Below are 144,179 nucleotides of genomic sequence, written 5' to 3' on the forward strand. Positions count from 1 at the left end.
CCAGGAGAGCTAAAACTATTCTCAACAGTAAAAGAACTTCTGGGGGAATCAGTATCCCAGATCTCAAGCAATTCTACAGAGCGATAGTGTTCAAAACTGTATAGTATTGGTACAGTGACAGGCAGGTGGATCAGTGGAATAGGACTGAAGATCGAGAAATGAACCCACACACCTATGGCCACTTGATCTTTGACAAAGGATCTGAAAACATCCAGTGGAAAGAGGCCTTTTCAACAAATGGTGCTGGTTCAATTGGAGGTCAGCATGCAGAAGAATGCAAATTGATCCATTCTTATTTCCTTGTACTAAGCTCAACTCCAAGTGGATCAAGGACCTTCACACTGCAGACTAATAAAGTCAGACACACTTAAACTAATAAAAAGAGAAACTGGGGAAGACCCTTGAGGATATCGGTACAGGTAGAAAGTTCCTGAGCAAAATACCAATAGCTTATGCTCTAAGATCAAAACTTGACAGATGGGACCTCATAAAATTACAAAGTTTCTGTAAGGCAAAGGACACCATTAAAAGGACAAATCACCAATCAAATTGGGAAAAGATCTTCACCAACCCTACATCTGACAGAGGGATAATATCCAATATATATGAAGAACTCAAGAAGTTAGACTCCAGAAAACCAAATAACCTTATTAAAAATGGGGTACAGAGCTACACAAAGAATTTTCACCTGAAGAACTTCAGATGGCTGAGAAGCACCTTAAGAAATGTTCAACATCATTAGTCATTAGGGAAATGCAAATCAGAACAACCCTGAGATTTCACCTCACACCAGTCAGAATGGCTAAGATTAAAAACTCAGAAAACAGTAGATGTTGGTGAGGATGTGGAGAAAGAGGAACACTCCTTCACTGCTTGTGGGGTTGCAAACTGGTACAACCACTCTGGAAATCAGTCTGGTGGTTCCTCTGAAAACTGGCATATGACACTTCTGGAGGACCCTGCTATACCACTCCTGGCATATGCCTAGAGGTTTCCCCAGCATGTAATAAATATACATGCTCCACTATGTTCATAGCAGTCCTATTTATAATAGCCAGAAGCTGGAAAGAACCTAGATGTACCTCAACAGAGGAATGGATACAAAAAATGTGGTATATATACACAATGGAGTACTATTCAGCCATTAGAAACAATGAATTCATGAAATTCTTAGACAAATGGATGGAACTGGAGAACATCGTACTAAGTGAGGTAACCCAGTCTCAAAAGATCAATCATGGTATACATGCACTGATAAGTAGATATTAGCCTAGAAACTTGGAACACCCAAGACATAATCCACATATCAAATGATGTCCAAGAAGGAAGGAAGGAGTGGCCCCTGGTTCTGGAAAGGCTGAGTGCAGCAGTGTAGGGGAATACCAGATCAGGGAAGTGGGAAGGCATGGATGAGGCAACAGAGGGAGGGAAGAGGGATTATGGGACTTTAGGGGAGCAAGGAGCCAGGAAAGGGGATATCATTTGAAATATAAATAAAGAATATATCGAAGAAAAAAAAGAAAAAAAAGAGCTGCACAAGGGCCTGGAATGGTATACTGTTAATAGGCAAACTCCTGTTAATATGCAGTTATTAAAGTTGGTTTGACACCCTACCCCCCCCAAAAAAAAGAAATACAAGAGAACACAGGTAAACAGGTAGAAACCTTTAAAGAGGAAACACAAAAATCCTTTAAAGAATTATAGGAAAACACAACTGTCTTAGTCAGGGTTTCTACTCCTGCACAAACATCTTGACCAAGAAGCAAGTTGGGGAGGAAAGGGTTTATTCAGCTTACACCTTCTACATTGCTGTTGATCACCAGAAGGTGTCAGGACTGGAACTCAACCAGGCAGGAAGCAGGAGCTGATACAGAGATCATGGAGGGTTGTTTCTTACTGGCTTGCTTCCACTGTCTTGCTCAGCCTGCTATCTTATAGAACCTGAGAATGCCAGCCCAGAGATGGTACCACGCAAAAGGGGCCCTCCTCCCTTGATCACTAATTGAGAAAATGCCCCACAGATGGATCGGCAGAATTAATATAGTTAAAATGGCCATTTTGCCAAAAGCAATATACAGATTCAGCACAATACCCATCAAAATCCCAACTCAATTCTTCACAGAGTTAGAAAGAGCAATCCTCAAATTCATCTGGAATAACAAAAAACCCAGGATAGCTAAAACTATTCTCAACAATAAAAGAAATTCTGGGGGTATCAGTATCCCTGACCTCAAGCAATACTACAGAGAAATAGTGTTTAAAAACTGCATGGTATTGGAACAGTGACAGGCAGGCAGATCAATGGAACAGGATTGAAGACCCAGAAATGAACCGACACTCCTATGGCCACTTGATCCTCGACAAAGGGGCTGAAAACATCCAATGGAAAAAAGATAGCCTTTTCAACAAATGGTGCTGGTTCAACTGGAGGTCAGCATGCAGAAGAATAGGAATTGATCCATCCTTGTCTCCTTGTACTAAGCTCAAATCCAAATGGATCAAGGACCTCCACATAAAGCCAGACACTCTGAAGCTAATAGAAAAGAAACTGGGGAAGACCCTTGAGGACATTGGTACGGGGGAAAGTTCCTGAACAGAACACCAATAGCTTATGCTCTAAGATCAAGAATTGACAAATGGGACCTCATAAAATTACAAAGTTTCTGTAAGGCAAAGGACACCATCAAAAGGACAAATCGGCAACCAACAAATTGGGAAAAGATCTTCACCAACCCTACATCAGATAGAGGGCTAATATCCAATATATATAAAGAACTCAAGAAGTTAGACTCCAGAAAACCAAATAACCCTATTAAAAAATGGAGTACAGAGTTAAACAAAGAATTTTCACCTGAAGAACTTCAGATGGCTGAGAAGCATTTTAAAAAATGCTCAACTTCATTAGTCATTAGGGAAATGCAAGTCAAAACAACCCTGAGATTTCACCTTACACCAGTCAGAATGGCTAAGATTAAAAATTCAGGAGACAGCAGATGTTGGCGAGGATGTGGAGAAAGAGGAACACTCCTCCACTGCTGGTAGGGTTGCAAATTGGTACAACCACTCTGGAAATCAGTCTGGTGGTTCCTCTGAAAACTGGGCATCTCACTTCCAGAAGAACCTGCTATTCCACTTCTGGGCATATACCCAGAAGATTTCCCAGCATGCAATAAGGATACATGTTCCACTATGTTCATAGCAGCCCTATTTATAATTGCCAGAAGCTGTAAAGAACCCAGGTATCCCTCAACAGAAGAGTGGATGGGAAAAATGTGGTATATATAAACAATGGAGTACTATTCAGCCATTAGAAACAATGAATTCATGAAATTCTTAGGCAAATGGATAGAGCTAGAGAACATCATACTAAGTGAGGTAACCCAGACTCAAAAGATGAATCATGGTATGTGCTCACTAATAAGTGGATATTAACCTAGAAAACTGGAATACCAAAAACATAATCTACACATCAAATGAGGTACAAGAAGAACGGAGGAGTTCTTCTGGAACCCTTTTTCTGGAAAGACTCAGTGAAGGAGTATAGGGCAAAACCAGAACAGGGAAGTGGGAAGGGTTGGGTGGAAAAACAGGGGGAAGGAAGGGGACTGATGGGACTTATGAGGAGTGGGGGTCTAGTAAAGGGGAAATCATATGAAATGTAAATAAAAAATTTATCGAATAAAAAAAAAAGAGAGAAAACAAAGCTGAAAAAAAAATGGGGACCAGAGCTAAACAGAAAATTCTCAACTGAGAAAAGGTGAATGGCTGAGAAACACCCCAAAAAATGTTCAACATCCTTAGTCATTAGGGAAATGTAAATCAAAATGACCCTGAGAGTCCACGTCACACCAGTCAGAATGGCTAAGATAAAAAACTAAGTGGACAGCAGATGCTGTTGAGGATGTGAAGAAAGAGGAATACTCCTCTGTTGCTGGCGGGATTGCAACCTGGTAAAATCACTCTGGAAATCAGTCTGGCAGTTCCTCAGAAAATTAGACATAGTACTACCTGTGGACCCAGTTATACCACTCCTGGGCATATGCCCAGAAGATGCACCAACATGTAATAAGGACAAATGCTCCACTATGTTCATAGCAGTCTTACTTATAATAGCCAGAATCTGGAAAGAACCCAGATGTCCTTCAACAGAGGAATGAATACAGAAAATGTGATACATTTAAACAATGAAATACTACTCAGCTATTAAAAACAATGACTTAATGAAATTCACAGGCTTTTGGATGGAACTTGAGAATATCATCCTGAGTAAGGTGACTAAATCACAAAGGAACAAAACAGTATGTACTCACTGATAAATGGATATTAACCCAAAAGTTTGGAATACCCAAGATTCAATTCATAAACCATATGAAGCCTAAGAAGAAAGAAGACCAAAATGTAGATACTTCAGTGCTTTTTAGAAGGGTGAACAAAATACTCACAGCAGGAAATATGAAGGCAAAATGTGGAGCAAAGACTGAAGGAAAGGCATACCAAAGACTGCCCCACCTGGGGTCCATCCCATGCCTGGAAGTAATTGCTGATGGAAGCCTGATATGGCTGTCTCCTGAGAGGCTCTACCAGAGTCTGACAAATACAAGAGCAGAAGCTCGCAGTCAACCATTGGACTGAGCTTAGGGGCCCCAATGGAGGAGTTGGAGAAGGGACTGAAGGAGCTGAGGGGGTTTGTAGCCCCATGGAGGGAGCAACATTGTCACAGGCCAGAACCCCAGAGCTCCTGGAGACTGGACCACCAACCAAAGAATACACATGGAGTGACCCATGGCACTGGCCACATATGATGGCCTTGTTGGACATCAGTGTTCAATGCCCCAGTGTAGGGGAATGCCAGGGTTGGTAGATGGGAGTGGGTGTATCGGGGAGCAACCTCATAGAGGCAGGAGGAGGGAGAATGGGATACAGGGTTTCCAAAGAGGAGACCTGGAAAGGGAAAAACATTTGATCAAAAAGAAGGTTCTGAAGGATGAAATTTATTATATTGTTGTTATTATTTATTTATTTATTTTGAAATAGGATTTCCCAATGCAGCTCTGGCTATCCTAGAATTTACTATGTAGGCCAGGATAACTTGAACTCACTGAGATCCTCCTGCCTCTGTCTCCTGAATACTGGGATTAAAGGTGTATGCCATCACACTGAGCTTTGGGTTGGAGTTTTAACAAAGATTGGAAAAAATGGCAAAACACAAGTCTGTATATGGACTGAGGCCATGGTATGTTAAGTTCATCCAAAGTACTTGGAATGTACTTAAAAAGCTGTGAGGCACCATGAAAAAAGTCTCAGAGACGCAACATGTAAAGATTTATATTGGAGGAGGGTGGAGGATGGGCCAGAGTGGACTCTCCCCTTCAACTGATTTTAACCTCCCTGTGGCTGCTCTATAATCAGCAAAGGGTAAGACTTGTCTTAAGGATCTTAGATAGCACTATTTTTATAGCAATTTGTATGACTTTTCATAACAAAGAGCCATAGAATGGACAACAGAAAGTTCTTATCTCTGAGTTGATAGCCAGGTTGGTTTATTTTGGGGGTAGTTTTCTGCTTAAATATGGCCTTCTGCTTAAATGTGTCTTCATGAGCCTCTCTCTGGACACTTGTTATTTAATATCCTCTAGGATACCAGTTAGAGTGAATTATGGCTCACTCTAATGACCTCATTTTAATTTACTTGTTTATTTAAGACCTGTTGATCTAATTAATCATACTCTGGGGTGCTGAAGGTTAAGGGTTTCTTTAACATTCAAATTTTATGATGATATAATATAATCCCACAAGAGTCTAGACTTTAGCTTCTACCATGTGGTTCTAGAAGTGCATATCCTCAAAGAACTTCCAGGCTTGCAATCTCCAATAACCATCTTCATAAAAAATCCAAGTCCACCCTCCCAGTGGGGTTTCCTTTTTCTTCTGCAAAAACCTGACCCCATTTCTTCCCTAATTGTATTCCAAGTCTTGTTAGACTATAGCTATTCTATTATAAATTATCATCGATCATATTCCTTAGTAATTTCCTTATTTAAATATTATTTCAGTCTGTACATAAGAGAAAATCTCATGTACAAGTTAACCAAAATAAAGCAGACCTCTGCCCATCTCATCCCCCATCTTCCACTTTTACCTGCTCTTTAGGCTCTGATTTGGACTTTAGCTGTCATCCCACCCTTGACTTCCCATGGTGCCTCTGAACTTCCAGTTTTCTGTCTATTCAATACTCTTCCTTGACTCTAAGTGCGTTTCTCATTTCATTCAGTTCTCAGGCCAAACATCAACTGCCCAAATTTTCCTGACCACTCTTTATGACTATAAAAGCCAAAGTCTCTCTATTAATATTCTGGAATTTTTATTGTAGCCGAGGCTGAGGCCAAGGAGTTGATTATCTACTGACATGTGAGGAATGTCCCCCAGTCTTGTTCAGAGGATCTTGAAGGCAATTCAGATACATAGTTATACTATTATGATAATGGATATTGTATGAGTTGATAGCTACTGATATATAATTGCAGACACATGGTGCCATTATAATGACTAGAAGTCCTAATAATTGCTAATGTTTGTTGAATACATAACCTTAGGCTATCTTCACAGTTGTGAGGCCCAGCATATACCCCAGAATAGAAAGAAAAAGACACAGCAAAAAGAGGGAAACATCCAGTTCTCAAACTCTTTAATGATATTTTCAGTCAATAATTCATCATTTGCTTTGATGGCAACACATGCCTGGGAGAATTAATGAGCCAATAATGAGTCCTTACAGACCTTACAGGTCCTCCTACATCTGGAGAGCAAGTATGAAACGAATAATTGGAACAGATGTTTAACATTGGTTAATTGTCACATTTCTAGACCCTAAGACCGAATGTTATAAGGTGGTCTTTAGATACAGCCTGGTAAGACCAGTGTGATCATTAATTTAATGTTATCTAGGCTGTGCTACAAGATGCCCAAACATGTATTCAAACATTATTCTGGAAGTGTCTGCAAGGGGGGGTTAGATAAGATTAACATTTGAATCTTGATTAAATAAATTACCTTCCCCTGTATGAGTTAGTCTAAGCATTAAACAGACATTGGAGTATCACAGAGAACATTGTTTCCTTATAAGAATCTCTCCTTTGGCAAGGAAAGAAGGAAAGTGAGACTTGTAAGGGACCCTGCCCTGTACCCTATTGTCCTGGAAGTTCTGGCTTCTGGAGCAGTGGCAAGCTTCTGAAATCAGTTACGATGCCAACTGGACTCTATTGCAAGGCTGAGTTAGAGCTGTGCTTATGAAACTGTAATACACATTCTGAAGTAGATAGTAATCATAGGCTGTTTTTTCCTACAGCCAGTGTACACTGTATTCAATTCCCACAACTCTGCCATTTAAAGGCTTAGAAAATTTAGTGACCAAAGGACAAATGTTTCTCTTAAGACACACAGCACTATTTTCTTTGAATAGAAGCTATGCCACCATCTACATATTTGGGCTTCTCCACTCTAAGTATGGGGAAATGAGATCCAGAGCATTGTTTGGTGTGACTAATTCTGATAAAGTAGGGTGAGACTGAACCACTTTTTCCCACAGTGGGGTGATGTAGGCTATTTTTAACAGCTCAGGGGACCTACTGTGCTAGTCTTTGTTCTACTGCTTTGGATGTAATCAAAGTTCATGGAAGATAACGACAGCCCATGTAAGTGCTTAAAGGATGTACTTCTCCAGAGTGAAAAATCGATGTCTTTGACTAAGTATAGGACCTAAACATTAGAGGTGCTAACTGAGGTAAAAAAAAAAAATAACAGCAAATAAATTCTCATCTATCGTAAGTTTCAATTGTGGACCTATAAACAATTGGAGTAGTTAGTACTAAACACTCATTGTTCTTTTTCTTCATTGCATACCTTTCATGTATACATAATGACAATTCCCTTTTCCCATTAATTAATTTATTTATTCATTCATTCACTTTACATCCTGATTGCAGCTCCTCTCTCCTCCCAGTCTCTACTTCACACAGACCCTCTTTCCATCTCTCTTTCCCCTTCATATTTGAGAAGGGTGAGGTCTCCTTGGGTACCAACCTACCTTGACACCTCAAGTCACTGTAGGACTAGGTTCAGCCTCTACCACTGAGACCAGACAAGTCAGCCCAGGAAGGGGGACAGGATCTACAGGTAGGTAACAGAGTCAGGTTAAGCTCTAGCTCCAGTTGTTGAGGGACCTGCATGAAGACTAAGGTGCACATCTGCTACATATTTGTGGGGGTGGGGATACCATTGTATGTCCTTTTGTTGGTGGTTCAGTCTCTGGGAGCCCCCAAGGAGTTCAAATTATTTGACTATGTTGGTCTTCTTGTGGAGTTCCTATCCCCTCTGGGTTCTTTAATCCTTCCCCCAAGTCTACAAGACTTCATGAGCTCCTTCTTTCTGTTTGGCTGTGGGTCTCTGCATCTGTTTCAGTCAGCTTCTGAGTAGATTCTCTCAGAGGACAGTTATGCAAGGTTCCTGTCTGCAAGCATAATAGAGTATCATTTATAATGTCAGGGATTGGCTCTTGACCATGGGATGGATCTCAAATTGGGCCAGTTGTTGGTTGGCCAGACAATTTACTTTCTGTTCTCTGCCCTCCATGTTTTATGAGAAATAGCATAGGTGTGATGATTTACTTCACTAATTATTTCCAGAGAATACAGAATATTGAGAAAAAAATTCCAATTGGACTGGATGAAGAAGAAGAAGAAGAAGAAGAAGAAGAAGAAGAAGAAGAAGAAGAAGAAGAAGAAGAAGAAGAAGAAGAAGAAGAAGAAGAAGAAGAGAAGGAAGGAGGAGGAGGAGGAGGAGGAGGAGGAGGAGGAGGAGGAAGAGGAGGAAGAGGAAGGATCAGACACCCTAGACTTGGAGTTAGATTGGCAATTAGAATTATATGGTGACTTTCTCATAGGAGGGATACTTACATTATGTAAGATGAAGTTGGCTATTAATTGGCTGATTTTAATGGCAAAAAGCTTGGGCAAAACAAAGCAGTCATGTTGATCTTGAACAGCCAAATGTGCATTTTTGTCTGCCTGACATCTAAGCTTTCCTATGTGTAAAGAATTGTTACAGGTTAGATTTAGACTGTCTCCAAGTGATGGATATTAAAGGGTTCATCTCAAGGATGGGCTATTGGGAAACATCAGAATATGGAGCCCAGTACAAAGTCTTTTGGTGACTTGGGCATAGCCATGGAAAAGACTGTGAGGGCCTGACCTTTTTCTTTTTGCTTTCTGGTCATGAAATCAACTTCCTGGTCTCTGCCATGATCATCTGATACCATGAGAGGATGCTCAGTTCAAAACTGTGAATTAAATAAGTCTTTATCCCTGTAATGTAATTAATCTCAGTTTTTTTTTATAGTAATAGAAAGCTGACTAACACAGAAATCCACCTGTAAAAAAATCAAACCATTCTTCTACTAGGATCTTACATGTAAGCTCTATGTTTTGCCACCTATTTTATCAACTCAGTGTTTGAACTCAACAAAACTCTGGAATATAGATTTTTAATGACAATTAAAACAGCTCAGGGACCCCTTTGCATAGTTGCTTGGAATGGGTGACAGCAGACATAGCAGAAGCTACTCTGAGCTCTACAGAATCAGGGCTCAGAACAATACTACCAGGGTTGCAGGCAGTGGCCCTTGTGACCATGCACTAGGCAAGTTTTGTGATACTATACTAGGGCCTCTGATTCAAAACCTTGAACTTTCCTGATTATTCTGGGAATTAACCAGTATCTTTAAATAATTTTTTTTCACTTAAATCTTTGGAAAGTGGTTTCTAAATATTGAATTTAGCACTGAGCCTGAAACATAGCCTTCATTTTGTGAGTATTGACCATGTATCAGACACTATTAGCTACTAAAGATATGACTACATACAGTTTATACTTTGTAGGGAGAAATAGCAAATGAGTGATAAAAAGCGTACATTAACAATGGATTCCGTTGATGTTTGCGTGTTTATGCTTTTTCAAAGTCCATAACATTACCTTTTCTTGATATCAAAGTTTAAGTGTTTAAACTGTAAATAAAGAGGAAAAATCATATTTATTAATAGGAATATGGTGAATGTCACTACAATGATATTTTCTCCTTTATATTCATCTACAGTTTGTACATCCTCTGTAGCTGGCATGCATTTCTTTTAAAACATCTTTTCCTCTAGACAGTGTGTACTTTTATTTTCCAGATGGAACCACTGAATGCCCAAAGACTGTTAGCTAATTCAATAAAAAATACTTTTCACTAGCCTCTATCTTTATAATAGCAGTTTGAAACTGTTGGTAGTTTATGAAATCTTATGCTAAATTTATTACTGTGTATTTATATGATTTAGATGGTATATTTTGTTTTTTTCTGTGAGTATGATAAAGCATGCCAGAATATGTTAATTGTCAGTTTTATTGACTATTAGAACGAATAACTCTGGGGTAAACTACTCTTAAAAGTTTGCAATTAAATTAGATCATTTTTAGACTGACTAAATGTCTAAACTCTAGCACCTGCCTAGTTATATAAAATTCTATTCCCTTATGTTTGTGGACGAAAAATCATATCCACAGAAATCCATGACATTTCCCAACTTCCCTCCCCATAGAGTCTATTCGTCATGCTGTGTTTATCTGAGTCATCTAATGGTCCCTTATGTTCAGACTTCTGTATCCCACCAAGCTTGCCTTTTCTGGTGCCATTAAAAATGTGCCAAACTTTACTGTGGTTTTGCATACTTAGTTGAGAGCCAAGTTTTATATCAAAATGGGGATAGGGAGTTGTTTATCTGTCATTTTCCCCAGACCATTGGGGATTGTCCCAGCCTGTCCTTGAGAGATTTTACTTCTTTAGATTTTGCTCACAAATCTCTGTTACTAGAGACTTTTATCTTTCCCAAGGTCATTTGTTTGTAGATTATTCACTCAAAGATGCTCTGATGTTACTAGTGGTCATCACTGGAGATTTCCCTAAATTATGAAGATGGCCAGGTTTCTTAAAAAAAAAAAGCAACCCCAACTCCTGTGTGGTTGGCAGTTGGAGGTAAAAACTTCATATGAAAAGAGAAGTTATCTTTGGAAGCCCTCACCTGTGTTCTATTGAAATTCCCTGTAGTTTGTGAGAGACTTTTGTACTTCATTCTTATCAAAACCCAATAGATTGGGCAAGATGGAGGGCAGATTGAATGGAAAGGGATTTACTCAGCTCTAAGTCTTAGGACATGATCTTTTCCTTGTTTTCCTATAACAACACAAGCACAACTGCTCACCTCTAGTGCTGTCACTAACTTTTGGCTTTCTGTATCACTAGTTCTAATCCAGGTGGACAGTGGACTGAACAATATCTCTTTAGAGCCCAAGATCCCTTTTTTAACATACTTCTCATATGACAAGAATATTCGTGCAATAGCACAAATATTATATTAATCAAATATAATATAATTCATGTTTTCTTTTTAAAGCAATTTAACAATAATTTTATGCTAGAATAGTATTCAAAACCATTAAAACAATTCATGAAGGAAAGAAATATCTGACTTACTAAATAATACGCCACCCACTTTGCAATATGCTGTTTTAAATTTGAAGCTCAAATAAAAACCTCCAAGTAGTCGTGGAATTGAAGTACTTCAGGTTCTGCATCCGGAGTCATGCTGCTGCCATTCTTTATTTAAAATCCACATTTAAGTTGCAGGGATTGTGTACTAAGTTGTGCCAAAGAGTTTGAAGACAGGTGAGTCAGAATGGCATTTGAACAATCCAGGCCCACTTTGGACTGGTTTACAGAAGGAACATGTTCCCATGTATAAAACACCTCGCCCCTTCTCTTCCTTTCCTACTTCCTGCCTGCCCTCCCTTCCCCTCCCTTCTCTCTTTCTCTTTCCTTTCTTTATCCTTTTATATCTCCTGTTCTCCTTTTCTCTCTTCTCTAGCTTTTCCCTCTTCTTTTCTCTTCCTTCCAAGCCAGAGGCTGGATTCAGTGTCTTCGTACAAGCAGTCACCTTGCCTCAGCTTTCTGAGCAGCTAGGGCTACTGAAATACGCCACTAAAACTAGCTAAAGTCCAACTTTATAACTGGGAGTTCTTTAAAGTAGCTTCCAAATAGAATGGTAAACTAAAGGATAAGCCAAACATTTGCTAATTGCACAAAACATTTTAGAACTCAACAATAACCACAGAAATTAATTAGAACAAGACAAACAAAAGAGAGCATTTTATTGTCCACACTGTTTACAGCAGTCAGCACATAATCAAAATAAAGAGAAGACAGAGTAAACACTTCTGTTATTTATTGCTATTAGGTTCTCTGTAAGCTGTATACCACTTCGTAGGCTGTATCTTAAATTCACCTACCTACTGGCATGTAATAGAGCAGCTACCCAAGCTCCTATGTAATAAATAGACCTCTGCACTTGCATATCTCTTTCTCCAACTTAAGTTGCTTTGCAGCCCTTACAATTTGTATGTATATTTATTTGGATACTCATTTAAGGTCTGCCTCACCACATTGTTATCATTATGAATGAGTGGTCCTTGTGTCCTAGCACCAAACATGGTACTTTACAATTTACATGTTACAACTTTTTAAGATTTTTATTCTAAGCATGTGTGTGGTTCATGTTGGGGAAAGAGATAGATAGATAGATAGATAGATAGATAGATAGATAGATAGATACAGGAGAGAGATTGTGAACAAACAAATCTTATTGCATTTCTTCAGGGCCAGAAAACAACTTATAGGAGTCAGTTCTTTCCTTTCACTGACAGATTTGCAGATCAAACTTAGGTCATCAGGCATGGAGCACAGCAAGTACCTTTCCCTATACTGGCTCCCAACTATTTTGAATGAATGAATGAATGAATGAATGAATGTGTTCAGTTAGTAGCAGCCCTGGTGGTAAGATCAACTGTCATTTTTCCCAAGATAGAGCTCAGAGGATGTCCCCCATGCATCAGCTTATTCACCCCAAATAAAAGAATGAGAGGTCAAAGTTCATGCAACAGATGTCTAGGGATGAGAACTACAGCCCTCTTCTCCCCTTTGTAGTAATACAGATAATTAAGCTGCCCAAGGCTGCTTAGTGACTTAGTGACGTAGTTCTGGGACCATGAGAATAAAGTCCATATTTCAGATGCTTAGCAAATTAGCGACTTGCTTAGAAAGACTTCAATCCAGGGAAGGAGGAATAGGGCCGATAATAGCAATGTCTCAATTTGTTAAATGGGATACAAGAAGTGCTTTTTGTTGGGAGTACAGATATACCCGCCCCCACCCGCCGCTGGCCACAATTGTCCTCCATTTTCCTTTCCTGTGCTTTTCTTTTTTAATGGATTAGAAGATTCCTTCAACCAAAGTAGCTCACAACCATGTCCATGGTAGAAATCAGGATTCTGGTATACTGTTGGAAGGAATGGAAAAAGCAACAAGAGCAACTGCAAGAAGATGCAGGAGGATGTGTTGCCCTGTTAGTTCTCCAAGTGGTATTTGGCCCTCTTAAGCCTTCCTGTTAAACCACAAGATCCATCACATGTTCTCAGTCAGTGCTGAAGAGCAAGAGGGATCCAGTGATTGACTGGCAAGAGCACAGCCACAGTCACAGCATCAGCAAGTCCCCAGTTCTATACAAATTTTTAAGAAACTATCAGTTCCCTGTTGGGTAGTGTATTTCCTAAGCCTAACTAGAGTACCCAAAGGGATGTGTACTAGACAGCAACGACCAGTTCTCAAGTATAGAAAGTAAAGAGTCCTTAGCAACAATTTCAGAGAGCTTTAGTTTTGTCAAACACAAAAGTTTTTTTTTTTTCCACAGCAGTCCTTCTGAGGCAGAATCTGACATTCTTCATTGCACCAAGACAGAGTATTAGTCAGTTCTTATCTGAGATATCATTTCCTTGAGGATGTAAAGAACCTCTTTTCCTGGGTAGGTGGAATGCTCACCAACTAAAACTCTTAAACTAAAGAGAAGTCAACAAGACAATGACTGATTGGAATGCTAGAGCTCAAGTCAAAGGGGGAAACTGTCACGAGCAGTCTATCCAGAGGCCCCACTTTCCTATTAACCCTTTCTGGTTTGGGTGAGGAGATTGAGTAGTGTAGAAATCAATAGTGTTACATATTCAGTCAGGAGAAAAAGGAAAGGGCTTTGCTCCTCATAAAAACAACATCACAAATCAGTCTTCCACACAAGAACCCATTTGTGCTTGTATATATAGCAAAGTGCCACAGTCTGAATTGACTATGAAAAATAGAGGTTTGTTTCTTCACATTCTGAAGATCAGGAAATCCAAGATGGTTTTCTTGGCACTAGGACCCGATCAGAGCTTTCTTGTTATGTGATGGAAGGACCAAACAGGACAAAAGGGATTAAACACTAGAACCTCATATGGCAGGGGAGTGGAAGGGCAAAAGAAAAAACATACACTGACACTTAGAACAACAATCCATTCATGAGAACAAAGCCATCAGAATTTAATCGCTCTGCATGTGCATGTGTGTATATACGAGTGTATACATGTAGACATGTAGAAGTCAAAAGTCAAACTCAGGTCTTGATTCTTGGTCCTGTATTTATTTATTTATTTATTTATTTATTTATTTATTCATGAGGCAGGGTCTCTCACTGGTACCCAAGTCCCACCTATTAGGTTAGACTAGATGACCAGCAAACTCTAGGTAGGGATTGCTCTGTGTCTGCCTGCACAAGTTGAAAAAGATACGTCCAAGTTGTTCCAGACAACATTATGAAAACCAGCTATCCACAAGTCACTCTTTCAACCAAATGGGGATGCATAGGTAGACCTGGCCAAATTCCTTCATGAATGGCCCAGATCAGTAGAACCTCCCAGAGAACACATAAATCCATGAGAAACAATTGATAGTTGTGGTTTTCCAACTCTGAGTCTCAACTGGTTTGTCTTACAGCACTGTTGTGACAGTAACTGATGTACCATTTGTTTATTGAAGTATGATAGGTGCTTGTTTCAAGTTTATACCAGTCCAATCGGCTCTTCTGATTCAGAGATAGGGTTGACAGAGACACATTCAAATTGGGTTGATATTTTGAGAGCTATGTTCTGGTTATCTCTTGTATGAATTGTACAGAAAGAGAAATTAGCAACTGCGATATGAGAGAAAGGGATCTTTCTGCTAATATCTTTGACACACTTCCCATTTTAAAATCTCAACCCTTTTGAGTGTTTTGGAATTTCTGCCCATAATCCACATATCCTTATAGTAAATTTCCTCCCTTTATAATGTTAGTTTTAAGCTAGCTTAAAATGATTATTCACTATTGTAAATGAAAGTGATTTAGATGTAGGTTTTTTTTTTAATCTAGCCGATTGTCTTATTTGGGTAGGTAGTAATAATGGTTCTCAGAGTGGCTCATTCTATCAACATTAAGTAAGTTTCCTGTCTCCATATTTAGCCTAAGAAAATGTTGGTTTTGACGTATACTGTGCTTGTGATTTTATGCAGCGTTTCTCCTCAATTGTAAAATGCCAGACTTAATTGGTCTTTTTGGAAGGAATAAGCAACTCAGAAATAGAGTCCATATTTTAAGACCTAATAACAAGGAACACAGATGTATCTATAATGCTACCAAGTACTTTCTTATAATATTCACCTATGTTTAAGCTTTTTTTTTTTCACATCAAAGTATTCTGAGTTTAGCTGGACATATATCATTATTGGAAACATTATTTTTTATGAATTTTATTAAACAGGTAGTCAAATATTTAGGCTTATCCTAGTTTAGCAGTGTGTGTGTGTGTGAGTGTGTGTGTGAGACAGATAGACAGACAGACAGACAGACAGATAGACAGACAGATAGAAACAAAGGTCAGCCTAAGTGTTGGACCTCAGTTGCTAGCTACCTTATTTTATGAGTGAGGGTCTGTCACTGTCCTGGAGCTTTCCAAATAAGCCAGGTTAGCTGACCATAAAGACTCAAGTCTACTCCTTTCTTTACCTGCCCTATGCTAAGATTACAGGTTTGGGCCAGCTCTTGAAGGTGGGCCCTCGGGATAGAACTAAAGTTCTAATGCAAGTGTGAAGCTCTCTACTGACTGAGCCATCTTGTCAGTCCCCATATTTTCAGGTTTTAACTACATTTTACATCTTCTTAAATCCATAGCACCATGGGAATTTGGTTTTGTCTCTTGATTAATTGAATTTCCAAGTAAATCTCTCAGTGTTAGTTGGAAGCACTGTCAGATGACAAGTGGTAGTTTCTGCATGATTCAGTCAGGCCGATGCTCTGGGCTCTGAATAATTTATTGCTATTATTACTTGCTTCTTGTAATCTAAACAGAGCGTGAGTCAGAGGCATATTTCCACTATTTGCCTCATCACCTACACAAAAGCCTTTTGTTTTAATGCTGCATTATACTGTGGCTATTTCAAAAATAAATGTAAGCCACAATTATGATTAGCAATATAAACTTATACAAAAATTAAGTCACCTCTTGTCCTACTTATAAGAACAACTGTTAAGTCAACAGCAGGGATGGAGGGATGATTAATACACAGTGACAAAAACCACTATACAGACACTTAGACTTCTCCAAAGCTTACAGCTTTCAACTGATATCCAGGAAACTACCATAAAAAAAAAAAGAAAAAAAACCTTAGAATAAAATCAATCTGATTTATTTATTTATTCGTTCATTTATTTATTTATTTATTGGCTCAAGGTCTTGCTATGTTTCTTAGACTGGTCACAAACTCTTAGACTCACATGAACTTCTTGTCTCTCAAGTAACTAGTATTGTGTATGCCAAAATATCAATTAGCCCAGAAGCTCTGAATACCCAAGGCACAATTAGCATAACAAATGACACCCATAAAAAAGTAAGGAGAGGGTCCTGATCCTGGAAAGGCTTGATCTAGCATTGTAGGGGAGTACCAGGACAGAGAAAAAGGAGGGAGGTGATTGGAGAATGGGTGGAGAGAAGAAGATTTATGGGACATATGGGGAGGAGGGAACTGGGAAAGGGAAAATCATTTGGAATGTAAACAAAGAATATAGGAAAAAAATATATATCTGACTAATACTTGTGTTCTTAAACAAACATTTAAATCAAAAATCTAGGACCAAAAGTGAACCACAGAGCCCTCAAAGTGCTATCCATAATATTGCCACCAGGTTCTCCAACAGTGGTACACAAAGAGGATTCCTCACAATGATTTCAGCTATCTGCTTGTGATATTTTATTTTATCTTTTCATGTTTCTGTGTAAGTCTACTACTCTTCTGTTCCATGTCATTGCATATGAATAGGCCATGACTGCATCTGGATTTCTACTTAAGTGCTTGGCTTTATGCATACCTCTTCCCCACATAAATACAATAATTTGGGATAGTATCTAACTATAACAATATTGACTTTAGGCAAATTTAATAGGAACCTTCTACCCAACTTCCCAGTTATATTTGAGCCCAGAGCATCACAATCAAAGGACAAAATTTTTATGTTCCTCTGGAGGCAATATTTTACATTTTATTTTTCAAAGAAGAGCTTAAACATATGTAGAATTTATTTTGAAATTGGTGGTTAAAAAAAAGAAATCAATGGTGAATGATCACAACCTTCTATTTCTACTTCATTTCCAAGTGAGAGACAAACAAACAATAATTATGGCTGTAATTTAGCTTCTAGCCCTTAAAAGAAGAATCATTATGAAACCTACCAGCATTCTTTAAGGAATTAGAAACCAGTGGCAAATATGTGTCTCTTTGTATAAGGTGTATCTGAAGCTCCTGATGGGTCCGTTTACTCTTCAGTTAACGCTGCATTCTGTGGTTAAGAGCTGGGCTTTAGGAGCAGACAGATGAGAATTTAAATTTTAAGGTTATTCCTCACTTTACTTACTGACTTTCAGAGACTCATTTAATTTCTCCAAGTTCTGATTTCCTCATGACCAAGTTGAAGACAGCAATGTGTATACAACGCAGGGAGGAGGGTTGGGGCTGTTTCTCTAGCTTATCACAAGGACCCTCTTCTAATCCTTCATTTATCTGTGCTTTTTATCCTTATACCCTTTGAGTTTATTTGTATTCCTTTTCTCCTCCCCCTTTTTCTTCCCCACTTTCCTTCCATGTTTCTTAAGTATCTAATGTATTCGATGACAGGAAATGAGGCAGTATGATGTACTCCAATTGGCATGAAAGTCTTGTACCGACCTGCACTGGACCTATACTGCCTAGAATGTTATTGTATTAAAGAGGGCTGTTTTCTCTTCCTTCTAGAAAATCCATTCCACCCCGAGTTAAATGCTAAAACTAGTTAGCATTTTAGTAAATAGCAATGAGAGACAATGCTTCCTTCTAATTGTTTAAAATGATAGTGTTTCTTAAGGAAGGGTTTCCAGCTGTTTTGTCTGATTTAATGAAGAACTCTTAACCTTATTAGTTCAGGATTTTGCTCCCTCTCCACTTGAGGTTCTTTGTAGAAGGCATAGATGACTGAGATGTTGGCTCAGGAAATGGACAGGAACGTGTGCCTTGCACAATGTCCAGGTTGACTCAGAAAGGCTGGGTAATGAATGGAAGTCTGTCCTTTTCATTTGATCTCATGAGTATTTCCAGTTACATTAGCTAATGCATGAGTGAAAAAAAATCACTGAATTCAGATGTCTATAGTCTCAACATGGAGAAGTGTAATCAGCCTCAGAAATGGCTTCATGAGGTTCAGGATTGGATGAATTCAACCCCCTTGCACTTCAAGTCTTTCCAATGCCTACTGATTTCAATCATGATTGACAAAAACACATGGGGAAGTTAAGGCCTCTTAATCAGGTCTAGGCCCAGGCCTTGCACACTAAATACTATCTGAAAGCCTTATGATTGGGATCCTGATATTTGCATCTTGGGCCACTCCTATGGTGACAACAAAGTACACAAAAAATTGAAAATTACTTGGAGCTAGAGAGATGGCTCAGGGGTTAAGAGTACTGACAGCTGTTCCAGAGGACCCTGGTTCAATTTCTAGCACCCACATGGCAGCTCACAACTGTCTGTGACTCCAAGTTCTGATAACCTCACACAGACATCCGTGCAAGCAAAAACATACCAATGGGCATAATATAAAAATGAATAAATTAAAAAAACCAAGATTGAGAACTGCTGCCTTGGAAACCAAGGAAGTGTTTCTTTATTGACATTCCCAATTGACAGTAAGTAAACGTAAGTCCAGAGAGATTAAAAGTATAAAAGGTGCAAACAGACTATCCTCCAATAACCATGGAGTACAACTGGGAGAAGGAGAGGACATTCTCCCAGGGAAGAGCACACCAATTGGTGGTCCAGTATCAAACAGCCAGAAAAAATACATACGAGTAACATTATATGGACTCAGCAGCTTATACTCAGGAATACATATGAATATACAAATACATATACACGTGAAATAACAATTGATGAAAAAAGAGGCCATGTAATAGAAAGCAAGCCAGGAGGAATATACAGAAAGATTTGAGCAGAGGAAAGGGAAGAGAGAAATGTTGTAATTAAAATACAATCTCGAAAATAAAGCAGCAAGCAAACAAACCAAAAAGACAAGATAAGTGGAAGGTACAACTCAAACGCAGGGCTTATGAGTCCCAAATACATCCAATGTGTGCTTCGTAAGAATTGGAATGCTGTGTCATTAAGTAATGGGAGGGGCGAATGGAATTAAACTTCCAAAAGAAAATTACTGCTGTTAATATTTATTTTGAAAAATGACTAAATGGTGGGAACATCCGATCACATCATGACTTTGGGGGAGGATAGTTTCGGGAGAATAGTCACAGTTATCTCTTATAACCTTCAAGTTTGTTTCCAGCTGCTGTGGAAGCACGAAGATGCATGCTAATTAAAAATGAATCATCCCAGGGCAGGGTGCAGAACCTGGAGCACATACTGGCTTAATCTTGGAGCCGAGCTATTTTGAGGAATTGGGGCTAAAAGCTAATGCCCTAGTAAGAATGTGGACAATGATCTTTCTAATATAATTTTGATCTTTTAATTATTTTCTAAGAAGGGATAAGACACCAAGGGACAAAATAATTCTATTTTTAATGACCTATATTATAAAAGTGTACCAGTAAATATAGAAAAGAAAAATGCTTCCCTATGAAGAACTAATGAATGTTTTTTTTTGATTTGATGCTAAGTTTTGGAAGTTTATAAATATAATAAAGTGGCCTTATTACTGCAGACTGCCATCAGCAAATGTCTCAGGCCTTCCCAGCAGAGAGTTAGAAAGGAGAGTGTGGTAAGTTCAAATCCCATTGCCTCTTTGCACACTTCTTTCAAGAACCTTCTCCAGTTATTTCTGGGAGTCTCTGCTACCACCCATGAACCATACAAGGCAAGAGACATTTGAGGGAACATTGAGGTATGTATTCATTGAGGTAAGAAGTTCCTTAAGTTCAATTTATGACTCTAGCTAAGTCTCTTTGAAATTATAGATCCTATTATAAATACCAATGCTGTTTTGTATGTTTGTCATTTATTAAAGCTTTACTATACCACAAATATCAATGATCTTTATGTCAGTCATCTCTGTATTTTCAAAGCAAGCCATGTTGCTGATATTCATCATGAGTGTGGCTTCAGCACATTTTACAAGTGATGAACATAGGGGTTTCCTGTACATCCCACTCTGTTCCCCATAAACCTATGGGCTCTTCTAAGAAAAAAATTTCAGGACATATGCCAAGGAGAATACACATTAGGTTTTGAACATTCTTAATTAAAGACTCACAGGAGTTTGGAAGAATGAACAAAAGTTTCCTAGAATGAAGGGCGCAGGAAAGTCAGGTTTTGAAGGCCTCTCGATTCCTGTAGTAATTGAAGGGAAGGCATTTTGATGCTGAGCTATAATGAGTTTTAATCAAGGCATAGATATCATTATATTTGCATATTAGACAGTGTACTCTACCTCCTCCATATTCTGACAAAAACATAACCTCAAATACCCATGGTTCACACATCAACAGAATGCATCCTTTCATGTAGAGGGATCTAAAAGCCCACCCAATATTTGGTATACTCACTCTGTTCCTAGCCAAGTGATGAACATTGCTATGATGGATGGGAATACCTAGAAGTCAAGTTCTATGTGCTGAGATTGGTTCAGAGAGGATAGGTGATGGTGGTGGTGGTGGGGGACATTTGCAAGAGGAAACAAGAAACTAGCTTGGGAGAGGTTAGTCATTTGCTTAGTTCATATAGCCCAAGACCTGGTGATGGATTCATTGCTCTGAACAGTATGAGATGAGGAGATACAGAGACATTCTTTGAATCCATTTTTAAAAGCAAAATTACTGCTGTATAGGAGAAGGGCTACCCAAATCCTACGTGTACTCGCTAAGAAACTCCATATGTTACAAAGCTCTGACTCCTGCCTTTCAGCTGTCCTTGCTCAGAATCCTTGGTTGCTGATTTCACTTTTGGCAACAATACAAAACCCAAAAGACCAAGGGGACAAAGAGACAAAGATATTATGTGCCAGACTCTCTCAATGCTTTTGTATCTTTTTTTGGTAATGTAAGCAGAGATGTCTGCTTTTGGGAATCATACCTGCCTTCTAGTTCTAGGGCACAGTGTCCTCCTGGTCTCTCTCTCCTCTCTCTCTCTCTCTCTCTCTCTCTCTCTCTCTCTCTCCCTCTCTCTCTCTCCCTCGCTCCCTCTCTCTCTCTGTGTGACATTGCTGTCTCCACATCCTTCTTCAGAGGACTCTCTCCAAATTCTACATTTAGCAGCTCTGCCTCTGGGACAATAATTTCCAAATTTTCCTTCCTGAGAGCTTTAGAGTGGGAATTTTCAATCTGATATACCCAGCTGGCTTCAGCCCTTTCTACTTGGGTGCCTCTCCTGGGTGACTCTTCAAGCTCAATATAGCCAAGATAAGCTCCCATCCTCTCCCGGTATTGCTCTAAGACAACATTTCTTTCCAATTTTTTTGTTTTTTTACTGCTCTCCTGGCACCACAAGTTTCCTTGCTCCAACCTTGGAGTTATGTAACTAACAGATGTCTTTCTATTGCTTCCAACTCAGCAGCCAACAAATCCCAGGGATTCTTTTTTCAGAGTCAAGATCTGGCTCTTTCTTTTTCTACAGCAAAGCAGTGGTCAGCGCCCGAGAGTCTCTTTTACATCAGTATTGATGCTTCCTAAGTGGCTGATTAGCACCAAGATTTCTCTACCAGGCAACCAGTCTACTCCTCAGTTCTCTGTTACTGATAATTTGATGCTATGGCTCCAATAAAGAGCATAGAAGGTTTGTCAAACAATAAATCCAGACCTTGAACACAAAGCTGCTTTTCACCTTCACTGTTTTTGTACTTCTGAATAAATAGAACCACACTTTCTTATCTAGAGGGATTATTCCAGGATCTCCTTTGAATACAGATTTGCTTTGATTTAAAATCCCTTATATAAGGCACCATTACATTTGCATATAACATACACACATCCTTTCTAAAATTTTAAAATTATTTCTAGATTACTTAAAACAAGTACAATGTAAGCGCTATGTGAACAGTTGTCATATTATTTAGGAAAAATAAAGAATACAACACTGTTCTTATCACAGATAAAAATGGTGTTTTTCTCTTATATATGTTCAATTTGACCTTAGTTAAGTGTGAGGATATGGAACAAGAAGGGCCAACTGTGTGTAGAGTTGTTGAATTAATATGCTCTGGTTCATCACTGTCTGCCAGGCAAGAATATGAATGTTATGATGTACATTTGTATTCCTGTTTATAAATATGGATATTTTTCTATTTCTTTAATTCTATATTCTGTCAAATTGACAAGTCTACCATCACAGAACTCATTTAAGCATAAGCTTCACCCTTGGCTGGTTTGTCCTTTGCATCAGCAAGGGACAAGTCTCATATCTCTTATGCGTATTTCCCTTCACCAGCTTCTATGACTCACTCTTAATTGCCTCCATTTCCCGCCCCCTTCCTCCAAGGCTTTCGCTAATTCAAATTCTGTCTTATTCCAAGTTGACTCAAAGAGTAATTGCCCTCAAGCCTTCTGGTTGCTTCATCTTCTTTATCTCCTCCTAAGACTTCACAATCTTATTTCTTAAGGAAAAAGTTGGCACTGTACTCCAGGATATAGGTCTGCAAATGCAAGTGTATAGTTACATCAGCCCGTATGCCATTCAGCAGAATTAGCTCAGGACTTAGTAATATAAGCATTAGCAGAATCCTATGTCTTTTAAGTGACCCACTTTGGAAACACAGTATTGGATTTCAGGGCATTGCTTTTATTTCTCTAAAGGGGGCTGTGGGCAGCGTATGGTGTCAAGCCAATGTCATGTTACTGCTCACATTGGGGATTCCCTGGCTCTAGGACTGACCCAGATTTGCGATTCCTAATAGATCCATCAAGTAGACTATTAATGATACCTAGAGCTAAGAACAGGCTTGGCCAAGTGTTCAGAACTCGTTCTAAAGGAGGAGACCAAGTCCTGATGACTGGCTCACTTTGAAAGTTACCGGAAGCACCAGAGGGAATGACATTTTCTTCTGTCCCCTGAGAAACACTCAGCTCAATGATCTCCCCAGATAACCCTAGTGCATTTCAAAGGCATTGGGCTTTCAGACACTGCCAGATTTCCCTCTGGCAGTTAAATAGATCCAAATGGGAGCCTGGCAAAAGTCACTACACTCAAGACTATCGTCCTTACCCTCACAGTCCTAAAGTGACCTTGGAGTTAAAACAGGCAGCCTTCCAGCTGCCCACCCAGGTAAGGGCCAAGCCAGGCTGTCACCTCTTGGGGGCGGAGCTTTAGCGACTGGGGGGCGGAGCCTCCCGGCGGCAACGCGCTGACGTCACGGGCGTGGGTCGGCCCAACGCGTCGTCGACGGGGCGCGGATCGCGGCCGGTGGTAGCAGTACCCGGTCGGCGTCCGCTCGCTCGGCTATTCGTCCTCCGCCCCGACGAGGCGTCCGTGGCCGGGCTTCCGCAGTCATGCTGCGGTCGGCGCGGCTCGCGCTGCCCCTCTGAGTCCCGGGACGGCGGCGAGCGCGGCGAGCTCGGGTCGCCATGCCTACCCGTGAGTGTCGGGCCAGGCCGGGCGGGGAGCGCCTCCAGGAAGCGCCGCTTTGCCCTGAGTTAGTTTCGCTTAGACTTGAGCGTCCCGTGGGCGCGGAGCGCGGGATCTCTGTGCACCCTCAGGGAAACTGAGGCGGGAGCGTTACGAGAACTGACGGCGGCCCGCGGTGACTGGCGCGGTAACGGAGACCAGTGCGACCCGGGAAGCCCGGGCTGGTCAGCTCGCCGCGAGGCCCACCGCGACTGTGGCCCCGAGGTCGAGGCCTGTGCTGCCTTAGTTTGAGGGACTTAGGTCTGAGGGACAGACTGGAGCCCTCCCTGCGGCCAGAGGCCGGGTTGCCCCGAAGTGTGTCAAGTCTGACTACTTCTTGGCTGACTCAAACGCGGTTTTGGCTTGCCCGCCTGTGGTGGGACCCGGGCTCCACTCATAGCAAGCATCCCGGCTGTCCCATAGGGACGTCACCTTTGGAGATGACCCGGTAGTGGAGGCTTTGAGAGAGACACTGTACTACAAGGTACTACAGTTGCTAAGTGTGACCCAGATACTCGCGCAGAGGCTTTAAATGCTGTGGCCCACATTGATTACGTGCTAACTGGGTGCTTGATCCCGGACGGACAGGCGGCTAGATGCTGATTATGGGTTTGAGGGTCTTTGCAAGTAGTGCCCTTGTATGTGTGTCTTGCCACAGAATCTTTAAAGACTTGTGAATGTGTTTCTCGGAATTCCTAACTAGCCCTACCTAGTTCCTGTAGACATTGGTACAGGGATTTCTGAGCAGCTTCAAAGCACAATTTCTTCTAGAGTTGGGTAAAGATTTCTTTCTTAATAATAGAATGTTTTGCCTCATAGCTATGTCACATCTTTCATCTTCATGTAAAGGTCACTTTCACCCCTCCAAATACCAAGTGCGTACTATTTTACTTGCACGTTATTCTCTTTCTTACTTTATATTTCTGCTTGATTCCTCCAGCCTTGAGGACTATCCTTTGCCCATCGTGTTCATGATCATTATTGCCAGTTTATGATTCCTTATACTTATGTTCTGTTAGTTGACTATTTGGAATTAGCACCGTGCCAGTCTTCTTCTGGGAAAGGGAAGGGGAGAAAGATAAAAGGACATCAAAGGATGAGACTTCATGTGGACTGGCTTGGTAAAACGCCATTACCATTTTGCAAAATCATCAAGCTTTTAGTTATGTGCTAGCATTATCTAGTTTCCTAGAGAGGATGCTGAAAGTTACATTTTTGGGATGTTTGATTTACTCTGTCCAGTGAGTTTTGGGTGAACTCCAGTGTCAGATTGATGAGTAGAAAGTCAAGAGAAAATGTTCATGCCTCACTTGTCAGTTTGTTGCTGTGTGTCTCCTGTAATCGAAGGGAAATACTGATGTGGACAGAGATTTAGCTCTGAAATGGTAGCTCTTGCTTTTTGTCTCCTGATGGTCAGAGCCCTCAAGGTGTCTGAGATATTTCAGTGGGCAAGAATGCTTCTTAGACATCCTGTGTCTAAAGTAGACTAAATGTACAAGCAGAGACTGTGATGCCACCACTGTATTATGGTATTATGGATGCTTTTAGGAAAAGAAATTAGGTTTTTTAAAAATGTTATTTAGAAGCTCAGCCAGTTAACCTTTTACAGGTTTTAGCTAATGAAATGTAATGCTTTTCTACAAGAGTGAGGGGTTGAAGAGGATCGCTTTAGTCTCGGGTTCTAGAACTCTGCAAGCAGCTCACAGATAAATCATTCTATTGTTGTTTTTGTTGTTCACTTGGAATTGAAATGACATGGATAGAGGAAGCTACCTTCACATGCTGGAGCCACACTGGCCAAGCAAATGTGTCTCTAGGAGTATTGTTTTGTTGGAGTTGTTTAGTGAGCCCAGGACTCCTTGAGAAAGCAACTGGATGTCTGCAAAGAAGGTCTGACACAGAACAGCTCTTGTCCTTGTCATTCTGTGTTTAGTTTGTAGTTGGCTGGCTGACATCAGGGCTGGCATTAGATAATTTTTTTTTCCAAACGTAGACTATTTGTTTAATTTCAAAGGCTTTCGAATTCTTCATATTTGAGTTGGAAGGAAAGTTGAGGTTTCTTAATCCAGTCTTTTTATTTTTGAAGATTAGGAGGTAGAGGCACAAATTTTATTTTAATTTTTAATTCACAATTTCATTTTGTTTTTAGACAGTAGCTCATTATATAGAGCAGGCTAGTTTAGAACTTGTGATCCTTCTGCCACTGCTAAAGGGTTGTAGAAGTGTAACACTGTGTAGGGGTTTTAGTAAGGTAATGGCTTCTTGAGGTCATAGAGAAGAACCAGCACTTGAACACATATTTGGCCCCTTTACCCATTATCTACATTGAACATAGATAATGTTTATTTGCCTTTAGCCAGACTTGAATAAACTTTTTGTTTCTGTATAAGCTACATTGACAAAAATGTAAGATATGCCAAAATTCTATGAAATTTTTTTGTAAACTTAGACATTTGCTTATAAAAAAGTTCATCATTTGCCCAGATTTCAGTCTTGCTACAGGAATCTGGGAAGAAGATGGGATTCTGCAGGTGCACTAAGTAGATACTCCATTATAAAGGCATGGATTTAGGTCTAACAAACTGCTTTTATGGAAGGGGCTTCTTAGTTCATCTATATATCTCATGTATGAAACCGGGTCCAATAAGATGTGCTCTTATGTATGAGAAATTGCTAGATATTAGCCGGGGAATTCAAACACTGAACTGTTGTTTGTTATTAAACTGTTTTCGGCCTGTGGCTGATGCTTTTTTTGACACTTAGATACCAGCATTGCTATCTGGTTAGGTCTGTTAGACTGTGGTAATGTGGGCGTCCTCCCTCTTGAATACTTGAATAAGGCTAATTATATTTAACTGTTTTCACCGTCTTACAGATGAAGTGCAGAATGTATCCTGAAGGATGGGTGATAATTGAAGTTTTCAGAAACATATTACATTTTGTGTTAACTTTATATCACTGTGACAGACCTGCAAAAATACATCTTGAGAGAAGATTTAACTTGACTCATGGCTTCAGAGGTGTCAGTCCATAGTCCACTGAATCCATTGCTGTTAGACCCATGGAAGTATAGAAACGTGGCCAAAAAGATAGTAGAGGAAGGTTTTCACATGTAAGCTGTTGACATTCAACAGCCAGGAGACAGAGACGTAGAGGAAGCTTTAGAGCCCCACCCCACATTTATTTCTTTGCTTTAGTGCACTCATGTTTCATTTGCTATGTTAAAGCTCACCAGCTAGCAACCAAGCCTGTGCTGTATAGTCTTACCAATTTGACAGAATCTAGAATCAACTGAAGGACAGGCCCCTGAGCATACTCATGAGGCATTATCCTGATTGGGCTAAATGAGAGGGAAATACCAGTCCACGGTAGGTGTCTTCATTCCCTGGACAGGGAATCCTTGCTTGTTAAATGAAGGAAGATTGTTCAACCCCAGCATGCATTCTTCACGCTCTGCTTTCTCATTATGCATACAGTATATCCACTGCTTCAGACTTCTGTTGCTTTGAGTTTTCTGTCATAAAGTACTATACTCTTGAACTCTTGAGCCAGAATAAAGCCTTTCTTCCTTGAACTGATTTGTCAGACTATTTTATCACAGCAACAAGAAAAGCCTTTGAGCAAATGAGGTCAGTAGGCATTTAACATTGAGACCATAGGACATACATATTTATGCATTCATATTATTTGGTTTGGAGACTTGATGCTCATTCATATTTATTTATGTTATCGTTGGTCCATGTTTCTCCCCTTGTGCTCTCCCATATTTCCTCCATTTTCTCTCCAGCCCTCTTCCTTCACCCAGAGTTGTAGCTGAAGCTTTGTATTTTTCTTTTTGTTTGTTTGCTTGTTTGTTTGTTTCTCCTCTCACAGGATGACTTTTTCCTTGATGTTGCTTTGATTGCTACCTGGGAGACCTGTTTTTCTTTTCTTTTAAAAATAGAGTCTATCTGTATTCTTAGCTGGTCTGGAATGTACTTTGTAGACTTGGGTGGATTCATCAGAGATCTGCCCACCTCTGCTTTTTAAATGCTGGGATTAGCAGAGCTGTTTTAAAGATTATGCAAATGTTGAGATAAGGCTGGAGGAGGTGGGAGCCAGAAATGAATTAGTTTCATTTGCCCTTGTAGTGCAGAGAAATGGAATAGTTTCATGTGCCATTGTAGTGCAGTGAAGCAATTAAGGACTGAAAGTATGTTTACAATCACAGTGGCTATTTGTAGACATACTAGTACTTTCCAACTTACTGGGTTTTTGTTTGTTTGTTTGTTTGAGATATGTTGCAATCTGATGTTTTACCAGACTTTCCGGGATGTTTTTTGAGGTGGAAGAAAGTGGCACTAGATGTCTGCACTTTATACCATAAATGAGAATTTTCAGCCTTTGTACCATTGGTTTCTTGGACAAGCTCTTTTGATAGTGGTGGTGGCTAAAGGAGGAAGTAGTAGCAGGAGCCTCTGTTTTATAGAATACATAGCAATATCTTTGGCTTTTGTCTTCGAAGGCCAGTAGCAGTACTTGCCTCCTCCCAACGAACCCCACAGTTGTAAGAACCAAAATGTTTACAAACATTACCATATATTTCCTGGAGGACAGAATTAAAATTATAACCTCATTAAGAACTGCTCTAGTTCTAAATATTTAAATATTACAGATCAAGCTGTGCCCACAGCCCGTCCTGCTTTCAGACCATTAGGATGTTCGGCCAGCCTGTGCCCTGAAATGACTTCTAAACCTAGAGGCTCATACAGTTTCTAGGTCTGATCTGGTCAGCAGTGATTTACTTGAACTTGACCCTGGAATTGACTCTGATCAGGTTCCTTCAGGGAACAGGATGTGTAGCACCTCCCGTGCTGTATCTCATTTTTTCTACCAGGATTTAAGGAATGTTTTATGCTTCTCGGTAAACCGTCTGAATAACTGGACAGATGAGAGGAAAAAGCTAGTTTTCTGAGGGAATTTAGTTTCTTCTACTTTATTTAATTTTGAATGGGCAACTTAAAAGCAAAACCAGTGGAACCCAAGTTTCTCTGCTTTTCTAGGGCAATAATAATAGATTATTATTGTTTTTTTAATTATTATTACCAGTTTTCCCTTACCCTTCCACATACATAAAAGGGAAAAAAAAGGTCCTTTGTGGTTTAGTAGGCAGAGCTAGGGGTTGTGTGTGTGAAATGAGAAAAAATATGGTTGAACTCTGGCAGTGAATGATCTAGTCGTCATTTAATGTTTTTCTAGTAGTGTGTTGGGCTACAGTCGGCAAACCTCATTGTCTACAGAATAGCATATTTCTCCTTAGTCCACTAACTCTTTCCCTTTAGATTCTAGGTAGCGTAATTCTGAATTTAGTAAAGATGGTACCATTACTCCTGTATTTTCAGAGTATCTCTGTATCACCCAGAGTGTTCTCGTCTGAATAGCATTTTGATTAGAGGCTCCACTATATGTGTTCGTGCTTGCATGTGTAGGTGTGGGTGTGGGTGTGTTTTAATTATTTCCTTTTACAGACTCCATTTTGGTATAACCTTAAGGTTGTCTCCTGGGACTTTATGCAGGAATGACCATCCCATTATTCTATGGCAGTAGGAAGATTTTTATGGCTATTATTATTGCTGCAATATTATATACTATAATATGTAATAGAAGACATGAAAGGACCCAAGCAGGCCACCAACTACTTCAGGAAAGATGGCCAAGAAGATAGGCTATCAACATTTTATCCAGGTTAAAGATCTTACATATTTTGTTAAATGAACCCTATTGAGAATCTAATGAATGTCCTGATGATTGTTCCTCAGAAAAATGAAAAATGCTACTCCAAAGTTTCCATATAGTTTGAAATGACTTACAGACAGCAGAATTTGCTAGAAAAGTCAAACATCCCCACAATGGGGTGAAGTCTATTGTCACTCAACAGCGACATGCCATTCTAAGTAGTCTGCTTTTGCCTTTTCTCTGCTGAGTGTTACATATTTTCCCTCTTAATTTTTTCTTTACTTACCAAAATATTTTAATTATGTGGCCGAATCTTCAGCATGTTTTTGTAAAAATAATATGTATAAAGAATTCTAGCTCAAGAATCACTTAAGATAGGAGTTGAGGGTAGACTAGATAGACTTATGAGCTGTGATGATATTTACTCCAGTTGGCAAACGGGCAGCTGAAATCAGGAAGACTCTGTGTACTGTTCATCTGAGTCACGCTAGGCTATCTAAATCCTGAGAGTGTACTCACTATAGACATCACATTCTTCCATGGCAGGGCAAGTTGGGAGAGAAGTATGGTAGAACCATGACTAACTCTGGAGCTAAGATAATTTATTAAATTAAAAACTGACAGCATTATTTATACAAATCTGAAAGCAAAATACTATATAAACAAAATATTACATAAGCAAAAAAGCCTTATGTAGTTGAGTCCACACTTACATTTACTATCTATTTCATTAATAAAGAATTGCAGATTAAAAGTTGCTGGGGATTAGCTCTAATGCTTTGATTAAATCAGAATCTGTGTGTCCAAATGCTGAAGATCCTTGTCCCCTATTGGTTTTTGATAGATCAGTAAAGATGCCAGCAGCCATTGGTGAGGCAAAGGGAGCTGGGGTGGGACCTTTAGATTTGTACAAGCTATGAACTAGGAAAAAGCAGACAGAAAATTGCCATGACTCAGGAGAGAGAGATGGATCAGATTTAGAGCTGCAGAGGGGAGATCATCTGAAGTGTAGGAAGAAAGGGCCCCTTCTGGGCCTCACAGAAGGTAACAGCAGCAAAGTTAAAGGTAGATTTTAGGAGGTGTTGAGCCAGGAGTACAGAAGCTGTGGGAGGATTAGAACTGCCCAGTCTTTGCGTTGCCAAGACATTTCAAAAATAAGCTAATGTGTGTGTGTTTTCATTGGAGGATCCAAAGAGTTCCTGGGCGAGTTTGGAAGTGCTTGACCCATTGGGATCCAAAGTGGAGTAGCTAAAACTCACTGCTACACAAAGCCAAGTCATTTTTGGTTTGATAGGTTGTCAGAACAATAATATATAGAGGCTGCTGTGAGGTTCAATACAAATGCTAGAAGTGCAGATTAGTTCATTTTCTTTGGGAAGCAGATTAAAAATGTATTATCAACTGATCTAGGGTTTATATCCATTGACCCAGGGACTTCACTTCTAGGAATATATTTGTAAATTAATTTTTTTAAAAAAATTGTTATTCATTTTATTCATTAATCACTTTTTTTACATTTCAAATGTTATCCCTCTTCCTGGTTTCTCTTACACAAATCCCACCCAAACCCACCCCATCCCCTTTGCCTCTAAGAGAGTACTCCCTGCCCACCCACCCACTCCCGCCTCACCTCTCTAGCATCCTCTTTCACTGAGGCATTAGGACTCCACAGGACCAAGCACTCCCCTCCCACTAATGCCAGATAAGACAGTCCTCTGTTATATATGTAGTGGAAGCCATGGACCGGCTAATGTATACTCTTTGTTGGTAGTTTAGTCCCTGGGAGCTCTAAGGTGTCCAGTTAATTGATATTGTTGTTCTTCCTAAAGGGTTACAATCCCCTTCAATCCCAGGCTCAGTCCAAAATTTGGCTGTGTCTGCATCTGTCTTAGTCAGGTGCTGGCAGAGCCTCACAGGATAGTCATACCAGGCTCCTGTCTACAAGCACATCTTACCAAAGACTATCCAGATTTTTTTTGCATCAGAATGTCTTGAGAAAACCTAGAAACTTGTATCCAGTAACAGGGAATTGGTACATATTGATAATAGTACAGCCTTTGAACAAATATTATGCATTCATTGAAAATAGTACTCATGAAGCCACGCTATAGTAATTCCAGCCCTTGGGAGACTAAACTAGAATTTGAGGCAACATACTGAGGCTACATACTGAGATCCTGTGTTTAATCAAATTAGTCCAAAATAACACCAAGCAGACATATATACAGTGTTTTACATCCTAACACAGACTGTGCTGAAACTACCTTTCCTACTGCCTCAGTTTCCCAAGTGCTGGGGATTATAGTTGTATACTAGTATGCCTGGGGAATTTGTTTTCTTAATTTGATTTCCAGATTTTCTACAGTTAGCACTCTATAATTAGAAAAAAAATAGAGTTTAAAGTTACAGCTTTAATGCAACTTTTTCAAAACTCAAAATAAGACATTGAACTACTGAACAGGTTCTTCTTGTAGCCTGCAGACTAGGGGGGAAAAAACCAACCATATGGTGTTAGCTACGTATGAAAGCGGGTCCTGACATCTGATTGCTGTGAGATGCTGAGAGATGTAGGCTTCAGCAAATGCTTTACCGAGGCTGTGCAGTGTGCTGGTGAACAGGAAGCACAGGAATGGGGTAATCTATCATTTGTCTCTTCCTTTTGAAGTGTTTTATGCTTTATAAGTAGTGGTTTTAGTCTTGAAATCCTGAATGGGTGAGATGAGTCACTGTGGGGGAGTTCAGTTTATGGGAGTTGATAGTTTTTTGTGTCTTCTTTGGAATGATTGTCTATTGTGGAGTGTAGGCAAGTGGGATCACAAAGTGAATGTTGGCAGTTCCTGCTATGATTAATGTCAGACCTGTCAAAATTCTGCCAGACTCATTCAGTTCTTGAAATGAGCCAGCTCTTGAGAATGATCTGAAGGAAATAGGAGCTAATAGTATTTTTCTTCTTTCCGTGGAAGGCATCCTATTCCTGCTTGGCACCTTTGTCTCTTGCTCTCTAACTCTGAATGTTATTGTTGGCATAATTCTAAATTTTATTAAGAAAGGAACCACTTTCCCATTGTACCGCTGAGCAAAATTTATCTATTCTAAATTTAGTCATTAAACCATTTGTTCCTTAGCCTTCAGGAGTTCTCGCTAACTGCCATCATTTCCCCCTTACTTGGGGAGCTCTTCAGCTGTACCTTTTCTTTTTACAACCTGCACTCCAGTGCAGTATTTTCTGGATAATAGTAAATATTCTTCACACACTGCTCCCTAATGGGCATTTTTGAACTGCTGTCTTGATAATTCACTGCCTTATTCCTTGTGTGGTAGTTGCAAGTTAACTTTAAATGGCTCTCACTCCTGCTGAGTAGATGGAAGTACAAGGTACCAAGTTTGCCATTATGATTCCTGGAATCTCATGAGCATGCAAAATATGCTTGCTGAGAAATGAGAGGAGTTCCCATTTCATGACATCTAACTTAAATTGTTGGTTTTAGAAACTTAGTTAAAAGGTTTTTGTTCTTTTTTGTTGTTTTGTTTTTTTCCTATATATTTGACTCAATAACTGGGAAAAGATAGTATCTCTTAAGAATTTGTAGATGTAATATGTATGTAATCATTGGTTTTAGAGTTAGAAATACTTGTTAATGTATTAGGACAAGCATGTTGGCAGAAAAGGATAGTTACTTCAGGCCTTATGTTAACACCTACTTCAGGTGGGTGAAATTGGGCATCCAAAGAGAAAGGGCATTCAAAGCAGGGTCATAGCTATTGAGATTCTGGCCTGAGTCCATAAAGCTTTCTCTTTTTCTTGCTGGCCTGTGTAAATTTCAGAAGTTCATTTTCTTTAATTTACAGTACTGCTGAGAAGCAGATGGGTAACTTCTCCACTCCATGTCACCTTTCCCTTCATTCCACCGTAGCATTTCTATTGGCTTTAGAAGAGTGAAATATACTTGGCACAATGGACACAGTCTTAGCCTTGTAACACAACACTTCACAAAATAAAACTATATGGATCCCAAAAAGAGATGTCAGATAGAAGGGCCAGTTCTTTTCATTGTGACTCTATTTACAAAGCTCCATTCCCTTGTCTGGCATAGGATGTTTGCTACTTTTAACCCTCATTGACAGGTAGAGGAAGGGAAGCCTGAGTTGCTTCTGAAATATGGGTTTTCAAAATACTTCCTTCCATGCCAGGTATAATAATGTGAAAAAAGATGCCAAAGACATTGAGCAGGTGGTCCACCCAACATTGGTTGGAGTAGCTTTGTTTTTTGTTTTTGTTTTTTTAATCTCATTTGTATGTATTCTTCTATATTTAATTTCAGTAGGAAAGTGACATTGACTGCTTTTGATCCAGCATCGTAGGGGAGTACCAGGACAGAGAAATGGGAGGGGGTGATTGGGGAATGGGTGGAGAGAAGAGGGCTTGTGGAATATATGGGGAAGCAGGGATTGGGAAAGGGGAAAGCATTTGGAATGTAAACAAAGAGTATAGAAAATAAGAAAAAAAAGTAGATAGAAAATACAAGATGTTTAGAATCAAAAGCTCATGAACGCTGAGGCAAAACTCAAAGCAACTTAGCTGATGGCATCTCACCTTTTTTTTTCTACCAGTCTCCAGGACTGAATATATTATAGCTCTTCTATATAGTTATTTCTGTTACAGATGATGCAGCTGTGCTAGTGGATTTAGGGATGTTCTCTTTCAATTTTGCTTTTGTTGGTGAATATGTTTGGGACATACTTAGTATTTTAATGCCTACATTAGCATGGCATAGACAAGATAGAGAATGTAGGGTTGGATAAAGTGGTCCCTAGCTTCAAAAAGGAATTGATTATGCACATAGCTTTAATATAGAAGGAGAGTAAAAAGAAAGCCTTGATAATGGTGCTTCAGGAGAGAGTGTCCATGACACTAACAGGAAGATGAATCGATAATACTTTAAAAAACCAGAGGGCCTTAAATGATATGACAGAAATAGTGAGCATAGCAGAAAGGCTAGCATAGGGTAAATACTCAAAGTAAATCATAAGAGTGGGAAAATGACTGTACATTTACACACACACAGACACACGGACACACGGACACAGGGGGGTGGGGCTGGGGGGAGGATTTAGTAACTCTGTCTTTTGTTCAGTATCAGATAGATATCCTTACAGCTCTTGTCTTTGCTAGTGAAATAAAGTGTAATAGAGGAGCACAGTTTATTGGGGAAGAATGGCGGTTAGCAAATTTATCCTAACCAGACAGAGTTTTAGATGAGGGTTTGTGCTTATTTCCTATGCTAGTCAGGCTGTCTATTTATGGTAGCTTTTGAATAGTCCAAAGTAGCAAGACATAGTAGTAGTGACAGTCTCTTACAGTCTCACCTGATGTTATGACAATTGAGAAAATTTATGGAGCATCACAGAAGGTGTTTTAAAATTTTGGACTTCAAAATAGTTGTCATATTTCAGGCTCAATACATGTAATCCTGTACTTCTGTTCTTGACTGTCTTGCCACTGCTCTCTGTCTGGGAGAAGAGACTGTCAAATTATAGTAAGTGTGTGCAAACTGGTAGTTGTGAAGTTTGCAAAGAGAAGTTAGGGTACCTCAGTATGTATAATCTAAAATGAAGTGTATAGAACCAGAGTTCTAGTAGCTTATTCCATTGCTGCTGTGTTCAAGCCTCATTGCATTATGTATTTGTGAAAGAACTGAGTGGTTTTCAGGCAGCAGATGGGTGTCTATATATAATAAAGTTCTTGAGGAAAGGCTTATTTCAAAGACAGAATTGAAGTGTTTAGAGACTTGTCTGTCACTAAGAGCATTAGTCAGCTTCATTGAGACTTTTCTCCTCTTATACTGCTGATACTGCTCTCTCTTCCTTCCCTGTGAGCTCCTTGGTGTGGTGTGGTGTGGTGTGGTGTGGTGTGGTGTGGTGTGGTGATCAGGATCTGTTTGCTCTTTAAACTATATAGAAGTATTGTTCTTTCTGTTGGGCCTTTCCTGATAGTACAGCAGCATGTAGATAAAATATAGAAAAATGGTAGTTCCCAGAACAATGGGGAGGGCTGAATGTAATTACATGTAGTTTAGCTGCTGTGCTTTTGCCACAGTGGCAATTGATTCAACCACTTTGACATTTCTGTCTAAAATTGTACTGTGACTCAGTGTTCATAAGTTAGTGCTTAATGGTATTTACACAGAGGCGAGATGATTTTCTATTGATCCTTTCCATTTTTAAGAGTAAACCTATTATTATAGGCATAAAAACTTTAAAAGTGCCACAAATACTTACTTTTCTAGATTCTTTGTGTATAATGCCACAGAAAATTGGTTGCTTATTATATTCCACCTTTACTTTTATACTTGAGAAATTTTAGTGCTAGATTGAAATCTTATTGTAGTATAATGTTTTATGATCCATTCAAAAATATTGATTAGAAAACTTCCTTTTACATTCTTGGAGGTTTTATTTTCCTCCTTCCCTCCCTCCTTCCCTCCCTCCCTCCCTCCCTCCCTCCCTTCCTTCCTTCCTTCCTTTCTTCCTTCCTTCCTTCCTTCCTTCCTTCCTTCCTTCCTTCCTTCTTTTTTGTTTTTTTTGTTTTGTTTTTATTTTGTTTTGTTTTGTTTTTGGATAATACATCATTTTGCCAAGGTCCAGCTTTGGCTTGGTGAGGGCTCTCAGGCACTGCAAAAGTATTGACTCAAAGTCAAATCATGGATTATAAGATGACAGTTTATATTCTGTCTGAGACGGCTTTCCAGATACCTCTTTCCCTGCCTCTGTCTCTGTCCCCTCCCCCCCTTCTCTAGATCTCTTTTTGTGATAGCTCTATCTTGCAATTCCAAAAATTCTCTTGGTAGCTCATCTTTTGCAGATCAAAAGCTCAGTCTTTTATTCACATGTCAATTCAGTCATTACCCTAGGTTCCTTTTTGATTATCCCATAAATCAACATCCCTTGAGAACCCCATTCTTTTGATTCTTAGAAAGAGACAGCAAGCACATTTTTTTTAACATTGCAAATGAATTTAGAGATCTGCCTGCCTTTGTAAGCACAGACAGTGAGCTAGCTGTGTGGGACATGTCCTGAGATTACCATTTCTACCATGCATGGACCCAGCATGGCTTTGTCTTAGGCTGACCTTGAATTTAGGAATCTGCCTACCTTTGTGTTTTTCTGACAAGCTGGCTTCAAGTGCAGCCTCCTCTGTTCTTTTAGGTCTATGAAGCTCCTTATACAATTCATATTGCATCCTTATGTTTTTCATAGTTGGGAAGTTATATATTCTTGAACTCATGTTTTCAGAGTTTTTTCCTACAGTCTTAAGCGCTGTTGTGAAGGTCTCAGCATTTACCATTTTGCTGAGACATTAACCACACCCTTATCTCTTGGACTTGTGTAATCTGTGATTATCCTGACATCATTAACCTTGGCAGAGAGGATATTCATAAAAGGAAGAACATGAAAATATGTACATTATTATATAAACAAGCTTTATGCCCACAACAACCATCAGCACTTCATGGAGGTCCAAGTCTGTTGACTCTGTTTCAGAGGCAGGAAATCATGTTACCCTTGTCCCTTCCACACGGCCAAGCAGGACTCTGCAGTATTTTTATTAATCCTTAGAGAATTCCATAAATTATGTCTTGATCATATTTACCCCTACTCCTGCTCCAACTCTTCCCAGAACCACTCTACCATTTGCCACATAGTGTTGTCATCATAGTTATTGTCATTGTTGTTATCCTCCTCCTCTTCTTCCTCCTCTTTCTCTTCTCCCCCCCCCCCTTCCTTATTTAGAAGAGAGTGTCTCAAAACAAATACCCTTGTCCTCTGGCTCATAATAGTCTATTCAAATCCTTCCATGATGCTCCTTGAGCCTTAAATGTAGGGGTTATTTTGTAAATGTGTTTATTGACCCTCCTACCCCATAGTTTGTTCTCTGGTGCAAAAACCTTTTTTTTTTTTTTTTTTTTTTTTTGATAAGCAAGAGCTACACTTTATAGTGGTTATAAGACTAGGTATTTAGAATGTAGTTACGCTTATACTATTTGAAAAAATGGCAGTGGAAACTTTTTCCTCAAGTTTGGCTGCCTCGTCAGCCATAAGCAGTTGGCTAATTTTACAGTGCATGTATGAATTACCTCCTATTGAGTGTACCTTAAGTCCAGTTAGGTTTCTGATGGTCACTCCCAGGATATAAGTGCCACTGCTGTACCTTTTAAAATATCTTGCCATGCTGGTTATTGTTACCGCTCATTGGTGTTAGAGCTGGATAAAATTATTGATTTTTTTTTTAAGTTGGCATTTGCTTAGCTCCTTCCGAAACTATCAGAGATAGTTCTCAACGAGGAGGTCTTCAGGCCAAATCCAGATTGATTCCTTCAGATCATTTACCTGAGATGTGGGGTGTCTTCAGCAATAGGGTGTTACCTTCATTTCTGGAAGGCGCTGAGAGGAACAACAATATAGATGGTCTGGGGCATTCTCCTGGACTTCCCTCAACAACAGCTCAGAAGGAGCCTTTCCATGCCTGGTACTGGAGGGTGGTATTAAATGGCATAACTTCAATTAAACTATACATAGCACCCCCTCCCCACAAACACAATACCTGTAAAGTAGCCATAAAATAATATAATTCTCTTGGCTTTTTCAAAATCCTTAATGTGATTTATCCCTTTCCCACCTCTCTTCCTCTGTGTGGTCGGTCATTCCTTCTCCTTTCTCATTAGGTTTTCATTCACTTTTATCCCTGCTCCCCACTTCAGAGCAACTGTGTCCTGAGCTTTGGTTATTGTAAAAATCAGTCATTTATATATTCAATGGACACAGTGTATTTATGATAAGAGAATATGTACAAATTTGAGCTTTTGAACTTCTGACTGTATCTTCTGACAAATATATATATATCTTCTCATGTATGGCTTGGAAAGGCTTAGAAGACTGTTGCTGTAGCTCAGTGATAGCTCTTGCCTAGCATAGATAAGGTCATGAGTTCAGTCCCCTCATTGAGAGAGAAAGAGAGGGGAACTGGGGGAAGGAAGGGAGCAGAGGTAGGGAGAATGAGAATGCATACTCAAGGTTTCAGTGTTTGAGTTGGAAGTTTGGGGGAATATATCAAACTGAACCTTAAAGGTTGAAATTATGTTTTTGTTGAATTTCCCTATAGTTAAGCCTGCCCAACAAATTCTATGCTGTTTTTTCCTTCCTAGTTTAAATTTAAATAATGGAGATATTGTTTCAAGTATTTTATTTAGACTAGTAATTGAGACTCTACAATATAATTTAGCCAGACATCTTCCCCCCCACCCCAAAGACAGGGTTTCTCTGTATAGCTCTGGCTGTCCAGGAACTCACTCTAGACCAAGCTGGCCTCGAACTCAGAAATTCGCCTCTGCCTCCCAAGTGCTGGGATTCAAGGCATGCGCCACCACCGCCCGGCTAGCCAGACATCTTAATCAAAAGGAAAATCTTTTAACATATGGTGTAGATGCTGTGGGTGTTCTAGAATCTATAAGAAGAATCAGTGCTGTTGGTATATTAAATGTATTTCTTCTAAGAATAATCTTGGAATTTACAAATACTCCCACAGATTTAACACCTTTGTTACATTATGACTAACTAGGAAATAAAATATTGTTGAAATTTAAATAGTCAATTAGAAAGCTGTTTTGAAATTTGCCCAAAATACCTCATATTTTATTTGTCAAATATTCATAGGATTTTTAATTCAGAATAACCTAACCCAGCCTCATTATCCTGGCTAGACTCATGATAAAGACATCTGCAAATGATCCCTGTCTATGAAAGTATGATCCCTTATGCTCATACTTGGGAAGGGTTGCTTTTCCTTAATTCAAGGGTTCCTTTCTCAAAGCTATTTTACCTTGGTTTATTTAACTGGACACTCTACTTGCCCCACCGCCCTTTAAATGTTCAACTAAAAATTTGCAGAAAAAAATCAACTCTGATTTTGTTTGTACTCAAGTATTCATTATGGACAGTAGGGTAGCAGTACATTGATACTACATACATATTTGCAAAGTCACAATAAAGATGTATTAGAAAAGAAATTTTAAGCGCTATCATTTACAATATATACTTTGAAAAATTAATCACAAAGCGTACCTGGGTTTTATATGCACTAAGACTTTTTATGTTATTGATACATTTGGTCTCCCTTTCCCAAAGTACATTAGTAGGCTTGCTAAAATGATTCTGAAATTTCAGTTCTTCTAAAACTTTTAATTCAAAATATTTATGTCTGAATTTTTTTAAAAAGTCATGTAGTGTGTTTTTTTTTAGTTTAAAATCTGTAAAGTATTCATTTCAGACTACCGTAATTGGGACTGTTTTAATGTGTGGACAAGAACTAAATGGAGTCTTTGTCCTTAGGTTATAATAAATCAAAGGATTCCCACTCTGTAAATAAAATGAGCTTTACGCTTTGTTGGAGCTTGTGTGTAGATGGATTTACTGATAGAACTTGTATGAATGATTTGTAGAAATTTGTAAAAATTATTTTTTCTGTTTGTCTTGAGACATTCTTGCAGATGAACTATGGGTGGGAGAACCTTAGGATATCTGAGGTCCTGGATGGCAGTGGTCATTTGAGATACTGTGCAGTGGTAGTGTTCTCTCCACCTTTCCCTAAGAATTGCCTATAACAAGGATGGTTGAGTTTTGCTACAGCTCTCTCTTTCTGGTCCAGCACACTGGGAGCTACCCAAGTGACCTCTCATGGGGCTACCCAAGCGACCTCTCATGGAAGCAAGCCCCTCTCTTCTTGTTTTTTGATAGTCACATAGGTATCTAGGGCCAGAATTGAATTTGTAGCCTCTCTGCCTGTTCCTATATTCTTATATTTGTAGAAGTATTTTAGAATTCAGCACTAACCTGTAGTAGGAAAGAAAAGATTTCTGGAAGCATTAAATTCTGTAGACTGGTAAATTCTCTGGTAAACTTTGACTTCTCATTTTGCTGCTGTCACCTGCATGTTTGTGTCCCTGGAGCAATGGTAATCATTGTTTAAACTTTTGTAAGCTCCGAAATACTTTAAATATGTTGCTTTACTCTTCAAATAGATAGTTTAATCCCCCCTCTTCCCCAAGCAAATCTCAGGATATCAGTAGAGTATAAAGCCATAATTAAGAGCACAGGTTAACTAATTACCACATCTAGTTTTATATATGTCTTTGTATAATTTACCTTCCTGTCTTATTTGTGAAGTTTTCTATCTTAGGGTTATGCTGAAGATTTAGTAGAGAGAACCTAGATGTAGTGGACACTCAGACATTTGTTGACTGCATTTTGAAAGAATGAGGCTGGGGGACGAGGGATAGATAGGAGCTGGGATGTCTGGGTGGATTAGGTCCTGGAGCCAGTTAGAATCCTTGAGGCATCCACAGTAGTGTCTGGGTTTGGTGACTGTATATGGGATGGATCCAGAGGAGAGGCAGTCTCTGGATGGTCTTTCCCTCAGTCTCTGCTCCACATTTTGTCTCTGTATCTCCTCTTCCTCTAAGAAGGACCAGATTATCCATACTTTGTTCTTCTTTCTTCTTGAGCTTCATGTGGTCTGTGAATTGTATCTTGGGTATTCAAGGCTTCTGTGCTAATATCCACTTATCAGTGAGTGCATACCATGTGTGTTCTTTTGTGATTGGGTTACCTCACTCAGGATGATATTTTCTAGTTCAATTCATTTGCTTAAGAATTTCATAAATTAATCATTTTTAATAGCTTAGTAGTATTCCATTGTGTAAATGTACCACATTTTCTGTATCCATTCTTCTGTAGAGGGACATCTGGGTTCTTTCCAGCTTCTGGCTAGTATAAATAAGGCTGCTATGAACATAGTGGAGCATGTGTCCTTATTACATGCTGGAGAATCCTCTGGGTATATGCCCAGGAGTGGTATAGCAGGGTCCTCCAGTAATATTATGCCCAATTTTCAGAGGAACCGCCAAACTGGTTTCCAGAGTGGTTGTACCAGCTTGCAATCCCACCAGCAGTGAAGGAATGTTCCTCTTTCTCCACATCCTCGACAGCACCTACTGTCTCCTGAGTTCTTGATCTTAGCCATTCTGACTGGTGTGAAGTGAAATCTCAGGGTTGTTTTGATTTGCATTTCCCTGATGACTAAGGACATTTCTTTAGGTGCTTCTCAGCCATTTGATGTCCCTCAGGTGAAAATTCTTTGTTTAGCTCTGTACCCCATTTTTAATAGGATCATTTGGTTCTCTGGAGTCTAGCTTCTTGAGTTCTTTGTATATATTGGACATTAGCCCTTATCCAGATGTAGGGTAAAGATCTTTTCCCAATTTGTTGATTGCCATTTTGTCAAGTACTTGCTGACAGGAGCCTGATATAGCTATTACCTGGGAGGCTCTGCCAGTGTATGACAAATACAGAGGGGGACACTCAGCCAACCATTGAACTGAGCACAGGGTTCCCAATGGAGGAGCTAGAGAAAGGACCCGAGGAGATGAAAGAGTTTGCGGCGCCATAGGAGGAACCACAATTTGAACCACCCCTGAGCTCCCCCAGGGACTAAACCACCAATCAAAGAGTACACATGGAGGGACCCATGGCTCCAGATGCATATGCAGCAGAGGATACCCTTGTTGGACATCAAAGGGAGCAGAGACCCTTGGTCCTGAGAATGCCAGAACAGGGAAACAGGAGTGGGTAGATTGGTAAGTGGGGGTATGGGAGTGGGATATGGGTTAGGGAATTTTCTGGGGAGGAGGGACCAGGAAAGGGGCCAACATTTGAAATGTAAATAAAGAAAATATAATAATAATAATAATAATAATAATAATAATAATAATAATAATAAAGAATCCCTGAGGTTTCAAGATTTGCATTTTGCACTGTACCTAGGAAATCAGGGTTTGTGCTTTTGTGGAACACTGCATGTACTGATGCTCTGTTATTGTGTCATGGCTGCTGTAACCAAGTACCACAATCTGAAGAGTTCAAATAACAGCCAGTATCTGGCTAGCAACTTGGGCTAGAAATCTGAAATAAAGGTACTGGCAAGTTTGGTTCTTTGTGAGTCCCATGAGGAAAGTAGCTGCTGAAGGCCTTTCTCTGGTTTGTAGATGGTTATACACTTGTGATTCTGTATGCTTGCCCTTAAATTTACCTTTCTTATAAGAGTGAGCACTAATCAACTAGACTAAAGACCACCTTAGATAACATTTGGAAAGACCTAATCTACAAATTTGGGCACATTTAGAGGGAACAGAATTTAGAGAGGTTCAACATAGAAATTTTAGAGGAAGACTTATCCCATATCAAGTGTATTTCAGATGCTTAGTGAAGCAAATATGTTCATTCAATAGTGTTTTTATTTATTAAGCTTTGGTATGAACTGATGGCATAGTATTTTTCTTTTTCTAAGGTAGTATATATTTATTTATCTAAGCTTAATAAACTTTATCTTAATAAATAAGCTTAATAAACTATATCTAACTCTTGAAGAAATCTGCTAGAATTGAGCAGAGTCCTTATTTTCTTGCCTGCTGCTTTGTTTGCTTCTAACAGAATGGGAAAGGAATATATACGTTTGACTGAAATATCAAGGAATGAATGTAGTTCTTTGGAGTCCACATTAGTTTTTTGAATTTGAATTAATTTAAGAAATGCTACCTTTGTATTATGTACAGAATTTAAGTAGAACATTTACTGATCTTCATGATATATAAAATATCTGATTTTGCCTAGACCTCAAGGAGCCACAACCAAGTGGCTTAAGGCAAAGTCAGGTCCAGACAGAGTTGTTGGCATTGTTCCTGAAGGCCTGGGAAGAATCCTTCCTTGCCTTCTCCAGGTTCTGGTGTGACCAGCAGGGCTTGCTGTGGCAGCACATTTCTTACACTTCCTCTTTTCTTTCTCCTTGTCAGGATAGCAGTCATTACATTGAAGCTTCTTAATCTAATTATTGTGAGTGCATCCACCCTCCAAAAGCCCTATTGGCAAGTAAGAGCAGAGTCTCACCGCAGTTGTTACTTTAAAGTTAGCTGTGCTTCTAATTCCTCATTTTGTTGATACAAACAATGTGCTTGAGCTTGGGCTCTTTCTTGTATAATACAGTTGTGCCTTCTGTTTTTCAACTTTGCCTTTGTCTCAGCAATTTTGTTGGAAGCTATGTTAATCTTACAGTTCTCTTCCTTCCTTCCTTCCTTCCTTCCTTCCTTCCTTCCTTCCTTCCTTCCTTCCTTCCTTCCTTCCTTTCTTTTTTTCTTTCTTTCTTTCTAGTGACTTACTGTGGATTTTTACCTCTTAAAGCTTTTATAACTGGAATTGGTATCTCGCTTCTGAATGCTTATTATCTATAATTTTTAATTTTTGTTTAGTTTAAATCAAGGGTATTCTGTACAGCGTTGAATGAACATTGATATGGAATGAAAAGTGTGAGGCTTCATTGTCTTGGGTTTATGGAAACCTGGATTGGGCTCATGCTGGGGTGACTTCTGTCAAAAGAGAAGAAATGCCTGTGAGTAGCAGGTGAGGTGGTGACAGTTATTTATGCCGGAGATGTGCTGATGTTGAAAGCGTGAGAGAACGAGCCACATAGTTAGGTTTATACAGTTCTGCCAGGAGACTGAGGGTAATTCAGTCTATCTGTGTGCCATTTGTATGATCTTCTTTTGATCTTTGTATATAGCAAAGGAATTACTGTTTTCTGTAAAACTTGTTTCTTACAGTCTGGATATGTTGTTAGGCTCTTAATGTTAAGAACCACTTGTATGATTATTTTTGCAGTTTACATTTGCCGACTGTAGAACTCTGAACGTGTAGGTGTTTTGCATTAATTACGGAATTCTTGTAATGAGCCATCTACAGAGCTTACTGCATTGTTTGCTGTACTGTTGTTATAGTTATTGTATACCAGAAAACCTGGGACAGTTAAAGCTAGGTAAATGCTTACAGGCCTCTTGCTTTGTTTCCTAGGTTTCTTTTTGATTTCCTATCTTCCTCAGTCTTGGCAGGATTATTGCTTCATTTTGTCAGTGTTTAGCATACATAAGAATCCAACTACTTTATTCATTGCCTTTAGGAGTGTTTCTGTATTTAAAAGGAATAAGTTGGATAATCTGAGCTCTTGGTTTACCTAAGATGTCCAAAGTCTGTGCCACTGGTCCCAACATAATTATCAGTAACACTCTGTCCCTCACAATGTTAAATTACTTTAGGGTCTTAAATGCCTGAATTTTGGGTTTATAGGGGCATATTTGCTATTGACCTTGTAGCATCATTGTTCTGGGTACTTTGAATTTAATGTGAGCATTTTGTAGTCCTTCAATGGTAGGTATGTTCTGATAAGCAGTACTATTAGCATATTTATTTTATAAAAGCATTTTTGTGTTTTCTATGTGAGATTGTTAACATAGTTGTTAATGTAGTTATGCTTTAGAGCTGTAGAAAGTTCAGACTGTTTCATGAAGTTACTACTCTTGTACAATGTATTTGATATGGGAAGAGTTCGCAGGATACTACCTTATGTCCAGTTACCTACATACAAACCACTTCAGAACTTGCTGAAGTGTGGTTGAAAAGATGGCTCCTGAGGTAAGGTATCCACTGATGAGTCCCTAGCACCTACATCAGAACATATGTCATAGTATGGATTTGTAATCTTAGTTCTTGGGATGAAAACACCCAGATTCTGTGTGCTTCATGAATGTTCATTGAGTGAGAAAACGTAAGGGTCTTTTGTAGGGATATATAACTTGTAAGTAGGTTGAATGAAGGCAAAGTTGTAAATTCATTTTCTTTGATTCTTTAAATTGAAGGAAGTTGTCACCAGCTATTGCATATACACTCTCCATTATTTTTAACCTTATCAATAGCTATATTTTTAGCAACCTTTGGGATTTTATGTATTTATCACAATTTGCTCTGAGAGGTTAATAGCTAAATTCCAGCAGAGAGATTCTAGAGTCTGAGGTGCTTATACATACTCCAAAGACAAGAAACTGTCCCCTTGTCTTTCTCCAGATTGCCCTAACTAGACATTAAATACATTTTTTAAAAGCTATTGGGTAGTTTCTTCACCCCACTTTTAAATTTTTTTTGATAGCTAGTATTTTCTGTGATTGAAATTGGTGCTTCGATATTTAAATTTTGGGTTTTTTTTTTCAGTTACAACATAAATTTTCTATAGCCTTTTACAACATAAATTTTTTGCCTTTCCTCTGTTTTTCTTTTAAATCATGGTTCCTAACTTCTATCTGAGATAATCACAGAACTACCTCTTCTCTTTAAACACATCATCTCTGCAGTGTGTAGAGTTTGAGTTAGAGATAAAAGCCATTGCTTACTTAACTGCTATAAACAATTACACTTAAAATAATGTAAATTCTTTTAATACTTCTAATAGTACTGCTAATATTATGTAGAGAACATTAATACACACACAGTATCACACCACTTTAGTTTTCAACTCTGCAATCTTCTTACCTCCTTTTAAAAACATGTTTGTTTAAAAAAACTTTGTTATGTTGAACTTGCAAATTAAAAAATAGCACATAAGAAAATTAACCACCTACTTACCTCTTGACACATGTGGTTTACTCTCTTTGTGGTAACTGCCACCCAAGCATATATGAAGTTGATCTGGGGACATGTGTTCAGAATTAGGAGTAAGCCACAATCTATGCACTGGCTGCTTCAGAGACTGGCAGCTTTTCTGTCCTGGCCACAGCTCTGCTCCAGTTTCTGTGTCATTCACTGGATCCCTGCATATTTGTTCGCAGACAGAGCTAGCATCAGATAAATTGAGAAGGAAATTCTCTCTTCTGATTTTAATACACCTATTAATTTTTCCCAAATAATGGTTTCTGACAGTTTTCAAATAAAATCTGTTGTGTTATTTTCTCAAATTCAGGATTGTTCAGTGTTTTTTTTGTTGTTGTTGTTGTTCTTGTCATTAAGTACCTCTGATATTATTTTTAAAAATCTTAAGTTAGTATACTATACAATACAGTTAAATGTAGCAGCATAAATCCATATGCTGACTTCCTTTAGTACCCAATTTTATTTTTAAACTAAAATTGCAATAATATGGAGGGGAAGTTGTTGAATATAGATCAGTAACAGGCTGACTAAAGAAGAAAAGCTAACTTTTTTTTTTAAAAAATATGCAAATGTCATCTGTCTCAGAACAGTTTGAGGAAGTAAGTGTGCCAGAATGTTATTTAAGCTTTCTTACTGTAGAGCAAAGAATTCCAGTGCCCTGGAGGCCATCTTCTGCCCAGAGCTGGTGCTTTAGCTCATACATTGATCTATTGTCCTTTCCACCTATAAGATTGATGTGTCTTGGAATAAAAACCAAGTGGTGAAATCGAGACAGAAAGGAGAGGTGGTGCATAATTACATGTGGAAAGACTTGTAATAAAATACTCCTCTAATGGATTAAAATCCCTTTAAAGGGAACACACTCCTGAAGGTAATACTTTGTTGCTTTTCCTCTCCTATGACCCCATGTGTAGTCACCCAGTTCTTCTCATGTTTTCTTTGGGACTGTTCATTTAAGGCCATGCATTTTGATTCTCCCTGGGCCACTCCGGCATTTCCTCTTGCTGTATTACTGGGCAGTTGTTCCACTGCCTCATGATCCTGTACCTCAGTCTGGCTCATTCTTCACCAGGCCTCATGTTGCAGTGAAGTGCAGGGAACTCAGTGGGACCTCGCTTCACTTGAACCATAAGTATTTTCTCTCTGCTCTGAGTTTCTGTGTCTGTCATGACTATGTAGTCCATTTGGCACTCATATCTCTTGACCTCACATGTTTATATCTCATTTTAAAGCATAAGTTTTAACCACTGTGTCTAGTAGGTGGTTACCTTTTTTCTTCCCCAAATTCTTATTCTTAATTAGTATTATCCTTATGTATGTACACATGTGTATTGAAGTGGAGTCATAATATGAATATAGTCAGAACAAGAGAGTACTAGAAAAGGGCATGGGGGAATAGGACTCTAAGGTTGCTGATTTTGATTGCATGAGGCAAACATTTTACTTTGACAATAAGCTAATGACTAAGCTTAAGCAGTCTCTTCTAAACAGGTTTTTGGTATCACAGAGCTGGAGATCTTAAAGTGGTGATGTTTTTAAGGAAGAAGTTTGTCCCTTTTCACCTTATTAATTTTATCAACCTGGGATGTTAACAATTACTCAGCTGACAGAGTCACTTGTTTTCTAGAGAAATAATTGACTCGTGATTTTTTTAAATCATACTTTGTGGGGAGTAGGTTTCTTTATCATTACTGACTTGATTTTAACAGCGTGTAACAGCAGGTTTTAAATACAGTTTAAAAATCAGTTAACTTTGTGTTCTTGTTCATTTGCTGAATAACTTTTGTCAATGCCTGTTCTATGCAGTACTGTTCAGTGAGAGCTTGAGGGACTGAGGTTCTGCTGGTAAAGATAGACATGCATGTAAATGAGTGCAGCAGCATAGGTGTCATGATGAAACAGTTTAGTGGGCAGATGAGTTATCATGGCCTTTCTCACTGCAGAGTATGCATTGTAGGGCTTGCAAGAAGACTGTTAGTAAAGTACTGAGTGCTTTGCTTTTTAAATAATTTATTTTATTTTAAATTTGTATATGTTTGTGTGTGGGAATATGTACACATAAGTGCAAGTGTTCAAGGAGACTAGAGGCATGGATCCCATGGAACTTGTGAGCTGCCTAATGTGGGTTTGGGGAATCAAATCCAGGCCTTCTGGAGGAGCAGTATACACGCTACCGCTAAGTCACCTCACCAGTACTGATGACCTAAGTTTGATCCCATGAATCAATGTGAAAACAAAAGAAAAGAAAAAAAGAGATGTGGCACATGTGTAATCTTAATGCTAGGGACGCCAAGACAGGAAGATCATAGGGGTTGGTTCTAGCCACCTTGGTGACATCCACGACAGTGAGAGACCTTGTCTGAAGAGAAAAAGAAGATACAGAGGTAGACAGCACCTGAGGATCAACAACTGAAGTTGTCCTCTGACTTCCACATGCATGGTCATAAAGGTACACCTGGCACACAGACATCTGACCAATATGTACACATGAACACACACATGCATGGTCATAAAGGTACACCTGGCACACAAATATCTAACCCTTATGTACACATGAACACACACCAAAACAGTAAGAAATATAATAGCCATGTTACATCTAAGAACTGAAAAGGCTTCGATAGTATTTAACAATAGAACAACAAAAGGTCAAGTGTTTTACTAGAACGTATGATGAGTAGTGTAGTTAGTGTTTTCCTGTTCATGTCCTTAGGCTCAGATCCTAAATCTGAATATATTGTGTGGCCCTGTTTTTTGTTTTGTTTTGTTTAAGGGTTGAGATGTTGCTTTGTTTTTGCTGCGGTTGTATTTTATTTGTTTTATTTATTTGTTGTGTGTCTGTGTCCTTAAGTGGATGTGTGGGAGTATAAGCATGTTCATGGGGGACAGAGAGGGTATCTACTGTCCTCTCTACCATTCTGTGCCTATTCCTCTGAGGCAGGGTCTCTCTCCTTGAACCTGAGGCTTATGTTTCCTCAGGTGCCTGGAAGATAGGCTTTCCTATTAGAGCTGTGGTTACAGGCAAATGCAGGATAACCAGTTTGATATGTAGGTTCTGGTATTTCAAACAACAAGCACATTTAACTGCTCAGCCATCTCTTTAGCCTTCTGATTCTGCATCAGAACATAATTTTCCATTTCTAGTGTGCGTAGGTTTCATTTCCTATTCCTCTTGAGCCTTCCAAACATACAGTATAGAAAAATAATAGCTTCTAAAAATTATTTCTGGTTTTAAGTAATATAATTGCATATTTCTCCCCTCCTTTCTTCCAAGCCCTCCCATATACCTGTCCTTGCTCTTATGCATATGCCAAAATTGAATTAATTAAAAATTCATATTTTTTGGATTCCATTTACTCAGCATTTTTGTTTTGTTTTGTTGCTAGTTTATATGCATAGTCTCTTTGCTTTTCCAAAGAGAACCCTGGAAAAGTTCAAATATTCGTGACTAGGCTTGAGTGAGTTTGTTGGAAGGGATTAGCAGCTAGGATCAGCAAGGAGGACTCGAAGAAAAAGGGCACAAGCAGGCTCCCTGCTTGCTTCAGTTCCAGAAAGAGATCTCTAGTAAGTAGCTACATAGAAGTTTTAAGGTCTTATTGAAAGCTAATTGGTCTTAGCAGAATTTGATAAGGATATTATCAAGTTCAGAATAGCTTTATCTTTAATGTCAGCGAGAACTTAGATAAGCCCCAGTGCTCTGCTCTCTGTTAATTAATTAGCAGTAAAACGAACCAGATGCTTCCTCACCAGTAGGCCACAGGATCATGAAGCAGGAAGGTGGACTAGAAAACAGCCTCACAACATGAAGGACTATGACTATGTCCAGGTGCCTGCAGCTGAGCTGGAGAAACCTTATGAGTTTATTTCACCAGGAGAGTCATCCACATGTCTTTACCTGAGTAGGTCAAGTGATTCTTATCTTACATGTTTGCTGTGTTTATATTTATATATATAGTATTCTCTTATCTAAATCTTTAGAATAGTTGCTTCTGTAATTTTTATTGCCATACGCTTTTTTAATTATTGTATTTAATCTAATTTTACAGAAACTTGAGTAAATTGAATTTTTTTATTTAATTTCCTATGCTTTTTTGTGTGTTTTCATTTATGTAATTAATTGGAAAGTGTTTGCTTGAGACTTTTCTGAAAAAGTGTTATTTCCTAAAATGGCAGCACATTCCTTATCTTTGAGGTATACATGTCACTGCGGCAAGGTTTGTAGAAAGAAATTGGTACATGAATTAGTGTGGCAGTTTCTGTTTGAAGCCATCATGTCTGGGCTGGGATTGCAGGGCCCTTCACCCTTACTAGCTTTGCAGTTTGGAGAAGAGGAGCTGCTGGGAGCATTTTCTTGCTGTAGGTAATAACTACCACTGAGACTGGGTAGAGGAATTATGTTGGGAAGTCCTAAGTACAGTGCTGTACAGGTCATATTCTGAACACAGCGCTTACCCCTCCTTGTTCTTACTCATTATGGAAGCTGCTGTGAACTCTATATGACGTGTATTGGTATATTTATTGTATTTATAACAAAGGCTTCACATCGTTGCCAGTATTTTCTAAAAGATTCTCCATCTCCGGTTCACTCTTACTATGAAACTGCTTTCACTTTATCACTAATAATAGCATGTTCTTGAATGCTTCCTTACTGAGAGCTTAATAAATACATTTAATTAAGTATTTCATTATTGTTGGTACTAGTTATGGTCATGTCATCTTTATACAAGGAGAGGACTTGAGTGTAGGTAGCTAAGTCACCCATCTGGCTGGCTGTTGTGTCTTTTGCACTTTTCCCTTTTTCTCATCTGCTGTCATAGTAGGTCAAGGCTTACCGAGAAGGACTAGGACTGTTGTTTGCAGTGTTCGCAACTTTCAGCTTTGTTTTCAGGTTCTCTCAACCAGAAAGTGCTCTTGTAAGTGAAGTTAGCTTGCTGAGAATCTTCTCCCCGACAATACTAATGTGAGGGGACATACGGCACCAAGAGCCATGGGTAGCTCCACTGCCAGTCCTTTCCAGGACACTGTATTGGGTCGTCCATTGGTGCTGGCTGAGTGAGTGTGCACCTCAGTCTTCTCACTGACTGTTGGCTTCATCATCTTCTCAGCACCTCAGTGACTGTGGCAGGGCCATGGTATACATTCGACTTTAATTTATTTATCTGGCAGAAATAAAAGTTTTGCTTTTTAGCTGTCTGAGCCAGCTCTCCAGCTCTTCCACCTCAACCCCCAAGATTCATTCGTGCCTCTATGAAGTAGTAATTTTGCTGTCTGCACCCCCCCTCCCCAGTAATCAAAGGATTGCTTTATTTTGGGGTCTATGTATTATTTGAATATCTTTGATGTTAATCTGAAAACTTAACTCTAGTATTTGAATTATATGATTTTTTTCTTATTAGAAAAGCCTTTCGAATAATGGGTAACATTAAATAGTATCAGATACACTGCCCAAGTAGTATTGCTAAATTGGTTGCTGTTTTTATGACAATTTATGATTTCCTCAAAAAATATGCTTTTTATATTTTCTTATATCTGCTGTGCTGGGAAGAGCCTGGAGTTTTAATTTTAGACACTGAATTTTTATACAACCATTACTATTGCCAAGTTACTGATTTCTTTTGCTAAAGACTTTTTTAGTATACACTTCTTGTCATCCATAGTAGTGTCAGGGGTTTGTTGACTGTTAATAGAATGAATCCCAGGTAGGGAAGTCTCTGGGTGGCCTTTACTTCAGTCCACACATTGTCTCCCTTATTGCTCCTGTGACTATTTTGTTCCCTTTCTTAGAGGAACCGAAGCACCCTCACTTAAGTCCTCCTTCTTGAGCTGGGTGAATTGTAACTTGTTTATTTTGAGCTTTTGGGCTAACATCTGCTTATTAGTGAGTGCATACCATGTGTGTTCTTTTGTGATTGGGTTGCCTCACTCAGGATGACACTTTCTAGTTTCATCCATTTGCCTAAGAATTTCATGAATTCATTGTTTTTAATAGGTGAATAGTACTCCATTGTGTATATATACCATAGTTTCTGTATCCACTCCTCTGTTGAGGGACATCTGGGTTCTTTCCAGCTTCTGGTTATTATAAATAAGGCAGCTATGAACATAGTGGAGCATGGGTCCTTATTACATGTAGGAGCATCTTCTGGGTATAGGCCTAGAAGTGGTATAGCTAGGTTCGCTGGTAGTACTATGTCTAATTTTCTGAGGAATCTGCCAAACTGATTTCCAGAGTGGTTTTATCAGCTTGCAATCCCACCAACAATGGAGAAGTGTCCCCTTTTCCCCACATCCTCTCCAGCAACTGCTGTCCCCTGAGTTTTTCATCTTAGCCATTCTGACTGGTGTCAGGTGGAATCTCAGTGTTGTTTTGATTTACATTTCCCTGATGACTATGGATGCAGAACATTTCTTTAGGTGCTTTAGAGCCATTTGAGTTTCCTCAGTTTAGAATTCCCTATTTAGCTCTGCACCCCATTTTTTATAGGGTTATTTGACTCTTTAGTCAAATAACCCCATTTTTTATAGGGTTATTTGACTCTCTAGTCAAATACTTGAGTATTTGAGTTCTTTGTATACATTGGATATTAGTCCTCTATCAGATGTAGAGTTGGTAAAGATCTTTTCCCCATTTGTTGGTTGCCATTTTGTCCTATTGACCATGTCCTTTGCTTTACAGAAGCTTGGCAGTTTTATGAGGTCCCATTTGTCAATTCTTGTTTTTACAGCATAAGCCATTGGTGTTCTGTTCAAGAACTTTTCCCCTGTGCCCACGTGTTCAAGATTTGTCCCCACTTTCTCTTCTATAAGCTTCAGTGTATCTGGTTTTATGTGTAGATCCTTGATCCACTTGGACTTGAGCTTTGTACAAGAAGATAAGAATAGGTCGATTTGCATTTTTCTGCATACAGATCTCCAGTTGATCCAGCACCATTTGTTAAGGAGCATGCCATGGTTGTCTCTGGAGGGGCCCTGCCAGAGCCTTACAAATACAGAGGCAGATGCTAGCAACCAACTATTGGACTGGGCATGGGGTCCCCAATGGAGGAGCTGGAAGATGGTCCAGAGGAGCTGAAGGGGTTTACAGCCCTATGGAAAGAGCAATGATTTCAGCCACCCAGACACCCCAAGACTCCCAGGGACTGAACCATCAACCAAGGGGCACACATGGTTCCAGCCAAAAATGTGGCAGAGGAAGGCCTTGTTGGGCATCAGTGGGAGGAGTGGTCCTTGGTCAGGTAAAGACTCAACAGAGGCCTGAACAAAGGGAAGCTGAGTGGGGGGAGGAGGAAGTGTGTTGGATGTAGAGGCATATACATGGAGACAGGAGGAAGGAAGAGGGGGAGGGGTTAGAGATCTTAGGGGAGGGGGGATATTGGGAAAGGTTTTGCCATTGACAATGTAAATGAAGACGATATTCAATAAAAATGTCTCCATTAAAAAATTAAAAAAAAAAACTTTTTAACCTTAAAATTTGTATTTTTTTCTTTTTGGTTTTTCAAAACATAGTGTACAGATGTGTACTATCAGTCCTGGAACTCTCTTTGTAGACTAGATTGTTCTCAAACTTATAGAGCTCTGCCTGTGATTAAAAGCCTACACCATCACCTCCTGGTTTATTTCATTATTTTAAATAAATTTAAGTTTTTGTCATTATGTGTATCTGTGCCCTGTGTGCATGTCTGGTAACCATGGAAATTGCAATAGAATGTTGGATCCCCTGAGTCTGAAGTTACAGATGGTTTTGAGCCACTATGTGGGTGCTGGGAATGGAACATGGGACCTTTGCAAGAGTAGTCAGTGCTCTTAACTACTGTGCTGTCTGTCTCTCTAGCTTTTCCATCCCCACCTCCAAAATGCTTGCCTTTATGAACCAGTAATGATAATCAAGCCTTGCTTGGTAGGAATGCAGAGAGATAGATACTCCATGGTTTCTGATTGGGAAGGATGAGAGACAGAGTCTCTTCAGATGCACTCTTGTTTCATCACTGCTTTAACAGTCTCACTTTTTTATAAACCTAGGCTCATTTTTTTTTTCATTTTTTTGGGAGGTGGTCGTGGGGTGCTATACTAAACAGTTAGTTGAAAATTGGTAAACAGCCCATACTTCATAAAGAATTTGAATCTCCAGAAAATTGCTTCTTACCTAGTATTACTTGATACAAGAACAAGTTTTCTTCTATTTTAAGTGTTCTCCTTATCTTGTCTTGGTTACTAAATCCATGTAAATGCATAGTGATACAGACTTCTCAACTCAGTTTATAAGTTGGGGGAACAACCATTTTATAATGTTTCAAGGCCAGTATTCCTATTAAGTTATTGGTGTGCAGGGTAAGTTTTTGCCATATAGCTGAAGTGCCTTACCCAAGCCATGTAGCCACCTACATAAGGACCAGGATGAAGCCTGCGCTTGTTGGTCATTCCACCCTTTTCTATCTGTTAATCTTGTTTCTGTGGAAGACTGTAGGACAGATATATTAATTTTTATTTGTTGCAGATTCTCCAGTGTTTGTTTCATTTACAGTTTAGTTTTAAAGCTGATCTTGACATATTTTCACAGTCTAGAATATATCCATTGAGAAATTAAGTTATTTTGGAATATGCTGTTTGTGAAGTATAAAGAATGGTTATTAACAGAAAGGCTATAGGTTTGATAAACACTATAAAATACTAGAACATTTTAATGAATTTAATCAAGTATCAGTGAACTCCCGAAAGCAAAATATTGCTAAAAATGGGCTACAAATACCATTCCTGTGTTGGAGCCACAGAGGGAGACAGGAAGCATGTAGGAAGCCATAGAAAAGGTAAGATGTGACCCAGGCAGAAGTGAAGCCTGCAGCAGCAGAGGCCTGGTTGAAACAGTAACACGCCCATTCAAGGACTATCCCAGTGCTCTTGTATCTTGTTCCAGTTCCCTGGGACTTATGAGTCAGAAAAAGAATGTCTCTGCCTTCTTCAGAGCTTATCTTTGGTGAAGGTGGCTGACGATGACCAATAAGCATGTTATGAACGTTATTTACTGTGCTCAATGGGAAACACATCCAGCAATCATAGACGAGAGTCAGGGCAGCCAGTGACTTAAATGAGGAGTTAGGTAGTTGGCCATGTTCTAGGCAGAGGCGTCAGGAGAGGTTCCAAACTTACTGGAATGGCAGGACCACTGTTTTGGCTGCAGTGAAGTAGATGAGGCACATAGATAAAGGTTGGAGGTAGGCACAAGATGAAGGCGGGTGCTGCAGTGAAGTTACCTAACACATGTGATGCAGGGTGTATGTGTTCATGCAGTCTTTCCAACTGCTGGGTTTTTTTTGTTTGTTTGTTTGTTTTGTTTTGGTTTTGTTTTGTTTTGTTTTGTTTTGTTTTTTGAGACAGGGTTTCTCTGTGTAGCCCTGGCTGTCCTGGACTCACTCTGTAGACCAGGCTGGCCTCGAACTCAGATATCCGCCTGCCTCTGCCTCCCAAGTGCTGGGATTACAGGTGTGCGCCACCACTGCCCGGCTCCAACTGCTGGTTTTTAAGGAAGAGAGAAAAAGTAACAAATGTCCCTTTTGAATTTGCATGCCTTTTCTTGCTGCTAGTTTACACTTACCCTTTCATTTGTTTGCTTGCTCAATACTCTTTATTGCTTTGTCACTTAGTAGGTACTCAGTACATACTTCTTGAATGAACAGGTCCTAGACTGTAGCTCCGCACTGTGTTCAGAGGTCCTGAGCACTAGATACTGCAGAGCTCAGAAAGAGAGAGCATAGCATCTCTCCTGACATTCATTTGTTCATTCTCTACCTGCTTCTTTACTGACATTTGCTGAATCCACCCAATATTACACCAGCAGAGTTTAGAGATGAAAGATAAGACCTGTCTGTAAAGTTAGCATGTCCCAGGAAAGACAGATGAGCCATTAAATTAGTGGCTTAAATGCTACAGTAGGATTTGTTTCTGTGCATGTGTATGTACCACTCACTGTATGAGAGTTCGTTGCAACTGGTTTTGTCTTCTGACTCCTAAGGGAAATTGATCTTTCAGGTTAACTGTTTCTGAACTTAAAGCCGTGTCCTTAATTTTTATGTCATACTGAATGATATAATTATCCACAACAATGTCTAAATTTATGTGTGATTGAAGATGTAATAATTATAGACGATATCTCTGTTAAACTTATCATTAATGGACAGTGAGTATTCAGAAACATGAATTGCTGGATCATTTTACAATATTAATCTTTATATTTTTTTCCTTTTATTTGTTTTAAACAGGAGTGTGCTGCTGCTGCTCTGCCCTGCGTCCTCGCTACAAGCGTCTAGTGGACAACATATTCCCTGAAGACCCCAAAGTAACTTGACCTCCAGCTACTGCTCCTTCTCTTTGTGCCCCTCCCCTCTGCCCCTGCTGAGCTCCCTAAGGGTCCCCTCATCTCATCAAGTGAACTCTACACTTTTAATTGTTACATGTCCTTTGCTTGCTTACCTTTTTCAGATACTAGGTACAAATCTGAAATGATAGATGCATGGTGTCCTTTTTCATTTAGATAGGGAAAGAAGAAAGGCTTAATAGTCCATATCAGGGGTGAGCTGTTGCTACTAATTAAACACAGTTCTGAATATGTTTTAACTGATTAATTACAATAGATTTTTATGATAGTAGCAAGTTCTGTATCATTTAAAATGCTTTATGTAGAGGATGGAAGTTAGTTCTTTGGAAGACCTCTTACAAGGCAAGCTTTGGGTTCAGTCCTCGGCTCTGGAGATAGGAGAAAGCTATATGTATGTTCACTGTTGTAGATATTCAAGTACAAAGTAATATAACAGTTGAAACATTTAAATTGAAGCAAATTTTATTTGAAAGTTTTTTTTTTTTTTAGTAAAACATATTTCATTCTTTACATACTGTTAGCTACTTCACTATAAATGAAAATTCTAGGAACAGTCATTGTTTGTGATGGTCCTTTAAGTAATTTGCTTTAGTGGGATTTTTTTAAGCTTTTTAAAAGTTCTGAGCATGGAAAAATTTTAATATTATCACCATAGAGCTTATACCCCAAAAGTTTCAGCAAAATGTGTATTAATTTACAGTCTTCCGAGATGAGATGTAAATTAGGAAACACTTTGAATATGCTTGTTATTATTTTCAGGATGGCCTTGTTAAAGCTGATATGGAGAAACTGACATTTTATGCAGTGTCTGCACCAGAGAAGCTCGATCGGATTGGTGCCTACCTGGCAGAAAGGCTGAGCAGGGATGTTGTCAGACACCGCTCCGGGTAAGAACAGGAATTGCTGTGAACGATCTCCTAAAACTCTTTCTAAGTGAAGTCATCTCATAAATGTTTGTGCCAGATAGTCAGACAAACAAACAAACGAACAAATCAAAAACCCAGTCCACAGAGGTTAAGCCCTGGGGCAGTGTGCAAGGAAAAGCGTGTAAGTGCGGCAGCTTGCTTTTCCTGTGGCCCAGCTTCTGATGCAGGCACTCACGGTGTAGCCATTGCCTCTGCCTTTAGCATCTATTAGTTGTGTTAACTTCTAATTGAAAATGTGTTTAAAATTCGATGTTTAAGTTGAAGATAAATCAGTATCCTGTTAGCAGATAGTTTTTGACACTGCAGAGTGAGAATGAGTCCTGTCAGATGCTCAAGTGCTGACCCCATGTCATGCCCTGATTTGGGACTGCCCTGTCTGTCCCAGCCTCTGCTGATAAAGGAATCCCATCCTAGCCTTTCTCTGCCTGAACAGTTACGGCTTTGCAGTTTGCACTGATAGGACTTTGTATTATGACAGTGTATCAGCCTAATTTCTAAGAGTACCCTGTTTTCCAAGTGACACATTGGCTTGTTGAGCCTCTGCTCTGTCACCTCTTTCATGGGTTTGTACAGGCAGTTTGAAAGTTGATCATTGAATGTCAACTAAAATGGAATCTAAATTTTATTGTACAAAATATTTAAAATCTGTTGATTTAAAAAGGGAATTTTATTCCCTTATATTTCTCTATTATTTCTGGCACTATTTAATTTTTAAATATATATATATATATATATATATATATATATTTGTTCAAAATAATTATATATTTATATGTAAGTAAATATATAAGTAAATATTTTTTTACAAATATAAGGAAATAATATTGGAAACAGAGATAAATTGTTGTAGTACTATTAAAAGCATATACAAATAAATATGGTTAAAATCATGTCCATGGTGTTCAAGACAGATTACAAACAGGTAGCATCAGCAGCTCTGAGGTTTCCTAGAGGAAGTAGAGTAGTGCAGTCCAGCTTTGATACATTTCTAAACTAGATTCTACTTGGCCTTTCTTTTTTCTGTGCATCTAAGTAAACCTATTTAAATGAAAAATGGAAGAATTAAGAGCACTGGAAATGCTGTGACTTTGTTTTTTTCTTTTTAAACGTAGGTACGTTCTAATCGCTATGGAGGCGCTGGACCAGCTTCTTATGGCCTGCCATTCTCAAAGCATCAAGCCATTTGTAGAAAGCTTCCTTCACATGGTCGCAAAGCTCTTGGAATCAGGGGAACCAAAGCTTCAGGTTCTTGGAACAAATTCTGTAAGCAAAGCAATTGTTTTCTTACTAACTTTAATCAGCATATCTGGAGTTAATCTCTTCTTAGAATGATTCTATTTGAACAAAGGCCATTTCCCAGTCAGGGCTTTTGGACACACGGTACAGATGACAGTGATTAATGCACTCTCTCTGCAGTGTCTTGGTCTGTATAGAATCTATGATATTAATCAATCATGGAACACCTGGGTCTAAATGAGTCTAATCCTGTCAGTTTGATTTTTATCTGACTGGCTATGCAAACCTTGCGTACTACTGTTTTACTTAACTGTTTTTCTATAAGCAAGAACATTATTGAGATATATCTGATTTGTAGTGAATAGTTACACAGTTATTATATGACTCAACAATATACTGTTTAGCATTTATCACCTGCATGGAAGACCTGGGTCTATGCATAGACTGAAAAACCAGTGTTCACTGTAGCCAAAAAAAGTGAAGGAATCATGATGTCCATGGACAGCATGCTTAGATGAATGGATAAATCAGAATGTGGTGTCTCATGGTGGTGTTTTGTTTTTCTTAGAGCTTCTTGGTTTCTGGCAGTCTCTGAATAAATGTCTATTCAAGTCCTTATTTTTAAAGTTAGGTTGCCTTTTAAATTTTTTTTACCTATTCTTGATATAAATCCTTTATCAGATATATGACTTGCAGTATTTTTTCTAGTGCTGTGTTTTGTTTTATACTTTATTGATGAGTTGCTTTGATTAAATCTGATTTATCTTTTTATCACCCTTTTTATGTGTTTTTAGTATTTCTTATAAGAAACATTGCCTAATCCATGGTCAAAGAATTACCCCTAAGATTTCTTCTAAGACTTTTATAGTTCAGTTCTGTTCCCTACTTTGAACTGTTTTGTATATGATTACATATGACTTAGGGATTCAGCTTTGTCATATTATGCATATATTCATTCAGATATTCCATGGTTACTTATTGGATAGACTGTTTGCTCCCTACTTCTTGGCTATAAAACCAGGATTTGTGTTTTTTTCCTTCGGCTGCTTCTGAGTTGTTGATTCTCACTAAATTCCCTTCCTTCTCTCCTGAGCATAGTTTTTAAATTAAAAATGAGAAATAACATGCCATGATAATAAAAATAAAATAGTGATTTTTTTTTTTACTTTTCATTTCTGCTTTTGTTTTATTATAGTTTTAATCTTTCTGAGGAAGCTTTAAGTTATTCAGCCTATGTGACTATTTTGTATACCTACCCATAGTTTACTATATCTTCCAGAATCACATGATTTATTGGTGTTTAGACATTGTCTTACTTAGTGTTCTATAAATGTGAAAAGATAGCATGACTAAAGCATCTTATAGAGGAAAGCATTTAATTGGGGCTTGCTTACAGTTTTAGAGGGTGAGTTCATGATCATCATGGCAGGGAGCAAAAGGCGTGGCCGTGGAGCAGTAGCTCTGAGAGAGTTTTACATCCTGATCCACAGACAAGGAGTGAGACTGGCCTGACCTGGGTTTTTGAAACCTCAAAGCCCAACACAAGTTACATATTTCCTCCAACAAGGCCATGCCCTCTACAAAAAAACTATACTGCCTGATCTTGTCTTTCTCAAACAGTTCTACTAACCCAGGACTACGCATTTAAACATATGAGCCTTTGGGGGACATTCTCATTCAGAACACATGTGCAATTTCAGATATAGGGAAATGTAGGTTGTGACTCTGACTGTGGATCTGAGTCTGCATTGCATGTGTACTTACAGTCTTGTAGTTTAGGCAAGTTAGATAACCTTCGTCTCAGTTTCTCATCTGTGAAATAAAAGCAGTAGTTCCAGTCTGATGAGACCTGTGTGTGTGTGTGTGTGTGTGTGTGAAGCTCCCAGGGTAGAGTAGAGCATTATTAATACGATCATAGTAGATTGTTATAAAAGCTCCAAAGTGTAATTCTATAATTCACTCAAAACTTCTATCATGATTTTATCTCAGAGATAAATAGTGGATATTTCCAGATGCAGTTAGGTGATATGATGGGCTTGTGTTTAGGCATGGGAGATCCTAAAGCTTCTCCTGTTTCCTTTACAATTAGATAAGGAAGGAACTTTAGGGAGCTGGCTTAATAGCAGGGGATAATGTGGATCTAGTAAATGTGCATTCCCAGAAGTTTCATTACTTGTAGCCAGCAATGCTATTGTATTATTTTAGTGAGTCATTCAGACAAAAGATTAAAAAACCCTTTTACCCTACCTTTAGTGAATGTATTAATTAAATGTTGTATTATCTTAGTCACCTTTTAGAATCTATTTGCTGAAAGTCTGATTTTTAATTTTGTAGAGGTGCTGAGTACCTTATAGCATCAAATATGATGAATGTTGATTTATTATGTTCAGTATTTATCCATGGTATTTGTATTTTTTTATTATAATTTGTGACATTTACCTTTTTATGTTCATGACCCAGTATTACAATAATAGACAAAATTTACTTAGGTTTTCCTTTGTGTCAGACATTGTGCTAGAAAAAAAAAAGGCATGAAGTTGGAAGTTGGTGTAGGGGAGTACAGGAGGATGAGTATGATTACAATATATCTAATTCACATGTAAAATTATAAAGAATTAACAGACTATATCAGCAGTTTAAATTTTAAAAAGATAGTGTACCAGGAACTTCTTATTCTTATTTACTTTTTTTGTTGTACATAGCTTCAAAAATAAAAACGTATAGAAAATACTATATTATACCCACATATACATTGATTTACAAATGTTTAAAATAACACAAAATGGTATAAATACACTTTAGTCATTTCTAATCTGAAATCAGAATTGCTCTAAAACTTACAACTTTTGAGCTCTGTGATAGGTTGTCAGATTTAAGATGCTCCATGGCAAAGTTAAACAAATATCCCACACATTCTGTATAAATATTCTGAAATCTGAAACACTTTGAATTCGAAAGGGATATGTGTCTTATAATAGAATAACCCTGTGAGCATGCCTGGAGAGATGGGCCAGTGGTTTTATACTGCACAAGCATGAGGCCTGAAGTTCCAGTCCTCAGGGCCACATGACAAGCCTGGAACGGCCTCATGGGTCCCTGTATCCCAGCCACTGTATTGACCTATGACAGGAGAATCTTCTGGCTTGTTGGCCACCATCCTTGCTACAGATTCAGTGAAAGATATCCTGCCTGCAGACACCAAAGCCGAGATGCTAGAACACCACACAGATGTGCTCCTCTGGCCTCCATGCAGACATATGGGCGTATACAAATACACAGACTCAGACAACAACTAAGACATAGCTTGTTAAATATAGTAGTAGCTAATAGTTACAAATGTCAACAATGTGCAACTTTGGATCAAGTATATTTTGTTCCTTTAGATAAACATGTTGTATACGAGGCTTTTCAAATATATTACATTATTTAGTTCACAATTGGAAATAATATTCCTGTTTCATGTGTGAAGAATTACAGTTAAATAATTTGTCAAGAGACAAAATGAACATTTTAGAACCTGTAGAGAGATTCAGTCCTAGGTCTTACTCAAGAGCTTGTGATTATATAGTTTGTGCTATAAAAGTACTCCATAGTTTCATGTCCTATGAATCAGGGAAAATATAGATTGCTTTTATGCTTTTATTGGTTGATCCTTGCCATTATTCAAGCCTCATCCATAACCTTAATAATTTTTTAAGTATTGTTGAATCATATCCAGAAGGAACAGTCAGCCAAATTAAGTATTACAGTAAAGCACATGCCTCCAGCCTGTGTGTCCTGCCATGTATGACAAGTGTCTGCAGGCATTTTAGTTTGTGGTACAGTGGAGCCTGAAGCCTAGGTGTAATCCAGAGGGCGAGAGTACTGTTCAACATCCTGCAGCTCCTGAGGAGGTCCTGGAGCAAAAACTTTTTCTGACCACCAACTTTAGTAGTGTTCCAGATGAAGAAGCCTGCAACTAAAGGATTGCATGTTAGTACCTTCAGTGTATCTCTTAAACATGTCTATTTCCCAAATAATAAAATAAAGTTTTGTTCTTCTCCTCCTCTTCCTCCTTTTCCTCCTCCTCCTTCTTCCTCTTCTTCTTCTTCTGATTATTATTATTATTATCATTATCATTTTGTTAGGTATATATATGTGAGGAGGTATATGCATATGTGTATGAGTTCTCATACCCATGCATAAGTGTGTGGAGGAAAGAGCTAGACAAATGTGTCTTTCTCTGTTGTCTTCCACCCTATTTAAGAAATGAACACAAAAGAACTTCTGGTTTGCAGAATCAGTTCTGTGAACTGGGAGAGTTCCTCTGGAGTGTCCTCACATTTTATATTCAGCTTTTATATCTGCATGGGCAGTAGAAGCTGTCTGCCATAGACAGTTACTTAGATTATCTTTGTATTTATAACTATCAATAAATAACAAAAGAATAAAGGTTTAATCCTCTTCAACTCGCCCCTCACATTTAAGGAAGGTCTTAGTGTCCATTTTTGTTTTGTTTCTACCTTTTTATTGTATTTTAAAAGTGATGTGTTTATTATAGCAAATTTGAAAATTACAAAAAAAAAAAGTGTAAAAGCAAATGTCTTTTAGAAAACCAGCCAGGTTGCAAGACTCTATTTATTTAGAAAGCTGTATCATTGGTTTTCTAAAAGATCATTATTACAAAATTCCTTTTGTACATATGCAGTACTTGTTGTTTTATGTGTTCCATTTGCTTATTTGGATGTTGCTTGTTAGTGTAATAGATAAGGAGGGTAGATGTGTTTACTCACTTTTAAAAGGTGACGTATTTTGTTTGTATTGTTATTTTTGTTTTTTAGTTTGTCAAATTTGCAAATATTGAAGAAGATACACCGTCCTATCATAGACGTTATGACTTCTTTGTATCTCGATTCAGTGCCATGTGTCACTCCTGTCATAGTGATCCAGAAATCCGAACTGAGTATGTACTGTTTTACCTCATAACTTACCTTAAGTAATTTATACAAGAATTCACTGGATATTGTGCTTCTGTAGTTCACAGTGATTAGCAAAAGGCATGAAAGATACTCATGAAACAGCCTTCCATTGTTAGAACATACAATGTTCAGCTGAATTTGCAAGATGAAAGTGGTTGAAATTCAGACTCCTTACTGTCTTCCAGAATGACCCATGGGCTTCCCTGCCTGTTTGAGTTTCTGTTATCCTGTCATTTCTCTTGCTTGCTGTCTCCGGAACACTGGGCACGCCCCTCTTCAGTCCGTTTGGAAGCTATGCTCTCAGTCTAGTGTGTTCAGCTCTGCCCTCACTTCCCTCCAGGTTCTCTCCTGGAGGACTTAAACTACTAACCTCACTCCTTACCTACTGCTCACCTACTTGTGCTTACTCCTTATCTTCTCGTTTTTACCCTGTTTTTCTTTTTTTGAAACAGGGCCTTTCTGTCATCCTAGTCACTCTACAGCTTGCTGTGTAGACCAGGCTGGCTATGAGCTCATAGAGATCCTCTTGTCTCTTCTTCCTGAGTGCTGGGATTAAAGCTGTGTACCACCACTCCAAACCTTTTCCCGCCTTTCCTTTTCTCTTATTAGAGGGCAGGACAGGAGCTATGTTCTGAGCACTGCTGTTGTACTGAGCACTTTGACTCATGTCCAAAGGTATACAGTTAAAAGTTAAAGTCAAAATGATGCTGATAAATGATATTAGTTTGAGGATTACTGGTAACCTGATTCAGAGTTATTATGTTAGTAATGGAGAGTCAGTGTTTTCTCTGAACCACTTCAGAGTGTGCAGAACCTTAACCAGGAATTGGCAGACTCATACAGGTGCACATAGTGAAAGCAAGCACACGACTTGTGGATCACTGGAGAAAGGAGGCTGAGAGGAGGCATAACAGTCGTTTTCTCCAATGTGACTTGCCTGACTACAGTTTCTCATTACAATCCAGGCCATTTATCACTATGTGATGCTTTAGACAGAAGAATATTGTAATGACTTAAACCTTCCTGGCCACCTCATCACTACTAAAATTTTATTTCCCAAGAGACATTTTAAAATGAGTGTTTTTAATCATAAGAAAATGTGGTTGAATAATTCAAATATGAGATCACCTTATATTTAACTATTTATCGCCCCCTGGTGGGAAACCTTGTATTTTGGACATACTATTTATATCCAAATTTACTATTTTTAAATATCAATATAAAAATTAAGTACATAAAATGTTATTAAATTAATTTAAAAATTTTATATATGTATACCATATTTGCATAATTTCTCCTCCCCTCTCTTCCCTCCAACCTTTTCTATCTTTCGTCAAATTCATGGACTCTTTTTAATTATGATTATTTTGTATTTGTGCAGGAATGAGTGCATGCATGTGTGTGTGTGCGTGCGTGTGCACGTAAATGTATATCTACAACCCGCTGAGTCCATTTAATGGTGTTTTTATATCTTTTTTTTTTTTATGGCTGATCAATTAGAGGTCATTTATCAGGACAAGTTTCTGAAGTTCTAAATTGTCAAGTTTTCATTTGAATCACTGTTAAAACTATGAGTCAATTAAAATGCTTGAAGATACAAGTTGTAATTTTTTTCTACTGTTTCTTGAGTAAAAGTGAATTCAGTTTTCCCAGTTTATTTACATTTCTTTTCAGGTTCCTACTTAGGTTCTTATTCTTTTTTATCCTTTTAAATTTTATAAAACACACTCCTCCAGAACCTTCAGACTTGGACAGTAGGAGATGAGTCTAGAAATTATTCTCCTCTTCCCCTCCCTACCCACCCAACGTTAGTTTCTTTCTCAAACACAAATAAAAACCCAGTACAACAATGTCTCCTCAAACCAAACCAAGAAAACAAAATAAAATAATAATTCACCAACTATAAACAAATATAAGTGTGAAGGATCTCGCACGCACTCATACTGTGGAGTCCATTATATGGTGTTCATCTACTCCTGTCCTGGAGGGGTTGCTATATTCAGTGTCACACTCAGTTGGAGAAAACTGATTTTCTCAGTTTCCCCAAGCAAGTATAAGTGACAGTTCCGTTGTTAGCTTTACCCTAGTGGTTAGGTTTTTAATCCATCTATCCAGCCATCCATTTTTGTTTATTTTTTATTTATTCACTTTATCTACTGTTCACTGCTCCCTCCCATAATCCTCCCCCCATCCCCTTCTCCTCTGGGCAGATGGAGGCCCCTGTGGGTACCCCCAACCCAGGCACTTCATGTCTCTGTGAGGCTAGGTGCTTCCTCTCTCACTGAGGCCAGACAAGGTAGCCCAGCTAGAAGAACAGATCCCATATACACGCTTTTGGGATAGTGCCTACTCTTGTTGTTCAGGGGTCAAATGAAGACCAAGCTGCACATCTGTTAGATATGGAAGGGGAGGCCTATGCTCAGTCCATGTATGTTCAGTCTGAGAGCCCCAAGGGTCCAGGTTGGTTGTTTCTTGGTCTTCCTGTAGAGTTCCTGCCCCCTTAGGGCTGAAATCTTTCCTTCTATTCTTCCATAAGAGTCCCCAACCTCCATCCTCTGTTTGACTGAGGGTGTCTACATCTGTCTGAGTCAGTTGGTGCGTCCCAGCCTCTCAGAGGACAGCCATGCTAGACTCCTGTCTTGCAAGCAAAACAGAGTATCATTAATCATGAGAGATTGGTACTTGCCCATGGGAGGTCTCAATTGGGCCAGTTATTTGTTGGCTCTTCCCTCATTCTGTGTTCCATCCACAATCCCTGCATTTCTTGTAGACTGGATAAGTGTTGGTTCGCAAGTTGTAAATGGGTTGATATTCCTATCGCTCTACTAGGGTTCCTGCCTAGCCATAGGAGGCATCCTCCTCAGGCTCCATATCCCTAATGCTGAGATTCTTGGGCACCTCCTTATCTGTCCATTCATTTAAAAAAATAAATTTTAAAATTTAAAATTAAAAAAATGTCAAAGTTGTACAAAACAAATGGACAGAAGGAAAAGAGCCTAAGACATGGCAAAAGAATCAGAGACCCACTCATTTCCACACTCAGCAGTTCCATAAAAACACTAATCTGGAAGCGATAACATGTAGGCATAGGACCTGGTGCAGTTGCATGCAGGCCCCATGCTTGCTGCTTGAGTCTCTGAGTTCATTTGAGCTCTGCTTAGTTGATTTAGAGGGGCTTGTTTTCTTTATATCTTCCACCTCTGGCTCTTACACTCTTTCTATAGCAGGATAGCATTGGAAGTCACATTATCACTACATTTGGTTTTCTTTTCTAGATAAGTATTATTTCGTTTTATCTTAGGTGCCTGAGATATCTAGTCTTAGGTTCCTGGTCACTCAAGCAGTGTTGGGTATGGGTTCCATCTCCTGGAGTGGACCTTAAGTCAAATCAGATATTGGTTCCTCACTTCCACAAGCTTTGTGCCACCCTTGCGCTAGCATATCTTGCAGGAAGTACACCAAAGCATTTGTGGCTATATTAAGATTTTCTTGTATTTCGTTACAGAAATAGTTAATACTTGTAAATTTATACATCATAGTCTAATTTCTCTTAAGAACTTCCAGCTATAAGGAAGTCCTCATCATTATAGTGACTGGCTCACAAATAGCTAATGCTTGTTGACTGTTTACTGTGAGGAAGTTCTTGTTAGCTTATCAGTCAACTGTTCACAGCACCCTTAAGCTTATAGGATACAAATGGTCAAATGTATTCCTGTGGAAACTAAATTGTCTTGGGGACTAAGACTAGAATATACCGGTCAGGGCAGGTGTTAGAGCTGTGTTGGGTTCTAGCCGTGTAGCTGAAGTGGCTTATAACCGCCATAGCATGCACCCTACCCTACCACAGGTCACCTCCATCTTCTGCTCCACTGAGGCTCCTGCCCTGTATTTAACCTTGTGCTTGTCTTCCTCCCCAGGGAATAGCGTCAGATATGTGGAGCAGACACCCTTTGTAGTGCTGTTAGATTTGTGCTCTCGTGATCATAAGGAAGCCTGTATAGAGAGAGCTTTGAAATAGGCAGAATTTGTCTTAAATCTTCCATTCCATTTCCTGTTGGTGTCTTATTTCTGTCATCCCATTCTCCCTATCTGTTGCTCTTGAATGCCTCCCTGTATCCCCAATACTACCCCTTCCATCTCAACATTTTCTGTTCTTTAAACATGTTAAGACAGTGTTAGGTGAATGGAACAGAAATCCAGTTGCTGACCAGATGGTGAAAAGGAAGGAAGGAATTGAAAATAGGACCGAAGGAGGTAATTTGAGCAGAAGTGCCTTGTAAGAGAAATGGGCTGGCAGCTAACTCTTCTTGAGACTTTGTCCATCTGCAATCTGTGCAAATTTAGTCACCTATCTTTCTTGAACCTACAGTTTTGTTTTGTTTTTTCCCTCCCAGGGGAATCAAGGATATGAGGAAACTGGGGCTTCTGAGTTTTGATGGGACCTTAGGGCAACACTGATTAACTACAGTGCTGTCTGTGTGCATGTCTATAGATACCTTTTAAATGAAGCATCTCTCTTTCTAAGGGAACAGTGGCCAGAGTATGTAGGAGCACAGTGCCACTAGGAGATGGGAGCTCCTCCCTTGGCTCTGAGACTTCACAGTAGCTTATGTTAGAGAAAGCTATGCTTTTGACTGCTTTTTATTAACAAATATTACATGTAGATTACAGCCTTTAAACTTTACTGATTTATAAAGATGATGGCTAAACCATCTTTTTAAATATATCTCTGTCCACCTTAGATTTCTGAAATTTCAATTTCATACCTATATTATGTATAATTCTAAAACATTTTATCGCTGAGAGAGCAATGTCAACATATGTTCTCTTAGGTAGAAAAACAGACTTGTTTAGAAAACCTGTTTTCATGAGTTGTTCTTTCCCTATCCTTATAGGATTCGCATTGCTGGAATAAGAGGCATTCAAGGTGTAGTTCGCAAAACAGTTAATGATGAGCTTCGGGCTACCATTTGGGAACCACAGCATATGGATAAGATTGTTCCTTCTCTTTTGTTTAACATGCAGAAGATAGAAGAAGTTGACAGGTATTGTATACTAAAGTTGAGACTGTAAAGATGGTTCAGTATTTAAGAGGGCAAACTGCTCTTGCAAAGGACCAGAATTCTCTTTTAGGCACCTAATTTGGACAGCTTGCAGTTGCCCTAACTGAAGCTCTTTGTGGGTCCACTGCCTTCCAGGGACACCTGCACTCACATGCACATACCCATACATGCACACAGACATTTACATGTCAATAAAAATAAAAATCTTTTCCGAAAGATACTAAAGGCTGTATTGCATTGTTCATGTGCTTACTAGGATAAGGATGTTTGGTTTCTATCATTATATATGTGGTAATGTCATAAAGTTAAGGGAATTTAAATATATGTACCTTTCTAGAAATTTATTAGAGTTGTTAATCTCAGGTACATATGGCACATAAGCACATTGTATCAATAAATGTAATAATAAATTTTTAAATGAAAATTTTATTTGCTAGATATATATCTGCATGTGTGAATTTATATAAATATATACTGGAAAATAAATTATTTTAGTATGTAGTACTACTTAAAGTTGTAACCATGAGAAACAGAAATTATTGCTGAATTTCTATTTTCTTCCTTAGAGATCTACACTGCTTTATCTTAGGGAGATAAAACTAATCAAAATAAAATGATAATGACTATTGTTTATTGCATTTTCTTTTTTACTGAAAATTAAAAATTTTATATATTTAGATCACAATTTTTCTCATTATCTCTTTTCCACCTTCCCATTTATATGACTCCATGCTTTCTCTCTGTCTTCCTCACTGACTCTCCCTTTCTCTCTCTGTCTCTTTCAAACAGGCAGATAAAAAAAAAACCAGAATAAAACAAAAGAAACAGGAAAAAGCATGAGAAACACATATACACAGAGACACAAACAGCATCAGAAACCATAACATATAAACAAAGACCAGTAATTTAAAAAAAAATACCCAAACAACGCATTATGAGGCAAAACAATTCAAAAACCATGGAATTTATTTTGTGTAGGCTTTCTCCTGCTGGGCACTGGGCCTGCCCTTAAGTGTGGTTTTTATACCCAGTGAGACTCCATTAGAGAAAATGAATTTTTCTTTTGTGAGCAGTTAACCCTTGGAGAGATAGATGGCTTGTGGGTTAGGGATGGTGGCTGGTATTGACTTCCCTGCCCAGCTCTCTGAGCCCGGAGAGAGGGTTTTGATGATGAGATTCCATTTAGGACTAAGTATTCCAAGATCTCTTACTCTTCACAGTGTCCAGTTGTGGGTCTCTGCATTTGACCACATCTACTTCGTGAGAGAGCTTCTGTTACAGTGGCAGAGGGAAACACTGATTTTTTTTTTTTAAACTAAAAACCAGACAAGGTTGGTTTCTAATTAATAGCGCTAAGATATCTGGAATGACACACTAGTTTCAAGAATATGCTGGATTTCTTCTTCCCCCATAGTGCTTAGGTGCATTTGGTATTTTGGGTGTTATCCAGCTTCTCAGAAGCATGTAATCCCCCACATGTTACTTACGCAGGAAGAATATTCTTCAGTAGCTAAAACAGAATTACCCAGTTTCACTTATGGTTCACCCTGGTTCCTGCTCTTGGAAGAGGAAGTATCTAGAATAGATTTTAAAAGAATTTTTTATATAGTTTCAAATAATAAAATTTGCTTATAACTTTCATGATTCTATGCACAGCATGAAAATGGATTTAGAAATGAGGAGCAGTTGATAATTTTGTGCTAACACAGATGGAATAATATGTATTCTGGTTAATGCCAACTGCAGGAAGAATTGATTTGTAAGCCATGGATATGACTATCTCTAGCTTTGTAATCTTCCTTAAAAGTGTGATATATTCTAGAACCTTCTGTATATTCTTATTTTTAGTGCAATAGCTAAGGCTTAAGATTTTCCTATCTGAAATATTTACTATATAAAGATCTCTAGCTAGTCAGGAGCCTGTTTTCCAATGATATCTGATGTTATATCGTAAATAAGATAGAGGGAACACACTAGGGACACAAACTGCTCTTAAAAGAGTAGGCCCCATGTCCAATAGTAGATGGCCAATAGAAAGTGAGTTCAGTGGCAGCCTTGGAGGTTCTTCATCTTATAATGCTGGGTCATATATAATATATATATAATATATATTGCTGTTCTTCCCTTTTTATTAATTATTTCTGCCTGCCTGCCTGCCTATCTATCTATCTATCTATCTATCTATCTATCATCTATCATCTATCTATTCTTCTCTCTTTTTACCCTAGGTCCTTTGCCATATGTATTGTGGCTTCCAATGTGGTGTTTTTATGGGATTATTGAGTTTGCAGATGAGTGGGTTTCTATTTCTTGTGCCGTTATCTTTTTGTTTCTTTTGTCCAATTCCAATATATTAGTTTTTGTTTTATCTTATTATATTTTATTTACTATTCTCCCTTAGAAGCCTGTTTATTTTCCACTGAGAGACAGACTGAAATGTGGTGGATCCTGATGGGCTGGGAGGTAGGGAGGGGCTGGAAGGAGTGCAGGGAGGGGAAAATGTAATCAAGGTATATTGTGTGAGAGGAAAAAACATTTTCAATAAGAGGAAAAGAAAGATAAATGAAACAGAGACTCTGGATGCCAAACATAAGTTGTATCTTTCTGGTGTGATCCCAGTGCAACAGATGTATATTTTTTACGATGTTGTTACCATAAATATGTTGCAAAAGCAAAAAAAAAAAAAGCATAAAATGATATCTCAAGATATGGTCAAACGTACTTTCTACTGAAAACCTCTCCATATGCAACTATTCCCGTTGGTTTAAATTTGTTCATTTTTAATTCTTGGATTCTATCTGGATATATTTTTTAGCTCTTTTCATTTGTCCCAAGTTGTAGTTACGTAGGGGATGGGCCTGTACTCACTCAGATCTGAGCTGGCATGAATGTTGACACTGTCAATGAAAGTAAGCAAATAGGAACTGTTACCTTCTGCAGCTTTGTTTTTGAGACAGGGTCTCACTGACTATATAGTTCTGGCTGGTCTGACATTCCTTATATAGACCAAGCTGGCCTTGGATTCACAGAGATCTTCCTGCTGGGGTTAAAGGTGAATGCCACCATAACCAGCCTCTGAGCGTTTTACTGGCATAAAGGACATTCTGTTAGAAACAAGATACTACCTACTGGAAAGATTATATGCTTAGCTCTGAAGATGCTAAGCTCATGAATTAACTTTGAGTTAGGCTTTAATGTTATTTGAGAATAAAACAAAAATGTCTTTTTAACATTTCTGAGAAGTAAAGTGTGTTCTGTTTACCCTTAGGAACTAAAATAGAATTTTTTTGCCTTGGCTTTTTTATTTCTTTTTCAGTCGCCTGGGCCCACCTTCTTCCCCCTCTGCAGGTGACAAAGAAGAGAACCCTGCAGTGCTGGCAGAGAGCTGTTTCAGAGAACTGCTGGGCCGAGCAACTTTTGGGAATATGAATAATGCTGTTAGGCCAGTTTTTGCGTGAGTACTTGCTATTTTTCTAGTTCTCCATGAAGGTAGCATTGGGCATTCATTATATGTTTATGCTTGTTTCCTTTAAGTATGAATACCATGTACTGCATCACTTACCATGAATCTCTTTACATCCCTTGACGTGCTTGTGTGGAGTGAGAAATTAGAGTGTCACCACCATGTGATGCACACTCTTGCTCTCCCTCCTTCCCTCCGTTTCTTTTCTTTCTTAGACTTGAACCTAACACACTCCCATAGAGCTAAATCTTACCCCCACCCCCAATGTTCTTTTTGCCTTTCCTCGGAGCTTAAGATTCGGCTCACTTCTGAATAAATGTCCTATTTTATTCAGAGTCTAATTAAGATAAGAATATTGAAGCCCCCACTGGTCCTTACATGGTGTCTTCCAGGCTCTTATGCAGCAAGTTTCTCTGCATAATCAGTATCCTGTACTTTCAGGACTTGTGCTCCTAATTCCATCATGATAGATCAGTGTATTCTAATCTCCTGAATAATTACCAGGCAGTTTTTATGCTGATCACTCCTTTGATTCAACACCATCTCCTCTTTACCCTCTGGCTATAGTGAACGTAGCATACATAGAATATTTCTTTTGCAACATCCAGAATTCTTATGTGATGGGGAGGCATTTTTACTTCAGGGTTCAGAGTTAGCCATTAAGTATAAGAGTTATTAAGTCGCATACCTAGATTAAAAATCAAGAGTATCATCAGTTCTTCAAAACAACTTTAGTATGAAGGATCTTCCCTCTTTTCTCTTCCAGTAGCCTTACAGGAATTCTACTAAAAAGTAGACAAATTGTGTTAAATATAGTAAGGCAGACTATTTTGATGCATGCCCAAATATTTCGGCTTAAAAATAGAATTTAGGCTAGCTAGATATAAGGCCAACTTTACCACATTAACTATACTTGAGCTGAAGAATTTAAACTAGGCTTTTGCCCTCCCCCAACCTTTTTAAATTAAAATATGTGTTTTTCATATTATATATTTTCATCATGGTTTTACCTTCCCTCCACAACTCAGATCTTTCCTCTATTTCTAGCCCCTCCCCAATTTTTATGTTCTTTTAAAACAAAGCAAAAAAAAAAAAACTACCACAGAAATCAAAACAAGCAAAAGTATAACCCACACACACACACACACAAAAAGCCAAAACAAAGAAAGTGAAACTAAAAGTCTACCAAAAATACCATTATTTGTTTGTGCTAGTCAGATAGGCATTGGCTATCCTAGAGTGTGGGTTGACAATCCTGTGAGACCCACGGGGGAAATCTGCACAGCATCTTGGTGAAGGATGGCGCCCTGTGTCTGCAGCCCCTCTCAGTGCTGGGACCCCATCTGGCCTGAACATTTACAGGTCCTGTACATGCTGCTGCCACAGTCATCAAGTTCCTATGTACATCAGTCCTGTAGTATCTGGAAGACTTGGTTTCCCTGTGTCTGGAAGACAATTGTGTTTTCTGTCACCCATGACCTCTAACTCTAAAGTTCTTTCTTCCTCACCTTCTGCACATATCCCTGAGTCTTGAGGGGAGTAGTTGAAGACATCTCATTTAGGACAAAGAACTCTAAGTCTCTTGTTTTCTGCATGTTTTCCAGTTGTGGGTCTCTGTCCAATCCCATCTACTGTAAGAAGTTTCTCAATGGGTGTTGAGTGGTACTGATCCATGAGTACAGCAGTATGCCATTGGCAATCATTTTATTGCTAGGCTCTTTTAGCTAGGCTTCCCCTAGGCCCACAGCATATCTAGTCTCAGGTTCTTGCCCACTTTAGGAGTGTCAGACATGGGTTCCATATCAAAGAGTGGGTGTTAAGTCCAGTGAGGAAGTTGTTTATACCCATACTGTTTGTGTCTACATTGCACCAGTTTATGTTTCACGTAACTCGCTCTTGCAGGCCTCAGGGTTTGTAGATAGGTGATGATGATGAGTACCTTTCTCCCGTGATAATGGACAGAGTATCCTGAATGCTAGTCTGTAGTAATAAAGCTTCTAGTTATATATCAGCTTGAATTCCCCATGTTCAGTAACATAAGTATGTTATCTTCATCAATAAGGTCTTGCTTTATATTTTTATAAGCTATTTAATTAGTTAACTAGATGCTTAAAATTATCTACAAGTAAGCTACTACATAATTGATTATATGAAGAATAACACCAAATAGGTGAGGGACATGCACAATGATTATAGATTATGAGAAAAAGGTCAAAAAGTGATCTGTCATTTAAAATCAGAAAATTCATACTTAACAGAATTTGAAGTAAATTTCTTGAATTAGATGTGACAAATATTAACAAGACTGCTTCAGTAGTGTTATTTGTAAAGTATATTTTGGTTCAACACTGAAACAGGCTTTTTATTTCTATTGTTACTTGATCTATTAAAAAAAAAAGAAAGATTGCCAAAGAATTTTAAACATCAAATTTTCAGTCAACAGCGAGTACAGGACAGCTGGCATGCTGGGTGCAGTGAAGGAGTTAGTGTGAAGCAAGAGGAGAAAGCCTAAGTTACACCAGGGAAATCTGAACATTTTATCTTTAAGTCTTTATGTAATTATTAATTGTCAATTAACAATTATTAAGTCTTTAGGTAATTATTAGCAATTTTAGCTAAAAGTTGAAAAATGGCCATAACTGCCCTTTGAAGTGTTATGAGCTAGCTTTGAAATAGGGTCACTATGTTAGTTGGTTATAGGAATGAAGTTCTGTACATGAAGTTTCAGGCCTGTGAGTCAAGGACACCAGAGGGTTGTTTAATTGGACTCTTAAAGCTAACTGTACTTTATAATCATCCTGTTTTTGGATTGCTTAGGTTGGTTTTCACCAGGTTATTGTGTAGCTATGCTTTTCTTTCCATTTCAACAGTTGATGTCTCAGTCATTGACTCTTATAGATCTTGGGAGATGATTCTCGGACTTTAGTGTTGCTTGTATAGTATACATGGAATGAATGACTATTGTTTCTTAGGCTCTCAAACTAAACTCCTAAAACTAGTATCTATTTCATTGTCCTTGACTTTATTCATTGAAGCCCTCCCAGGGATATCAACATAGTATGAACAAATTACAATAAGACTAGGCACAAACATTCATATCAAGGCTGGACAAGGCAAACCAGTAGGAGGGAATGGGTCCCAAGAGCAAGCAAAAGAGTCAGAGACAGCCCCACTTCCACTGTTAGGTATCCCACAAGGACACTAAGCTGTACAATCATAATGTATATGCAGAGGACTTGCTTAACCCCATGTAAGCTCCCTGATTGTCCATTCAGTCTCTTAGCCCTTCTGAGCCATGGTTAGTAGATTCTGTGAGCCAGTCCTTCTTCCTCCTTTTCTGTGGGCCTCTCCCAAGCTCTATCTAGTATGTGGCAATGGTTCTCTATAGCTTCTGGATGAAACCTCTCTTGTGATAGTTGGGCTAGGCTCTGGTTTGTAAGCATAGTGGAATATCACTAGGAATCATTTCACTTTTCTCTCTCTCTCTCTCTCTCTCTCTCTCTCTCTCTCTCTCCTCTCTCTCTCTCTCTCTCTGTGTCTCTCTCTCTTTCTCTCTCCCCCCTCCCTCCCTCTCTCCCTCCCTCCCTCCCTCCCTTTCTCCCTTTCTCCCTTTCTCCCTTTCTCCCTTTCTCCCTTTCTTGCCAGTCATGTTTGGTTATATCTTAGGTCTCTGGTATATCTAGCCTCTGGTTCCTGGGCCTACGCAGTGTTATGCATGGGCTCCCTCTTCTGACATGGGTCTCAATTTGAACTAGTGATTGGTTGGCCATTCCCACAAGTTCTGTGCCGCCATTACCCCAGCATATCTTTCAGTCAGGACAAATTGTAGGTTGAAGGTTTTGTGGCTAAGCCATGGGAAGCTTTGACTAGTTACAAATGTCCAGTTCAGACATCATATCCCCCATTATTATCAGTCTTCCATAGGGTCACCCACATAGATTCCAGGGTGTTTCCACTGCACTAGGTTTCCACATCACCCCTGACAATTTCCTCAATTCCAGTTGTCTCTCCAAGTACTCTCCTCCACCCTCCCCTACCCATCCTCTCATGCCCTTCCTGTTCCCATTCCTACCTTCCCACAGTCCATCTGTGAAATCTATTGTTTTCCCTTCCTAGGGAAAACTGTGTGTCCCCCTTGAGCCCTGTGTGTTAATAGTCTTTTGGGCCTGTGCATTGTAGCATGGTTGTCCTTTCCTTTACAGCTAATGTCCACTTACAAGTGAGCACATGGTATGCTTGCCTTTCTGAGTCTGGGTTCCCTCACTCAGGATGATTTTTTTTTTCTAGTTTTACCTAACCTCTCACTCTAGTTAGCCTGGATCTTAGGTGTATGGGTGACGTTTCTGGAAAGATGGGCTTCTTATAGCTCCCTGAGTTCAGAGCCCAGACTAAGATCAGCAAAGCTTTGGCAATCTATTTCTACAGAAGATACCCCTGGTTTTTGTTTAGGGTTGTTTTTTAATTTTATCTACATTTGCTTGTCTATCTGGGGAATCCTGTCTTCTAGGCTTCTGAGTAGTGCTGGGAACTCTATAGTCTGATCTGACAGCCTGCTCTTCCTAAACTTCTCTGTAACTTACACATTTGACACTCTTGACACGACTAGTGTTGGGCATGAGAAGTAAGGACATGTTCAGGTCTGTGTGCCTCTTGTGGAATGTGTTTTTTTCTATTCTGCATCGTTTAGTCTAGTATCCATTACTACTGTATGGCCAAGGTTGGCAATTAGAAATGTATGCCATAGTTCTGATAGTAGATCCCTGTTTGTTTGCTTGTTTGTTTGTTTGTTTGTTTGTTTGTTGAGACAGTATTTTTCTGTGTAGCCTGTGTATCCTGGAAATATCTCTGTACTATTGACCAGGCTGGTCTCAAACATAGAGATTCACCTGTGTCTGTCTCCTGAGTCTAGGGATTAAAGATGTGTGTCACCATGCCCAGCTTTTGTTGAAGGTTTTACAGTAAGGTGTGATTAAAACTGAGTCCTTAATTTTTAATTGTTATTTACAGGCATTTAGATCATCACAAGCTGTGGGATCCTAATGAGTTTGCAGTTCACTGCTTTAAGATTATAATGTATTCTATTCAGGTAAGGTTTAATCAGTTGTTTTATTAAATGAGTAATGATCATTCTGCTGGATGAGCATACCATGAGACAAGTGGAAAACTAACATGCAGAGCATTGCTTTTGTTTTGTTGGTTTTTTTGAGACACTCTCATTCTGTAGCTCTGCCTGTCTCAGAACATGCTGTGTAGACCATGTTGGCCTGCCTCTGCCTCTTGAATGCTAGGATTAAAGGCCAGCACTATCCGCACAGGCATGCACTTATTTATATATTTTTTTCTCATTTACTGCTTGTTTTCTTATTATCAAGACAACAATTTCTAATAAGAGGATTAGATAATGTTATTGGGCCACTTTTAATTGTATACTTGTTTAAGTCAGGCATTTTGTGTGTCTGTTACACTGATGAATTGGTATTGGTTTCATTTGTTATAACTTCTAGTCTATAGAATCTTCTGTATGTTGGCTTCTACAAAGGACCACTTTGGGACTTTTTTCCCCTCAGAATCTGAACAGACTTGATTAGCTCTCAATTGAGATGGGATTTCATGACTTCAATTCTGGATTTCTCACTCTGCATTCTTTTTAACATATTATACTATTTTAAGCAAATCCCTTGTAAGTAAAATGAATATGGATCCTAGTTTGCCTAATACAGCCTTAATGTATATTGTTACTAAAAATATCCTCATCATCAGTTACAGAAGTGCCCTGTCAGACAGTACATTAAATAGCTACAGCAAGGCAGACAGAGCTACAGGAGGTTCGTGAGGAGCATGCAGTTTTCCAGGCAGGAACCTCAATTTCAGGTTGTTCTTGTTAGTGGTGTTGATGGTAATAGTGGTGAGTGTGTGTGTGTGTGTGTGTGTGTGTGTGTGTGTGTGTGTGTGTGTGTGTGTTTGTGTGTGTGTGTGTGTGTGTGTGTCTGTCTGTCTGTCTGTCTGTCTTTGTCTATGTGTGTATGCCCTCAGTTTAAACAGCCCTCGCTTTAAACATAGCTTTACCTAAACCAAAGTAAACATTGACTGGCTTCTTACTTGAGGCTATTAGCAAAGAACCAGTGTCAAGACAGAACATCAGAAATATCTAGAGATACCAGTGACATTACTGCCAATGGAAAGAACTTGGTGCTTTGGAGCAATAGCTTCTTTTTAATTTTTTTATACTACATGAATGTTGTGTCTGCATGTACACTTACATGCCAGAAGATGGCATAAGAGCCCTTTGTAGGTGATCATGAGCCACCATGTTTGCTGGGAATTGTACAGAAACTCTGGAAGAGCAGCCAGTGCTCTTAATCACTGAGTCAACTCACCAGCTCCTTCTTTTTAATTTTCATTACAATTTTATTATCCTAGTTGAGTATTTCTATGCATTATTACATACATTAATCAGGTTTACCATTCTACTTTCCTTTGCCACTCTAGTTAGTTTCACCCACACAGTTTGCTTCATTTTCTTCTCTTCTGTATGTATACAATTTTACATATATGTTGTATATATGAGCATATACAATCTAGGACTCACACTTGACTTAATTCACTTAATTAGGGTAAATTCAGTTGCAGACTCTATTTTCCTTCAAACAATATAACCTCATTCTTAATGGCTGGAAAAAAAATGTCATTGTATATGTATACCACTTTCCTAACAAGCCATTGATCCCGTAAAGTCAAGCATGGTAGCACAAGTGACATCATGGCACAGGAGAGGTCATCCTGGCTGAATCACTGAGTTCCGGACAGTGTAGCTGACTGTCTCAAAACAGACAGGGAGGATGGCGTACCTACAAAGGTATACCTGAGACTTACTTATGGCCTTCATGTGTGTGGCAGCACACAGTATAGGTTTGGGGGTAAAAAGAAATATGGTCTCCATTTTAAAAAGTTCAATCAGAAATGGAGATACACATTTTTTATTATATGGGAGACAGAAGTAGGTGGATCTCTGAATTTGCTTTTCTAGATGTACTGTTTGCTCATTTGCGTAAGCATTTATTTTAGGTCCTAATTTTTTTAACTGTTACTTACCAAAGTCGTTCATGAATCCTCTGCTTTAAGTGTTGTCAGTTACACACTGATGGTATTTTTCTTTTGACACTGGCTTGTGGTTACACAGACTTTGACTAAAGACTGTTAAGGTGGCCATAGTAGAGTCTAGCTTTCATAATTGATTTTTACTTTTTGTCCTGTTATCAAATTACAGGAGTATATTAGGTATTGTTTATGAAATTCTAAGTATAAAGAGATAAACATTTCCCCTAAATCTTTTGGGTGCCAGTGCTTAATATTTAGTTATCTATAGTTTTAGTCATCTTTGCTTTTAATATATTTATGTATGTGTGTGTGAGTGTTGAAGATGTGCATGTGTGTACTATGACATGCATGTAGAAGTCAGGACAATTCAAGACTCAGTTCTTCTACTTGTCCAAGTAGGTTTTCTCTCTTCTTTCCTTCCCTCTCTGGTTTTTAAAATTATTTTTATTTATTTATATAAGTGCTTTGCACACGTGCATGTACACCATATGCATGCCGCCCAGTGTCTATAGAATCCAGAGGTAGCTATCAGATCCTTTGGAACTAGAGTTAAAATCAGTTGTGAACTGCCATGGATGTGTTGGGAACTAAAGCCTGAGTCCTCCAGAATAGTGAGTAATCTTAATACCTGAGCCATCTCTTTAGCCTCCATCCACCCCACCACCACCAAGTTAAAGACGGTATTTGGTAATTTCCTTTCTTTCATTCAGGCTGTCATAAATAGTTTACAGTATCACTGTTTAGTCTGTAAAGAGGAGGTTCTGGCCCTCATGTGCTGTACATAGAGTCCCTTACAGAGTGGTGAGGCACCACCCCGTGCCATGTGCTGCTTGCTTCCTCCAGGCTCAGTATTCTCACCATGTGATCCAAGAAATCCTTGGACACCTTGACGCTCGTAAGAAGGATTCTCCACGAGTTCGAGCTGGTATCATTCAGGTTCTGTTAGAGGCTGTCGCCATTGCTGCTAAAGGTTCCATAGGTGAGTACCAATAAAACACAAAAGGGATGCAGTAGTTAATACCATCTCCCCGGTATTTGTATATGAATGCCCTCTGTCAGATCGCTCCACATATTTTCTCATGGCCTATAATTTGACTGCGCATGTGATTAATCTTTCCTTTTCTCTCCATATTCTTTTCCTTGTATTTCCTTTAATAAAGCTTTAGGATATGATTTGTATACTAAATGTGTAAATATAGACTTACAAAGTGATGCAAGTCAGCAATTTCTTTCTCTCTCTCTCTCTCCCTCTCCCTCCCCCCCCCCCTCTCTCTCTGCCGCCCACCCTTTTCTCTCAATGTTATTAAGTATTCAAGCCAGGGCCTTGCATATCCTAGACAAGTGTTCTACTACTGAAAGACATCTTTTTAGTTTTCATTTTGAAATGACATCTTAGTAAATATTCCAGTTAGCCTTGAAGTCACTATGAAAGCCATGTGGACTGTAAGCTTGAAACCTTCCTACCTTAGCCTCCTGAGTAGTTGGGATTTTAGGCATGCACTGCCAAGCGTAATTCAGGTTCAAAGTTCTTGGTTCAGAAGTTTAAAATCTGAAATGCTTCGATGTCGAAACCTCCTGAGGCTCATGTGAAAGTGGGCCACAGTTGTTTAGTGCCCCAGCACTACAACCTCACAGTATCATCACACTGAGAGTATAGACAACACTGATGAATGTGGTTGATGTATGAATCCTGTCACTAAACTATGCACAGACAGCTGTTACTAACACACAGAAACATACGTGAAGGCCTTCTTCTCCATGTGTAGTTTACTTAGATAATACTAATTCTGTACTACAAAGAGGCTTTGGTCACATGGGGCCTGAGATAACCAGGGATCAGAAAACTAGAGGATGTGGATTAACAAAAGCAGAATATTCTGTAGTCCATTTTGCAGGAATGTGTGGGAGAAGCAAGTTTCAGTGCAAGCATGTCATTCAGGAGAGTTTTAAAGATTTCAGTGTGCTGCAAAGGGTAGGGTTGGCCAAAAAGAAGTGCCGTCACTGTTTAGGTGTGAGGGCAGGAACTCGACCTTGTTCAGCATGCCTGGGAAGCTGGCCAGTTGTAGGGTAACCTAGACAAAGATCTTGATGTACAGTGCATATGTGACTAGGGAAATGAGGGACTGTGATAAAGGCAAAGACGCTAGAGGGAGAGTCTGGCTATGACTGTATTGCTCAAAAGTGAAGGGGAAGCCCTGTTTATTTGATAGTCTGATATTCCTTCAATACTGAATAGGAGTAAGCTTTCTGGGATATGGACTTTTCATTATTTGTCTTGTAGTTTATTTCATAAAGGTGAAGCTAACTGAGTCTAGTGGTGTGCACCGTTAATCACAGCGTTTGGGAGACAGAACAGGTTGAATTTTGTAAATTCAAGGCTAGCCTTTTCCACACAGAGTTCCGAGAGAGGCCTTGCCTTAAATTTAAAATGAATTGATAGATAAATAGATAGATAGATAGATAGATAGATAGATAGATAGATAGATAGATAGATAAAGAGGGAAAGGTATTGGCAGAATAGTTTGACATATAAAATGGAACACGGGTGATACAGTGAATCATCATGTGATGCCCACTGTGTGTTAGGTGTAGTGAGCTAAGATCTATATATGGGGGGGGCAGTATTTAACAATGGCTTTATTTCTGGAGAAGTTTGTAATTGTGTGTGGGTAACAGATATGGAACCTTTAATTAACATGTAATATGATTGAGAGAAAAATCAGAAAAATCAGTTCACTAGAACATGGCAAACTGAAGAGTTTCTGATAATTGGAAATTTTTCTGTTTTTAATCTCATAAGAAATAAAGTTTTCTGTCACAGTGAACTGTGTAACTTAATAGATTCAGCCCTCAGTCAAATTACATAATCATTTTAGTAAACATTATTTTGTATAGACAAAGTTAGATCAGTTAGATAGACAAAGATTTGGATAGTCCTTTGTGTATATGTATTTGTGGAGGTACATGCATGTATTTGTGAAGAACAACTAGTTCTTCATACATGCCAAGAACATGTTTGTAGTGGGACAGTGAGACTTTGTTGTTTAGACAACCTCAGAAAAATAAACATGATAGCTCATAAATTATTAGTACTGCGACAGAAAAAGAAAGTCACTGTAAAGTCTGCTGAGAAGTTTGAGTCACTCTTTGGTGTACAGACTGACAAAGATGATCTGTCACAGGGCCAACAGTGCTGGAAGTCTTCAACACCCTGTTAAAGCACCTGCGGTTCAGCGTGGAACTGGAAGCCAACGATTCCCAGAAGGGGTCTGTAGGCAGCGTCACCTTAAGCTCCAAAGACAATGATGAGAAGATTGTACAGAATGCTGTCATCCAGACAATAGGTTTGTGATTCAGTTCTCAAGTCACTGCATGAAAGCCACCGCGTGATGATGCAAGATGTTCTCACATAAGCTACCTGACTTATGCTGTGCATTTGTCAAAGTGCAGTTGTGGTGGAGACCTGTAAACAAGGCATAAGAACGCTGTCCTTGACCCATTTGTACCTGCTGTTGACATTTTATGCCAGTTCTTTCGTTTTAACTCCCTCATCTTTCTTATGTATACATGTGTATGTGTATGTTTATGTGTTTATAAGAAAAACATACATACACATTTATTTTTTAAATAAATTTACTAATTATAATAACTTGCAGAAATCATAGTCTTTTACTGCCAAATTCTTTTTTTTTTAATTTCAAAGAATTTCTATACAATATATTCTGATCATCGTTTCCCCTCCTCTATCTCCTCTCAGATCTTCCCACCTCCCTGCCCACCACCAAGTCCCATGTTCTTTATCTCTTTGGAAAGCAAAAAGCCAACAAACTAGAATTTTAAAAATGAAAAACAAAGAATGAACACAAATAATACACTCATGTAAACACCCAAACAAAACCCATAAAAATGCAAAATATGAAATCATAATAGACAAGACCAATAAGACAAAAAACAAACAAAGAGAAAACACAAAAAGTCAATAAAAATACAACTGAGTTTGCGTTAGCTATCTTCTGTGGGACATTTGGCCTGCCCTTAAGTAAGGTTACTATACTCATGAGATCCCATTGAGAAACACTAATTTCTTTCTTTACTACTAAAATCTTAAGTATGTTTTTCCACAGAAAAAGGTTTTGTTGTTGTTGTTTTCTTAACATAACCAAAGTTTGCAAATTGGTAAACATCACTATTATTTGTGAGTGTTTACCTTTTTTACTTTCTTTCTTTTTCTTTTTCTTTTTCTTTTTCTTTCTTTCTTTTTTTTTTTTTTTTTTGGTTTTTTTTGAGACAGAGTTTCTCTGTTTATCCCTGGCTGTTCTGGAACTCACTCTGTAGACCAGGCTGGCCTTGAACTCAGAAATCCAACTGCCTCTGCCTCCCAAGTGCTGGGATTAAAGGCATGCGTCACCACCACCTGGCTGAGTGCTTACCTTTTTTATTCTCCTTTCACTGTGAGGAAATGAAGGCAAGGGTCTTGGCTCAGATGGTTATTTAGGTGTTGCCTGGAGTAATCTGCCAATGGGTATAACTAAGTCTGCATGTGGAGCAATGCTTAAGGTCCTTAGGTACTGAGTGTATATAGTACATGGTTTGGCAGTTGAGGTTTTCTAGTATTTGCCAGATTTAACAGCACAAGAATTTAGGTTCACAATCTGTGGACCTGCTAAAAAGTACTAAAAAGTTTATCTAACTATTTATATTATATTTGATGTTGGATAGAGGAAATCATAATTTATTTAGTATTATATTTGACTTGAACAGACTCATTGCTTTAGTCTACTAGCTCTATTTAAAAGTTCAACATTGTGGACTGGAGAGATGTTCTGGAGAGATGATAGCTCAGGGGTTAAGAACATTGTTCTTCCGGAGGACCTACGTTCGATTCCCAGCACCCACATGGAGGCTAACTACCATGTGTAACTCCAGACATCCTCCTGTGGTCATTTGTGTAGACAAAATGCCTATGTATACAAAATAGAATAAAATAATTTTTAAATAGTTTTGTGTTATGTGAGAAAATTACCACTTTTCAATTTGTTAAATTTGTCTTTATTTATAGGATTTTTTGGAAGTAACTTACCAGACTATCAGAGGTCAGAGATCATGATGTTCATCATGGGAAAAGTGCCTGTTTTTGGAACATCCACTCATACTTTGGATATCAGTCAACTAGGGTAAGTTCTCAGACTGTAAATGAAGTCAGTGTTAGATTATATTTTCTTTTAACTCAAGAAAATGTTAGTGTTTTGAAATTTTGGTAATAAAAAAAAACAACAGTGTTTCCTTTGGTAGTAGATCATTAAGCTGTTAAAATAATAATTAACATTTTAGATCATTTTAAACTTTCAAATTCTTTTCTTTTTTTTTCTCTTTTATTGATGAATGGAAGATTTATTTGGCCTGTGCATGTGGCCATGAACATATGCATGATAAAACTGAAAGTTTCTTGAAATCTTACAACATTGTTAGTGAGTCAGGAATACTGACTTAAGATGTTAATAATCCCTCTTTATAGATTTTATTTGGTAGTATACTTAAACCTTAGTTAATGTATTAAAATAATCTCATTATGACTAATAAATGGACATAACTATTAGGTTATCATAAAAAAATTCTTAGAACTTTTATGGAGATGGAAATCCACATGTACAGCCCATTGGTCCATATAGTCAATGCTGTAAGTGTGGTAGGTAGGGCAACATGTTTCCTTAACAAGTGGACAAGAGTGACAACTGAAAGAATAACTAGGAAAAGGAGTGACACATTACTTTTTGTTCTTAAAGACCCAATTCAATAGCTTGAATTTTTTTTAATTTTACACATACACACTTAATTCATATGAAAGTTTTATAATGTATAAAGTGAGTCACAGCATAAGCAATTATAAAAAGAAATAAAATCCATTTAGCCAGTGAGAATAAGGTTTTAAAATCAGAAAAAAAGTATTTTAAGTAGATGAAGTTATAAATGTAAATTAGTATTAGTAATACCACTACTTTGTATATTTCAGGGATTTGGGAACCAGGAGGATTCAGATAATGTTGCTGAGATCTTTGCTCATGGTAAGGAATTTAATATCCGTGGGGGCACATCCCTTAAGTTAATGAGGAGAGTGGCACCACTGCCAGCTTCCTTCCTTCCTTCCCTCCGTCCTCAGTAAGAATCTGGCTGGTCACTTCTGCATTTGTTGACTTGAGTTCCTCTCCCTTCATCTTCTATTCTGCTGGACATCTCACTGGTCAGTGCTTATGTGTCCTAGCATTTTGTTTGATCTTCATTGTGATCACGTTTACAGAAGTCAGAAACAATTTCTGTTTTGTAGATAGAGATAAGTACTATGCTCGAAGGGGTTAGGTGGACAGAGTACAAGAAGTCCAAGGCCACCAGAGACTAGAATTCAGATATGAAAATCCATAGTGCCTTCTATATACTGACCAGATAATGGCTCATTGCTGACAGTATTTATTGTTTTAAATTTATAGTGGCAATAGATAACAGAAAAGGGAATAACAGAGTTCCTCCGATACTATATAATAGATATGCTCACTTTTTTCTTTCATAATTTTTAATTAAAATGTAGTTACTTAATTCTCCCCCTCCTTCCAACCCCTTCGTCCCTCCTTGCCTCAAATTAATGCGCTCTCATTCTTTAGTTTTTGTTGCATATATATGCAAATAAATGAACAATGAAACTTCTTGAGTACAAGTTTTATTGCTCATATGTATATGTTTTAGAGGTGACTATATAGGGAGCTTGTCTCTGGGGAAGATTAATTCTTCCTCTCAGCAGTCTATAATTCCATGTAACTCTTCATCTAGTGGGTGTGGCCTTGTGAGATTCCCTCCATCCATGTTGATATCTCAGCTGCTGTTGACTGGCATGTCAGATCCTACTGAAGATACACTCGTTTCATTTACCTCCTGGCATTATGCCAAAGATGAAGCAGGGAATTCCTGAAAGTCATTTTGGGGACCTTTCTTATGCATCTTGTTATACCGTGTTTCACACTTGTGCACAGGAGAATCTTCTGTGCTTTCAGTTTTAATTCCCTTCCTGGTACTTGTTATTTAGGATTATGAACCTAGTTTAAGTGATCTTTTCCCACTAGTTTAAGTGTCTTTTTTATTTGTTGTGTCTTACTTTAAATCATCTTCATATGCTGATGACATAAACACTGTTGCTTCTGTTTCCATGTAAAATTTTCGAAGATGTGGCTTTAATTCTTTATAGAAAACAAATTTTACAAATATTAAAATACTACCATACTTCTCATCCCAATTATATCAGTCAGCTTTGTGAATTTTTCTGTGGCATAGTTTTTAAATGTTTAATAGCACTTAAGTATATTCTCCTTCAAAGTTTAAAGTTGAAAGAAGGCTAAATATTATTGAAAACAACAGTTTTCAGGGTCAGACTTTTTGTTGTTTTCCACCTGCACCTGTGCCCTGGCTTCCTCTGTAAGAGCATATCAGCCTGCCTGACAGGTAGCAGTCAGGACAGAGTTGACAGGCATGTAGTACTTGGAGTTGAGCCTGCACATGGGACCACATACCACATATATGATGTGCATCTTAAAACTTGTGTCAAATACTAACATCTTGACTGCCTTACAGCTTTCTTTCATATACTTCTTTAGACTTGTGCCTAAAGTTTTTGTTTCCCAAACAGAATTTTGTGATTAAAAATAGTAATGTGATGATTTTGCCTGAGGACTCACGAGAACATTGAGAACATCGTTGTTTGTTAATTTCCCCCTTGTAATCAGGTGACTTCTGGATACAAAGCCAAGACAATAGTTACTGCACTGCCTGGGTCATTTCTGGATCCTCTGTTGTCGCCATCCCTCATGGAAGACTATGAACTGAGGCAGTTAGTCTTGGAAGTAATGCACAACCTAATGGATCGCCATGACAATAGAGCAAAGCTTCGGGGCATCAGGTGATTCAGCAGAATGGGAGGCCTTCAGGAGAGCTCAGCCTTCTCAGTCAGTGTGCTAAAATATGGGGGCGTGGGGAGTACATTTAGTTGGTGTCAAAATGATTTATTAATTTGTTTTAAGATAATGTGTGAAGTGTCGGTTCCCTGTGCTCTGCAGGGGCTCATATGGTGATGACTGTGCACATGGATTATAACCTGACACTCTCAAGGAAGATGATGTAGCTCTTAGTTAAGCATGATCATCCAGTAATATCATTTCATGTAAATATTTAAGATATTTGTAGAGGGTCACCATTCAAACTTCTTAGTTCAAATACAGTCCTCCACAAAATACAAAGCTAAATGAGCTATTCATTAAAAATGATTGATTATATTGTTTGTAGAATAATACCAGATGTGGCTGACTTGAAGATAAAAAGAGAGAAAATTTGTAGACAAGATACGAGCTTCATGAAAAAGGTGAGACCACTCTGTGAACTGTAACTGCAGCGCTTTAGGTTGTCAGGTGGTTTTGTTAGTCTGCGGCCTTCACTGAAGCCACAGCATTGAAGGAGAAGCCCCTAGCTGCCAGCCCCAGCCTCACACTCCCACACTTCCTCGGTTGTCAAAAGTGCACGTGTTAACTTTGGAAAAAATGACTGTTTAGTATGAAATGCAAATGCATACACATTGCTACTTTGCTTATTTTAAAGTGAACAACAGTATAACAGAAACATCTCTTGTACCCCATTTTTCTAAGTCCATACTCTTTCTTAGAGGGAAACCTAGAGGGATATAACTATCTCGTTTCATCAGTTTTTCTATGTTGAATGAAAAGAGCCGTAAATTATATGTTCTTTTATATTTAATTTTTTTCAATTTAGTTGTGTTTTGGTGAAATTCATCTTAGGTGTATTGGTGACACCATACATATTATGATATCTGTGGTGTAAGATAATACAAATTTTGCATTTGCGGGCTGATATTTGTGTTTGTTCCTGTTAGGACCCAATAAGTAATTCTGCTGCTACTATGCTTGCATGTGCATTATGTCATACAGTTCTGTTTCTCCATGGCAGCCCATATCGGGTTTCCTGAGTAATAGCTTTAAGTGATGCACATGCACTGGAGAACACCAATTTGCTTTGTGCACTCATTGCTCTTATGTGCACTATACTGTTACATACAAAATTACCTTTTCTGTGTCTTTCAGAATGGGCAACAGCTATATAGGCACATATATCTGGGCTGCAAAGAGGAAGACAATGTTCAGAAAAACTATGAGCTTCTTTATACATCTCTGGCTCTGATAACTATTGAACTTGCCAATGAAGAAGTAGTTATTGACCTCATTCGATTGGCCATTGCTTTACAGGTATGCTTTTATAACATTCCACTGAAGAACTTTTTTTTTAGTAAAATAAATATCACTTATAGAAAGGTACGATTATTTAAGAACCTGATTTTTGATTAGCAAGGTTTTTGGTTATAGATTCAATTTCAGTGAATATAAGCTCTGTACTAAAGTCATTCAAAACCTTTCAGCACTTGATGAAAAAGACAGTCCTTGTACTTGTACTTCCAGTCTACTGGAAAGGATAGATTTTAATAATTGTTACATATGTGTCATTTACTAAATCTCTTTACTTTATGTATATGAGTGTTCTATCTGCATGTACACCTGCATGTCAGAAGGGGACATTAGATCCCATTACAGATGGTTGTGAGCCACCATGTGGTTGCTGGGAATTGAACTCAGGACCTCTAGAAGAGCAGCCAGTGCTCTTAGCTGCTAAGCCATCTCTCTGGCCTACCAAGTGGCATGGAGTTTAGTGTTGCATGATAGAAGGGCAACATGTAGTGCATGCACTTACCCACCATGTGTTAATGTCAGCTGTCTAGACTGTCTTCAGTTTCCCAGTTGAATCATAGAGAATATGATGCAGTGTGAGAACTTGATCTTTCCAATGTGTATATTTTCTACTTAAGGACAGTGCAATTATCAATGAAGATAACCTGCCAATGTTTCATCGTTGTGGGATCATGGCACTGGTTGCAGCTTATCTCAACTTTGTGAGTCAGATGATAGCTGTTCCAGCATTCTGCCAGCATGTTAGCAAGGTGAGAAATTTAGAAAAGTTCTTAGACCTGGTTTAGTATAAAAACAGCTAATTTCTGAGTAGTTAGATAGATGGTTGGACAGACGGATGGATGGATGGATGGATGGATGGATGGATGGATGGATGGATGGATGGATAGATGATGGATGGATAGATGATGGATGGATAGATGGATAGATGGATGGATGAATTCTGTGAAAATATGAGGTTCTAAATCAAAAATATGGTTAATATTGCCATGTTTGGGTTGTTACAGTTTTTAAGGTTGTTGTTAAATAGAGTGTTTTCCTCTCTTCCATTGAGCCATTGTGAATCTTGTCATTTTCAGTTCTATTGTTTATTTATACATTCTGAGGTAAAACTAGAGTTGGATGATTAATATGCCTCTTTGAATTTTATCATCTTTCAGCAGCGTTTAGCTTTCTTCAGGGGTCATTCCGGTTACTGACATGATTTCATATCTATTTCAGAGTTCCTAACTTAATATAACAGGTGCATGCCACCACTGAAAGCCTTAGTCTCGTTTTTTTTATGAGAACATGTAGCACATTTTGCTAAATGTAGGTTTTTGATGCATTCTAACAATTCATTCACTAAGAATTCATTTGCATATTTGAGGACTGGGTATTGTTAAAGTAATCAGACCCTTTAGGGAGCCATCCTTCCCAGGGCTCTGAGCTGTGAGCAACTACTGAGCATACAGTGGGGGGTGGGGAGAGGGGGATAGCTCCTGAAGAGATTTCTAAAATAAGTCTGTATTATTTTGCCACATCCTCTGTGTCTTCATAGTATGTTTAAGAAAATATAGCACATCGTTTTTCATTTTGTATATTTTATTATTAGCCTTTTGATAGCTGATGACTCTTTAGTATTATGTGAAAACAAAATGAACTTAGTTTGAATTCAGAGAAAGACTTGTAGTACTTAAAGTTATCTTTTCAGGTTTGTTCTTAGTTATTTTGTAAATGTTCACTACAGTGTCCTAAGAAGTGAGTTTTTTTTTAATTTCAATTCTGTTCTGTGTTTGCTTGTTTTCAGGTTATCGAAACTCGAACTATGGAAGCCCCTTATTTTCTACCAGAGCATATTTTCAGAGATAAGTGCATGTATGTGAATTCTTTAATATGAAGGAATAGAGAGAGAGAATATATAAACTTTGTCTGTTCATAATGATTACAAAGGAGTAACTATTGTTCTAGGTTCATTATTGCCCTGATTGTCTCATTTCTGTCAATTCATATAACCGTTCCCTTACATTATAAAGTACTCTACAGATGTAGATATGCACATAGTCCTGAAATACCAATTTTATTCTACTTTGTAAAATGTGATAATATATATCTTTTTTTCTATTTATCATATATTTATTGGATATATTTTTTATTTGCATTTCAAATGTTATCCGCTTTCCCAATTTCCCTCCCCCCTCCCGGATAACCCCTATCCCATTCTCCCCCCCCCCCCACACTTCTAGAGGGTGTTCCTCTACCCACCCACCTCCCACCTTTCTGACCTTGATTCCCCTACACTGGGGTATCTATCAAGCCTTCATAGGACCAAGAACCTCTCTTCCCATTGATGCCTAACAAGGCAGTCATCTGCTATATATGCAGCTGGAGCCATGTGTACCCCTTGGTTGATGACTTAGTCCCTGGGAGCTCTGGGGGGGTGGGTGGCGGGAACTGGTTGGTTGATATTGTTGTTCTTCCTATTAGGTTCTAAATTCCTTCAGTTCTTTCAGTCCTTTCTCTAACTCCTCCATTGAGGACCCCACGCTCATTCCAATAGTTGACTGTGAGCATCTGCTTCTGTATTTGTAAGGCTCTGGCAGGGTCTCCCAGGAGACAGCCATATCATGTTCCTTTCAGCAAGCATTTTTTGGCATCCTCATTAGTGTGGGGGTTTGGTGACTCAATGTGGGATGAATCCCCAGGTGGGGCAGTCTCTGGATAGCCTTTCCTTCAGTTTCTACTCTATACTTTATCTACATATTTGCTCCTGTGAGTATTTTTTCCCCGAAGTACCCACACTTTTGTCTTCCTTCTTCTTGAGCTTCATGTGGTCTGTGAATTGTATCTTGGGTATTCAGAGCTTTTAGGCTAATATCCACTTATCAGTGAGTGCATGTGTTCTCTTGTGATTGGGTTACCTCACTCAGGATATTTTCTAGTTCCATCCATTTGCCTAAGAATTTCATGAATTCATCATTCTTAATAGCTGAATAGTACTCTATTGTATAAATATATCACATTTTCTATATCCATTCCTCTGAAGGATATCTGGGTTCTTTCCAGCTTCTGGCTGTTATAAATAAGGCTGCTATGAACATAATGGAACATGTGTCCTTATTACATGTTGGAGCATCTTCTGAGTATATGCCTAGGAGTGGTATAGCTGGGTCCTTAGGTAGTACAATCTCCAATTTTGTGAGGAGCTGCCAAACTGATTTCCAGAGTGGTTGTACCAGCTTGCAATTCCAACAGCAGTGGAGGAGTATTCCTCTTGTTTCACATCCTCTCCAGCATCTGCTCTCATCTGAGTTTTTGATCTTAGCCATTCTGACTGGTGTGAGGTAGTGTGTTCTCATGTAAAGGAGCACTTCTGTTCGATTTTCTTATTGAAGATTTTTTGGTAACATAACAACACATACAATTGTAGGACAGAAGTAAAAGCAAATTCATGGTATACATTCTTCCTTGTGTTACACAGGGGAACTGTACCTCGACAACACTTGGTGCACACTTTGGGCTCTAAGAGCAGCAGGCTCAGTCCTGAAAACACCAGCATAGGATGACAGCCGCCTTGCGAAGAGAGCATGGCCTCCTGTACCTACACATGGGCTTCCTGTCCCTGAGGCTCAGGGCCTTGCACTCACTCAGCTCCATCTTTACTCTTTCACCCTCTATATTTTACCTAATGTGAAAAATAAAACCTGAGTTTAGTGTGGTTCGTCCTTTAATGTTCTGTGATGTTCAGACATTAGCGCAGTGGCAAGGCTCATTTTACTAGGGATGCATGGCTTTGAGAAGAGTCCTAACAACAGAGATTTGGCTATGTAAAATACAGGTTTTCTCTAGTCTCCAGGTAGCTTGTACTAATGTCTTTCCATGTAGAAATCCTTGCTGTTTTACCTAATTTTGTTCAGGAATCAATATTGAATAATTGTTGTTTTGATCAACTTGACAGGCTTCCGAAATCTTTAGAGAAACATGACAAAAATTTATATTTTCTGACCAACAAGATTGCAGAATCCCTGGGTGGAAGCGGGTACAGTGTGGAGAGGCTGTCTGTTCCTTATGTGCCACAGGTGACAGGTATGTCCAGTCAGCTCCCTGCCACGCAGTGGAGAGGCAGCGATGATTTTATCACTCTCTCATGGTTTCAGTTTTAAAGACTCCTGTTAGGTGTGTACGTGCTGCCTGCATGTGTGTCTGTGCACCATGTGTGTACAGTATTTGAGGTGGAGCCTCTGAACTGTACTTACATATGGATGGAGCCACCATGTGATGCTGGGAACTGAGCTCAGGCCCTCTGCAGGGGTGCTCCGCACCTGTAACCGCTGAGCAGCCTCTGCAGCCCCTCTTGGGTTTTGGTTCTTTTATTTGTTTTTCAATGCATGTGCTCGTGTGTGTGTGTGTGTGTGTGTGTGTGTGTGTGTGTTATGCTTCAAAGCATAAAACATATTTTTAAATGTTGTCATTTGTTAAGTACCACTTTAGAAACTTTTTGTAAATCTCTAAAGATGTAGATAGAATCTTACCATTGGAAAATCAAGTGTTTGGTTTTACTGTTATTGTTAATCTATTATTTGTTCATTTGTAAATTTAATGTTAATATTTCTTAAATAAGCAAAATGAAAAAATTTTAATTAAATAATCTGGTTTCACATTTGTCATTTAAGAAACAAAGCAAAAGATAAAAACATAGTAGAACTCTGTAATTTAAATTTTTCTTTTAAAAAAAAAAGTAAAAGAGTAAATGATTTTACTTTGGATTTAGCTGTCTTTCCTTCAGTCCCAAAGCCTCATAAACCCAGGCGGAAATACAAAGGTAACTAACTATGGCTCCACCTGGTGTCACCTGCCCTGTCCTGTAGGGAAAGCACTCCCTGGATGCAGTGTTTAGAAAATGGAGCCTTGCGCTGTGTATTTAGGTGCCTGTCATTAGCTGTAGTTCTGCTCTGCCCTTATCCCATAGCCTACTTTGTCATCTTTCCTTTCTCCTGCTCCCTCAACTGTAGTTTATAGCAGAAAGCCTTGTACTTATTCTCACATGTGCCCTTGCTTCTTTTATTTCCTTCTCCCTCAGAGCAAGCTACATTCTCTTTCACGGTGCTTCCTTAACATGGCTTAGGAGGACTCGGGGTATCTCAGGGTACAAGTAGTTACATGGCTGGGTAGAAATCTCTCAGTACAAATAGATGTTTTCCATTTATAAAGACTGATGTTTAAAATTGCCTACTGTGTGACCTTGTATCACGTAGGAGTTCTAAGAGTGATCTTTTATGACATACTCAGTTAAACTCAGTTGTTACTTTTTCTTTCTTTCTTCCTTTCTTTCTTTCTTTTTTTTCTTTTTTTTTTTTTTACTGTGGCAGTTGTCTACTATTGATTTTTAAAATTATGGGCAGTTAAGAACAATAAGGCAAAAGTAAAGGCCCCACCCACCATCATTTTCATATGAGCTCTATTTATCATATTTTGTGCCTGGCCTTGATAGCAGCACTGTATTCATATGCCTGCTTAATGCCTATAGTAGCTTAGGGAAGACAGTAGCATTATCTCCCTTCCACACTAGGATGCCAACATTGAGAGTGAGTAATTTGATTAGCTAGCACACTAAATTTAGCTGTCACTGTGCTCTTTGAAGTGCTTAATAGTTTTATTTCACTAACTTTTTAATGAGATCAGAGATTGGCAGGCATTCGGAATGACCCATGACAGCAATGAGCAGTAATCACTAAGTCTCAGCACCATGAGTCAGTCCACTTCCTGCACGACTCCAGAGCTGACAGCAAGGTCAGTGGTAGAACACTTGGCTGCACAACGATCCACGTTGTAGTTTTGTTCCCCATTTCTTGGGAGAACAAAAATACTAAGGTATTAGCAGAAGGCCAGGCATTGTGGTATAGGCTGATAATCCCAGCACCCAGAAGGCTGAGGTAGGAGGATTGCTACTTTGCAGTGCTTCTTAACCAATTAGGCTTACTATATGTCAGACATTGAGGGAGATGGGAATGAAAGATGTTAAGCTTGATTACTATCTTGAGGGATTACAACATCATGGGGAAGCCAGATGAACAACTCTGTAGTTCTAGAGAAAGAATGGTGATCTGCCTGATACTGCTGAACCACTGGTGTCTGGGCAAGTATTGGCTGACCCCGCCTTGGTTCTCAGTCAAGCTAGGGAAGGCATCATGTGTACTGCATACCACTGTATGACGACTAGACAAGGCTCTATCTGGAATAGTTAGTAGTAACTGTCCCATAGTATAGTTAGTGCATAGCTCTATGCAAACAACCCAAAGCAAGCAAGGTAGGTAGCGGTTCTGATTTTCATAGTCAGGTTTCAGTATTTCCTTCTTAAGTGTGATTTTTCCTGAACCCCAAAACACAGGTGATTGAATGACTTTGATAATATTACTCTAGCTGTATAGGACAGAAGTTTGATCCATTGTATAATTTGGTTTTAATATGACGACCACTGGGGCAATCATAGTTGTTCTTCAAGGGGATAAGAGGACGTGGAGTCAGATCACAGTGCATGCTGAGTTATTCCAAAGAGAATGTGCTTACGTATTCCCAACAAAGGCTTCCCTCGAGGTTATAAATGTGTGTTTGGACATTGCTCTTATTAGGTAATTTGGCAGTCAGAAGCCGTTAGGAGCAGCTTTTCCTGTGTCTCTCTCTTTCTCATACAAACATCATAATTTATTTATGTGCAGTGACACAGAAATCTCAGGAAGCAGTACATTAGTCAGTGGGCTGTATAACTATGTTTATATGTCATAGCTAGGATGGAAGTCATTCACTTCAGAAAAAGTTTCTTTAGCAGGAGAGTGGAAGAAGAACATTAGGTTATCCCTAGTAAGAGTCTAGGTAAGACAAATGAAGATTTCTGAAATGTAGGCACTCTTGTAAGAGAACAATACAGAGATAAAGATGTCTTCTTAGACACAGATTTGGGATGAGGACTTTCCAAACAGAATTGATGAATAGATCTTGGAGATGTTAAATTGGCATTAAGTAGAGATGGTATTGAGTGCTGCTCAGCCTCAAAGGTATCTGTGGAGTGCCTACGGGAGCCCTGTTACAGCCAGAGTGTTATTGGCCAGATAGATCTCTCATAGCAATGAGAGTAGGACATTGCTCATGTTACCATGTGTAAATAAATGGTCATCCATAACACAGAGGAAACATGATGGGCCATGCTTTTCAGATAACTCTCTCTCCTGTAGTTCTGAGTGAGAGAAGGTATTGGAAAGTACTTGTGTGGTTCTGAAAGTCAGAGATATGGAACTATATCCTTTAGGACTGCTGCATACGGAGAGCAGGCAGCTCACTTGATGTTTCTTGAGGATGAGCATGTGCATTAGAGTGCCTGACAACTGTCCTGATCCGTTCCAGCAGGGGTTGAATAAGCCTCTGGTTCTGTGGATTGAGATGCACAGAGCACTTTCCTTTTTCCTTAGAGAAGAACCGTGGTTATTAGCTGTTCTTGTATTCTGTCCCCTCCAGTGTTTCAGAGAAACATACAGAAAACCCATAATTTTGTGAAAAATTCAACCCTATATCTATAATCATGAAAAAAGAAAAAAAAAACCAGGACAAGATATCTTATTAGTCTTAGGTTTGTTATCACAGAAATAACATGACAAGTGTCAAGAGTATCCGTAAAGGAGCCTTCCACATTGATGGCTTTTACAATCAGCAATACTGTAAATTATCATAGCCACATTGGAAAATAGGATTGAGGGTTTTTTTTTCCATAAAAGTGAAAACATAACTATCATATGGTTCAGCAATCCTATTTAATGAGCGCACCCAGAGGAGCTGAAATCAGTGTTTGAGCTGTCTGCACACCATGTCCCCTGTAGCACTCACTATTCACAAATGCCAACATGCAGAAAAAGCTGAGGCAGTCTGATAGTGATGTCCAAATACAGTGTCAGTACTATTCAGAAAAATAGTCAGTTCTCACATATGTATCAACAAAGGTGAATCTAGAGAACATTGGGACTGGGGGCATGACAAATATCAAAATATCATATGACTACCTCCAGTCACACAGGAAGACTTACTATCTAGTGTTTTATTACACAGCATGGTGATCATTAGTAGTTATTGTGTATATTTCAAATTAGCTAAAGGAAGAATTAAGGCTGACAAGATGGCCCAGCAGGTAATTGCCCTTGATCCCAAGCCTGATGACTTGAGTTTGAATCGGAAACTGGTTCCCCTTCACTCTGCTGCGACCACCATATGTGGACCAACGTATAGGAGTTGTATATGTGGATGGGCGTATGCATACACACACACAAATAGATTTTAAATGTTCTTACTACAAAGAGATGGTTATGGTTGAGGTGGCCATTGCTGATCAGCCCTTGTACACTCTCTGCAGTCCTACACTGCACTGCACCCTAGCAATAAGAAAAGCAAGTACTTTACAATCTAAATACATAGTTCACAATGCACTGCTTTAAAGATTTAGAGAGAACAACCCCATCCAGCCCCCAAACTTACTTTTCTACATTTCCTTGCATTCTAAAATAGTTATCTGACTAAAACTCAACATTTTTTTACTAATAAATAATAGAAGAAACAATTTTCATTTCAGATGAAGATCGTCTTTCTAGAAGAAAAAGTATTGTGGATACCGTATCTATTCAGGTGGATATTTTATCGAACAGTGTACCTTCTGATGATGTGGTAAGTTGCTGGAAGTTTATGGTGGAGAACTGTCTTAACGTAGTCGTTATTTAAAAGAAAGTTTTCCCTTCACACCTCTAAATGGGAGAAACTACAAATCTAAATTATACCTAAGTCAACTGAATGGTTAGAAGAAAATATAATTTAATTTTTGTGAAGTCATTTTAACTGTCCATCAAGTTACATAAAGTTAATATATATTATTGGACTTTTGCATTGGCATTCTATAGGACAGAAAGAGCTATGAAACCGAACCAGGTTCTTTGTTTCATTTTGTTATACTTTAATTCTTATTGTTATATATGCTCTCTTAAACTCTCCAAGTTCTGTTTATTTTTTTTTAATTTGTGAAATATAAAATGCAAAAACAGATGGAACTGTACACCTCCCAGGAGGCCATGTTCCCACCTCAGAAGTTCACTTGTGAGGAAGAACTGTTTTTCATCTAGATATTAGCTATCACAAATGCCACTTAAGGCATCTCGGTGCACTGCTGTTTACGCCTGGGAGCTTGCAGTCCACTGGATGCTTTCCTCTGGTTTCAGTAGAGCACAGGCGAGTTAGAGAAAGAAGACTCAGCCAGCACTCTCTCAGGACTTGTTTCACAAGGTGATAACCAACTAAAAGTGACACAGTGCTAGCCTCTCAGTTCAGCTGCTTCTTCCTGACTTATACATTGTTTTTCTTCCTAGCTATTTCCTTACTTCCCATTGATAAAGTATAACTAAAGGATTAGCCAAATAACAAGTCAGGAGACTTGTTACCTGAATTCACACCCTTCTCACTCCTTAGCTTTAAACTCTTGTCAGTTCATTTGTAATTGCTTAGTCTAGCTCAGGAAACAAACAGCTTAGACCTTCTTTGCTGTTCAACTTTCCATTATACAAAATTATTTCATATTATCAAACATTTATTAGTAGAGTTCAAGAGCATTGAAGTGGGCTCAAGGAGAAAGCTTGTTTGGTAAAGTGCTTAGGCAAGTATGAGTCCCCAGCATCCACATAAAAAGCCAGCTGCTGAGATGTAGAGGCAGGCAGGTCTTAGAGGCTCATGGCCAGCCAGTCTAGCCCAAATGTCAAACTTCAAATTTAAGGAGGAGACATTGTCTCATAAATAAATAAATAAATAAATAAATAAATAAATAAATAAATAAATAAAGTGGAGCATAGGAGATGACAGAGTGGATAAAACAGTCTCCATGAAGACCAGAGTTGGAGTCTCTGGTACTTCAGAAATGCTAGCAGATGTGGCATCCACCTGTAGGCTCAGCATTAAGAACATAAAGACAGGATTGCTCTGCCAAGCTAGCTAACTGGAATTGATAAATTAGGGTTTATCAGGAGACCCTATCATAGTATAAAGGTGGAGAGTGGTCAGGAAGATATTAGACATCAATTTTGGGTCTTCCACCTCTGCACACATGTATTATGCATATACATGTGTACACACAAACATGCAGGAAAAAAGGGGTTATGCTGTTCTGATGGAAACCTGATGGGGGCAGTGAGGAAATGAAAGAATAGATAATGTGGGTGGGAGAGATGGCTCAGCGGTTAAGAGCACTGACTACTCTTCCAGAGGTCCTGAGTTCAATTCCCAGCAACCACATGTGGCTCACAGCCATCTGTCATGGGATCCGATGCACACTTCTAGTGTGTCTGAAGACAGCTGCCATGTTCTCATATAAATAAAAAATAAATAAATCTTTAATTAAAAAAGAATAGATGTTGAACAGAGGAGACAGGCTAGATGTTGAACAGAGGAGACAGGCGAGTGTCTGGGAGGTCTTTCTCGGAGAGCAGTCTGAGGTTGTGGTCATCTGTGAGGAGGGAGATATGCTTGGCAGGTTTTGCACACACTCTGCCAGCTTCCTGAGCCTGCCCTAAGGAAGGCCACTTCCCAGGGGTCTGAGGCATTGGTCCTTCCTGGTAGAACACATTCACTTAGGACTTGCATTCCTTCCATACTCCCTCAAGGCAGCCTCTGCTCCCCACACTGAAGATGGGTAGAGAAACAATTGGAGAAGACATCCCAACATCAACGTTGGCCTTAGCATGTTTGTCCGCTCACCTGTGTGCACACACATTTATGCATGGACACAGAACACTTAAGGAGGCCAAACCATCCTACTCAAATCCACCTCTTCCTTCAAAGCCATTGTAATGCATACAATTCTGTTAGTAAAGAGGAATCACGCTAACTCTTTTAATAAGTTTTGAGTTTCTCTTGTTACCTTTACAGTGAAGAAATTTGCTCAGAGCCTTGGCCTCTAGGCTTAATTTTAATCAGGAACACAGAATGTTTAATGGTTGTGCTGTTATTTCTCCTTTTGCTTACCATTCAGTTTATTTGTTTGTTTGGCACTTGAGACTATTGTAAAGAATCAAAGGATTGTTTTGATAAGATAAACTGAGAAATATTTACGTGAAGACATTATAGGGGAAGATTCTCTGTGAATTTTACATTAAAAGTTTATTAATACAGTAACTTTTCAAAGACAGTGTGCTGTACGTCCTCAATTACATACATCAAACATTGGATGTCTAATAAGTGCAATTTAGTGTCACATTTACTTAAGCACATTTGAGTTTCAAACTCACTGGAATATGCACTTTTACATTAGTAATGGTTATTCAAATGACAAAAGACATGACAATTGCTTTGTAGGCAAAACTTAGTACCTTATAATGAGGACAGGAGAAATAACAGTTAGCTATTTCAGCATTGCTCAGTAAAAGTAAATGTAACAAAGAATACAAGCTTTCTAACTTTTCCCATGTTCTTTGTCCTGTACTATATATAGTCTTTTTTTTTAATCAGAAGTTATTTAGCCCAGACTAAGAACAGTGAGTTTTGTTTTCTTCATTAAAATGCTAGTGCTAGATTGCTTCTGGTACAAATGGTTAGCCAGAGCCTAATCTTGTATATCTGCTCCAAATATCTAGAATGCAACAGAAGATTCCAAAGTTTAATCTGACTTCACCTCTAACTGTGGCCCTCAGTAGCAGAGCTGAGGTAGTGGGACTCTTGCTGCCTGACTTCCAGCTAAAGCCTTTGTTAAGAGACGATAAGGTGCAGAACACGAAGTCTTGCTTTCCTTAGTCTTGCTGCCTTAGACTTAGCAAAAGACGCTCATGAGCTAACATTAGGGATGACCAGAGTGCCAGGCAAGTACTCATGTATCCTATCATTGCTTAACTTTTATTCAGAGATACTGTGGTAATGATTTATTACTCATTGTGAAATGTTTGGTACCTCATAAAGTACCACTTTCTGTTTTTTTCAACCACAAAAGTACTAACTTTTAAAAATCAGAAAATATTAAACTTTATTTTTGTATATATTTCAAAGCAAGAAATATTTGAGAGCTCAAACTAAAGGGTATTCATAGGAAATATAAAAAAAAAAAAAAAACTGATGGTTGACCTCAGAAAACCCAGAATGTGCTTGTTTTAAGGCAAACACTTCTCAATATCGTTCTTGAAAGCTTCATTTATTTTAAAACATGTGTATGAATGTTTTGCTTGCATGTATGAGGCCAGGAGAAGGTGCTGAGTCCACTGGAACAGGCGTGAGCCACTCTGGGTGCTGGGAACCAAGCTGTGATCCTCTGCAAGAGCAGCACATGCTCGTTACTGCTGAGCCATCTCTGCAGCTCATTCTTATAACCATCTAAAATCCTAGCTTATTTTATGTTTGATTTGTACACTATCTGTAGTACTAAAATTATAAAGGTTCTTTAATGATTAGTTCTTATTTACCATCCAGCTAAAAGTATATATATAATCACAGCCTTGATTACTTCAAAGGGTCTTCTCCTTGCCAAGCACAGTTCAGTCACTGGGGTCTTGTGGGCCTTTATACACTGGAGGTTGTACCTCATCCATAGGTGCCGAGGTGCTGCCTACTCTGCCAGGAAGACACTCTTCTCTGCGTCCAATCAGGAATCCACTGCAGTAGGCCATTGTTATGGCTAGCAAAGAAGTGCAGAGCATTTGCTGTTTGAAATATAATCTCAGGTCCAGCCAATCAAAAGAAGGAAAAAAATAATTGTCAAACCGTGTAGATGATTTGTACTTTAGTAAGAATATTAACTATATCTACTTTTCGTGACACTGTTCTGCTTACCCTTCCTTTAGGTTAGCAACACTGAGGAAATCACCTTTGAAGCACTGAAGAAAGCAATTGGTGAGCTGTGGAGCATTGTTAGCTCTCCTAAAACTCATCTCTACTTTGGTGATTTTTTAGATGTCACAACATGAAAAGAAAAAAAAGGGAAGAAGGAAAAATGCTGTTGGTTTCTATAAATTAGATCATTTATTTAAATACATTGCTTAAGCTTTTTAATTTGTCTAATATATATGTTCACATAAGCACACAGTGGTATAAACAAGATAGACCTTTCTTTACTATCAACAATCATGGCCTCAAGATTTTTTTTTTAAAAAAGAAAAAAACCTCTTATGTTGTAAGGGGAATTTACATATTGGCTATAAATGACCCAGCTGTATTTTAGTTCTCTATTCCCTGGGATCAAAATGCAGTTTAGCAGATACTTAGCAGCTCACATGTTCAAGGGCAGCATGGTTATATATAAAAGAGTTCATTCAAAAACCCTAGTAGCCCTTTGATTTGTAGTAAGTTACTGTTTTCTCTTGTATATGTCAGTATACATGCATGTGTATGTGTGTTTGTAGGTTTGTGTATGTATATATCTATATCTATGTGTGTCTGGTATGTTTGTACACTTATATGTATGTGTTTGGTAAGAGATGCAGGGATTGCTTGGAAGTAGGCATTGTGCGGTGGAACTTTTAACTCTTTCTTAGATTTAACTTTTTTTCCCAAATATTTATGTTATGTAATATTAAGTGAAACATTTAAGGAATGTTACCCATTTTGCTTTTTCTTGAATAAAAGTAGCCCTTTAATCACTCGTATTTGAGGGTTTATAGATCATTGGCTCTCATGGTTTTTGGTGGGATTTTATGACACTCTTTAACTGGTCCGGTCCTTATGTAGATACCAATGGAATGGAAGAACAGGAAAAGGAAAAGAGACGTCTTGTGATAGAGAAGTTCCAGAAAGCACCATTTGAAGAAATAGCAGCACAGTGTGAATCTAAAGTGAGTGAATCTGTGCTGAATGACTCTTTGGAGCTCAGAGTGGTCACTGGTGGCAGGACCCCAGCTTTAGACTTAGCACCACCTCAGGCTTCTGCAGGCAGAGGTGCTAAACCTAAAGAATGAGTTCCTGTGGTGAGGCCAATGGAGATGGCAGATCCTAAGCTGAGTGTTAATGGCCCTCTTTGCATTGATGGTCTGTTCTGTTCTGTTTCCAATGGTTTTCAGTGATTTGCTGTGGGTATTCTGTTGTGTATATTGCAGCTTGTGACTGTAGAACTTGAAAGGTGTGGGGATGGGAAACAGACCAACATTTAATTCCAATAGATATTGCAGATTAAAGCATAAAAGCAATTTGTATATCAGCTTCATATTTACAGTTGTGCTTTGTCTACTGTCTGGAAAACAGTAAATTTTTTAACCTTTTTTTTCTTTTGCAGGCAAATTTGCTTCATGATAGACTTGCTCAAATATTGGAGCTCACCATACGGTAAGGGGTTAGCATAACAATAACCACACACAGAGAGACTATTAGAGGCTTTGCATGGCTATGTGTGCTTCATAACTGCTTTGCACTAACTTTAAACGAAATCCAACTATCAACTCTGTGTCTCTGTTTACAGGGCAGAGTGAGCAATTTCTTGTCCAATCATCTGGCATTCCGAGGTTTCTCTTAGACTATCCTTTCCTCCATGATGGACCTCTGAAAATATCTGCATGGTTTGGACGACCCACTAATGTTATGTTTAACTAGGATGTCATTTGCATTTACTCATCCATCTGTAGCTTATTATGCTTTCTTCTGTCCAGAGCAGTGACACTGCTACCAGTGTGGACGGGTCATTTCAGCCATGGCTTTCCTGTGTCCTTTCACGTTATTATGAGAATTATACTCTGAAGTTTACAATATAGCATCACTGTTGGTCATTCTGAGTCTGTCTCTCCTTAAGTAATTCAGCCTGAGAAGGAGAAAGGCTCTCTATACCCCCTGCAGAGGAGGAGCTGCCACATGGTCTTACATTGACATCAGTGTGGAAATTGGTCTTTGGGTAAGGTAGCCCAGTAGAGGACACACATAGAGACTTGCTTCTGGAATTTTGCTTTTTACATTAGCTAAATCTTTTATTCCTTCTCTCTCTCTCTCTCTCTCTCTCTCTCGCTCTCTCGCTCTCTCGCTCTCTCTCTGCTCTTTTGCTCTCTCACTCTCTTTCGCTCGGTCACTCTCTCTTGCTCTTGTACTATATCCTTCTCTCCCTCTCTCTTTCCCTCCCTCCCTCCCCCTATCAAGTTTATATCTTACACCTGGGAGAGACTGGTCTCTTTGACTTCATTTTATTCTACTGTTTTCTGCTTTCACATGTAAGAGAGTTTTTTTTTTTTTGTCAACATCACACATTTCTCACTATTTTCATATTGCTAAGGAGAGAATTGCTCATTTGCACAAGTTCAGAAGAGAATAACTAAAGTATAAAATGTGCTATAGACTTTCTTTTCAGAGAGAAATGCCAAATAAGGAATATCTAAAACTATCTGTTAGTTAAAATTCCCAATACCTACTGTGTATTTGGCCTTAGGTGTGCACATTGCATCAGTTTTCTGCTCTCAGCGCGGCCTGAAAAGTAAGTTAGTGCTGCCTCTCAGTTTACAGACATGACAGTAGCACTAGACACGTAATGTAACTTGCTGGGGTCATACTTAGAGACAGACAACTAGAATCCATAACCTGCTTTCTCAAGTAGACTAGGGGTCACCGAGTTAACTTGGGTCACATTTGTGTGGATTTAGAATGTTAATAACAGCATTCTAGTTTTTGTCTTCTTGATACCATGAATTCCTCTGAGCTTTGGCCAAACATTTGGTGCTAATTAATATTTATCAATACTTGAGTGTCCCAGCCACAGTGCTGGGTTCACTAGTCAGTAGCAGCCCATCCATGACTGCCTCTTTGGAAGATGTTCTGGCACAGCCTGTGTGATACACAGAGGCTAAAGGCATAGTGAGGTGCACCATAGATTTTCAAGCCCGTCTGCACATTTTCTCCTGTTTATCAGATCAGCCAGAGAAGAGAGTTTGTGCTCTGCAAAACTGAAGCAGAACCATGCTATACCCAGTCCATGGCTTGGGTACATAGGAGGATAAAGGAGAATACAAAGCAGGAGTAAAATGAGCAGCAGCAGCAGAGACAGCAACAGCGGCAGACATGGCAGTCCTGCACCCAGGACGGGAGACATAGTTGCTCCCGCCCTTGTTTCCTGACGTTGTTTCCTGCACTCTCACTCTCTTCACACGGTGGTCATAATGATAAACATTCTTACTCAAGTATTAAAGCATTATGACTAAGAAAATGCAAATCTAAAAACGATGTACAAGATTTAAATACTGTCAGTAGCTTTCATGGCCCCTGAGGGTACCAAAGGCTTCACGATAATGGCTGTCAGCCAGCCACCTCACTGACACACACACACACACATACACACACACACATACACACACACACACACACTCTCACATGCTATCACCGAAAGCTGCCCACTCTCTGACGCTTCCTGTTACTTGTCTTTAACAATGAGAACGCTTGTTGCCCATGTTTAGGTTTACCTGTGTATACATGTGTCAGTTTTTACTGAATAACACACTGAAGAATTTTACATTTCACTCTGAAAACAATATATTACTTAAACATTAAAGATGTTACAAATATTGGAACACTTGCAAAACTATTTGGTAGAACACAGTATATCATGGAAATAGGAAAAACAGCTGCATAATACAGTTCAGGGCAGCTCAGAATTAAAGATAATTATATGAAGCTAATACTTGTGCAAATTATTAATTAGTGAAAACATTCCTAACCGTAGGATAGTAATTAACACAAACTATGAAATTGCACTTAAGTCTGAGTTATACTTTATTTATGTACAAAAAACTCACACTTCATCCATTTTGTAAACATTTATTTACTTTTGTACATGTGTGACATAGGGTGGGACTCAGTGGATAACTTTCAAGTGTTCTTCTCTCCTACTATGTGGACTCCCAGGCTTCGGCTCAGGTCATCCAGCTGGAGACAACTACCTCTTCCCACTGAGCCATTTTGCCTGCCCTCATATCTTGTTCTTAAATAGTTAATGAATATCATAAAGATGTCATCTCTATAAAGATTAGCCCATTATTTTAGTCAAAATGTTCAGAGGATGTAGAAAGAATGAAAGAGTCCTTGTGCAAGAGGAGATGAATACATAGGAGATGGAACAAAGACACCACCTATGCCAGGGGAACACAGGAAGTCTTGATTTTTTATTAGTATTATCATCATCATCATTATTAATGTACTTATTTATTTGACTTTTCCAGACAGTGTGTCTCCTTGTAGGGTCAGGCAATGTTGCTCACAGAGAGCACTTCTGCCCTCTGAAAGCTAGTACTACAGCATGCACCATAAAGCCTGGCCATGTGAGAGTTCTAAAAGCTTGGGTTTGTGTAGAAGTAGGTAGAATACAGAAAATTTGGGATATAAAAATAGTTGTGATAAAGATAAGATTTTAGATTTCCCAGAACAGTTTTGAGCTTGTGTGTATGTATATGTGTATGTGTGTGTGTCTGTGTGTATGTTTGTTTGTGTGTGTCTGTGTGTGTGTCTCTGTGTGTGTGTGTGTATGCATGCACACATGTACATATGACATTCACTAATTAAAAGAGTTGAGGATTAAATGATGATGGATTAGTAAAAACTATTTGTATTATATGACAAAAGTTTAATTTCCTAAGGTGTTTTGTCTGGAAAGGAATACATTTATTCATCCATCCATCCATCCATTCATTCATTCATTCATTCATTTAAAAAAAAATGGATGTCACAGAGATGATTATCACTAACGGTAGCTCAAAAAATTAAAAAAAAAAAAAAAGGAGTATTATTCCTTTTTACCTTCCAGGTTAGCAAGGGTTGCCTCTAGTCCTTAAACCACTATAAATTTCTAGTATTGTCACAATATATACTAAGAGTAAAATTGTGAATCTACTTAGAATCAGAAGCGCTTACTCATAAGTCGTTAGACCAAGGATGGATGGAGGAAGGATGGATATATATCCATCCAAGTGATTTTATATATATAATCACTTGTCATATTTTATACATATTTTATACATATATATTATTTATAATGAAAATGAACCTTTATTTGTCCAGTAGATAAAATATCTTAATATCTTTATATCACAAAATATCATGCTACCATAAGTAAGAATGGTATGCATCAAGATACATTTTTTTTATTTGTGAAACAAAGTAGCTCACAAAAATGCACTATACAACACACACACACACACACACACACACACACACACAGTCTGCTTTGGACTTAAAACAGCCATCATCTCTATCCTTTCCTATACAGTGTCATAGTGGCCCACACCTCCTTTGCCTCAAGCTTATCCCTCCATTTAAGGAGCCGTACGTTGCTGTGTGCAGGCAGTAGTTGAATACCATGTGTGCACCTGCTAATGGCACCATGTTCTTACTTCACAGCCCTCCTCCCAGTCCATCTGGAACATTGACCGTTACTTCTGGGCATGCCCAATACCAGTCCGTCCCAGTCTATGAGATGAAGTTTCCAGATCTGTGTGTATATTGACTGGCTCGTGAAGACTACAGCATTTTAAGAGGACCTTAAAGCCTGAAAACCAGGACCAAGAGGACTGTCAGGATTTGTGTAGTGCTTACTGGAATGTCCTGAAGTGTTATGGGACTTGTCTCTGCCAACACTTGTCATGCTGTATTAGAAGTTTAGGGACGTGATTTAGAGGACCTCTGGAGATAGGCTTATACCACGTTAATTTCTTTTGAGGTTCCTGTTAGCTTTTAAGACTGAACATGTATTGCTTTCACATTATGCTCTTGTTAAGTAGTATATTTTAAACTTTGCACAAACATGATTTTTTAAAAAAAAAGATTGAAAATGTATTAAGTGTCTGTACAACTGCTTAGAAATGGATTGCTTTTATTTTATTTTCTTCAAAAGTAAATATATTCCTAATTTTAGGGTTGCAAATTCTCTCATGCTTTCTGAATCCGTGCTTCAGGGATTGCGAACACATCCCTTCAGTCCTCCATAATAACATGTGTCAGGCATTCCTAGGATCTCAGTCATAGAAAGTATCTACTGGCTAGTATTCTCACCTAGGCGCCCATCTGGCCAGGCCTTCCTGGTCTTGGGATACTATGTTTTCTACTTCAAGTTAAGCTCTTGAGCCCTGCCCCCCCTAGAGCTCACTCTTGGAGTGGGAAAAAAAGTACAGTGTTTTTCATATATAATGTGTTGGTTTACAGACTGCGCTTTGAACTATAGTTGTATTTTGCTGTGATTCCATTAATTAAATGAAATATATATTTACTATAGAAAAGAAAGACATTTAAAAGAGCTACCTGTTCACCTGTGCAGAGTCTATGCATTTCAGTTTCTTAGTGAATTAATTTACATTTTATGTTGTACATGTTTGAAGTCTTCATTGTACAAAAATTCTCCCAGTGAATCTTAATTTGTAAGAGTTGAACCAAAACTTGTATACATTTCTATGAAGATTAGTTGCATTAGTTGCACTTCAAACCAGTCTGTGTATTCTTGCTGAGGTGTGAGTGTGAGCTGCCTTTCACTTGTAAGACTACAAGGGTAGTATGTACTGCACATGCTAGGGACACCACCACATGCTAAACAGAAGCATTCTGCAATTAGAAATTTCTCTTAGCACAGTCTTGTGGAATGACTTTATATATAACTCTACCTTTTCAAATTCAGTTTCTTTTTATGTAAAACACTATTCCTATCAAAAAATTGTAGCTCAAAAAATAATTGTTTTAATTTTGTTTTTGTTTTAAAAAATACAGGGTGTATTATCTGTATGTTTTGGTTATTTGGGCACCATTGGTACAAAAAGAAAACAAAAAAAGAAGCATAAAGAAAGAAATAGACCAGGCATGCCCAAAACTTTGAATACTTACAGCTGAGTAGAACATGTTGAAGAGGGATTCTGTTGGCTGTCACCTCTGACAGGACAGCCCAGACTGCTGACTAAGTGCAGATCCCACCAGACCTTTTTCTCAAGAAGGACAGTGCAGCTGCCACTGAAGCCCAGTGCCTGTGCGAGCTCTCCCTGTAGCTTCCCCTGACAGCAGGGTAAGTCGCCAGCTAGGGAGAGCCTCATGCAATTTTGGTTCCCTTTTCTCTTCTTCATTTGAAAAGAAGGATATTTTTTTTGACTGCATTTAGAATCTAAACAGGGGGACATGCAAAAAAACAATCACCATCCACTTGGATGTCATTTTATAAATTAACACTGTGTGCTTTTGTATGGAAAAAATATAATTTAATAGTATAAGAAAAGATATATATTCACTTGCATTCATGCAAAACACAAGCTTCGGTGTACAAAATTTTGTCTTAGTGATTTAAAAAGGCATGCTTTGCAAGCAAAGGAAAACCATTGCAGTTAGTCTTTTATCATACCTGTATCTTGGGTTTTCTAAACTGCTGGTTTGAGTTTTGTTACTCTTAAACCACAGTACGTGTCTGGATATCTTAGGTCCAAAGAACTGAACTGGTTTTATTGACAAGGGTTCCCAAGCCATGGATGTTTGTCTGATTCTTCCACATTTGCAGGGATCACATTTGGATGCGTGTGTAAGCTGTGCTATAGCCAATTCAGGTACTGAATCTTTAGGGCTTGTTGGACTTCATTGCATTGGTCTATTTTGGCAGGTACGTGATATTCAAAGCATTTCTCGTTCTCCTTGCTGTATCCGGGTGGTTATATTCTTTTGTGTGACTCAGAGCGCTTAATTTAAACGTTCCTCCTGTGCTTGTGATCCTTGTCCATCTAGCTGCTTCTACAGTGTCATACTGAGCTCTCATACTCATTCCCTCTCACTTCCTCTTTCCTCCTTGTGGTCCTCGGCTTCCCTCCAGCCTCCTCTAGAACTCATTATCCTTTAGAGTAATACCACCCTTAACCAGCAGTTTAACTACCCACTCCCTCAAAGGGGACTCGTTTATCTCACTAACCCTTATATGTGTATTACTGTAATAAAGCTAAGTTTTTTAAATGTAAATTTTCATTGTGCAATCATATATAAGCAATAAACCAAAAATAGCATCGCTTATGAATAAGTGCATCTTTATTATAGCATTATGTATGTAGAATTAAGCTTCTTCAACAATCAATACTCAGGTGGATTCTTTTCCACATCTATGAGAAACATCAGAACCGTAACTTCTGAGCATGAAGAGAGCCTAGATGAAGCCTGCTGAGTGCCTCATCTAGGACAGGCTAAAGGCATGGAGTCAGCTCTCTGAGGATGGCTCACTGCTTTTGCATGGCTGCAGTGGGTAAGCTCTGAATTGCAGATCCTTCAAAGACTGCATCCCAGGATTGCCTCTTACTACTGATAAGCCTTTCCTGTCACTATTACATAGTCTGATGGTTCCTCGGCATTAGCCCACCCTATTGGACATATTTCCTGCAGATCAAAATAAAGGTGAACTTTCATAAATTAATGCTGTTTAGATGAATTAATGATTTTATAGAATTCCTGATTTGATTCAAATAATTTCAGGAAGAAATTTTAAAAGTTTGTTTTAGTTGATTTGCCATAAAAATATAATACAGTTAGAGCCAAAGATAGAATATGCCCATTCCTCATAGAATAGTAAGTAAAGACTGCATAATAAGGAATACAATGAACTTCTACAATTTTACTAATAAGGGAAATAAGCTTGGGACAAATTTATGATCAATGGAAAACATTCTAAGTCAGATCCAAGTATGAAGCCACAGGTGTGCACTGTGATAAAGCCAGGCCATGGGAAACTGTTGGTTTGAACTTAAAATGAACTTATAGAATGGAACACTACTTTGAATTTAATATCAACATCCTTCTGTAACTCCCCTCTTCCTAGTTCACAAAGAATTAGAAAGTCCAAGCCTCTCACTTGGCCAGTGAGAAGTCCTTAAACAAAAGAAAAAAGAAACTAAAGTATATTAGCACAAAATAGTAAAGAGTTAGAAAAGAAACCAGCACTTATTCACACAGAACAGTAAGAAAGAGTCAAGTTTCCAGAGGCTATTAGCTTCCGGCACCCTGCACAGTACGAGACAGTTGTAAGGCCATAGATCATCAGTGTTTGCCTTTGTCCAACTCTGTGTCCCACCTCAGCACTTAAGATGCTGTTGTAACTTCGAGAAGGTCCCTGTTACCCCATTGCTGCCATCTCCTTGTTAACCGTGGTAACATTTTCTCACTATACTGCCTTGCTCCATAAATTACAGAGAGCTTCTCAACAAAAGCAGCTGTTGTCTAGTACCTCATGCCACCCTGGGCTTGACCTGCCCTGCAGAACTACCCTGCCAGCGGTAGTTCATGGGCTGCTTAGATTAGCCACCATGACACAATGACAGGAGCTTGGCTTGTGGTTCAAATCCAACCCAGGCTTCCGGCTAAGCAATCAGAGATAAGTGATTGCTCAAAATGAAACCAGTAAGATCTGCCTTCACATCCTAGCTGAGAGGTGAGTGGACCACTGTATCATGCCTGCATTGTAGGATAAACCTCTAGTAAATATAAATGACAACCTTCCTTGGGGTTAAGTCTTCTCTGGAACTGCTTCCAAAAGGAACATCTCCATATAAACCTTGTCACAGGCTCAACCTTGGGAAAACCTCAGCACTGCCTTCCTAGTACAGCACCAGATTGCCTCTGTCTTAGCCCTGTAGTTTTAGGAGAGTCATTCCACGTCTCTGACCCTGTTCCCACTGATATACTTGAGAGCACTGTCCAAAGCTGCCCCAGACTTTCCACTATGACTGTGATCCTATCTTTTGTCATCTATGAGTTACTGAAAAGCAACAACGGTGTGAAGGTAAACTGCATTTTGGCTGAGCTGTGTGCAGTCATTAGCTTACAGTTGAGCTAGAGACAGTGTTACATCGAGGCTTTCCTGTGACACCTGTGGCAAGGCTCAGTTACGTGTTTTACATTGAGAGGTGATCTCAGAGAACTTTAGCAAGGGGATGTATTACGAAGTAGAAGGACAAAGCTAAGTGCCCCATTTTTAGCCATCAGTGGTGCCTGAAGCGATCCATCGTGGACATTCTAGAGAGTCTCATAGCTCCCTATTTAAGATGGGAAAGGAAAGCATTTCCCTTTTGATGTTTGCTCATGAACAAGGTTGGCCCTCTAGCATTTTCTAACACTTGGATACCGTGTTTGTGAGTGATTATCTATTGCCCAAAACCCCTTACTGCCACAAGTCACATCAGAATCAGAAACTGCAAGAAACAGGCCTGCGGGTTCCACGTCCATGAGGTAAGCTTGCCCTGCAGAAGGTCCTTGTAAGTATAAAGTGGGGATTAGAGGATGTAAAGTCAGGCAAAGTCTTCATATGTAAATCTTCCTATGTAAGAAAAGACCTAGGGACAAGGATGGTGATGGGTGGTTTCTCATAGTGATGGGTATGCCTCATGGCTGCACTGCTAACAAAGCTAGCAAGTGTGTCTGATCATACAGAAGCACTGTCATCTTCATTAGTGCGTGGTTGACAACCATAGGCAGCCATACTCCCTTATATTCTAGCAAAAGAGAAAAGTAGCTTTTAGAGGTTGGGAAATGAAGCTTTTTCTCCAGTTGTTCTGGACATCGCACCTCTGCACGCCACTCAAGCACCCATCCGTCTGCAGAGGCAGCTCTTAGACACAACACAAACCATGTGGCATAGAGAATTTATTGAGCTTCCATAATGAACTACAGGAAGAAGGGAAGTGCTGTCATCTACATTCATTCTCCAGACACATGTATCTGTGTGCTGACAAGTTTCAGGAGGCTCATGGGTAAAGAGGTGGCTGTCCCTACTCTCTTAGAGAACCTGCTAAGGCTCCTATGGACAGGACTGAAGGCCAAAGAGCTCGGGCAACTTAGAGCTACTGGCTCTCAGTGTCTTATCTTCCACCAAGGGGCCTGGCCCCCAACAGACCAGGAGGGTTTTCCAGAAATAATCTTCTTAGGCGTTCCATCTGAGGTGCAGCTTCCTTGCTATTCTCCTCAGAACTGGAGTCCGCAGAAGAGGCTAAGGTTCCTCTGAGCATGCCCTCCTCACAGGACACAGGCTCGCCTTGGCACTCAGGTCGGTCTGGTGACTTGAGGCTTTGATTAAAGAAGGCAGAGGCCATGCACTCAGCTGCCATCTGGTCACAGGCGCAGAGTAGCTTCTCACACAGGCTCTGCCCCACACCTTAGCAAGAACAGAGGAGCAGATTTGAGGCATCAGGAAGGGCACATAAAGCCGCTTGCCCAAACCCAGTTCATTCGCCATTCCTGTCCCCATCTCGCACAGTTCCTCCGGTGGCATGTAGTGTTTCTAGTGGTCCGGTCTGTTCCTTCTGCCCTTTGTGTTTCTCATTTGAGGCTCTCCAGACTCACCTTACACCCTCATCACACTTTCTGCCTCACCTCTTGTTTTTAAGGTCCTGATACTTCAGAATCCTGTGGAAAATGCCCGTGCCATCTCAGAACCTGTTAGCTTCCTGTCAGTCTTACCTCTCCTGATCTCCTTCCAAGTCTCTAGTGGGAGCAGTTTGAGGCAAAGGTCACACACATTTATTATTGTTACAGTTTTTGAGTCTTAAATGCCTTCCAAAGGCTGTGCTAAGGCCCAGGTTTCCAGCTATGGGGTTTAGGATCATTAGATCACCTTGTAAGTGAATTAACACACTGATGGGTTTGTAATTGAGTGGCATTAGGTGATTAAAAACAAGCAGTGGGGGTAAGTGGGGAAAACAGGTCATGGTATGAGTAGTGGATTGAAAAGGTTGGCCCCATAGATTCATGTTTGAATGCTCAGCTCATGGGGAGTAGCACTAATAGGAGGTGCCACCTTGTTGGAAGAAGAGTGTCACTGTGCGGACAGGCTTGGAGGTCTTCTAAGCTCAAGCTCTGCCCATTGGGGGAGACAGTTTCCCTCTGCTGCCTGTGGATCAAGATATAGAACTCTCAACTCCTCCAGTACCATGTCTGCCTACAGGTTGCCATGCTTCCTGCCGTGATGATAATGGACTGACCCTCTGAAACTGTAAGCTAGCTTCAATGAAATGTTTTCCTTTATAAAATTGTCTTGGTCATAGTAAATTCATAGCAATAAAACTAAGTCTCTCTTGTCTCAGTCATACTGTCTCTGTTTCTCTGTCTCTGTCTCTGTCTCTGTCTGTCTCTCTCTCTCTCTCTCTGTGTGTGTGTGTGTGTGTGTGTGTGTGTGTGTGTGTGTGAGAGAGAGAGAGAGAGAGAGAGAGAGAGAGAGAGAGAGAGAGAGAGATGCGGGTGCGTGCACACTCCATAAGGGTGTATTTTACCCTGACCTACTTGACCTCCATCTCCCTACCATTTTTTCAACCTCCATGAAGAGAGCAACTTTGCCATGATGTTCTGCCTCTACACAAACTCTTAGCAATGGGGCCATTATGACCATGGACTGAACCCATAAGCCAGACTACATCTTTCTTTTGTTAATAGTTGATGATTCTCAGATGTTTTGTCACAGTTATTTCTCTAGTTCCAAGTGAAGGCGTATTGGCTCTGTGGAACGCTGAATCAGTGAGGAAGCAAATGGCATTCCCATTAATGATGGCATAAGCAATGTCATGGAGACCTGTGTGTTGTGTTGTGCATGGCATGTGCAATCAATGAAGAGGACAATAGTGTCCCTGGGAGCCAGTTCGAAGGACACTTTGTCATGTGCTCAGGGCTGATGCTTACAGAGGTGAGACCTGTCTCTGTGGGATACATGGTGGGGAATGGAGTTGTGTGCTAGGCACACCTCCAGCAGAGCCTGCCATCCCTCTCCATCACAGTATTCTTTAGATGATCAAATCCAGAACGGGTCTGCTTGCTAGGAGAACCCACTGGATAGCTTAGGAGGTTCCAGGTCTGAGGCAGTGCTATTTTCTGCCCAGATCTCAACTCTCCCACTTCCTTCTGCCTATCTGGTGGTAAGCAGCATTTGCTTCCTCTGTGAAGTAGAAAAGGCAGTGGAGTTGCTGCCTAGGCCTGGTTTGAGGATTAACTGTGTTTCAAGGGCTTGGAACCACATACAGCATGGGCTTAGTAGGTAGAGGTTACTGAGACAATTAGTTTTGGACTATAGACAATTGGACAATTAGACAATAGAAATGGATATAAGTGCATGTCTTAAAGTAAAAAATAATGGAACTGGTCCAGATGAAGGTGTGCCTGGGGAAGTATCTGTAACCCAGCTCCAGCCAGGATGCAGACACAAAAACAGAAGGACTCTAGACAGCCTCCACACTTACATTTGGGCTTGTGGTCTTCACATACCACAGATGATTGAGAGCGCCTTCCATGGAGGCAGCCCAGCTGTCTCATCTGCTCCAAACAGCAGTGATGGGACAAACAGCACCTAAAACCAAGGAAACTTTATTTACCATCGTTCCCCACTGATCCAGGTCTTTTTTTTTTCTCAGCACTGCATGGGATACTAACATTTGCTGCTCTTCTGTCAGCGTGTGTGAGACTGGCTACTACATGCCTCAAAGGCTGTTGAGGCTGTGTCCAGCAAGCACCAGGAGACTGTCTCCAACATAGCATCAACCCCATTGTGTATACTGGGATTTCTACAATTTTCTTTTACTATGACCCTTGATGGCAAATCCACTCATCACTATACCTTTCCAGCAGATGAGAATGAAGGGTTTTTTTCAAGAAGGGTGCCTCTTTAGTTTGCACAAATGTCTATGATAATACAGTGACCCAACTACATCCAACTTTTAATATAATAGAACACTTATCTTCACATATTATAGAAGCTTTAACTCTATCTAAAAGACCATGGGAGCCATGAAGATCTGCATCCAACACAGGTCCCAGCAGAAAGCAGGGCCTCAGAAAACAAGTGAATGAGTTGCTGTCTTGTATTCAGGTTCACCTATCTGGCCTAACATATCAGGATCTCTGGTGTCCTCCTTGGCCAGATGATGTCTATTGAACACTTGTGAAGATGCCAGTCAATAGAGACCTACGATTATTCCCTAGTGCTCCATTTCTAGCTATCTACAGGTCTTTAAAATCCACTGGGTAGCTAAGAGGTGGTTTTAAGTCTAAGGCAAAGCTGTTTTCCAGCCCATTCCCCAACTTTCCCACTCTTCTGCATTTTGCATAGGTTGTTTCCTCTGTGAAGTAAGAGTAATAGAGCTGCCTTTTTGGATTGGTGTGAGGATTAATTAACTGCCTTTCAAGCACTTCCTTCTGGAGACCATGGCCCAACCAAGGGTGACCATATTTGTAACTTGTTCTGAGCCACATAGCAGCTTTACCAGTGTTGTTGCCAGGAAGAATAATCCTACCTCACACACTCACAGTACCCGATAGCTGAAGTCAATGTCTGACCCATTTTCCCCTGCCACTACAGAGGAGCCATGCTGTCTTAAATGTGTATTTCTCAGGGTCACAGGTGTGGAAAATGAACACAGTGGTTGCAATCTAAAGTTAGTGTCATTAAGAATCATAAGTGATCAACTTCTTCATGCAAATCACTTGTTTGTGAATTACACAGTACATGGTAGTGAGATAGCGTTCTTGTGTATCATGGCATCAGTGTGACAAACTGCCATTCAGAATGTCCACCTAGAGTTTTGGGGTTTTAATTTCTTCCTGTAGATATCAGAAAGCCATACCAACATATTTTCCCAACCACTCAGATTTCATATTTTGGTGAAATTAGAAGGCACCCCCATAATTGCCACATTTTTTTTTGCATGAGATTTAATGGGATATAGAGGCTACTGCTGGCTATGTCCCTGTCTTCATTATCTCAATGAAGAGTTATGTGTACTCTGGAATCTTGACACTATTCAAGCTCTGTCTGTCATGGAGGACAGAGAGCATGCTGTGGAATCTCATTATACAACCTCATTATATATAATAATTGCTGCAACTGCAGCTTTAACTGTTATAATCAAAATTTCAGTAGGGTCGAATTGTGAGAGATTTTTTTGGGGGGGTGGCCCTTGATTTCCTTCACTGAAAGCCTGAATCAGTGAAGAGAAAGAGGAAGCAATCTTAGTGGTAAACACTAAATATAATGATGGGTAGATGGGTGGGTGGGTGGAGAATGGGTGAATGATGGGTAGATGGGTAGAGGATGGGTGAATGATGGGTGGATGGGTGGATGATGGGTGGATGGGTGGAGGATGGGTGAATGGGTGGAAGATGGGTAGAAGATGGGTGGATGGTGGATGATGGGTAGATGGGTGGGTGGATGATGGGTGGGTGGATGATGGGTAGATGGGTGGGTGGATGATGGGTGGGTGGATGATGGGTAGATGGGTGGGTGGATGATGGGTGGATGGGTGGATGGGTAGACAGGTGGATGGGTGAGCAAACTAGTAATCAATCTTCCAAATCCTATCAATTATGCTCTTGGAATATCCTTTCTACTTAGGGTGAATCCCATGTAATTACTTATTTCATCAATGTACTTTTGTCTAATGGCCTGTCTCACTGTGAAATATCTTGTGCACATGAAGTTTGGGGTTGTTTTGTTTTTGTTTTTGTTTTCTGTTTTGTTAGCTATAATCAAGTTTGTATCTCTCCTTCCTCGCTTAATGCCTGGCACACAAAACTGCTCCCAGAGATGTGTGCAGAGTGTGTATGTGTGTGAATGGGTGCATATATGAATCAAGGAAATTCCCTGAAAAGTGGTGGTTGTAAAATTTAGCAAATACACTTAAAGGTTGTTGAGAAGTTAATTTAAACATTGCCTTCCTCTGAGTTAACCAAATGCATACCCCTATTCTCAAGGTCAGTCTAGAATCACTCAAAATGTGTGAGCAAGCCAGCCTTTCTAAGATGTAGTCTGTGATTGTAATGAAACATCAAGAGATCTGGCTCAGCCTGACTTGTCCCTTTAATAGAGGAATAGCTAACCTCAGCTACTCATTAGGAAAGTTGGTCTGTTATGTTAACATGCCAACCTAAGTGAGAACAGATGTCCTTAGCCCATTCCTTGAGAGATAGATGTTAAAGCCCAGTACAAATGAGGGTCCTTAAAGATGTCAGCAACCTCATTTGCCATCTGTCCCCACCCATCTCCATTCATACCTATCCAGGGTGTCCTTTGGTTCTCCTCTTCCTTCTCTTCCACAGTAGCAGCCATGAGTTTCAAATTCCTCTGGACAGTGGGATGTTAGACAGAAGAGCATCTCTCCAAGCTGCAGCATGGCCTTCATGCTGTCCCCGGCACCCAGATGCAGGAAAGCCAATCTGTCACAGGCTGGTTAAGAACACAGACTCTCAGGAGAGATAGGGCTGAGTTCCAAATAGGAGTGGTGCTCCACATCACATGAGAACTACTTTGGGAGGACCGTGAATCACCCCTCTTGTGTGCCTTGTTCTCTTTGTTTCAGAGAACAACTCTTGCTCAGCTTCTGGTGTTCTATTGAATTCCTTATTAAATCTCCCCAGGGAATGGGACTTTTCAGGACTAAAGATGCTCTGTGAACCACTTACTGTTGAGATGAGCCTAGCGGGCTGCAAAGCCTCTTAGGCTTTGCAGGCACATCATGTTAGCAAACCTGGTAACTTTGCATTTAAAGGCCTTGGCTCTTCTCCCCCTGCTTCTGTTTCTCTGTCTCTCCTCATACCCTTTCCCATCTGCTTGCAACTTTCATATGTAGTTATCCACCCATGCATAATGTGGTTTGGGCCAAGAACCTGAATTCTAGGCCAGTAGAAGCATAGTGATGAGAGGACAGAGTCAGGGGACAGAAAACCCTAGTTCTTGCCCAGTCTCAGCCTTATAGCAGCTGAGGGGCAAAGGTAAATTTTATATCCTTGAACCTCAAAAAGCTTATCTAGTAAGGGGTGGGGGTAATGCTTCTACTTGCACCAACAGTACATAGTTATCATTTATAAGGTGACTTAAAAGGCTATGTTAACAGATAGTTTTAGATTCCAAAGAGGGAGGCCACCACACTCCTAGATGCTGGCTCTCACCTACCTTTTCCAGTTGTTTCCTGAGAACCATTGTCAACAGATGATATTTCAAACCTCAGTGGTTTAATGCCAGCAGAATCATGGGTTGTACCTTTAGCTATGGCAATAATCTCTGCAGATCCTGAAAATATACAGCTTGATGGTTCAGAGTTAATAGCACAGAGACATTTGCAGACGAACACATACATGGTCACGGCCAAATGCAAACAGAGACTTCTCAGAACACAGACATAGGAGGAGGGTGCACCTCACATTGTGTTTGCAGATATAGAGCATTTTTCTTAGATACTCACAAATTCTACACGACTATCTCTGAGTTTCTAGACTTAACACTGCCAGAATCCTGGGATAGACCATCTGCATGTCAGCTCATGTTTGAGAACTTTGATGATCGTTCAGGCCTGAGGTTGTATTGTGTTTACAATTATACACCTACCACAGAACACATCTAGATGCTCAAAGCAAGTAAAGAGGCAAAGAGAAGGGTAGAAAACACAGGACGACACAGGGCAAGCGGAGCCCCCACCCTTAAACCCTTGCATCCTTGACTTTCTTGTTCAAATACTGCAGCTGTTCCTCATCAGAGTCACGATTATGCCCAGGTCCGTCATCCCGCTCGCAGGCTGCCTGATTGCATCCTTTGCCCAATAAAGCTGCTTGGGACTAGGTGTGGCGGTTTGAATGAGAATGACTCCTATGTTTAAATACTTAGAATTATTTGTGGAAGATTTGAAGGTATGGCCTGCATGAGGAGGTATGTCACGAGGGGCAGGCTTTGAGGTATCAAAAGATTGGCACCCTTTGGAATTAGCTGTTTCCTGCTTGCTGCTTGAAATGTGAGCGCTGGGCTGTTGCTCCAGCCACCTACCACCTGCTACCTCTCTACACTGTCATCATGGGCTCTAGCCCTCTGAGATTGTAAGCCCCAATGCTATCAATGTTTTTCATTATGGTGTTTTATCTCTGCCATAGAAAAGTTACTAATGTGAGAGCCTACTAGAAAATACCTTGACTGTAAAAAGTATCTGATTTTACATAATGGAATGACAATTGATTTTTAAATGGGAAACTAAATGTAATTTCACAAACACATCTTTACCTGAGACCTTTTCATTGTTTCCTGTAAATGTGTCCCTTAATTCAACAATTATACTTTATGGAGGAATATAGAAACATAATCTTTTCAATTCTTTCTTCCATTTAGGGCTTGGTCCAAGGCTTATTTGGAACTCATTTATTTCAGAAGCTTATATATGCAAAGGCAGAGAGAGTTAAATGTGTTTACCTGGACTTGATGTGGTCCTAGAAACTTGTACATCTTGAAGATCTTGGATAAACTCTGCTCATAAGAGAAGACAGACAGAACGAGTGTCAGCTTTACCCTATGAGCCTTGGTCTCTGGAGACATAACTCTGGACCCAGACTGACCTGACCTGCTCCCACTCTGAGATGTCCTAGCACAGTTGACATTATCAGGGTCAAGAGGGGACCAAAAGGAACACCCAGACATGTGTGTTGGCAAGTGGTCCAGCAGTTTGCAAGATGGGGAAATTCCAAAAAGGCTTAAAACTCTGTATTATGCGGAAATTGGAGAAGGGAAATACTGACAGAAAAAAATCATGTATTTAAAAAAGCAGCAGGCAGTCCAGGACAGTGGAATTGCATGCTGCTGTTGGCTCTAGGAAAGAAGTTGAGCCTTGTGTTTTTGTGAGGTGAATCCTTAACTCTTTCAAAGCTCCTATTGTGTTCCAAATTATATGCCAATACAAACTTTGTTCTTCTGCCTCATTTAATGGGAGCTCACAAGTAGGGTCTCCTGCTCAGCCCTCCTTGAGAGATGAGAAGACAGACATAGAAGAGAGTTAAGACACTCCTCAAGAATTACAAAATTAGGCAGTGGTGGGATGAAAAGCCATGCCAGCTGAGTTCCAGACTCAGGCTCTATGCTAAGTTCCAATTTCGTTTTCCCCTGTACCATACAGAAGAGAGACAGCTGGTTAACCTGTAAAAGGGAAGGGAAGCACTGACTTCAACTTAGCATACTTATGGATGAAGACAAAGTGTTGTATAAAACACAGGCTTTGAGGCTGACTCGTGTGGACTCAGTTGCCACATCAAAGGGACATCTGGACCATCCTCTCTGGGGGCACACTGATCTTTTCAAAGTAAAACCTGCCAGTAAAACCCAAGAAGTTCTGAAGTGACACATCCTGGGTGCGTGACACCACCCTCAGAGTTTCTCTTTCATGGGATAATAACAAGATTCCTGGGACTCAGTATTCTAAGAATCCAGGGTGTGTGTCTGGTACCTAATGCCCACACCCTGGAGACCTTCACTGATGGTAATGCCCATCAACAGGTATCCACTTACTTATTCATTCTGAGTAACTAGCGAATAATTATTGTCAGTTGCTTACACGCATTGTGGTAGTTTGAATATGCTTGGCACAAGGAGTGATACTATTAGGAGGTATGGCCCTGTTGGAGTAGGTGTGGCCTTATTAAAATAGGTGTGTAACTGTGGGTATGGGCTTTATGATCCTCATTCTAGCTGCCTGGAAGCTAGTCATCTCCTGTTTGCCTTTGGAAGAAGATGTTGAACACTCCGCTCCTCCTGCACCATGCCTGCCTGGATGCTGCCATGTTCCTGCCTTGATGATAATGGACTGAACCACTGAACCTGTAAGCCAGCCCCAATGAAATGTTCTCCTTATAAGAGTTGCCTTGGTCATGATGTCTGTTCACAGCAATAAAACCATAACTAAGATACTCATTAATAAAGAAATGGTTGCAAATCACCATGAGCTTGTATGGGTAAGTCAAGTTCACCAACTAAAATTTGGCCTAGATATTTTTAGGTTTGATGGTCATGTTTGCATTGAATTCAGAGCTGAGGCCAACTCACCACATATTTCTGGCTGAGTGACAGAAAATTTAAGATTCCTGAGCCTTCGTGTCCTGCATAGTCTGAAAATAGGCCCTGTATTTACCCTGGGGGCTCTGTCCAATAGTAACCACTGAAAACGAGCACATGGATTTATTTGGGTAGCATCTCTATTGTGCCCTGAGCTCTTTGACACTCCTTCAGCTTACTTGTCCTGGAGAGGGTTGTTAGTGTGTCTGCATTCACCTCACCAGCCACTGTGGAAAAGAGACACCACTTTATTATGAATCAGTAAAACAGACTGGGAGTAAGGACTGAAGAAATGCACACCTTCTATGAGGGAGGGCTCTGTAGAGTAACTGTACCAAGAGCTACTCATATATTTAGTATGTCCACTAAATTTGGATTTCAGATGTACAACATGTAACTTTCTGGCATAAGTGTATCCCAAGCAAGCCTGGGAGGGCACATTAAAACATATATGTTGTCCCATCCAGATGAACCTGCAGCTGTGCATGTGGGCCAGCCTGCAGCAGCACACCTCTGGTCCTCCAGAGGTGAAGAGAAAGGGGTGAGAGAAAGCTGAGGGGGTAGAAAGTGGGGCATTGCTCAGAAAGATCAGGACCTCTTGAAATTACTCAGCTCCATAACAAAGCAGGCAGGGAACATCTGGGGGAGCTGATGTCATCAAGCCAGTATGGAGTGACACAAATGGGACAAGGGTGGTTGGGTCACATGTTCCATCATGCTTACCTTCTCCTGACAAGGCTATCTGACTGGTGTCTGTGGGCTTTTCAGGAATCCCTGGGGAAAGAGAGCCTCTAACAGCAATGGCACCACAATACATTGTAAAAAAACAAAACCTCAAGGGCTCTAATCTGAGCAGGCTGGGTACTAAGGGGTCAAGAGAGGAAGGGTCTAAGAAGAGTGTCACTGTGTAAGAGTTATCCATTCCAGCTGAGAGTTCCCTGGCTCTTTCTTCTCCAGGATCATGGCCAACCCAGCACTGTTGGACTCAGGAAGAATCAAGATACTGCTGGATTCTAGGGGAGGAAGAGTGCTATTTGAGACAGGAGGTGGAGACAGTAAGGGAGTTGTGGATCCTGAAGGTGTCCCCATATGAACAGACTCTTGCTAAGAAGGCAGAGCAGAAATCAAAAATACTAAGAGTACTAAATGTGGAAGATACAGAGAGATACATGTAGGTACACACATCCTTGTATACACTCCGCCTGCATGTATTCACCCGTGAATACATACATACTCATACCTATGCCTGTGCCATTGATGGCCATGCACACATGCATGTACCTATGCACACTCCCCACATATACACACCCATATATACACCAACCCACCCTGGGGATTGCTCCTTAACAAAATTACACAATTCGAAGAAGGAGACCTGAGCCCGAGGGGAGGATTCATGAGATGACGGCATGACAGTGGACCCATCCCCAGGTGCCTAAAGGTATTGGGAATGAGAGGGCAAAGAAACTCTGATGGACAAGTAAGCTTGTTCGTATTTTTTCCATAAGACCCATATTTTAGAGTAAGAATTTATGAATTATGAGTCCCAGCAAAACTCACAGGATAAACAACCTCTCCTTCTAAAAGAGTCCCCTCAGTCAGGCTGTGCTTTTTGCTCAGACTTTAGGAGGTGAGGAGGAAACGGGAGAGAAGAGAAAGCAGGATCCACTCCAGGGAGGGCTAGGAGCCAGGAAGTAAGGGAGTGGGAAACATCTTCATCTGAACCTGAGGTGCTGCTCCAGTCCTGTTAAGTACCAGTCCTCTGACCTGAGGTGCTGCTCCAGTCCTGTTGAGTACCAGTCCTCTGACCACACAGAGAGAATATAGGTTCTCTACCCTCACTGGATTCAATTCACATCTGCCCACTAGCAAGGGTAGAGTTGGCACTAGTACCCTTTGATACTGGATATTTGTATTAGTCTCTTTACAAAGGGAGGCAGAGTCAATGCCATTGGCGGCCAGAATTTCTGTGAGCCAGGTCTCCAGAAGAGATGCCTATACCAGTTGCTACCAACACGAGTCCTCTGCAATCCAGAAAGAACCAGCCATATTGAGAACTTTACCTCTAGGCAACAGTGTCACAGCCTTCCCACTAGTTGTCTCTGTAAGAAAACACAAGGGGATGTGGATAAAGCAGTGGGCTTGGATGTGGAAGGGCTGGACTTGGTAGCTGAAGACACCCACTGCAGCTCCTGCCCACTGCTCAGGCCTGAGGCAGGGTTTAGGCCCAGTTGTCCTACCTGGAGTCTGAGCCAGGCAGAAGGAAGCATCCAGGAAATTCAGGGAAGAGTTGATGCCAGACTGAGCCAGGCATTCCACAGCAGCCTTGTCACATGTACACAGCAGGCGCTCACACGGATCCTCAGACTCTGCATACAGCAAGGGCAGGGCAAGGGCAAAAGATCGAACTTTGGAATCCCAATAGGTAAGGGTAGTTCCAACACAGGACTCCTCATGTGGATTGTTCAAACTTGCTCCCCATACAACTTTCTAGAGATGGTGTCACCCCTTTGGTTTAGTGGACCCAACCCAGGAGTCCCACACACACTATATATCACATATGTCTAATCCATCAGTCTGCTGTACTAGGTCCACCTGTATCCACTTTGAAGAATGACCACATCCCTACAGACATTCTACCACCATCTTCCACCCACTCATGTCAGTGGCCACCAGACTAGGTTTCCCAGTTCTGTCATCCACTGTCATGAAAAGTCTAGAATAGGGGAAGGGCTAGAGGAAGATGAGTGGGGGTATCTCAGTGATAGAGGCTACTTATCCAGCACATGAAAGGCTCTGGGGTCTATCCTTAGGAATACAAAAAAGAAACAGAAGATACTTCAATTGAAGTCTGTCTGTTGGTTCAAAACCTCTTCCTGATTTTTCAGTCACCTAGGGAGTGTTGTGTGGCTGTCCCTGGCCACGACATCCATTTCTTCTTGGGTGTCATCTTTTCCCACACTTCTTGCCACTCTCCTCTGTTCCCTAGTCCACAGCGGGCACCTCAGTCCTGTCCATGTTCTGCTTGCTCTCCCTTCACCCACACAGCCATTTAAAGTAAGAATCACTTACTACTTCAAATCTTTTCTCAAGGAAGCTTTGAATGCTCTTCCTGTTTAAACGCAGTGCCACCCAACCATCTCCCTGACCTACAAAACTCCTGTCACTCTCTAACACATTTGCAGTGTCTGACTACCATGCTTTGAATGTGAAATGATCCCTAGAAACTCATGTGTATTATTACATGGTCCCTGCTGATTGCGTTGGTTGGGGAGTGTGTGGTACATTTAGAATGTGTAGCCTTGCTAGAAGAAGCGGACCACTAGTTGGAAGGTCGCTGAAGGTCTGTTATGGACTACCGTCTACCAGGTGTAGCATGGATGCTTCCATCTTAAAATTAGAGCACCCATTATAATCCACACAAGACCTTTACAAGATTAGACCTATCAAATTACCCCCAGAGAGAGGAGGGAGGGTTCATGAACTGGGGGCTTATGAGGTAGTACAGGAGAGCACTCCAGAGATTTTCCAGGAGGCCAGCAGTTTCAAGAGATCCAGTCTCTATCTGCCATGATATAGAACCAGGTAAAAGTTGCTGAGTGAAATATAAATCTTCAGTGAAGGCCCTGTATCTTGCCTATGTTCCTGTAGATACTAACTAAACTCAGTGGTCCACCAAATGGACTTGGGTGTACCTATTCTTGGGTCTGTTGTTAGTGCTCTGTCAGAGGTATACAGATGTTTATTCATCTCCCCCATGGAAAAAAATCAGTACAATACAATAGCCTGGCCCTGCCCCTAGCCTGAGTGATCTGCTTTCAGACTGATGCCCTATAACCAATTGCTTTGTTCTCCTGACGCCCCAGCAGTGATCTGCTTCCACTTCTGTGCTTTTCCCACCACCATGGACTGTGCACTCTAACCCTGAAGCCAACTTAAAGTTTTCTAAGTTGCTCCTAACAGATACTCTGTAAAGGGATGGCAAAGGTAGCTAATGTACTGGCTATGCAGAAGGTCTGGAAATCCCCCCACATGGTTTCAGCCATCTCGGTATCTGTTTGCTGAGCGTATAAATGGATGTTCTTTTCTATTTCCACTGGCTTCTCTGTCCCCCTCCTTCCTCAGTGCCTCCCTCTATCTATTGTTAGTGCCCCAGCCTGCACCAGACCGAGGACCTGGACTTGGGAGTCACTGGGGCCTTGGTTCAAAGTCTGGCTCTACAGCTGAGCACCTCTGTGACTTTATGCAGGTTGTTTAATCTCTGAGAAGTTTCCTTCTCTTGTCTGAAAACTAACAACAGTGATTTCCATTTAACAGATTGTTGGGAGGGAAGATAAGAGTTGCTGCGCATGAAAACCACGTTCTACAGCAGTCACACAGGAGACAGGCTAAATCTAACACCTTGACCTGCAAGACTGTCTTACTACTCCATGCCTTCACCTTAATATGACTTCATTAAGGACTGCCTAGACACTGACATAATATTTCTAGAGTCACATCATAAATAAGGTGCTTACATGGGAACACAAGCTTTGCACCCACCTCTTACAAGCAGAAGCCACCATCAGCCTGACCCCTCACCTCTATTTCTACCTCTACTCATGACAATGAGTTCTTACTATACACCAGCCATTGTATCAATCATTTCTCAAACAGGCTTAATGCAATTTCCATAACATGTCTTTGAAGGAGGTTTTGCTCCTTCCTGTTCTGTAGTTAAGAGAAGCTAAGGAATTATTCTGCTGGTGCACGGCGCATAAATAGCAAACAATTCACCACTTACTACAGTTACCACAAGTATAAATAAATTATAAATCATATGATATTCCAGCCAACTGTTTCAGTTATAAAAAGCATTCATTGTGCATTAACTACATGTGAACCACAAATGCATCAATCAGTTATGTATCAACAGACTGTCTTAGCTCCTGCTTTTCCCTAGCTCAGATTTTATTTTACCAATGATGGTTTTGTCAGAGAGGATGGATTCCATGTGGATCACATGGTCATTTCGTGCCCCTGCTCTGGGAGGCCTGAAAATGCTCACCACATGTGATCTGTTTGTTGATGCAATCCACATCTGCACTGAGCTTGGCAGGGTCCTGGAGACAGTCCATCTCAACAGCCTCCTCATAGCACCTGCGATGCTGGAAGCAGCAGCTGAGGCAGGTCAGGCAGGATCAAGAGAGACAGTGATTAGGATCCAGACAAGCAGGCATGCTGGGAATCATTCAGTTGTCTGGATGGTACCTGGCTCTGATCTGTTTCAATACTCAGCTGGTGCGTGCACTCACGCGTGCGCGCGCGCGCCCACGCACGCACACACACACACACACAATGCACGGGTGCCACTATGTGCTTCAAACAGAAGCGTGCATCACCCGTGCCCATTGTACAGTTGTATGTGGTAACCACATGTCCCTGGATCTCAGCTGGAGGACATAGTGTGAAAACAATCCAGGGTAGATGAAGATGGGTTGGTACCAGCCACAACTAAACACTCACTTTGGATGCTATGTTGCTATTGTCACCACATTCTGCATCCACCCAAGTCAGTATAAATAACAGAAGCTGCCCTTCTCCATCTGCCTCTGTCATTCTTCTTGGCCTCACATGGGAGCTGACTTCTCTTAAAAATCTACCTTTGCTAGAGATTTCAGGGGCACCTCTAATGGCTTGCTTAAAATCAACAGTGGTAACAAAACCAAAGCCATTTTGTAGGGTAATTTCACACCCCCAAATAAAGAAACCAACCCTGAAAGTCAACTATGTTGGCTATCCGTCATCCATGCACTAGAGAGGCAGAACAGGTACAAGTTCAAAACTAGCCTGGGCTATATAAGAAACTCTGCCTCAAAAAGGGCAGAGAAGAATAGGGAAGAAAAGAGGGATGAGTTGAAGAGAAAAAGAAAAGAGGGCCATGAGGATGAGAAAGAAGGGATGGATTAGCCTTCAGAGTCAAGGTGAGAGAGACCCCAGCAACTATGCAGAAAACAGAAACTGACAGTGAGCCAGAGAGCATCTCATTTCCCTATACGTGGGTTCCTGTGTGAGATGTACAAGCCCTCTTGCAGCACAGGTGGTTTCCATATTGCAAAACTTTCTCTATCCTGTCATATCAATGCATGAGAGATCTATGAGAGAGATTTGAGATGCTACACATGATAAGCAAGTGAAGAACAGGGAAAGGAGCTCATACTCTGTGGGTCAGTCAAGAATCTATCAGTGAGTAAGAGTAGTGCCCATACACAGCAGCTTGGATTATGTGAGAAGGTGATGTTGAAGGAACATTAAAGGTAACATTTTAATGCAAATAACACAGCTTCTTTCTATGTGTGCAAACAGGACCTTCAGGACCCAGGGGCCCAAGGGACTGCTATGAGGTGACACAGTGAGATGTGACAGAGTATCTAGTATATATCAGTCCTGAGGAAAGTATAGACATAGGCTGCAGTTAATGCTGGCATAGGTTTCAGGGTGTTCCAAGGATTGAACACAGAATAAAATCTGAGCTAGGGAAAAGCAGGAACTAAGGAAGTCTGTGGTCTTTGGCTATAAATAGGAGAAACCCAAGACTTCAGGAGAGAGTGGGAGGTTCCAAGACTCCAGCTTGATTCATTGAGAACTCAAAAGTGTCTGAAGAGCAGGGTAGAGAGACAGCCTTTCAGTGGTGATTGGCTTAGACTCCAGGCTAGGAGGTATGCCTCTCTTACTATGGACAGAGTTGTGGGTGGCTATTCACTGCCTTTCTCTGAGGTTCTGGGACACAGCAAGAGGAAGAATGAGACCTCATTTGTACTAGCAGCCTTGATATTTAACTTTGGGATGAACAGAGATGACGACTGGGGCTCTACAGCTGGACAAACTTTAGCAAGCACCAGGGATTTCCCTTGAGCAAGTTACATATCTATTTTAAAAGATTGACCTTACACGAGTCTCATAGTAAGAGCTAATACCTTTGAGTATTCCAGGAACTGTTCTGAACATTTACAAGAAATATTCCTCTAGTGACCCAGCTGTGGATGGCAAGTCTAGAGGCCAGGGCTTAGGCAGGGGAAGAATGGATGTGTTGCCTAGGAAGTCAATGGGGAACTACATGATGGGTCAGGACTTAGAATTGCACTGGCAAAGGAGCTCCTAATCATCACCACCTTTCTCTCAGAGGGAATGAGGACAATGTTTATCACTGTTTTTGTTACAGCAGCTAACATTTGCAGAGCCCTAACCATGTTCTTTCTGTGAACACTGGACAAGGATAGCACTTCTTGACCTCTCCCCAAGTGCTTCTCAGCAGGTGTAACCATTACCGTGAGCATTTCCATATGCAGACTCTGAGAAGCACAGCTCTATAACCTGGCCAAGGCCATCCAGCCAGTTGACACTGCTACAAGGTTCAGGGAAGCAGTTCAGGGAGGGCATTGCAACAAATAAAACATGCGGAAGTATTAAGACCTTCATTTTTTTTTCATCTTGCCTAAGAAGGATTTCTTGGATTTGAGAAAACATCTATTTCAATAAACAGCAGCAGGGAATCAAGGTATGTAAGTTCAAGATGGAAACAATCTGTCTTCCAGGGTGTTTGGAAATACCCACCCTATTGACCAAAATGGACAAAGTAACTGAAATTAGATCCAGCCCACCATTCTACCTTGGGGGACACAGGTCCTTTGATCATTCTTTTTGGGAAGAGACAGTGATGAATGTCTCCTTTATTTATGTGACTTCTCTATTTCTTGGGTGCTCAAAGCATTAAAGGAAGCAGGAATGGGGGACTTAACGGAAAATGGTGTTCTCAGAGATGGACCTGGCCTCACATGCCCTGCAGAACCAGTCCTTTCGCATCCCAGTGTCAACTACCTGACCCTGGTCCCTAAAATGGAAAACTAGCCCTTTGTTCCAAATTCAACTCCCAACTTCTCCTGTACGTTTAAGGGTAGGGATAGTTCATTGTTTAACTGCAAAGCTATTTTCCTATGTCAACCAAGAATGTATCCTTTTCAATTCATCTGTTTTTAAGCTATGGAAAGAAGTTAAAAGTTTGGTCACTTCCTTGGTCAGTGGGGTCACTATTACTGGAAGCATAAAGGATGAGCATAGTGTGCTCCCTGCTTAGAGGACAGGGAGTGGACTCTAGAGACAGACCCTGTGCTCACACTTACCTATGTAGCAGATACAAGCAAGAGAAGCTCCAAGGTTTGGAGAACAGAGAACTAAGACAACTGGAAAAGAATATCTTTTAAGAGATGTCAGGGCAGGTATGAGCTGTCCGACATGGGGATTCCATAGAGTATCTGTCCAGCCTTCTCTGAGCCCACACAGACGAGAAAAGTACATGCCCCATGGCATTTCATTTAGGGCGCAGAATAATGCCAGTGGGATAGGACATTAATTATGGAGTAGACTTCAGATCCAGGTTCAGTTTTCTATTTCTGGGTGCTTTCTGTTGCTGATGCTGTTGCCATGGTTACAGCCACTCTTACTACTATATACTAGCTCCATTCCTCCTGTGCTATGGCTGCTGCTATTGCTACTATTACTCCAGCAGTATTATTGCCAGTATTGATACTACTATAGCTACCTCACTACAGCCATTGCTACTACCATCCCTACTGTTACTGCTTCTACAAGCCCAGTCTTGCTTTCATGGTTACTGATACCCTTGAGCACGTCATAACAAGGCACAGTCACAATGCCTCCTTCAGTTTCTATTTAATCATTTAATCTGAAATAGTGACTCCAAAGTAGGCATTACAATCATGCTCATTTTTAAAGGTAAAGAACATGGAATATAAATAAATAAGGAGCAGAGAAGGGGAATTGCTGAGTCTGAGGTAATAGCACTTCAATTTGAACACATAGCAATAGATTTCCCAAGTCAGTCAGTTTCTCAGTTAACTCTCCTACTCCCATACCTGTTGATCACGCCCTCGTTAAAGCTTGCTTAATGTTTTTTAGGTTTCAGTTGTCATTGTCCATCTTGCTACTTTGTTATGACAGGGATCTTATGGTATTAATGCAGGAAAAACCATCTTTGAGCGACCTTGCACTATAGTTTTGACATGACAGAGGCACTTGATACCCACCTACAATATCACTAGTTACAGTGCATTGTGAAGAGATGAGTACCAGTTACCCTCCAGTAGGAAACAGAATTAGATCTCTCCTGAGTCTCTCTTCTGGGTCTCTGTCTATATTTGCTCCATCCAAGGTGTCATTAGGCTGCAGTGAGCTCACCTGTGGTTCACACTCACCTGTCAGACTCATCCACAGGCAGCCCTTCCATCTCAAACCTACAGGCACAACCATAGTCTTCAAAGTCCCGTGGGCAGAGGCCAGCCACACACCTCATGCTGTTTACAAACTGGAGCAGCAGAGGGAAGTTGGTGAAGACAGCCTGCAGCCAGGTGAAGTGGGAACCTAGGCAGTCTGGGGGTGGGGAGAGCAGGTCATGGTGGGCACAGGGAACCCGAGTGCACGAGGAGTTCCTTCCTCAGGACTTCCTGCAACCCTGGTTGATGGGACATCCTGAATGTAGTGACTACATGCTGGGCGATCAATCAAAAGCAGGCATGTAGTGCCAGTCTGATCAGAGAGGTTCACCCTCTGACCACATGCTGGGCAGTCATCAAAATCAGGCATGGTACACCCACCAGATCTCTTATTAATGAAACCAGAATGATCTCAGGAAGGTAAGCCAATTTTCAAAGTTTCTGAGTGAATTTCACTATTATTCTCAGCCAATGACTATACCAGTATACCTCCATGACAGTGACTAGGCTCTGAATGAGCACATCCCCCACATCTGGGCTGAAAAAGACTTAAGAGGGAGTTTGTCAAAGACGTCTGGAAAATATTTGCTTCCTAAGACAGTAGAAACGTGCAAAAAGGGTACCATTGTGACTGGGGAGATTTCCCAGTTTCTAAACTGCTTGCATTCTCAGAATCCATGTAATGTCAAGTGGGTGTGCTGTTTCCTGTAATTCCAGTGTCAGAAAGCAGAGCCAGTAGATCCCTAGAGCAAACGGACTAGCCGGACTGTGCCTATTGGTGAGCTCCGGATTTAACAGAGTTACCATGAGTCAAAGAACAAGATAGGGAGCACTTGAGGAAGAACATTAACACTTAAGACATCAATATTGGGCCTCTGTAGACATATGCACATATATACTGTAAACACTCATATGCACTCCACCACTTGGCAATATGCACACATATGTGTGTATACCACATGCACATATATATATATACATATATATATATATATATATACTCATCTTGCTGCACTCAGACTGCTGTGTGAACCTAAGGATAACACAAGGACACAGACCACATAATCAACTAACCAGGGCTCAGAAGGGCTCATAGAGACTGAAGCAACAATTGTGGGGCCTGCATGGCTCTGACTAGGTCCTCTGTAAATATGTTATGATTGGGTAGCTTGTGTTCTTGTGGGACTCCTAACAGTGGGAATGAGGTCTGTCTCCAACTCTTCCCTGGTTTTAGGACCCTTTTCCTCTTACTGAGTTTTCTAGTCCAGCCTTAGTGTAAGAGGAGGTACCTAGTCTTACTGCAATCTGATATGTCATGTTTGGTTGATATCCATGGGAAGCCTGTACCTTTTGGAGGGGAAAATTGAGAGTGGATTTGGAAGAGAGGTGAAGAGGGGGGCAGGAACTTGGAGGAGATGGAGGGGAAACCACGATTGGTGTGTAATATATGAAAGGAGAATAAATTCAAAAAAAGCATGACATGCCATTATGATCTACTGAATTATTAGTTTGCTGAGCGAATCTCTAGTGGCTTGGTGATGAAATTATAAAATTATAAGCTAGTGTAGAAAGCAGATGGGGAGAGGATGCAGAACCACAGTATTTGAGCATCTAGTCTGCACCAGGAACTACACTAGATATTTCCAATAGTTCCATAATAGTTCACACATATGGTATATTACAAAGCTTTTGTCTTCAATGCAATAAACTTCACATAAATCCTACCAGGTAAGCATGGTTCTGTTGCCTCCACGTCAAAGGTAAAGGCACCAATAGTCAGACACATGCTCAGGGCACCAGCTGACAATCTACCTTCAAGTACACAGTGCATAAGCAGGTAAGAAAAACACTGCTCCTTTCAACTCTAAACCTCAAGCTTCATGCTCCCATTCTCTGCTTTTCTGATGAGAAGGCCATTCTACGCTGAAGGAGGAGACCACACACTGCCACTGAGAGTACACTAGATGACAGAAGGAACTGATGGGATAGAGGTGTGGTCTGTGAACACTAGCCTGTTCTGGTTTCTTTCTATCTTATTCAAACTTCCCTTCCCTTCTTCATGGTTTGTTTCCATGAAGTCTACCACTAAGTGAAAACTGACTTAGTGTTGTTGGGAAAACCTTTCTAAAGTTTATGTGCTTATATAGCTGTGCATTTTCATTCATAGACCTCCAAGGCACCCACACTGAGTCATAGGCCCCATTCCCAGCCTCTTCTAACGAAACAGTAGGCTCCAGTGGCCCTGACTGGGCCAATTGCAGTATAAACATTATTTGATAGGCATTGTCCATTTCTGATGGTAGCAATCCTCATGGTGTATCAATAGTTGTATAATTGAAATGAAACACACATGGATTGTGTGACAATCTTTGAAATCTCTAAGATTCACATGTACTTGCTAGTTGGAAGAGGAAACCAAAGCACATTAGTATAGGGGATTAAGGTCTAGGCATGAAGAATGTCTTCATTGGGTGGATGGGAGGGGGAGCATCCTCATAGAGGCAGGGGAGGGGTAATGGGAGAGGGGGTTCCAGAGGGGAAACCAGAAGAGGTTATAATATTTGAAATGTAAATGTATAACATACTAAGAGCGAGGGGGTAGGGGGAGAGAGAGAATGTCTCCCTTCTTGCATTGCCATCTTGAGGAATCCACACAACTCCCATGGGCTCAGCATCCACACTTGTGCAACAGGGATACCATTCTCTTTCCAGAACAAGGAATCAAGGAAATTGAAGGCACATAATGACTCTCTGATGTGCTTATAGCATCACTGACCTCTTAGATGCTTGCTACATGTTGGCATTTGGCTTAGGAGGCCAAGGAGACAGAGAGCAAGACCCTAGTGATCCCTTCTAGCTTCCAACACCTATTCAGTCTTGACCCTCAATGGATAAAAGCAACTTCAGCTTTCACTTACCAAAAATTTCAGCCACACTCTCCACGTTTTTAAACACCCCATTGAAGAAAGTGATATCTAAGTAGAAGGAAGACAAACATGAGTCTTGGTTTGGCCTCTATTTCTCTTTCTATCCAGAGATGATAAACGTTTTCTCTTTTCCTAAGAACAAATTTAACCTCAAACTAACTTTTTTCTAAGGTGGGTTACCATGGAAACCAATACTGATGAGATTGGAGCAATATTCCTAGGCAACATTGATCACTAATAAAGAAAGGCAATGGCTTCTGGATGGTGTAGTATGCTTCAGCTCAGAAGGGCTGTAGAGGACAAATGCATGGAGCCAAGGCATGGTGCCTATAGACATAATATTTAGGATATCCAGTAGGGAAATGTGCAGTTATGAGAATCATCACATTGATGGAATCCCAATGTTCTCTTCACCACAGATCAAGCCCTGCACCAGGACTCTGTAATATGTCATTCATTTCTTTCTAATTAGGAAGCCTAGAGTGCACTTAACATTTTTTTCTTTTTTTTTTTGAGATTATAATATAATTACCAAATTTTTCTCTTTCCTCTCTGCCCTCCAAATTGTCACATATACCCTTCCTTGTTCCCTTTAAAATTCAAAGCCACCTTTTCCATTATTTGTTACATCCAAACATTGTATTTTAAAGCTAAGGTTCAGTCCCCCACAGTTACCCTCAACATCACTCCATTTACTATCATTCCTAGTTTAGTATTTCCACAGAAATTGGGCTCGGTTGAGAGAGTACTAAAGCGTGAGACATCAGGAGGAAAGGCTAGAGAGATACTTTTGAGTACCATCTAAGTGTCTACTTGCAGATGCTAAAGCAATTAGGATCCCAGGGTTATTCAAGGAAGGTTGTTGTCTCTGCCAGTATCCTAGACAACTTTTTTTACTTAGCTTCTGGGCAAAGGTCAAAGAATTCTTACTGATATTTTTTGACAGTCCTGGAGGCAATTCCTGGGGATTTGGTGTGTCCAGAACATGGCCCCCTGGAAATAATCAGACACAGAGAGAACAAACTTAGCACAAACATTGTACTTACCCTTGCTGGCCTAAGGCTGTGAGGTGACAAACAAGACAGTGAGGATACCTCCCACCCCCAATTCAATCCCACATGGGTTTTTATAGTACATATGCTGTGCTCAATCTAGGTGGATCTCAGGAAATAAAGAAGTGGCATGAAGACCCTCCTGTTTCCTAGCTGTTGACCTTAATGGTTGCATTCTGACTCGGAAAGGAGAGACATGGTAATTGATTAACTGTGCTCCCATGAGAAGCTGCTGTGTTATTGAAACTGACCATTGTCTGGAGACTTCTGGGGATAAAGAATCTGCCGAAAGAAGTGAAGGCATAGACAAGACTTCAGTGCCCAAGGAATCATATTTAAGGACAAGGCTACCCTCTGACTATTAGGATCCAAATCTCTTTGATACAGGGTCAGTATGCATTTTGATCCAACCAATATGATAGAGGACTGGCTCAGGTTTCACAAAATCTTTAGTTGATTTTAAACACAACCCCCTAAAAGTCTTGCCTTGAACCATGGTGCCTAGAGGCATATGACAGAATGGGGTGGGCTTTATTTTATTTTTCCCACCATTTTAGAAATATTGATGATCCTGGGCTAGCCGATGAAATGAGATTGGCCACAGATCAATCCCTTGAATGTTCCTGTGCCAATTTTGCCTCAAAGATACAAAGCATAGTGTGGGTTGCCTGACACTATCATCAGATTTAAAAAGTGTGTGTGTGTGGGGGGGCACCTGTGTAGGGTATGTGTAAGAGAGTGCAGCTACCCACAGAGCCCAGAGACATCAGACACCTTGGAACTGTAGTTAGAGACAATTGTGAGCCAACAGATGTATTGACAACAGAGAGCAAGAGTTATCATCATGTAGAGTACATCATGCCCTTTCTCCCTATTTTCAGTAATATATATTATTCTTTGATGACTTTGCACACTTTTAACTGCTGAGCTCCCTCTTTAGCCCCTGTCACATCATCTTTGCCTTTTTTTCATCAAGGTGACAAACTCCATCCTGCAAGTTTGTCACTAAATGGAAACCTTGTTCATCCAAAAGCCATAAAAATCAGCCTTCAAGGAATCATGGGAGATTTAGTCTGTTTATGAAGATGCCATGGCTGGCCCTCTGCTTAATTCTGGTTTGGATTTTGTTTGGTTCAAAAACAGGCTTCCCAGCTTTATGTGATTGGCACTGGTGGTTGGAGGGAGGTGCTAGAGAAGGGATTGTCTTGTGCATATAAATGTTTAGGTAGATTGCATTGGATGACAGTTGTACCTAGCTAGTAGTAGTAGTAGTAGTAGTAGTAGTAGTATGTCTGTGTGTCATAGTACTATGTGTGTGTGTGTGTGTGTGAGTGTGTGTGTGTGTGTGTGTGTGTGTGTGTGTGTGTGTGTGAGAGAGAGAGAGAGAGAGAGAGAGAGAGAGAGAGAGAGAGAGAGAGAGGTTGTCATTATCTCTCTCCTTCCCTCTCCCCCACCTCCACCTCCGTCTTGCTGTGCTGGGATCACACCCAGGGCTGCACACAGCTAGGCAAGCAGTGAGTGCACCATTGAGATACATCTCTGGTCTTGCCCATCCCACTCCTTTAATACAAGGTCGCCTAAACTGCATTGTGCTTACAATGCTTCCAGCTCAATCTTCAGCCTACCTGCAATCGCAGGTGTAAGTCATCATGTCTAGCTGGCCACCTGATAACCTCTTCACTAAGATTTGAGAGCTGCCATTTACAATGTCTTCTTACTTAGAGGCTTAAAACTGGGCTGAGAGGGCAACTAGTAATTGCTCTGAATCAGCTGTGTCTGTGGCTTTGGTACACAGTTTAGCATTCCTATCCTGCCTGGTTTTCACCTTTAAGGACGGAGGACAGAACAGGAGCTGAAAAACGGGCCTTTACAGATCAAAGGTCAGTGCCCTCGATTTTCTGCCTGTTCCTTTGATGGCACTTGCTTACAAGAGAAAGGCAGGGAGCAAGCCTGGCTTACTGCTATCAGGAAATCATCACCTAGTCCGTAGGGGATTTCTGAAAATGACCTGGGACAGCAAGGAGTTTTTCACAGGAGAAAGAGATGAAAGCAATAAGTTCAGCTGTAAAACTCCATGCTGGATTAGAGGGAACACAGCAGGCTGGGCCTGTAGGACTCTGCTCCTCTGGGCTTCTCTCCTCCAACTGCAGAGCCTCTCCCCATTCTTCCAACATGCTCTGGATCTTTGCACCATGTGTGGTCTATGTTGAAAAGCCTTGACCTTGACTCAGTCTGGCCAAGCCTGTTCATCACATGAGGCACAATCAAAGAGCACTGAAGACTTTCCTCACTCCCCCTTGGCCTCTGCATTCTTCGCATATTTTTCTGCTCTTCTCCCCTTCCAGCCCTCACCTCTAGCATCCAAAGTCTTTCCATGTTGATTCTCAAGGCTTCTTTACACACATATCCTTACAATGCTACTGTGGATCTCTTAAGGACGGGGGCCTCTTTATGGCTGTGAAGATGACTTGGAGGGAGATGAGACAGGAGCCCCAGAACCCACTCTGTCTGCTATGGGTCTACTTGCCCTGAATCATGAAGATTAAGTTCCTTGATACTGTGCAAGGCTTCAAATACATCTTCCCAGGGCAAGGCAGAGTAGGAACTAAGAGGCCTGAGTGTGAGGCTGGTTACAGTAGGGACTGTAAAGATGAAGGGGAGCATGTGTGTCACAGTGAGAGTCCAGCTGTGACTCTGCCTTAGGCTCTAAGAACTGAGACCCATAACTTGAATCTTTCAAGTTTTGCTGCTAACCTGAATTCTTTGCATGAGAGAACATTCCAGTTGTAGGCTACTGGTTGAAATTTAAAATAACATGTTTTATAATCTAGAAAACAAGCTTGTAAAATGTGATCAGTTTAGGGAGTGAAAGAAAGATACTTTGCCTTGAATGACTACAGGGCAGGTCATGAAGGGCTGTGAATGGCCTGTAAGTCTTTACAAACTCACACAATGATGTGTGTCTGGCCAGTCCACAAAGCTTTTCTCTGTCTGATTCGTGTCCCATCATGCCCTGATGTAACCTTTGCTCTCCTGGAGTGCCAAGGCATTAACAGTCATCTGCTATGTACCTTAGCTTGTGCAGAGTTTAGACTTGGGGCCCTGCTTGGAGTCTGCTGCCCTTGTCTCATTTTCTGGTTCAACTTGAAATGTACGAAGTCCTACTTGATTCCTAGTCTGAACTGAGTTACAGTTTACACAGACACCCTTCCTTCACTGTGTACCCCCTCCATGTTGAAATAACCTACTTATGCAACTATTTCTATATTGTACTAGGGACCTACTGAAAGTAAATATTATCGTATGTCCTATGCATACATTGAAATACGTATGATGACAATCTGCATTTTTGTATAAAAATTCGAATTTTTGACAACTGGTTCACATTTAAAATTATATGTTTTGCAATCTTGAGAAAACTAGCTTGTGAAGTATCATTATTATAGAAAGTGGATATGTATGATGTATGTATATGTGTGTGTGTGTGTATGTGTGTGTGTGTGTCTATCTTTTAAAAAGTTCTCTACTCCCCATATATATTTTGATGTGTGTGTATATATATATGATGGACATTATGTATATGAGAAGGAGAACATGCATACCTCTGTATATTTGTTGTTGAATGAAAGAATGAATATATAACAATAGAACCGCACATTGAGTGGCCAATGAAGTTACCTACTAAAATTATAGAATCCTCATGTAAAGTAATATTTTTGTTTGTTTGTTTATTTTTATACAGGGTTTTTTAGTATTGCCCTGGATGTTCTGAAACTATCTCTGCAGATCAGGCTGCCTTGAACTCAGAGATCTGACTGCCTTTGTCTCCTTGGTGCTAGGATTAAAGGTATGTGCCACTACTACCCTACTAGTAGTTTCTGGCAGTGTGAGGGGGTGGGAAGCAGAGAACTTGAAGAATATTTTTATCTTATATTTGTTAATATTTGTCTTTATCAATATCACACATTTGAATAGCCAATAAAGGTCAGAGGAAACACAGTGTCCTCTGGAACTAGAGTCACATATAGTTGCGACCCCACGAGTCAGTGCTGAGAACTGAACCCAGGCCCTTGACAAGAACAACCAATGCTCTTAAGCACTGTGCCAACTCTCCAGCTCCTAAATCTAAGCCTGAAGTTGGTTTACTCAAGTACTTTCCCACAGTAATGGAAAACTAACATGACAAATAGGACATTTTAAATTTTACCTCAGTGACCTCAGGGGCAGATACAGATGTTATCTCTTGGGGAATGGAAGCTCAGCTTATTGAGGGCCCTATGCCATCTTCAGACAGGCTTTATCCTCCCCATCCTTCATAGTCCCTGCAGTTATCTCCAGCCCAAGAACTGTCAGCAGGTATACCAGCAGATCCAGTATTGGGGGACTCAGGACAGCTCAGGTAGACTTCTCCTAGATGGCCTTTCCAGACTGTCATCAGACCAAGCTGCAACCCCAGAATATATGCACTGCCCCACTCTCCTTTGCTGTAGAACTGGACCTTCCTGCTTGCTGCTTCACTTCTTGGGGATGTTTCTTCTGATGAAAGACTCTTGTACCTGTGATAAGGCCTAAGTCTCTATCTCTCAGGAGATACAAGACTTACACATCTCTCTCAATTCTCTCAGCAGAGCCTTTGTACTCTAGGATCTGGCAAGTTGATTGGTTAGGCAACCCCATCTCAGTGGTGGCCAGATCCTGCAAAAACTGGGAGTGTGGACAGAACACATTCAATCCACATATAAATTCCTGCATTGGCACTTTGAATGTCCATGACTGTTATGTTTCCAAAGCCAAGTATTTGTGTTTGAGGGTAAAAATCTCCCAGAGAACAATAAAACTATTTGTCAAATGAGTCCTTACGATAGTAGACATCAATTTTCATTTTATTATTGGGATGTAGCAGCCAAGGGATAAAGGAGGTAAAAGAAAGCAAGAATAACAGAAGGAAATATTTATCAGTCACAATTTTATAGGAAAAATATATAAATGGTACACATAAAAAAGGCAGCTTTGAGCAAAAGGAAATTTACTCTTTAGAAAAAAGAAAGTATTAGCTATCAAGGAGAATAAGTTTTTAAAAATATGAGGGGACTTAAATCCTGACAAGAATGTTTAATCTGGAAAAAGCATATGAATGGAGGCCAGGGGACAAGCTGTTGGCCAGTTCAGTTTCAGAGGGAAGGCTTATCTGCAGGTGAGGAGCTGGAGTCCTCTCTCAAACGTTAGATTGACATCGCCATTCTCAACTTATGTGCTTCTGGGCCAGGTGTAAGCCTCGTGGGTTTCATCTGCTTGCTTGGGTCTTGGCCGACATAAATGACACACATGCACAAGACATGGTGCCACTGTCCCTGCTGTTGGAAGAGATGCCTGAAGAGCCTCTCAGAGGCAGTGTATAGGTTGAGAGTGTCTCTGAACATGAGAAAACAAGGAACAAAGAAGAAGGGGCCCAATCAGTGAGTGACGGGTGCCATTTTGGCGGAAGGAAAGCCATGGGTTTATGCGTTTAAAGGAACAAGGAGTTTCAGGGTCTTCCATTTGGCTGGTGTGTAAGGAATGAAAATGTTTGTCTTAGTGGTTCATATGTCCATGGAGATGAAAAGATTGTTGTTTTGTGTCAGGAAGGCCAATGTGCCCCAAGGAATTAGCAGATTGGAGGAAGATATGTAGCAGCTCACAACCAGAGGGGAGAGAACTACACTCCTAGAAGGAGGGGGGGGCTTAACAACAGGACACTTTGTTTTTAGTCCAACTCTTCTCCACCCTGAACCCTATCTAATACTTTTAAGTCCTGAACAGGATTTTCTATCTTTTTAAAATTATTTTTTATATACAATATATTTTGAACATATTATTTTCCATTATCTAGCCCTCCACACATCATTACCAATCCAACTTCACATTCTCTTTTTCTCTCCCTCCCTCTCAAGAAGGAACATAAAACAAAAAGCAAAGGTAAACATAAACATGCAAAAAAACCCCCACTAAGACCAAAATGTGAAAACAAAGCACATACACACGCAGTACACACACAATACACATACTACATACACACAACACACACACAGACTACATACATGTAACACACACAATACAAACAACACACATGAAACACACTATAAACACACCTCTCTCTCTCACACACCCCCCCACACACACCACACACACACCACACACACACACCACATACATACAACCACCACCACCAACAAAAATATGGAGCCTGTATTTCATTAGCTAGCTACTCCTGGGCAAGGAACTTGTCTGAAGTGGTTGATATGCTCAGTAACACTATATTGGATGAAATCGATATTCCCAGTAAAAATCAATTGCAAATAGTGTCTTGGTAAAGGGTGGGACTGAGTGTCCACTTCCCCTCCTCTATGCTGGGATTTTCTGAGCAGGGTTTTAAATAGTTAACATTAACTTAATACTGATGCTTGGTTCCCTTCAGTCACTGCACAGAATGAAGGGGATCTAACGAGAAAGTCAGCTGGAGGCCAACACAGCATCCTTGCGTTCCTGTGAAGTTATCAAATGCCTATCTGGAAAGACAGTACTCACCAACACAGGGGACCATCAGCATACTGACCATGAGCAGCGTAATCATGGTGGCAATGCAGAGGACAAGGTGTAGGCATAGGCTAGAGCAGCTTCCTGGGAGAGCCAGCAAAACACGAAAAGGATGCTTTAAAAACCCCCATATGAGAATCACCAGAAGCTTCACGCTCCCTTTGTACCAAAGGACCAAATTCTGAAATGGTTTCTGTCCCAGCTTCTGCACTAACTAGCACTGTGAAGATATAATGTTCCCTATGGTAACTCAGTTTATCCAACTGTAAAATGGTAAGTTAGACATGTTCTCCCTGAGGACACAGCAGTGTTTCCTACCTTTCCTCATTTATTCCGTAAGCATTTAAGGCAGACCTAGCATGAGGCAGGTGGGTTTGAACCCTATCACCACCACTGTACATATGAATAAATCTGGTGACCACATGGTGGTGCTGCCTGCCAACAAATAGTGTGCCCGGATCCCCGCCTTCACACAGCATCTCAACCTTTTCTTTTCTTCTTTGGTTTTTGAGCACCTGCATTATTTGGTTGCTGTCCTAGTAAGTATATCAATGCATATCCTCAGGTGCTGCTCTGAGGACAAAGGAACAAGGGTGGGAACAAAAGTCCTGGAACCCTGCCACACTTTCATTATAGTTTCTTGTATTCAGATCACCGAGTATTTGAATTCAATAGGCACCCTAATGCCCAACAACTGTATAGTTAAGAAGAGGCAGGAGATCAGAATGATTTTAGAATAATTTTCTCCCTAGTTATAATCCCCTAAGCAGTGGAAAATGATTAGCTGGTTTGGGCATTTTTTGCTTTAGATTATGATTTCAGGACATGGGTATGATTGACAACAAAGCATGATCTAGGCTGCTGGCTCGATTTGTAGACGTGCATTGCACAAAGATGCTTGGCCCCCAAACCCCCAAACAACTAGGCTAGACTCTCAAGTGTGCCCTCTGCAGAGCACTTTTATAATGTTCTTCTGTAGAGGCACAGTTTAGGGGTTGTCATGCTGGGGTCTCCCTACCTATGAACTCAGTTTACTCCAGAGAGTCCTGAGTGAGAAGACCTGGGGTCTGCAAGATGGCTCCTCTACCAACATGTCTCTTGCTTGGCCTCTGGTGGCTGCAAAATGAATGGGTATTATATGAAAGAAAGTGCCTGGTGTGAATGTTTGAGGATCCTGACTGGACTGAGAGCCCTGTAGTAACTGACTGCTGTCTGATTTTCCTTCAGCACAACACTCTACTTGTAATCATCTCCTAAAACAGACAAGCTATCACCATCCGACAAGCTCTCCTCGTGTTTTTCAGTCAGTGTTGCCTGCCTCCTGTTCAGGCTGAAGCCAGATTGAAATGAATGGATGATGAGACAAGTCTCCCCAAGGACTGTGCTTAGGACCTCCACTAGTGTGCAGTAAATGCCTCTTAGGAGGAGGGGGGATGGAAACCCTTTTTAAAATCAAAACTCACTAGACAGAGGCCACCATACCTTGGGCAAACCAGTCACCCCCAGCACTAATGGCATCTTATGGTCACTGTTACTTAACTTGGAAGGGCCATGAATGGGTGTCCTCTGGTCAAATTACAAGTTTTAAGATGAAGCCTTTGAAGCTTGGAGACTGATGAATTATGGCACAAAGGTCCCAGTTGTGCCTGACTCCCAGTCCAGCACTGTTACTGTGGTAGCACCTGCCTGGTACTCTTATAGGGCCCAAGTGAGTTAATCTCCACCCCTAAACTGTGATAACTGAAGTACAGAAGCTGCTCCTGAAACCAGGAACTGCAATCACAGCACTGTAGCCAAAGGCTTATGCTGTCCCCTGCCCCATGTTTTTACTGAAGCCCTTCTTTGGGACATGAAGTATGGGTTCTTGTTAGAGCAGCCACCCTTGACCCAGGACTTAGGAGTGAACTCCCCCAGGTGTCCTTCATCTCAGGCTACTTAGAGGGCTACTTGACATCGACCTCCTAGGATTTATGGGAGTGCAAATAAGAAGTCACTGAATCATAAGGCACAGATCCATGACTAGTCTACTTTAAGGCATAACTTATCAGAGAGGAGAGAGTAAAGCTTGGTGGGGAGAATTTTTTTGGTACAGTTTCAGTTTGGGAGGGGGAAATATTCTGTAAGTTACAGTGGACATGATGATACAATAACAAAAATTTGCTTCACACTACTGTCCGTTGAAAATGGACAAGATGGTAAATTTACATATATATTACACACACATTTTTATATATATATAATTTTATGGACATCCTAATACACAATTTTAACTAGGTTATAAATTTATGGATCTTGTTCCTTGCATTAATTGGATCATTCTTTGTGTCAGGAGGCCCATTGAGCATGCTCCATAAACTATCAAGAAACAAAATCTTAATATATATAATATATTCCTTTTTCATTTAACTGAGGCTCAGTTAAATACAAATCTACCAAACTGCATTTAAACGATGCACAGGCCCAAGGGAAACAAGATGAATGCCAGTGCCTGTGCTTCAAACCATTAACCAATCTAACACACACCTTTGGTCTGTGAAATTTACCCTCAGCTGCCTGGTCAGCCACATGATCCAAAACAAGCAGGCTCCTCATTGTTGTTGCAATTTAGTCAGGAGGCCTATATCTTGTACCTAGAGGCTGTCTTATGTGGCCATCCCCCAGTTGAATCCAGGCCACCTCCTGACAAAGTGTCCTGTGGCTACTTGACTGCATCTTGGAACCAGACCATGGTGGCTGGCCTGGATCAGTCAGGATGCTGTTGCTGGATGGATGGAGCTCAT

The 144,179-nt window shown here is 40.0% G+C and overlaps 2 protein-coding genes across 3 annotated transcripts; one reads left to right on the forward strand and one right to left on the reverse strand.

The window, feature by feature from the left end:
• Positions 1-23,870: 23,870 nt before the first annotated feature.
• Efr3a (EFR3 homolog A) lies at positions 23,871-109,764 on the forward strand. The gene is made up of 23 exons (XM_052160438.1): positions 23,871-24,085; positions 56,662-56,738; positions 57,537-57,664; positions 58,816-58,966; positions 63,760-63,881; positions 68,793-68,942; positions 72,277-72,414; positions 77,431-77,509; positions 80,365-80,500; positions 82,704-82,865; positions 84,581-84,695; positions 85,532-85,583; positions 87,288-87,460; positions 87,844-87,919; positions 88,653-88,814; positions 89,429-89,560; positions 90,598-90,665; positions 92,746-92,873; positions 97,399-97,490; positions 101,630-101,678; positions 102,513-102,616; positions 103,054-103,103; positions 107,142-109,764. Exons 1-23 carry the CDS (start codon positions 24,076-24,078, stop codon positions 107,245-107,247), a joined length of 2,460 nt encoding a protein of 819 aa, XP_052016398.1. The 5' UTR covers positions 23,871-24,075; the 3' UTR covers positions 107,248-109,764.
• Positions 109,765-112,600: 2,836 nt separating this feature from the next.
• On the reverse strand, positions 112,601-141,436 carry Oc90 (otoconin 90). 2 transcript variants are annotated; one of them, XM_052161233.1, is made up of 13 exons: positions 141,391-141,436; positions 134,705-134,767; positions 133,766-133,822; positions 130,830-131,004; positions 126,626-126,738; positions 123,819-123,947; positions 123,642-123,680; positions 122,302-122,352; positions 119,950-120,003; positions 118,669-118,785; positions 117,771-117,942; positions 114,965-115,071; positions 112,601-112,893 (listed from the first exon to the last, which is right to left on the reverse strand). In XM_052161233.1, exons 1-13 carry the CDS (start codon positions 141,434-141,436, stop codon positions 112,601-112,603), a joined length of 1,416 nt encoding a protein of 471 aa, XP_052017193.1. The 2 variants fall into 2 exon arrangements, with proteins under 2 accessions (XP_052017193.1, XP_052017194.1); XM_052161234.1 differs by lacking the exon at positions 122,302-122,352.
• Between the last annotated feature and the right edge of the window lie 2,743 nt (positions 141,437-144,179).

The sequence above is a fragment of the Apodemus sylvaticus genome, chromosome 17 (genome assembly GCF_947179515.1).
Source record: "Apodemus sylvaticus chromosome 17, mApoSyl1.1, whole genome shotgun sequence".
In the NCBI taxonomy this organism is placed as follows: domain Eukaryota; kingdom Metazoa; phylum Chordata; class Mammalia; order Rodentia; family Muridae; genus Apodemus; species Apodemus sylvaticus.

Excerpts from the sequence above, each read along its gene's own strand:
- Efr3a (XM_052160438.1), top strand. Across the intron at positions 68,943-72,276 it reads AAGATAGAAGAAGTTGACAG|TCGCCTGGGCCCACCTTCTT; the intron begins GTATTGTATACT and ends TTTCTTTTTCAG. Across the intron at positions 89,561-90,597 it reads TCTGCCAGCATGTTAGCAAG|GTTATCGAAACTCGAACTAT; the intron begins GTGAGAAATTTA and ends GCTTGTTTTCAG.
- Oc90 (XM_052161233.1), bottom strand. The coding sequence starts at position 141,436 with ATGATTACGCTGCTCATGGTCAGTATGCTGATGGTCCCCTGTGTTG. Across the intron at positions 131,005-133,765 it reads GAGTGTGGCTGAAATTTTTG|ACTGCCTAGGTTCCCACTTC; the intron begins GTAAGTGAAAGC and ends CCCCACCCCCAG. Across the intron at positions 123,948-126,625 it reads CAACAAACAGATCACATGTG|AGTCTGAGGATCCGTGTGAG; the intron begins GTGAGCATTTTC and ends TGCTGTATGCAG.